This window comes from Saccopteryx leptura, chromosome 13, assembly GCF_036850995.1.
Source record: "Saccopteryx leptura isolate mSacLep1 chromosome 13, mSacLep1_pri_phased_curated, whole genome shotgun sequence".
NCBI lineage: Eukaryota > Metazoa > Chordata > Mammalia > Chiroptera > Emballonuridae > Saccopteryx > Saccopteryx leptura.
The window spans coordinates 38000339-38144517 of NC_089515.1; the positions used below are offsets into that span (position 1 = coordinate 38000339).

The 144179-nt window shown below is 42.1% G+C and overlaps 1 protein-coding gene, 1 non-coding gene and 1 pseudogene across 3 annotated transcripts; 1 reads left to right on the forward strand and 2 right to left on the reverse strand.

The window, feature by feature from the left end:
• Positions 1–805: 805 nt before the first annotated feature.
• Positions 806–118230, reverse strand: BLM (BLM RecQ like helicase). 2 transcript variants are annotated; one of them, XM_066355441.1, is made up of 22 exons: positions 118144–118230; positions 95707–95808; positions 93510–94210; positions 92045–92207; positions 86122–86246; positions 81278–81410; positions 80089–80792; positions 77386–77577; positions 65254–65372; positions 61176–61289; positions 58541–58639; positions 58175–58323; positions 41468–41574; positions 38206–38366; positions 24160–24355; positions 22426–22616; positions 17029–17176; positions 10658–10857; positions 10016–10208; positions 6889–7011; positions 4702–4903; positions 806–1239 (listed from the first exon to the last, which is right to left on the reverse strand). In XM_066355441.1, exons 2-22 carry the CDS (start codon positions 95802–95804, stop codon positions 1059–1061), a joined length of 4299 nt encoding a protein of 1432 aa, XP_066211538.1. In that variant the 5' UTR covers positions 95805–95808; positions 118144–118230; the 3' UTR covers positions 806–1058. The 2 variants fall into 2 exon arrangements, with proteins under 2 accessions (XP_066211538.1, XP_066211540.1); XM_066355443.1 differs by lacking the exons at positions 806–1239; positions 4702–4903 and having other exon boundaries at positions 6968–7011; positions 10012–10208.
• On the reverse strand, positions 62899–64349 carry LOC136384562 (elongation factor 1-alpha 1 pseudogene; annotated as a pseudogene).
• On the forward strand, positions 96288–96390 carry LOC136385123 (U6 spliceosomal RNA). The gene has a single exon (XR_010747733.1). It is a non-coding gene; the product is annotated as a U6 spliceosomal RNA (small nuclear RNA).
• Positions 118231–144179: the final 25949 nt, after the last annotated feature.

Sequence of the window (144179 nt, forward strand, 5' to 3'; positions counted from 1 at the left end):
TCCTGTCTAGCCAGTCTCCTCTGTTAAATGTGGAGCCCAAAGCCCCATGTGGCAGTCAGTAGGTACAGCACCAAGGGTGGTCCCCTTAGCATGGGAGCAGGATCCACCTCAGTACTGAGCCTTGTGACTCAGGCAGAGGTCACAAGACTCCCAGCCAACTCTGTCCTTAATACTTCTGACCCAGTCTGTGCTTCCTCAGCTCTACCCTCTTAACTGAGGTAAAGAGAAGTGGGACACCAAGGTCACTTACAGTTAAGAAACAGGGTATCTCCAAAAATAGGGTACTGGAGCCGTGAAAAAGAGGTGCCAAAATTCCACTTAAAGACCTTCTGACCAATCAGCCTATTAATGAAGGATAGTCTTAAAAAGTAAGGCCCCTCTAACACTGAAAGACTACACCAACATTTAATATATTCTCACCAACAGAATGTCTGAGCATTCTCTTGTTATTCCCAGATTTGGGGATATCATTCAGTGTTGACTATTCAATAGGCAAAAAAATGGGCATCTCATTGTTTTAATTTATATTTTTAACTAGGCAGATTGAGCATTTTCCACATATTTGTGGACCATTTCATTTTTATTTCTTCTTCTTAGAGCCTATTCATACTTTTTCCTACTGGTTTGACATTTCTTAATGATTTATAGGTACTCTTTGTATATTACAGATATGAATCCTTTATCAATTTCCTTCATTTTCTGTTTTCTAATTTTGTTTACATCTTCTACAGAAACTTTTAGTTTTACAATGTCCCATGCGTCTTTTCCTTCAACTTGTTTCATGTCATGCTTAGAATTACTCCGATTGAGATGATTCAGCTGCTGCTTCAGACATTCTCAGAAACAACAGCCACAAGGCTTGCAGTGGCAGAAATCATGCTTATTCAAAAGAAAATGTTTATTTAAAAAATAAGAACTGTCACCCCAAGCGTTTATTTGAATATTAATAGATATGGGTAAAAAATACAACTGGTGTAAGAAACTAACAGCTTTATATTCACAGATGGTCAGATGCTGACAAACAAGAAACAAGATCTCTGTACACTGAGATTTGATTGTTATGAAGAAAATGCATAGGCAGGCCTTAGGAACATTCTGTTTACAGGCTTTGGTGGGGCCATAATCCCCAATTTTCTACTGTCTCCTGATGCTGCCTGAGAACCATGCACAGCTGATCTTGACCCAAATGTGCTGGAGGGGTTCGTTTTAGGAGATCTCTTTCTGCATGTGGTGGACCCCCTAAAATGTGACAAAGAAAATTGAAATGTTAAATAAAACCCAAAGTGAACAGTCTTTCTTCTCTCAACCTGAAAGAACTGCCTAGCCCAAGATTTTCTGTGATCTTATGTGTCTCTCTGCCTATAAAGCCCCTGGGAAAGGTCAGTTTCCTTTACAATTCAAGGAGGAAAGACTGCTGCTCTTCGGACAAAGCTGTCTCCCTAAAATGTCAAGGATTGTTTCTGAATTCTATGACTTGAAGCCAATCTGTTTGCCTTTTCTCCAACCATACCTTTCACAGCTGATATCAGACTCCTCACTCCGGACAACAAAGCCCAAATCCACATTCCCAGGTCTATTCTGACTAAATAAAGAAAGCGAGAGTACTTGTTTTAAGGCTCCAAATGCCCAGATAACAGACACTCTGGAATTACTGTGCTTGAACAGTCCAGAGAAAGGTAGCTGGGAGTGTGGGGCTTGGACGGAGCAGAGTGGAGCCTCTTCCTGCCCAGCCCCAGCCAGAGGAAGGCTGCAGATGTGGTTCCCTGAGAGGCCTGCGAGCGGCTCGGGTCTGGCATGCCTGTCCCAGCCACGTCGCCAGCAGCTTGCTGGACTGCCTACACTCCCCGATCTGTGTGCTCGCACCTCCCACTCGTTGCCTTTAAAGCCAGGGAAGAAGCCCCTGCCACAGTCTATTACAAAGTCTTTCCAGCACCTCACTTCCCTCACTGGCCTGATCATGGCTATTCTTTTTTTCTCCCACCAAAATAAGACATTAAAAAAATAAAAATCACAGGGCCACATGTTTACAAGGATAAAAGCCGGCAGCTTTCTCTATAGAAGCCTTTTCTTATACAAGTATTTCCTGTTGCTTTGTAACCATGCTGAATTCCTGCCCAACACTAATTCCATAGCATTGAGGCAGGCAAGTGGCCTCCCACCTCTGAAATTCAGGAGGTGGTAACGGCATCCTGGTGGGGCTAGGGCTAGGCAAAGAGTGCTTTGCTCCAGGGCAGTTCTACTGCAGAACTGGCAAAGATGTGCAAATCCAGCAGAGAAGCAGCCTCTAATTTCCCTATGCTGATTTCCTGCTGAGAAATTAAGCCCCAAGCAAAAACCTGCTGTTTCTGTTGACTTCCAAAGCGAATCTGCCAACAGCAGCCTCCATCTCACCGGGCCATCCATTTTATCCCCACTTACGAAGCCCAGAACACTACTCATTCATTGTGATATTCTGAAGACGTAAAACGCTGAGGTCAGGGCAGAGAGTTAAGGTCCCTAGCCAAGAGCCGTGTTTATTCTATCACTGTGCAGAGATTCAACCAGGTGAGCAGGGTGGAAACTGTGGGAACTATCTTCCAGAGAGGCTTGGGTAAAAACAAGAATAAAGGCCCTGGCCGGTTGGCTCAGCGGTAGAGCGTCGGCCTAGCGTGCGGAGCACCCGGGTTCGATTCCCGGCCAGGGCACACAGGAGAAGCACACATTTGCTTCTCCACCCCTCCGCCGCACCTTCCTCTCTGTCTCTCTCTTCCCCTCCCGCAGCCGGGCTCCATTGGAGCAAAGATGGCCCGGGCGCTGGGGATGGCTCTGTGGCCTCTGCCCCAGGCGCTAGAGTGGCTCTGGTCGCAACATGGCGACGCCCAGGATGGGCAGAGCATCGCCCCCTGGTGGGCAGAGCGTAGCCCCATGGTGGGCGTGCCGGGTGGATCCCGGTCGGGTGCATGCGGGAATCTGTCTGACTGTCTCTACCTGTTTCCAGCTTCAGAAAAATGCAAAAAAAAAAAAAAAAAAAAAAAAACAACAACAAGAATAAAGTACAGATCTACAAAGAGGCTGTTACAAAGGTAAAAGGAAGTTACAAAACTTTCTGGTTTCAGCCAGCAGGGATCAGAGAAGAATCCCAGTGCAGACACATGGGCTAATTAAAAACCAGCACCAACACTGGGACTGGCTTTTGGACAAGTGTGAGCTTTCCTACTTCTTATTAGAACAGGTTCTAGGCTACAGGGCAAAGTGCTTCACTCTTATAAACAAAAGTTGTGGAAATTGAATACATGAGCCAATGGTAATGAGTACTAAAATAAGGTTTGCTTTGTTCTAACCAGTAAAAATGAGAAAATCATAAGCAATAAAATATTCCCTAATCTTTGCGAGCAGTGTAGTTGTAAAGGACTCTGCATGGATGCCGTGCAGAGATAAAAGTGCTCAGGGAAGGCGTGGGCAAGCCAGTGTGCAATCCTACCTGGGAAGCAGAGACCAGGCTGGTAAGGCCTCATAAGCCTTCCCCAGGGCTGGCCTCAGTTTCTCATCACCCCAGGGGGCTGCTCCAGATGTCTTTTAAGGACTCTTACTCTGTGAGGGCTCCTGAGAAAATGAGTATTACCCATAATACTCATTATAAAATGTCCCCACTGAAGAACATCTGCTGGTGACTTACACATTAAAAACCACAAAATTAAACTAACATTTACTAATGCCTTTAATTTCTGTACCCTGGCAGAAGGATCAGTGCATACAAGATGTTTGTTTATGGACTTAAAAGAAAATGACAATTTGGTAACATTTGCCTTCCCCTCTCTTCCTTCACTCAATTTTTTGTTTTTTTATTACCCAGAAGGAACAGAGGTACAAAAACTGCACCCAACAGATTGCAAAAATTTACTAAGGACTTGTTTCCCATTTCTGCAAGCATTTCTGTGACAATATGCAGTTATCTGGGGGCCAATGTCCAGACTGATGGGATGGTCACAAGCCTGTCAGACCTTACCTACATGGCGAGGACAGAGGATGTCCTTGCAGAAGACAGGAAAAAGGCTGTCAGAAACAGTGCAATTATGAAGAAATATGAATGCTGCCCAGATCATCACCCAGCACATCACAATACTTATCTTTCTTCCCCCCTGGTGTGCAGACAGTGCCCTGTGGCAGACAAGTCCCAGCCCAGGGGCCAGGTTCCTGTGCGAAAGGGAGAATGGAAGCCATTCATGCAGCCCCTCAAGGCCTAGCTGCCTGACCCTCTGGCTCTCCTGCTGCGGCTTCCTCTCCACTGCCCTGCATAGACTGAGAGGTTGGCTTTCCCAGGTATGAATGAATGGCAGGTAGAGGCCCACAGATTCTGCCACAAAAAAATGTAGCAAGGGTTGACAGAAATGTAAAAGCAATAAGGAAATAAAATCCCCTGTTTATTCTGCTAGTATTTATAGATTTACAGTATTTTAGATAAAAACAATTTTTTCCCCCAAGTTAAGGTCAAAATTGGAATTTCTGCAAACTAGAAAATTTGAGTGATAACTGACTTAGAAGTAGATATTTAAAAAATCTGAAGCAAATGGTCTTGTTTTGGATCAAACCTTAATCTTTACTTCATTAATTATAGAGGCAACATTTAATAATGGCTTGTTTTAACAGATGCTTGGAGAAAGCCAGAACAGCCGTACTTTCCCCCCTTACACCCTACATTGCAGAACATGTCACAGAACTTACACTTTTGTCTTGAAATCACTGAAACCAGTTTTTCTCCTTTTAGACCTTTGGCAGGCTGGTCCCCTTTTCCTCTTTCTTTCATTTTTGGTTTTATTTGCAAAGTAGTGAGAAGATATGGGTGTTTCCTCATTAAACTCCTCAGAGCCATCTCTCCCGTTGCCTCTGCTGCTGGACGGGCTCACCGGCGGGCAACTGTCCTCAGCTACAAATGACAATGCAGACTTTTACTGAAGAAACCCCGCTGGTCCCAGGGCTGTTAGTCTACACAGAGATGCACAAAATGAGGCAGGTCAGCTGACACCTACCTGCTTTCCTGGTGTCTTCTCGTCACATGGATTTGACGATTCCGCAAAAACTGAACATTTCTTTTTTTTATTTCACAAGCCCCAAAGTGTGCTCAATGGAAATTTATTTTTTAAAGGAGAATCAGAATCCATTTAAAAATCTGACACTTTAAATTTAAATAAAGACCTCAGGTTTAGTTCATACTCTGCTGCATATAACCTATGCCTATTTGGGTAGTTAATCCTGTTAACCACTTTGAAAAGTATAATGTGCTATATAAGAGTTTTATTTATCATTTTACACATGCTGAAAAATAACCCAATATAAAGACCTGCCCTTTAAGCAACAGTAACTTAGTAAATGAACATCAGAAAATTCCAGATCATATTTTACTCTTCAAAGACAAACACTTCTTTGCATAACAGTTGTGAACATTTCACAAACCATGCAGGAAATGGGTCTGCATAGAACACACGTTTGCAAATGTGGTAATTTTACACAGGTATTTGCATCCCAACACACTGAAAGATCACGAAACTTTCCTACAGGTCAGTAAGGTCCTTCTCTAGTTAACAAAGAAAGGTATTTCTTGGCTGGTCTGGTTCACCCTCAGGCAGCTCTGCTGCCTGGTAGGAAGGACAGGAAGGGCCTTGTCCCTCCAAAACTGATTGACACAGAAAGGCACTATATCTGGAGCAAAGAGTGCTGTCATCCCAGCTATAGGACTTTGGGGAAATGAAAAGGTCTCACCCATTTCCACCTGTAAAATGGGTGTGAGAACTGAGTGATACAAAATAGGCAAAGCGCTGGCACAGTGCCTGTCTTTCAACAGTGACAGTGATTGTCACCACTAGCTGTTTCCACAGAGTAACAAGTTATTATAGTAAACAAACACAAAGTTCCTACCAAGAAACTGTCAGCATAGTTAAAACAAGGCTTTTAATGGAATAACTATACAGAGGAATTCATGAAAACCCTACTTTTTAGCATTTTGTTAATGGATTAAAAATGATTGTGAACAGACAGAATTTGAAACACCTGCTCACTCATTTCTCAGCCTGCTTACCATTTCCAATAGCCTCGAGGAGAAACCCTTATGGTGATCCCGTAGAGAAACAGGAAAAAACATAGAACTTGGCCTGTCTGCTGTGTCTCATCATGTGGCAGTAGGTTAGAAGAGGAAGTAAGACTTCTGTGTTCGTCCTGTCTACATCTTTCTTTATTCTAGATTTTCTCTTAGTCGGTGCTTTTTATAGCTCTGTGATGAGGTCTGTAATTAGAGGTACTCTATGACAGGCCTAATGTAACCTTTGGGGAACATCTGCTAATGATTCACTGACTCGGGCAGAATCTTTCAATGGCTAATAACAATAAGATTATCTAGCATTAAATTCCATGTTCATATTTCCAAAATATTTAAACTCCACTCTTAAAAATTTTATCTCTACAACATGCTTTTCAGATAACATGTTCCTTCCTCATATTAGAAAACTGCAACACAAAGAGGTTATTTGTGGCCTGCCAAGGACCACAGATTGCGAGGGTGGGGCAGGCCGGGGCACTGCACCTAGCCTTCCTGATTTCTCGGGCATTCGCCTTAACAGAACCAGCAACTTTTGGGCTGAAAAGTCCTCCTATTAGCAGTTCTAGTAGCTAGCATCCCCCAGAGGGCCTATTAGCAGTTTCAGTAGCTGGCACCCCGCAGGGGGCCTAAGCACCAGTGTCTTATAAGAGGTGCCTGGCACACCACTGAGGGCAGCCCTGAACACCTGGGCATCTGTGTGATAAGGTGTAGGAAGTGTGAACATGACCCAGAAACCAGAAAATTTTAATTCAGTGAGATGTATTGCTTAACATTAGAACAGGCTTTTAGAAAACACATTATTTGGCTGTATACTGAACCTGGCAATGTCCACTCCGAGTATTTCTGTAATATTGGAATCACTTCGGCACCATATTTTTCCAGTTTGTCTTCAGTAACACCATCAATTTGAAGCAAAACCTCAGGATCAGAAGATAAAGATTCTGTGCATGAACATAAAATCAGGAATTAAAATTACCACCAACAAAAAACCCACTGAATTTATGCTCATTCACCCATTCAGCACACATTTGTTAAGTGCCAACCAACTGCAGAGCACCAGGCACTTAGGCCAACTTTCTACAAGGCAGTTGGTGCCAACAGAGGCAGCAGACAGACCCAGAAGGTAGGAACCCATCATCCAATTCTAGCAGCAAAGGTACGTTAAGTTAGGGCAGAGGGAAGGGAGAACAAAGGATGTGGGGAAACTGGAGGACACCAGTACACTGCGCCTCAGAGTTTAACCAGACTTTGCTTTGTTCTCACAATAAAGACTCCGTAGAACACCCACATTCATGTTTCCAGCTCTGACTTCTCCCCTGCACTCCAGACTTGTGTATCCAACTCAGGAAGACAGTAACTCGCCTGATAGGTAGTGGCAAAGTGGATAGAGAGAAGACCGGGAATACTGAGGTCCCTGGTTTGAAACCCTGAGGTCATCGGCTAGAGCACGGGCTCAATGGCTTGAGCATGGGCTTGCCAGCTTGAGTAGAGCATCATCAACATGATCCCAAGGTCGCTGGCTTGAGCACGGGGTCACTGGCTAGGCTTAAGCCCCCTGCTAGAGGCGCATATGAGAAGCAATCAATGAACAACTAAAGTTACCCAAGTACGAGTGATGCTTCTCATTTCTCTCCTCCCTCCCTCCCTCTCTTCCTTCCTGTCTCTTTCTCACTCTCTCTCTGGAAAAAAAAAGAAGACTGTAACTGAATTCATATATCCCCCCAACCCAAACCCGCTCTTCCTCCAGTCTTTCAGCCTGTGGGGTGAGGCAGGTAATTTGACTTTAACAAGTAGGCTGTTGAGTCCTCTGCATACAGATGGCACATCAGTCTTTTAGCTGGACAAGCTTGTCATTTTAAAGAACACTCTAGCTGCTGTGTGGAAAATGGTTTATAAAAGAAAAAGTGGAAACTGGGAGTCCAGTGGGAGCCACTGAGGAGCAAGCGAGGATGCAGTGAATCAGGATGTAGCAATGGAGACAGAAGAGATGAATTCGGATGCGTTTCATAGGCTGGTCTGGAGGAGTCATTGATGCACTGGCTATGGGGAGTGAGGGAGTCATAATTCCTACATATTTGACTTGAGCAAAGAGTGGATTTCAAGTCTGTGATTTTTATATAATTTCTATGTTTAGAGGAAAAGGATGAGACCTTTGGGATAGACTAGAAGGTTTATGGAGAAAGTTAGTGGAAGACAAAGTGGGAAAGGCAAGTAGAAATGCAGGTCCAAGTAGAAATTCAGGACTTTGTACTTTATCTGGAGAGCTGTTGGAGTTTCAGCAGAGGTTTTGAAAGATTGAAATGTGTATCATGTGCATATTTGAAGTTAAGGAGACCAGTTAGAGAATGACACTAATAGCCTAGATACAAAATACAGTATTCTGGCCTTGGCTGGTTGGCTCAGCGGTAGAGTGTCAACTTGGCATGTGGAAGTCCTGGTTCAATTCCTGGTCAGGGCACACAGAAGAGGTGACCATATGCTTCTCCCTCCCGTCCCCCTTCACTCTCTCTCTTCCCCCCACCCGCAACCATGGCTCAATTGATTTGAACATGTTGACCTCAGTCACTGAGGACAGCTCTGTGGGGTCTCTGCCTCAGGTGCTAAAAATAGCTCAGTTGTGAGCATTGGCCCCAGATATAGGTTGCTGGGTGGATCCCAATTGGGGCGTATGCGGGAGTCTGTCTCTGTATCTCCTCTAATCTCACTAAAACAAACAAACAAACAAACAAACAAAACAACAACACTGTATTCTATAAATTCTAAGATACACTTATTCACAGTTTGACTTTCCTAAAGTCAAGATGGGTCTCACAAGTGCTGATGGTTGAATGGCAGCAGTACTGTGGTGGCTGCTGCCTGTGCACACAGGAACTGATCATAGCCATCAGTGCTGCCGGTGCATCCACAGCGGGACTGCAGTGCTGCTACCTGACATGCTGAGTTTCACTGACACATATAATGTCTACAAAAGACTAGACTCTGATTAGCTCTGAAAAAGTGACTGAAAGCAGAAAACCTCAAAAACAGAGAAATGGGGAATAAATTTGGCATTAATAAAGCAAATATGTTTTTGAGGAAATGACAATTCCATAGTTTTTTTGCACACAACAACCAATGCTTTACACAAGCTGAAAAAGAAGATGCCTAAAGTCGATAAAGCAGTGTTATATGTGTGTCATTGAAGATGTGCAACCCTGGCACTCTGTACCACCCTCAGAAAAACAAAACCATCACATCAGAATGAGTAACAAGGATTCTGCTGAAAATACTTGGGAAAATGGTGGAACACACTGAAAAAGGCAGTCGAAACTAACATTTTCAATGACATAAGAGAAAACAAAGACATGGTCAACCAAGTAAAAAAATGATTTGGAAGAGTCAGGTTTTGAATGTGAACTTTTATAAGTATGTGACAACTTATTTTTCAGGGACTCTGCTATTAGAATTAGGTTGAGCTATCTGAAGCCATGGCATTAACTCAGGAAACGGTATTTATTAACTGAAGATATAGTCAAGCGTCAGCTCTGGATTCAAGAAGCATAAAACATAACCTCTTTTCATAAGGAACTTAGCTCCCCCTTGCAAAAACATTGGTACATAACATAGTTACACACCATAAAGACAAGCTAAAAATGGACACAAAGCCATCAAAGTAACATCTGGTGTTACAGACTGCAATTACCCATATTCTAACAGTCAGCATTAGAGAAAAGTACAAAATCAAAATTTTATCATGTGTCTGAATAACAAAGTAATGTATATAACTTAGAGAGTATATTTTATCTCAAGAATAAGTTTGAATGGTTTCTCTGAGCTTTCAATTGAGCGGTTAAATGAAAATAATGCAAAAGACTGAGACATATTTATGCACTTAAAAAGTTTCTAAGCAAGATGAACTTTTGCCTACTAATTGTGCCACATAAGAGAAGACTTATACCCACCTACCTGCAAGCTTCTTGAGAGTGACAGTGTTGAAGATATTAAAGTAATGAACACCAAAAACTTTTCCCAGAGATTTGCAGACTTCTGTAAGTTCTCTAAGACATTTCTTAACCACCTCTTCTCTCTGAGAAACCTTCATCACTAAGGCTTTTTGTTTTTTTATACGGCTGGAATTTTCCGTTTCCATGAAGTCTACCTTTGTGTGAGAGAAAGAGAGATCGCAGGAGTGGGTGTGTGCTCATTTGTATCCAAAAAGGGGCTTTAATTTAATACTTAATTGCATTTTGAGGGGATATTTCTGTTACACCAGGTAGACAGTAAGGCCCCTAGGAATAGGGGCTATGTCTTCTCCACCCTTATATTTCCAATGGCCAGCACAGAACTGCTTCTTGGTAAATATTTTATAAACAAGTGACAATTTAGTGATCTGATAGCCCATTAAATTCACTTTAACAGATATTACATTACTTGGATTCAATTTTAAGATCCCTTTGCAAATTAAGAGAAACAATATAGTATTGATATAGGACAGTATAAATAAATTCAATATCTATAAGCTTTGGAAAAGACAGTTTAATTTGCAGTAATGTTTTTGTCTACTCACTGTGAAATAATAGAATGAAACAAATATTTAAAATACCATACCTTTAACTGGTCGTTTAGTAACATTTGGGCTTTACTTCCAGGCATCACATAGGCAATGGGTTGGTCAACAGCATTGATAAATAAGTCCTCATCCAAGATCTTGTCCAGTATCAGCTTTTTAAAAAGTCTTTCAGCATTGTGTCGTGAATACACAGATCCCTTTCCAAATATGCCTGACTGAATTTTCGCACTCTTACTCCCTGATGAAAAGATAAAAGAAGTTAGATTAGAAAATGTAAGTATATCATAACCCTCTAATGAATGAGGCTGAAAAGGTCATTTATAGGCAGGTCTAGATAAATGGAATAAGTAATCTACTCCAAAGGAAAACCCATGGCACAGATACTCATTCCCATAAAATGAGAATATTTGAGCAGAACTCTAAAATTTCTATGGTTGTATGTACTTTTCTTCATCTTTTTTTTAGATTGATTTTTAGAGGGGGGAGGGTAGAAGCAGGAAGCATTAACTCGTAGTAGTTGCTTCCCGTATGTGCCTTGACCAGGCAAGCCTAGGGGTTTGAACCAGTGACCTCGGTGTTCCAGGTTGATGCTTTATGCAGTACGCCACCATAGGTCAGGCTCCTCATCTTTTTATAACATAAATTGACCAGAAAAATCACAAAATAAAGTTTGTCATTTAGGATGTTGCATGAAAATTAAAAAAAATTTTTTAATTGATTTTAGAGAGAAAGAGAGAGAGAGAGACATCAATTTGTTCCTACATGTACCCTGTAGGGAATTCCCGCCCTGTAGGCGGGGAATTGAACCGGCAATCTCTGTACTTTCAGCAATGCTCTGACCAACCACGCTATCCAGCCAGGGCTAGGCTGTTGCATTCATAGCTTATAAAAATAATATTAGAGCAAAGAAATGACAGGAGTTTTTATAAACTTTAATAGCTTCATTTCACTGTGCTTTGTTAGAATAACTGCATTATTGATCTAGTCACAAAAAAAATTTTGACAATTAATTTTGGTCCTGTATTGAAATCACTCCTCATTTATAATCAAAGTATCTAAGTCCATACTTTTTATCACCCTCACAAATTTCAAACCTGAAGCATACCACTCCACAGACTGCACACTTCCCACCTCCCCCATGGGCTGAAGCACCACTGGGCTGGATCTCTGGTTTCACAGTCAGCTGCTGTAACTACTAACACCTTCATTGTAAATACAATTTTTAGTATTAACAACCTAGGGAAGCCTTGTGAAACTGATTATAATCAGAATTAAGTTACTTTATAAAGCTTTAGCTCTATTTTTTTTTTTAAAGATTTTATTCATTTTTAGAAAAGAGAGAGAGGAGGAAAGAGCAGGAAGCATCAACTCTCATAGGTGCCTTTACCAGGCAAGCCTGGGGTTTTGAATCGGTGATCTTAGCATTCCAGGTTGGTGCTTTATCCACCGTGCCACCACAGGTCAGGTCAGGCAAGCGTTAGTTCTATTTTAAGAGTTCCAAATAATTACATTATTATAAATTTCAGTTGCCTTCAGGCCACAGATGTTGAATGATTTAAGTCTTACTTTTTCTTCAAGTGATTTGTATCCCTGGAATGTCACATTATAGGATCAGGACTACTGACTGCCCTAGTAATTGTGAGCTCGGTGATATGAACCAACCCTAGTGCTGAGGATAATTTAAAAAGCTAGATAAAACATAATTTTTAAAAAATATAAAAGAACTAATGAGAAACTGAAGAATGTGTCAGGAAAATGTCTGATTTAGTCATCTTTAGGAATCTAAACGAAAGGTACAATCAAAGCTGTAGTTGAAGGTGTATTTATTTAAAAGGCTATTTAATACACTATTATTTGTAATAGAAGAATATTCCTGCCCTGGCCGGATAGCTCTATTGGCTGGAGCGTTGTTCCAATGTGCAGAAGTTGCTGGTTCAATCCCCAGTCAGGACACATACAGGAACAGATTGATGTTCCTGTCTCTCTTTCTCTCCACCTTCCTCTCTCTAAAATCAATCAATCAAATAAAATAAAAAGTATGTCCTAATATAAGACTACTTAGATACATTTCATCAACATGATCAAACATAAATTATTAAAAACTACTTTAGAATAAAAATTAAATGCTTACATCTTGTTATATAAAAATGATATAAACTTACGCACAATATAAACATGTGATTGTAACCACACACGACAATATTAGCAGATTTTTTTGAAGAAATTTGTATTTTTTGGTTTTCTACATATTGCAACATAGAGTAATCATGTATCACTCCTATAAAAAATTATTTTATCTGCAACCCTTTGTTGTCCCTGAAAAAGGTCCAAACCAGGACAAAGCAAGAATGCAGAAAGGGAAGACCAATACTAAAAGCTGCTTTTATCCTCAGGAATGAGCAGATCCTCCAAGGAAACAGCTGAGAAGCTAAGCAAAACCATCTTCCTACTTCAGTCTGGGCTATCAATTAAAAAAACCCCAGACTTGTTAATTGCTTTATATAGTTAATTAATGTGATATATGGGGAAAAATTAAACATAGTACAGAAGGGTTTATAATTAAAAGCAACATACCTCTGTCCCACCGTTGCCCTCCCCAGTCTCACTGCCCTTTCCAAGTTTCCTAAGCATGTTTAAAGTCTGTATGTTGCCCTGGCCGGTTGGCTCAGCGGTAGAGCGTCGGCCTAGCGTGCGGAGGACCCGGGTTCGATTCCCGGCCAGGGCACACAGGAGAAGCGCCCATTTGCTTCTCCACCCCTCCGCCGCGCTTTCCTCTCTGTCTCTCTCTTCCCCTCCTGCAGCCAAGGCTCCATTGGAGCAAAGATGGCCCGGGCGCTGGGGATGGCTCTGTGGCCTCTGCCTCAGGCGCTAGAGTGGCTCTGGTCGCAACATGGCGACGCCCAGGATGGGCAGAGCATCGCCCCCTGGTGGACAGAGCGTCGCCCCTGGTGGGCGTGCCGGGTGGATCCCGGTTGGGCGCATGCGGGAGTCTGTCTGACTGTCTCTCCCTGTTTCCAAGCTTCAGAAAAATGAAAAAAGAGAAAAAAAAACAAAACAAAACAAAAAATAAAGTCTGTATGTTGACTCCCACTGTTACAGCTGAGCAACAGTTTATGACAAGTCTATCTTTTTTTTAAAACTTATTAATTTCAGAGAGGAAGGGAGAGATGGGGAGAGAAGAGACAGAGAAAGAGATTGATTTGCTGTCCTACTTCTTTGGTGCCTCTCTTGATAGTTAAACTTCAGGGCCAGGTTAAACTTTTTAGGTGGATTTCCTATTATTGTCTATCTAGGTCTATGCCCCCCAAACTCCTCCCGTAAATGGAGACATCCAGTTATCAAGTTTGCTTTTGAGTAAGCAGGTAGGACCAGACGTTAGGTGGACTGAGTGCCCCCCACTTGCCACTCAGGGGCTCTGCCCCTAACTCAGCTGCTTTTCTAGTCCTCGGGCTGAGTTGCTCATTGAATAAAGCATCAACCTTGCACACTAGAGGTCGCAGGTTCGATTCCCAGGTCAGGGCACACACGAAATGCAATCAGTGAGTACACAACTAAGTGGAACGAGTCAATGCTTCCCTCTCATTCCTTCTTTCCCCCTCTCTCCCTCATGAATGGAAAATTAAAAAAAAAAACCCACTAAAAATTCGTAGAAAGAAATAAAGAATACCAACAATAAAGAGATAGGGAGTAAAAACTTTCTCTACTGGTAGGTTGAGTAGTTGGGGACCTGCAAATTAAACTGTCAAAAGACAGGTTTAATCATGTATGTTAAGTGGGTTCACAACTCAAAGGGTCAGTTAAACTTTGGGGCTTGAATACCATTTTAATAAGGGAAGGGGAGGAGAGAAATGACACTTTTGGTAGTTTATTTTTGTTCCACAATCAATGGCAGGCTGTATTTGATACAGTGCTTGTGTGGACACTTTCAACTGCCCCCTCCTATCTGTGCCTCTCCTGCTTTCCCTCCTACTCCCTGTACCTTTGGACTTCAAGTCTGAGGCTGACTGAAAGTGGGCTTTGCCTGGATGATAGTCCTAGTCTGTTCTTACCCCTACATTTACTTTGCATCCTGGTTTACTGCACTCATTCTATTTGTCAACATGCTTCCATCCATTTACCCAATGTGAGGATGGTCTCTGGTTCTCTATGCTGTTAATAGATTTAATTCCTTACTTTATTTCATTATTATTATTTTATAGGGCCTCAAGCAAAAAAGGACTGATATTTATGCTCAAGCTGCCATCCTAAACTGAAAGTTAGTTAACGGTCAATTCTCTAAGCAAGTTGTAGTCCACTAACTCAGGCGAAAACTGTGTAAGTCTCATAACTTACTTATTTTTTGGCCCTGGCTGATAGAGCGCTGGCCTGGCGTGTGGAAGTCCCATGTTCGACTCCCAGTCAGGGCACACAGGAGATACACCCATCTGCTTCTCTAATCCGCCCCCTCTCTCTTCTCTCTCTCTTCCCCTCCTGCAGCCATGGCTTGATTGGAGTGGGTTGGCCCTGCTTGCAGGCACTAAAGAAGAGCTTGGTTGCTGAGCAACAGAGCATCGTCCCTCAGTGGGCTTGCTGGGTGGACACCAGCCAGGGAGCATGCAGGAATCTGTCTCTCTGCCTACCCTCCGCTCACTGAATTAAAAAAAAAATTATTTACTTATTTTTTTTGTGTAAGCTTTATTATTATTATTATTTTTTTTATTGATTGATTTTATAAAGACAGAAGGGGTGGAGAAGGAAAGAGAGGAGATGGGGGAGGGGGAAAGGAGGAGGGAGGGGAAAAGAAGGGGAGAGGGGAAGGTGAAGAGGAGAAGGGGTGAGACGGGATGGGGAGAGAGGGGAAGGGGGGAAAGATGGAAAAGGGCAGAGAGGGGAAGGGGGGGAAGGGGGAAGAAGGGGAGAGAATAAAAGGAGGAAAGGGGGGAAGAGAGAAGCATTTATTTATTGCTCCACTTAGCTGGGCATTCATTGGTCACTTCCTGTATATGCCCTGAACAGGATGGAACCTACAACCTTGGTGTTTTGGGACGATGCTCTAACTGACTGAGTTGACTGGCCAGGGTCTCTCTCTCTCCCTCTCTCTTTTTTATTTTGTATTTTTCTTAAATTGGAAACGGGGAGGCAGTAAGACAGACTCCTGCATGTGCCTGACCAGGATCCACCCGGCATGCCCACCAGGGGGCGATGCTCTGCCCACCTGAGGCATTGCTCTGTTGCAACCAGAGCCATTCTAGCGCCTGAGGTAGAGGCCATAGAGCCATCCTCAGCGCCCAAGCCAACTCTGCTCCAATGGAGCCCTGGCTGTGGGAGGGGAAGAGAGAGAGAGAGAGGAAGGAGAGGGGGAGGGGTGGAGAAGCAGATGGGCACTTCTCCTGTGTGTCCTGGCTGGGAATCGAACCCGGGACTCCTGCATGCCAGGCTGATGCTCTACCACTGAGCCAACCAGCCAGGGCCTCTCTCTCTTTATTTTTAAAATTTTCTTTTTTGTGTGTGAAAACTCCTCATCTTATGACTTATATAAGTTATATAAAAAATAATTGGCATAATTTGTAAAAACTGACTTTCTTTTCTTATTCAAAAAAGGTTTTATTTTGAAACCTTTTGGTTCTGTAAGAAAATACACAAGAGCCTGACCAGGCAGTGGTGCAATGGATAGAGCATCAGACTGGGATGCAGAAGGACCCAGATTTGAGATCCCAAGGTCACCAGCTTGAGCATGGGCTCATCTGGTTTGAACAAAAGCTCACCAGCTTAGACCCAAGGTCGCTGGCTTGAGCAAGGGGTTACTCAGTCTGCTGAAGGCCCGCAGTCAAGGCACATATGAGAAAGCAATCAATGAACAACTAAGGTGTCGCAACGAAAAACTGATGATTGATGCTTCTCATCTCTCTCCATTTCTGTCTGTCTGTCCCTATCTATCCCTCTCTCTGTCCCTGTAAAAAAAAATTACACAAGAGATTTTATTTATTTTTAGCGAGCAAGAGATAAAGAGGGATAGACAGGGATATACAGATGAGAGAGATGAGAAGAATCAACTCAATAGCTGTGGCACCTCAGTTGTTCATTGATTTTCTCGTATGTGCCAGGGAGCTACAGCTGAGCCAGTGACCCTTTGCTCAAGCCAGTGACCTTGGGCTTAAGACAGCAACAATGGGGTTAGGCCTATGATCCCACGCTCAAGCCAGCAACACCATGTTCAAGCTGGTGAGCCTGTGCTCAAGCCGGATGAGTCTGCACTCAAGCTGGTGACCTCGGGAGTTTTGAACCTGGGTTCTCAGTGTCCCAGACCAATGCTCTATCCACTGCATCACCACCTGGTCAGGCAAGAGATTTTTTTCTATGTACTTGTAATGAATTCTTTAAATATTTAATTTCAAATGATTAACGCAAACTAATAAAACAGATGACTCACCTAAGAAAATGTCAACCAGCATATTCATAGTCAATCTCCCACAAGGACCTGCAGGTTTTATATTTCTTGTTCCTTGTGATGAACTATGTTCTTGAACAAACCTTACAATATTTTTTACATCGTCAGTCACATCTCGTGTCTTATAATCCTGTGAATAAAAAGAGATTAACTTTTGTTATAGTTAAAATAATGGTACCTGGATTACTAGGGTTTAATACTAACTAGTGGTATAATAAACCATTTCCAGGCCCAAAACTAAGGAAGTTTCAAATGTTCACTCTTTTCTAAGTTCTTGTGTTAACCTTGTGTATAGAAAAATTAGCACTGCATTATACTATATCTATTTTATTCCTGTTTCATAGACATACATCTTATCTTTCAATGACCTGTTAGTACTCTATAGGTAAGAATATTCTTCAAATAAGACAAAAAACAAAAAACCCCAATAAAACACCCTTTATACCTCCTACTACAGTGGTCTGTCACTTACTGGCTGGCAACTTCTGGAGTGAAAAAGATGCAAATTTGTGATTGTATGATCTCTTTTAGGTCTTTGGTGCCACAGTCTATCCATTTAATTATCTCCTGTCAGTTCACTTTCTCATTCTTCTTTGGACAGTTGTGTCCAAACTCTGCCTATTTTCTAAAGCCCCCCATTACTATCTGATCTGCTGCTTTCATCTATCTTAGTTCTGCAAACTATCAAGACCAACCACCTGGCTTCTTTCTCCAAAGCTGTCATCTTCTATGACTCTGTCCATGCAGTTCCTCCATCTTCTAGTCCTTGTTCATCTGCCACATTTCAACAACTGAAAGACTAACAGGTTTCTTGTTCTATATGAACTATTGGTAGTGATTCTGAGGCTCTATCTAGAATCACCAAGAAAGAGTGCCCTGTCACTCTCTCCAACATCATTTCCGCCTTCCTTCTTGGTGATTTAGTTCACTCCCATGGTCACACCTTCTACTTTTGCCAAACTAATAATAGCAGCTCTTCATTCTCTGACTACCACTTCCTACCTTTCTAATTCACAACATCTAGGACTGTGACCCCAACAATCCATTGGAACTGCCTATCCACTGATCCTCATCTTCAGATGTTGGCCTAAATCAGCTTGAATTCCATAACCAATCCTTATAATACGACCTTTCATATACTTCCAAGTCCTCTGCATTTAGGCCACTTTACATTGCAAGACAGAACACATTAGATGCAGCCCTAGCAGGTTTGCTCAGTGGCTAGAGCATCAGCCCAGCGTGTGGACGTCCCAGGTTCGATTCCCAGTCAGGGCACACAGGCGAAGCGCCCATCTGCTCCTCCCCCTCTCCCCCTCTCATCTCTCATCTCTCTCTTTGCCCTTCCTGCAGTGATTGGAGTGAGTTGGCCCCAGGCGCTGAGGATGGCTGCATGGCCTCCGCCTCAGGTAATAAGAGCTCAGTTGCTGAGCACCGGAGCAATGCCCCAGATGGGCAGTGCATCGTCCCCTAGTGGGCTTGCTGGGTGGGATCCTGATCAGGGTGCAGACAGGAGTCTGTCTCTGTCTCCCCTCCTCTCATTGAATAAAAAAAAAGAAAAAAAAAAGAAAAAAAAAAGAACAGATTAGATGAAGTTCCCCCCCACCCAGGTCTGCTCCTTTGTAGCTAAACTTGGCTGGAGAAACACACACAACCACAATGACTGTTTGCACTTTCAATATATGGCCACAGACCTCAAGTGGACCCTTAACACTGTCAGCTAACTTCCATACCTCCTTTAGTCCACTACTACCCCATTCTCTTAGAACAAGAGTCAGCAAATTACTACGATCCATGAGTTGCACGCCTGTTTTTGTAAATCAAATTTTGTTGGAACACAGCCATAGGAAATGGATGTGTTTATTGTTTATGTCTGCTCTGGAGATAAAATAGCAGTTGAGTAGTATAGTAGTTGTGACAGAGGCTGTGAATCTAAGGCCCAAAACCTTAAAATATTTACTCTCTGGTCTTTTTTTTTTTTTTTTTTTTACAGAGACAGAGAGTGAGTCAGAGAGAGGGATAGACAGGGACAGACAGACAGGAATGGAGAGATGAGAAGCATCAATCATTAGTTTTTCATTGCACGTTGCAACACCTTAGTTGTTCATTGATTGCTTTCTCATATGTGCCTTAACCGCGGGCCTTCAGCAGACCGAGTAACCCCTTGCTGGAGCCAGCGACCTTGGGGTCAAGCTGGTGGGCTTTTTGCTCAAACCAGATGAGCCCGTGCTCAAGCTGGTGACCTCGGAGTCTCGAACCTGGGTCCTCTGCATCCCAGTCTGATGCTCTATCCACTGCGCCACCACCTGGTCAGGCTTACTCTCTGGTCTTTTAAGATAAATTTGCTGACCCCCGTACTAGATGACTATTTTACTGAAAAAAAATTTTTTTTTAATTGATTGATTGATTTAGAGTCAGAGTGAGAGAAACATTGATTTGTTTATTTATGCATTCACTGCTTGATTCTCATATAAACCCTGACTGGAAATCGAGCCCGCAACTCTGGTGTATCAGGACAACGCTTTAACCACTGAAAAATCCAGCCAGGGCCTACTTTCTCCTTTCTGCTCAATCTTTTCTCTTACCTGTCAGCTAACAACCTTGCTTCCTACTTGAGAAAACTGAAGCAATAGAGATTTCACAAACTTCCTCTACTACATCTACCGTCAGTATCTGCCCTATATTTTCTCATCTTTCTACCTGTTATTACACATGAACTAACCAAGCTCCTGTCTAAAGCCCATGTCTTTACTTGTATCCTAGATCCCAACCCCTCTGCCTACTCAAGGACACTGCTTCAGCAATCCTCCCCTCCTTACCCAATTTTCATCCTCTGTAGGTACATTCCTTTTTTTTTTTTTTGTATTTTTCCGAAGCTGGAAACGGGGAGAGACAGTCAGACAGACTCCCGCATGCGCCCGACCGGGATCCACCCGGCATGCCCACCAGGGGGCGATGCTCTGCCCCTCCGGGGCGTCGCTCTGCCGCGACCAGAGCCACTCTAGCGCCTGGGGCAGAGGCCAAGGAGCCATCCCCAGCGCCCGGGCCATCTTTGCTCCAATGGAGCCTCGGCTGCGGGAGGGGAAGAGAGAGACAGAGAGGAAGGAGGGGGTGGGGGTGGAGAAGCAAATGGGCGCTTCTCCTATGTGCCCTGGCCGGGAATTGAACCCGGATCCCACGCACGCCAGGCCGACGCTCTACCGCTGAGCCAATCGGCCAGGGACTGTAGGTACATTCTTATCCACACACAAGTGTTTACTGTTTTTCTTGACTCCATTTCCCCTGCCAGCTCTTTCATTTCTCTGTTCATGTTCATCCTTGAAGCAAAACTTGAAAGAGTTCTACATATTCACTGCCTCCAATTTTGCCCCACTCTACTGAACCTGGTCAAGTCAAAGTCACCATGATTTCTCTGGTACTAAATCCAATGGGGAATTCTCAGTCCTTACTGCACTGAGCTCAGCAGCAGCACTTGACTACTTAGCATGCCCTCTTCCCTAAAATACTTAAGTTTCCTTGGTTTTCCTCTTATTTTACTAGTTCTTTCTTGGTCTCCTTTCCTAGTTCTTCCTCTTATCTTTAATCTCTTAATTTCTTGGTCTTCTTCTCTTCTGCCTAAACTTATAACCCTGAAGGTTTCACCTGCTCTCATGGCTTTAAATAACACCTACAAGTTAACCACTCCTAAATTCATATATATCACCTGCCTCTTTTCAGAGTTTCTGGATTGAATGGACAAATCTAACTCTGTACACCCGGAAGTGAACACCTGATCTTCCCTGCCAGACAGCCTTTCCCAGTCACCTCAGCAGAGGGTCACTCTATTCTTCGAGTTACTCAGCTCTTCAGCTATGCCACTCCCTCTTCCCTAACTCATAGCCCGGCTCAACCACACAAGCTCCCCTGCGGTCCCTCAAATGCACAAGCATGCCCCCACCTGAATGAAGGCTGTTGTTCTTGGCTTTGGCCAGGAATGTCCACGTCCAGAGAACTGCTCAGCTAAGCTCCCTTTTTCAAGGTTTGCTCAGATGTCATCTCCGCAATAAGACTTCCCTGGGCCACCTTACCTAATACTGCAGCCTGCATCCCATCCATTAGCCCTGACTCCTTTCATCGCTGTGCTTTACATCACGGTTCTTACCCCTATTGCATGCTTATCACGTGTATTGTTTGTACTTAGCCTTCCTCTGCTAGAATGTAAGATCCTCAAGGGCAGGGATCTTTATATTTTGTTCAGTGATGTACCCAAAGTCCTAGAACAGTGCCTGTCAAAGAGCAGGCGGTCAAATATTTGTTGAATGAGTGACCTGATTAGCAATGTGTACTAAGCTGGGCGTGGTGGGTGGAGATGGCCATGAATGCATAGATTCCACCCTGAGAAAGACTAAGTCACCTCTGCTGTGGCTGGTGCTGCCTGTCTTTGTAATTGCACTGATCACATGTCTGTACATGTCCATCTGTCTCCCCTCTAGTCTATGAACCAGCCCACACTACAACCTCTGGGGAATCCCCAGCACCTTATATAGACATTTCAAATAACGTATCAAATGTGAAAATACTCTGTAAACTGTAGACATTAAAACACAGAATTACTAGAATAGGTACAATAAAGTACCCAAGGATGGAATTTAACAACCCCCCAAGGTTATTTTTAGGACAGATGATAGCAAACTCACCCAGAAGTTATTGCCATTAATCTTCATAGTTTAAAAACCAATTTATAGAGTAATCTAATTCATCTGAATTTAAGCACACATTATAATTCCTTTGAGAATGAGATCTTTAAATACAGATTAGAGTTTAATTGAAAATATTCTACCTGCTCATATTGGATTTTTGGCGATATTTACAGATTAATGATATTTCTAAAATACCCCATAATTATCAGTGCATGTGTATAACCTCAGTATTTTGGATAGGTCGTGTGTGTGTGTGTGTGTGTGTGTGTGTGTGTATTAATGTTTACTTTATTGATTTTAGAGAGAGGAAGGGAGAAAGACAAAAACATTGATCTGTTCTGACATGTGCTAGAACCAGCAAGCTCTGTGCTTCTGGACAATGCTCTAACCAACTGAACTATCTGGCCAGGGCAAGGTCCAGTATATTTTTTTATGAGCTTCTAATTCTAAAGCTATTTCATAGAATTAATATTAAAGTGTTTCTATTCCAAATTACTATGGGGAGAAAGCAATCTTTCTTTGTTTAATCCCTTAAGGCCCATGATTCTCATTTAACGTTTCATTTTTATTTTTGTAGCAACGAAATGTCTATTGTTTGAAAAGGTCGAGCTCAGCTCAAAAGGATGAGAGGACTAATTCTCAAATCCATCTTTCATCTACCTTTTCTAAATTAAGAGGAAAAAAATATTTTTCTTATTTTTACCTTTGTTTTACAGCAATTATCACAAGAAACATCTGGGTGTTTCTTACAAAAATCAGGATTAAATCCAATTTCACCAAAGTAAGCCAAAAGCTGTATTCTTCTGCATTCTGCTATGTTCTCACAGTAATGCACCATACTATACAAATTATTAAAGTGAGTCTCTCTTGTATGACGGTTTCCATCTTTTTCCACTAAAAGAAATGAAGAACATAGCAAAACATTCTTATTAGAGTAGAAATATTTAGAATAGATTCATATGTTAAATATGAAATAAAATTATTAATAGTATTATGTACCAACATGACACCATTCTATAGTATACTTAACTGAATGTTTATGTTCGTTCCTTAAGATATTTGTTTTATAGGTATAAATGGAGATTGTCAGGAGTAGCTGAATATTTTTTTGCAAATCTTCATTATTTGCAATGATGAAGATTTGCATGATATTTACTGTATTTATCAGATAACCATGAACTGAATTGAACTGAACATCCAGAGAGCATAGCACGGAACTGCAGCAATGGGCTGTGCACCCCACTGAATACCTGAGGTCACAGTGGGGAAGCCAGCGGTTCTAAAATTGTGCGCCAAGGAGCCCACGGTGCTTCAGTGAATGGACGCAGCACTGGCAGGGTATTTCAAATTTATGGGAAACACAGCAATACCTGACTCCTGTTGAATACCATGCAAACTATTAGTTTGAGGTAGTTCATGATACGCTACATTCCTTTCAGTAACATCTTTGCGAAGCTGAATTTTTGGTAGTTCTATGAAAAAATAAGTTCCTACCAAAAATCAGTAAGAAGCAGAAAATGAATGAGGGTGGTAGTGTCCAATCTGATTCCAAGGTTTGAGAACATGTATATACTTCTATTCGTAAGCAACTGTGGTTAGTTAAGAATGAAAAAAGCAACCCCCCCCCAATTTATGAGTTTTCATTTTTTTCTTGTTTTTTTTTAGAGAGAGAGAGAGAGAGACAGAGAGGAAGGGAAAAAGATGAGAATCAACTCATAGTTGTAGCATTTTAGTTGTTTCTTGATTGCCTTCTCACATGTGCCTTGACCAGGGTGCTCCAGTCAAGCCTTTGACTCCTCACGCAAGTCAGTGACCTCTGGGCTCAAGCCAGTGACCCCTTGGTTTCGAACCTGGGTCCCAGTATCCCAGGTCGATGCTCTATCCACTACACCACCACCTGGTAGGCTGAGTTTTTATGTTTTTCAAATGGCTGCTAAGTGTTTAGTACTTACATACTTATAAAATTGTTTGAACCTAACTTAATATAGGTCTATTTAAAAACACAAGTAGGCCCTGGCAGGTTGGCTCAGTTGTAGAGTGTCAACCCAGCATCAGGGTACACAGGAGAAGTGCCCATCTGCTTCTGCACCCTTTCCCCTCTCACTTCTCTCTCTCTTCTTCTCCTGCAGCCATGGCTTAATTAGAGTGAGTTGTCCCCTGGTGTTGAGGATGGCTCCATGGTCTCTGCCTCAGGCATTAAGAAGAGCTCGGGTGCTGAGCAACAGAGCAATGCCCCAGATGGGCTGAGCATAGTCCCCTAGTGGGCTTGCCTGATGAATCTCAGTCAGGGCACATAAGGAAGTCTATCTATGCCTCCCCTCCTCTCACTGAATAAACAAACAAAAAAAACACAAATGGAGTATTTAAGGAAACTGGAGCAAAAGTACCACAATAGCAGGAGTAGATTATCACTCTCACGAGACTGAAGAGGACTTACTTAGTATAAGTCTCTTCAGTCTGGTCACATCATAATAGGTATAGAATAGTAGGCAGTGAGATATTTCCCCATCTCTTCCAGCTCTGCCAGATTCTTGGTAGTAACCCTCCACGGATTTGGGAAGAGATGCATGAATCACAAATCGCACATCAGGTTTGTCAATCCCCATTCCAAAGGCAACTGTTGCACATATAACCTGATTGTAAGAGCAAAAAAAAGTCTATTAGATTCATGATGTGTTTTAAGAACCATTTTAATAACAGATGCTTCTAAAAGCTTTATCTTCTATTTTGCTTATAATGTACTTTTTACAACAACCTAATAACTCGGTCCTATTATTTAGCATAAAAATGAGATTTCCATATTGGCAATTTGAAGTTTCATTTGTATTTATTTATTTATATTAAAAAATATTTCCATTGATTTAAGAAAAGGGAAGGGAGAAAGGGAGGAGAGAGAAAAAGGGAGAGGAAGGAAGGGGAGGAAGGAAGGGAAGGATGGGAGAGAGAAAGGGAAGGGGAGAGAGAGGGAAGCATCAGAGCTGTTCCACTTAGTTGTGCACTCATTGGTTCCTTCTCATATGTATCCTGACCCAGGATAGAATCTGTCACCTCAGTGTGCCAGGACAATACTCTATCCACTGAGAAACCCACCTAGCCAGGGCCTGCAGTTTTATCAAGACCCTGGAAGGTAAAAAGAAGCTCAGTGTGGCAGGTGCTTTTTTCCTGTGTGACTTAGTAATATGTAAGGGAGCCAGAATCAATAGCAGTCACCTCTGAATGTGCTGTCATTGTTTGTTCTCTTATGTTTTTGATACAGAGGTATGAGGGGCATTGCTCACACTGCCAGGGTGTCCAGGCTAGTGATGAGAAATTGCATAGGAGTTCAGGTGTCCCAGGGCTTGAGTTCAGAGGTCACTGCTGCCAGCTTCTCCCATGATTCAGAACAATGGCAATCTCATCTGTTCAGTGTTGACTATCCGTTCTCCAAGTAATGCACCTGATCATATACCAGCTCCTTTTATTCATTAGCGAATTTCACAGTCAAAATGTGGAATTTTTATTGGAACTCCTGTGAATAAGTCTGAGTTTCTTACAGTATTATAAAAAAAAGGTGGGAGACCCTAGATCTTGGCCTATGCAAATTACTTAGTGAAAGCAAGGTGATGGTTAAATTTCAGGAGCTTAATAAATCAGTTTTTAGTTAAAAATCACTTTCAAGAATATCCATTTCAGCTGCAAATGTAAGACCTTTTTAACCCAGACAAAAACATTATACCTCCAGGCAAAATTACATTATACAAATAAAGCTGCAAGTCTTTTTTTGGCACTTAAAAAAATAAATTGCTACTGCAAAAACAGTATTTCAAAAGCAACTGAGCTATCTGGCAGCCAGACTGAGGCTAATGACATGATTTCAGTGACTGTGAGTACCAGAGAAAGGAACTGCAAGCTATGCAGCACGCAGACGGCAAATGGGTACATTCATCTACGCTGGGAAAGGCAGCAGCCTGTACTCTAGGTTAGTCATCCATCTACATTTATGGCAATTTTATCAGACAAGTCTTCTGGGAAAGAGGAAGGCTACCATAGCCTCTAGTGGCGGCGAGTAGGTGGAGAGACTTCAGAGCAAAATGTCCCAGCCCACAGGGTTCCAAGAAGCAGTAGGTGAGATGGGCACATGACTCAAGGCCACTGTTAATGCCAACTCTCTGAAAGCCCTTATTTCTTGTAATTGGGAAAACTGGCTTTGTTCCGTTGTTACTTCCTTCTTTATTTTTGTGTTGCCTTTAAAGCTTCAGGTTACAATCATTTCTTTGTGAAGAAAAACAACCAACATTTATTCTATCTCACAAACCTAACAAGTGAAGGCTGTCTAGTTAGTTATATTATTATGCCCTAACTGTAGAGATTAGTTGGTTTAAAAGCAGAAACAATTAGAGTAAACACATTTTTAAACCAATTTTTTAAAACCATATTTTTGATCAGTTTTATATATATATACATATATATATAGTATATATGCATGTACATTGTTGATTATTTATACTACATATAAAGATTTAAAGAAAATGAAAAAATTGGCTTTTTTTGTGTACATGTAACAGAGACAGAGAGAGGGACAGATAGGGACGGACAGATAGGGACAGACAGAAAGGGAGAGATGAGAAGCATCAATTCTTCATTGCGCCATCTTAGCTGTTCATTGATTGCTTTCTCATATGTGCCTTGACAAGGGGAGGGGGATGTCCAATGCACCAATGTGCCGCCACCTTGTCAGGCTCTTGTCTATATTTCTATTCAATTCTTTTTTTATAGGTTATACTTTTTTCCCCCCAGAGGTGGTGGTTTGTTTTGTTTTGAATTGATTTTAGAGAAAGAGAAGGGAGGGGGGAGAAGGAGAGGGGAAGAGGGTAGAGGGAGAAAAAAGCATCAACCTATTGTTTCACTTAATTGTTCCCTTTAGTTGTGCACTCATAGATTAGCTCTCATACATGCCCTGACCGTGGATGGAACCTGTGACCTCTCATGCACTGGGTCAACGCTTTATCTTCTGAACCACCTGTTTAGGGTAGAAGCATTGAGTTCTTCAGGATTTAAATCATTTCTGGGATTACTTTCTTTTGGGCTGTTTTTAAGCTTAGGTTCTCTTCTACTCAGAATTCATTCAGTTGCCTGACCAGGAGGTAAGGCAGTGGATAGAGTGTCAGCCTGGAACACTGAGGACCCAGGTTCGAAACCCCAAGGTCATTGGCTTGAGTGTGGGCTCACCAGCTTGAGTGTGGGGTTGCCGGCCTGAGTGTATCATAGACATGACACCACGGTCTCTAGCTTGAAGCCCAAGGTCACTGGCTTGAGTAAGGGGTTGCTGGCTTCAGTCAGGGGACACTGGCACGGCTGAAGCCCACCAGTCAATGCACATATGAGAATGCAGTCAATGAACAACTAAGGTGCTGCAACTATGAGTTGATGTTTCAAATCCCTCTGCCCTCCTGTCTGTCCCTGTCTATGCCTCTCTCTAGTTCTCTCTCTAAATTAAAAATAAAAATCATTCATTTAAAAATACCAATATCTTTATTTACCCATAATTAATTTTAATACAAACAAGGATCCAAAATGATTCCCCACATCAGGTAACCAGTATCAGTAGTAGAATAATCAATCTTCCCTTTATCATTAATTTTTTTTAAAGATTTTATTTATTCATTTTACAGAGAGAGGAGGGTGGAGGGGACAAGAAGTAGTTGCTTCACTCTGGCTGTTCACTGGTTGCTTGTCTTAGGTGCCTTGACCCAGCAAGCCCAGGGTTTCAAACCAGCAACCTCAGTATTGCAGGTCAGCCCTTTATCCACTACGCCACCATAGGCCAAGCATCTCATTAATTTTTAATGCATTCCTGACGATATATTGTTTTTACATGTTTTGCAGTCTATGTCTGGATTTCTGTTTCATCGATCTGTCTATAATGTATTACACAGCCAGTATCCATGTGTTATTTTCTTGCCAAATTCTTTTAGTTATCTTCACTTAAATATTCTTCCAGGCAAACTTTTGAAAAAGTTTATCAAGGGAAGAAAAATAATGCCATTTTGATTAGTTAAATATATAAATTCACTTGGGAAGACTGGCATATAATTATTTCAGTGAAGATAAATCAGCAATGTATTTACTGAACTTTTACACACGTGAAAATGTCTTTCTGTTGTTTTTAACATAAATGATAATGATCTGGGTATGAAATTGTCCAGTCTCAGTCTTCCCTCTGCTGATTCTAAAGATAGCCTATTTCTGTTTTTTTAATTTAGCAAGTCTCAGGCATGTCTTCTTTTTGTCCTTTGTAGAGTAACCTATTTCTTTACCTTGAGGAATACACTTTTTTAATTTTTTAAATAAAAGTGCTGACTTATATCTACATGCAAATTTTTTTTTCTTTTTTATTAAGTGAGATGCAGGGAGACAGAGAGACAGACTCCCACATACATCCCAACTGGGATTCACCCGGCAAGCTCACTAGGGGGTGACGCTCGGTCCTTCCGGGGCTGCTGCTCTGTTGCTCAGCAACTGAGCTATTTTAGCAACTGAGGCGAGGCCATGGAGCCATACTCAGCACCTGAAGCCAACTTGCTCAAACCATTTGAGCCATGGCTGTGGGAAGAGAAGAGAGAAGGGGAAGGGGGGAGAGGGGAGGAGGAAGGGAGAAAGGAGCAGGGGGCAGGGGAACAGAATGGGGGAGAAGCAGATGTCACTTCTCCTGCGTGCCCTGACTAGGAATCAAACCTGGGACATCCAAACACCAGACAACACCTTACCACTGTGCCAACTGGCCAGGGTCTTACCCAGTGCTTTCTTTACTTTTTTTTTTTTTTTTTAAGTGAGAGAGAGACAGAAAGAAAGGGAAAGACATACAGGAAAGGAGAGAGACGAGAAGCATCAACTCATAGTTGTGGCACCTTAGTTGTTCATTGATTGCTCTCTCATATGTGCCTTGACTGGGGGGCTAGAGCTGAGCCAGTGACCCCTTGCTCAAGCCTGTGACCGTGGGCTTCAAGTCAGTGATCTTTGGGCTCAAGCCAGCGACCTTTGGGCTTCAAGCCAGTGACTTTGGGGTTTTGAAACTGGGTCTTCAGAGCCCCAGGTCAATGCTCTATCCATTGTGCCACTGCCTAGTCAGGTGTGATGCTTTCTTTATTTTTATTGATTTGAGACAGAGACAGGAACACTGATCTGCTCTTGTACATGCCCTGACTGGGGATTGAACTGGCAACCTCTGTGCTTGTGGATGATGCTCTAACCAACTGAGTTATCCGGCCAGGATGATTTTTTGTCTTTTAAATTTGTTACATATTTATTCATAATACACTTTAACTACCCTGATTTCTTCTATGGGTACACTTATTCATAGACTAAATCCCTATTCCCCATCACCAACAAATACCGTATTTTTTACCCTTCAATTTTTATGTTTCATTTTTTTAAGTTATTTTCTACATACATCATTGGTTCAAATTTGTGTTGAGTTAGACCATTTGCATCTTAATATATAATTCTAGTTGTTGTTTGCTTTTCTTGTATTTTCTTGTTTGAATAAACTGCATTTTTACTTCTCCTTTCATTGCAGCCTATGATCTTCTTATGGCAAATGGCTTCTAGTTCAGGTAAGTCAAGTCTTACATCTTTCAGAGGATACAAGGCTGATACCCTGTAAGATATTCTTTAGTTTTTACCTTAGCAAATATTTTCTTTAATATAAAATTTATTTTAATTTATTATTTACATAGATTATAGTGTCCCCCCCAAATACATCCTCCCCTCAGTGTTCCCCAGTACATTTCCCCTGTCCCCCTCCTTGTAACACTCTTCCCCCTTTTCCTTGACGTTTGCTTTTCTGTTCTCATCCCATCCTACTATCCTATCAACCCCTTTCCCTCTGTATCCTTTGATCCTGCCTCTGTCTCTATGCTGTGCCTCAGTTTATACTGTTCGTCAGATTCCTAAAATGAGTGAGGTAATACAACATTTTTCTTTCTCTGCCTGGCTTATTTCACTTAACATAATAGTTTCCAGGTCCATCCATGTTGTCACAAAAAGTAACATTTCCTTCTTTTTCATGGCCCCACAGTATTCCATTGTGCATATGTACCACTGCTTTGTAATCCATTCATCCACTGATGGACACTTGCGCTGTTTCCAGATCTTGGATATTGTAAACAATGCTGCCATAAACATAGAAATGCATTTCTCCTTTTGAATCACTGATGTAGGGTTCTTGGGATATATTCCTAGAAGTGGGATGGCTGGGTCAAAATGCAGTTCCATTTTTAATTTTTTGAGGAATCTTCATACTGTTTTTCAGTGGCTGCACCAGTCTGCATTCCCACCAGCAGTGCAGGAGGGTTTCCTTTCATCCACACCCTCTCCAGCACTTATTGTGTGTTGTTTTGTTGATGAGCGCCATTCTGACTGGTGTGAGGTGATATCTCATTGTGGTTTTTTTTTTTTTTTTTACAGAGGCAGAGATAGACAGGGACAGACAGACAGGAACGGAGAGAGATGAGAAGCATCAATCATCAGTTTCTCGTTGCACGTTGCGACTTCTTAGTTGTTCATTGATTGCTTTCTCACATGTGCCTTGACCGTGGGCCTTCAGCAGACCGAGTAACCCCCTGCTGGAGCCAGCGACCTTGGTTCCAAGCTGGTGAGCTCTTTGCTCAAGCCAGATGAGCCTGCGCTCAAGCTGGCGACCTCGGGGTCTTGAACCTGGGTCCTTCCGCATCCCAGTCCGATGCTCTATCCACTGCGCCACCACCTGGTCAGGCCTCATTGTGGTTTTAATTTGCATTTCTCTAACGATTTGTGATATTAAAAATTTTTTCATCTGCCTATTGGCCATCTGTATGTCCTCTTTGGAGAAATGTCTATTCATTTCTTTTGCCTATTTTTGATTGGATTGTTTATCTTCCTGGTGTTGAGTTTTATAAGTTCTTTATAAATTTTGGTTATTAACCTCTTATCAGACGTATTGTCAAATGTGTTCTCCCATTGTGTGGTTTGTCTTTTTATTTTGTTCATATTGTCTTTAGCTGTGCAAAAACTTTTTAGTTTGATATAGTCCCATTTGTTTATCCTGTCCTTTATTTCCCTTGCTCATGGAGGTAAATCAGCAAATACATTGCTGCGAGTGAAGTCGGAGAGCTTACTGCCTGTGTTTTCCAATAGGATGCTTATGGTTTCTTGACTTACATTTAAGTCTTTTATCCATTTTGAGTTTATTTTTGTGAATGGTGAAAGTTGGTGGTCTAGTTTTATTTTTTTGCAGGTAGCTGTCCAAATTTCCCAACACCATTTGTTAAACAAACTGTATTTATTCCATTGTATGCTATTTCCACTCTTGTAAAATATCAATTGTCTATAAATGTGTGAGTTTATTTCTGGGTTCTCTGTTCTGTTCTATAGATCTATATGACTGTTCTTATGCCAGTACCAAGCTGTTTTGAGTACAATGGCCTTGTAGTATAACTTGATATCCGGAAGTGTAATACTACCCACTTTATTCTTCTCTTCCAAGATTGCTGAGACTATTCATGTTCTTTTTTGGTTCTATATGAATTTTTGAAATATTTGTTCTATATCTTTGAAGTATGTCATTGGTATTTTAATAGAAATTGCATTGAATTTATAAATTCCTTTAGGTAATATAGATTTTTTTTTTTGTATTTTTCTGAAGCTGGAAATGGGGAGAGACAGTCAGACAGACTCCCGCATGCGCCCGATCGGGATCCACCCGGCACGCTCACCAGGGGCGACGCTCTGCCCACCAGGGGGCGATTCTCTGCCCCTCCAGGGCGTCGCTCTGCGGCGACCAGAGCCACTCTAGCACCTGGGGCAGAGGCCAAGGAGCCATCCGCAGCGCCCGGGCCATCTTTGCTCCAATGGAGCCTTGGCTGCGGGAGGGGAAGAGAGAGACAGGGAGGAAGGAGGGGGTGGGGGTGGAAAAGCAAATGGGCGCTTCTCCTATGTGCCCTGGCTGGGAATCGAACCCGGGTCCCCCGCACGCCAGGCCGACGCTCTACCGCTGAGCCAACCGGCCAGGGTAAAAGGGTTTTTTTGTGTGTTTTTTTGTGGGAGAGACAGAGTCAGAGAGAGAGACAGATAGGAACAGATAGACAGGAAGGGAGATGAGAAACATCAATTATTCGTTGAGGTTCCTTAGTTGTTCACTGACTGATTTCTCATATGTGTCTTTACGGGGGCTACAGCAGAGTGAGTGACCTCTTGCTTGAGCCAGCGACCTTGGGCTCACACTGGTGAGCCTTGCTCAAAACAGATCAGCTTGCGCTCATGCTGGCGAACTCCAGATCTTGAACCTGGGTCCTCCAAATCACAGTCCGATGTTCTATTCACTGCGCCACCGCCTGGTCAGGTGCCTCTGATTTCTGAGTATTAATTTTATATCCTGCCACCTTGCTGAATTCATTTATCAGGTCCGGTAGTTTTTTACTGAGACTTTAGGGTTTTCTATATACAGTATCATATCATCAGTAAATAATGATAGTTTTACTTCATCTTCTCCAAGTTGGATGCCTTTTATTTCTTCTTCTTGTCTGACTGCTGTGGCTAGGACTTCTGGAACTATATTGAATAAGAGTGGTGAAAGGGGGCACCCCTGCCTTGTTCCTGATCTTAAGGGGATTTCTTTTAACTTTTGCCCATTGAGTATGATGTTGGCCATGGGTCTGTTATAGATGGCCTTCATAATGTATGTTCCCTGTATTCCCACTTTGTTGAGAGTTTTGATCATAAATGGGTGCTGGATTTTATCGAATGCTTTTACTGCATCTGTTGATATTATCATATGGTTTTTGTCCTTTCTTTTGTTTATGTGATGAATCACATTGATTGATTTATGAATATTGTACTAGCCTTCCCTCCCCAGCATAAATCCCACTTGATCGTGATGTACGATTTTTTTCATGTATTGCTGGATCCGGTTTGCTAATATTTTGTTGAGAAATTTAGCATCTAAATTCATCAGGGATATTGGCCTATAGTTTTCTTTCTTTGTGTTTTCTTTGCCTGGTTTTAGAATCAGAATTATGTTCGCCTCATAAAAGGAACTTGGAAGTTTTCCCTCCTCTTGAATTTTTTGAAATAGCTTGAGAAGGACAGGAGTTAGTTCTTCTTTGAATGTTTGGTATAACTCGCCTGTGAAGCCATCTGGCCCAGGGCTTTTGTTTGTTGGGAGTTTTTTGAGAAGTTTCGATCTCATTTGTTGTAATTGGTCTTTTAGGGTTTTCTGATTCTTCCAGATTGATTTTTGAAAGATTATATTTTTCAAAAATTTGTCCGTTTCACCTCGGTTGTCTAATTTTTTGGCATACAGATCTTCATAGTATTTTCTTACAATCCTTTGTATTTCTGTTGTGTCCGTTGTTACTTCTCCACCCTCATTTCTTTTTTTTTTCTTTGTGACAGAGACAGAGACAGGGACAGACAGGGACAGACAGATGAAAAGGTGGAGAGATGAGAAGCATCAGTTCTTGTTGTGGCACCTTAGCTGTTCACTGATTGCTCTCTCATATGTGCCTTGACCGGGGGGCTACAGCAGACTGAGTAACCCCTTCCTCAAGCCAGTGACCTTGGGCTCAAGCTGGTGAGCCTTGCTGAAACCAGATGAGCCTGCACTCAAGCTGGCGATCTTGAGGTTTTGAACCTGAGTCCTCCACATCCCAGTACGCCACTCCATCCACTGCTCCACCGCCTGGTCAGGCTCCACCCTCATTTCTAATTTTATTTATTAGAGTCCTTTCTCTTTTTTCTTGGTGAGCCTTGCTAAGGGTTCATCGATCTTGTTTACTTTTTCAAAGAACCTCAGCTCTTGGTTTCATTGATTCTCTGTATTTTTTTTTAGTCTCTATGTCATTTATTTCTGCTCTGATCTTTATTCATTCCGTCATTCTACTTCCACTAGGCTTTACTTGCTATTCTTTTCCTAGTTCTTTTAGTTGCAGGATTAAGTTGTTTATTTGAGCTTTTATTAGCTTCTTAAGGTATGCCTGTAATGCTATGAACTTCTCTCTCAGGACTGCTTTTGCTGTGTCCCACAGATTTTGAGTTATTGTATGCTCATTTTCATTTGTTTCAAGAAAATTTTTGATTTCTCCCTTGATCTCATTGTTGACCCATTCGTTATTTAGTAACATGCTGTTTAGTTTCCAGGTATTTGAGTGTTTTTCAGTTTTTCTATTGTAGTTGATTTCTAGTTTCATGCCATTGTGGTCAGAGAAGATGCTTGATATGATTTTAATCTTCTTATATTTGTTGAGACTCGTTTTATGCCCTAATATGTGGTCTATACTTGAGAATGTACCATGCGCACTTGAAAAGAATGTATATTCTGCTGCTTTAGGGTGAAAGGTTCTGAAGAAATCTATTAAATCCAGTTAATCTAGTATGTCCCTTAATTCTGCTGTTTCTTTGTTAATTTTCATTCTTGAGGATCTATCCAATGATGTTAGTGGGGTATTGAAATCCCCTACTATTATAGCATTGCTGTTGACCTCTCCCTTTATGTCCATCAAACTCTGCTTTATCTATGTAGGTACTCCTATATTAGGTGCATAGACATTTATAATGGTTATCTCTTTCTGTTGGATTGCTCCCTTTATCATTATATAGTGATCTTCTTTATCCCTTACTATAATCTTTGGGTTTTTTGTTTTTTTTTTCAGAGACAGAGAGAGAGTCAGAGAGAGGGATAGACAGGAACAGAAAGACAGGAACAGAGAAAAGAAGCATCAATCATTAGTTCTTTGTTGCACACTATGACACCTTAGTTGTTCATTGATTGCTTTCTCATATGTGCCTTGAACACGGGCCTTCAGCAGACCGAGTAACCCCTTGCTCGAGCCAGTGACCTTGGGTCCAAGCTGGTGAGCTTTTAAGCTCAAGCCAGATGAGCCCGCACTCAAGCTGGCGACCTCAGGGTCTCAAACCTGGGTCCTCAGCATCCCAGTCCAACGCTTTATCCACTGTGCCACTGCTTGGTGAGGCTATAGTCTTTGTTTTTTGAAAGTCTATTTTGTCAGATATAAGTATTGCTAACCAGCTTTTTTTCCCTTTCCATTTGCATGAAAAAATTTTTTTTCCATCCTTTTACTTTCAGTCTGTGTATCTTTTGTTTTGAGCTGGGTCTCCTGTAGACAGCATATGTATGGGTCTTACCCATTCAGCTATCCTATGTCTTTTGATTGGAGCATTTAATCCATTTACATTTAAGGTTATTATTGATAGTTGTTTATTGCCACTTTTTTCTTTAAATCTACACTCCTCTCTTTATATATATATAATTTCTCCCCCCCCCCGCCCCTGCTTTGTTCTGTCTACAGCAGATCCGTTAACATTTCCTGAAACATTGGTTTGGTTGTGATAAATTCCTTGAATTTTTTTTTTGTCTGGGAAGCTTTTAATTTCTCCAATTTTAAACGATAGTCTTGGTTGTAGGCTCTTGTTCTGCCTTACTCTGAATATTTCCTACCATTCCCTCTGGCTTCAAGTGTTTCTGTTGAAAAGTCAGATGTCATCTTTATGGTGGTTCCTTTGTACGTGATTGACTGTTTTTCTCTTACAGTTTTTAATATTCTTTCTTTATCTCTTATCTTTGGTATTTTGATTATGATATATCTTGTTGTGAGTCTCTTCGGATTCTTTTTTGATGGGGTTTTCACTGCTTCTTGAACCTGTATAACTCTTTCCTGCATCAATTTAGGGAAATTTTCAGCTATAATTTCTTTCAACAGTTTTTCTATTCCTTGTTATTTCTCTTCTCCTTCAGAAACTTCTATTATGCAGATATTGTTTTTCTTCATGTTGTCACAGAGCTTTCTTAGAGTTTCCTCAGACTTCTTGATCCTCTTTTCTCTTTTCTGTTCTGCTTCCGTGCTTTCGCTTATCTTGTCCTCTAAGTAGCTGATTCGATCCTCTGCTTTTTCCAGCCTGCTTTTATTTCCTTCTAGTGTAGTCTTAATTTCTGATATTGTCTTTGTCATTTCTGTCTGGTTCTTCTTTATTTCTGTGTCCTTTTTGATGCTTACAATTTCTTTATTGAGTTGTTCATTAAGTCCATCCATTGTAGCTTTGAGATCCTTATGCATCCTAACAATCATTATTTTATACTCTGCATTTGGTAATTTGATTACTTCCATTTAATCAAGGACTTTTTCTGAGGATTTGTCTTGTTGAAGCATATGAGTTATGTTTCTCTGCCTTCCCATTGTTCTGTGTATGGCTTGTAGGCTAGTTCCCTTTGTTGTCTTCTTACCTAGTAGAGCTGCTTTGATGTGTTGATTTGTTTGTTTACCCCTCAGTTTTCTTAACTCAAGGGTAAGCTTGTTTACTGATCTCAGCAGGGGGCTTATTTGAAACTGTATCCAGGAATGCAGTGGGTGTTAACTTCTGAGAATCTGAAGGCTGTTCTGCCAGCTGCTCTCTGGGGGCAGGGCGCTTTCTGAGCTTCAGTCTGGGGAGGTGTATCTCAGATTTCCCTGGAGACCTGAGTTAGGGCCTCTCCACCCCACTTCCTGCTTCCAGCTGTGTCCTTCGCACTGATTGGAGCTAGAGAGCTTTCTGGAGGTGGGTCACCCGGAACCACTTTAGGCTTGTGCTGTGTGGAGGGATCAACCCCTCTTCCAGCTATGGCCACCTCTGCACTGGATGAGTCAGCTTCTCAGGTCATCCTAGGCATTCCTCTGCCTGTCACCGTCTGTCTCGCTCTCCTCACTTTCCAGGCTCAGTGTGGCTTCTTTGCACCTTGGGTTTTGAAACCTGTTCTTTTAGTCCAAAGTTGGTGTTTCATGTTGATTGTTCCTAAATTAATTTGTAATCCAGTTTGGTGGTGTGAGCTGGGAGTCTGTGCATCTGCCTACTCCACTGCCATCTTCTCTCTCCTAGAAAATACTTTTGAGAAACATTTCTACTCTGTATCTTCAAGGTAATGGTTTGTTTTCTTAAACTGAAAAATTCATAGGCTACAAAAATTATTAGTCATTTTCCTAAAATTCATCCTTATATGGATATAGTAAAAAGACAGACAAATATTGATAAGGAGGCAGAGACACTGGAACTTCATATATTGCTGATGGGAATAAAAAGTGCTATACCTGCTTTGGAAAACAGTTTGGCAGTTCCTCAAAATGTTAAACAGAGTAATCATATGATTAAGCAGTTCCACTCCTAGGTGCATACTCAAGAGAACTGAACACATATATTTACACAAAAACTTATACAGAAATGTTCACAGAAGCATTACTGAATAGTTTACTAACTGATGAATGGATAGCAAACTATGATAAATTCATACAATGGAATATTATCTGACCAGAAAAAGAAAAGAAATACTGATACAAACTACAATGTGGATAAATCTTAAAAACATTATGCTCAGTAAAAGAAATCAGTTACAAAAGAACATACAGTATATGATTCCATTTATAGGACATTTCCAAAATAGGAAAATCCAAAGATTGATTAGTAATAGCTAAGAGCTTAGTGGTTGTCAGAAAATGGGGGGGGGGGGGGGGGGGGGGAGAGGTTAGGAGAGTGAGAAGTAACTGCTAGTAGGTATTAAGTTTCTTACTAAGATAATGAAATGGCCTAACTAGGTGGTGGCACAGTGGATAGAACAACAACTTGGGACGCTGAGGAACCAGGTTCAAAACCCCAAGGTCACTGACTTGAGTGCAGGCTTACCAGCTTGAACATGGGGTCACTAGCTTGAGTCCCCCTGTCAAGGCAGGTATGAGAAGCAATAAAAAACAACAAGTAAAGGCCCTGGCCATTTGGCTCAGCCTGGTGTGTGGAAATCCACAGGAGAAACACCCATCAGCTTCTCCACCCTTTCCCCTCTCCTTTCCCCTCCCACAGCCAAGGCTCCCCTGGAGCAAACTTGGCCCAGGCACTGAGGATGGCTCCATGGCTTCCACCTCTGGCGCTAGAATGGCTCTGGTTGCAATGGAGCATCGCCCCAGATGGGCAGAGCATCACCTCCTAGTGGGCATGCTGGTTGGATCCCGGTCAGGCGCATGCGGGAGTCTCTCTGCCTCCTACTTCTCACTTCAGAAAAATACAAAAAAGTAGAATAAAATAAAAGAAACAAGTATTATAAAATGCCAGAACTATGAGTTGATGCTTCTCATCCGTCTCTCCCTTCCCTGTCTCTATCTTGCACTTAAAAAAAAAAGAAAAAAGAAAAAAAGATGAAATGTCCTACAGTTAGTGGTGATGGTTGTATAACCTTGTGACTACACTAAAAAATCACTGACTTGTAAATTTTGAAAGGGTTAATTTTATGGTCTGTAAATTACATTTTAATTAAAAACTTTGATTTAAGAAAAAAAAAGCAACCTTAGAAGTCTTAAAAAATATCTGTTTTTCAGTTTCAGTCTTATTTTGATGTTTACTATTTATGGCAAAAATAATTTTCATTCTACATGTGCAAGTTTGTTTATATACTACACAAAAATTATTTGTTTATCTTAAATAGCGGCGGTACCTGACAGCCGTCCTGATTGATCCACTTGTGCTGCACTTCGTCTCTGGCAGAATCACTGAGGCCAGCATGATAAGCAAGAGCAGCGAGACCATCCTTTTGTAAGGTGTTAGCCATTGTGTCACATTCTCGCCTGGAGAGGCAGTAAATTATCCCTGAATCATCTGCCAAGAAATGAAGACTTGTAACATAAATAATAATACAATCTACATTATGTTATTTGAAACACACGAGACATAAATAGACCTCCATAGTTTTCTTACAGTAGAGGAAGATCACATAGGTAGAATGATTCAAGCAAGGAACTCATGTGCACTGAAAATGTCAAGATTTGACCCTTAACCCTGATCTTCCAAATGACTCTTGAGGTGAACCTGGGCTATGAAAGGCATCCTAACACAAACTTTGTAGAAAGCATATGGCAACATGTTTCAAGAGCTCTAGAAATGCTTCCACCTTTTCACTTAGTTTCCTTCTAGAAAACTAATCTAGAAAAGAAAGTGGTAAAAAGACTTTTTCAAAAAGTTTCATTTGAATTTTAAAAATTAGAAAAATTTTAATGGCCACCACAAGGAAACTAATTAAGACAGGAAATTATGAAATAAAATATAGCATAATTATCAAGTATTTTCTAAGTCTTTTAAGAAAGGGGAAAATGCTCAATATCTAAAACAGGTTAAGGGCAGATACACAGTATATACAGTATGTTTTGGGGTTTTTTTTGTGACAAAGAGAGAGAGACACACACACAGAGGAACAGATAGGGACAGACAGACAGACAGCAAGAGACGAGAAGCATCAATTCTTCATTGTGGCTCCTCAGTCTCCTTAGTTGTTCATTCACTGCTTTCCCATATATGCCCTGATCCGGGAGCTACAGCAGAGCGAGTGATCCCTTGCTCAAGCCAGTAACCTTGGACTAGCTAGCGACCTTGGACTTTGGGCTCAAGCCAGCCACCCCGCACCCAAGCTGATGAGCCCGTGCTCAAGCTAGATGAGTCTGCACTTAAGCAAACGACCTCGGGGTCATGTCTATGATCCCACACTCAAGCCAGCGACCCTGCACTCAAGCTGGTGAACCTATGTCCAAGCCAGATGAGCCCGTGCTCAAGCCAGTAACCTCAAGGTTTCGAACCTGCGTCCTCCGTGTCCCATTTTGATGCTCTATCCATTGCGTCACCGCCTGGCTACATAGTATGTTAGTGGAGAGAAAAATACATACAAAAACTACTGGAAGGAAATAAACCAAAATGATAAGTGACTTGTCTTGAGGTGAGGTTTGTCTCTTGTTTCTTTCTTTTTTGTTGTTGCTTTCTAAATGTTATTTAATGAGCATATATTTTATTTATTGCTGATTTTATGTATATTATTTTATTTATTTATTTTTGTTTTTAAAAGGATTTTAGCCTGACTTGTGGTGGCGCAGTGGATAAAGCATCGACCTGGAACACTGAAGTCAATGGTTTGAAACCTTGGGCTTGCCTGGTCAAGACACACATGGGAGTTGATGCTTCCTGCTGCTCCCTCCTTTCTCCTTTCCTCTCTCTCTCTCTAAAATGAATAAATAAAATAAAACAAATAAAAAAGATTTTATTTATTGATTTTAGAGAGAGGAGAGAAAGAAAGTGAAGAGCGGGAAGCATCAACTCATATTTGTTTCCCGTATGTGCCTTCTTGCCCAGGATTTAGAACCTGCAACCTATGTTCCAGGCTGATGCTTTATCCACTGTGCCACCACAGTTAAAGTGATCTATGTTATTTTTTTTTATTATTTTTTTTTTTTTTCATTTTTCTGAAGCTGGAAACAGGGAGAGACAGTCAGACAGACTCCCGCATGCGCCCGACCGGGATCCACCCGGCACGCCCACCATGGGCGACGCTCTGCCCACCAGGGGGCGATGCTATGCCCATCCTGGGCGTCGCCATGTTGCGACCAGAGCCACTCTAGCGCCTGGGGCAGAGGCCACAGAGCCATCCCCAGCGCCCGGGCCATCTTTGCTCCGATGGAGCCTTGGCTGCGAGAGGGGACGAGAGAGACAGAGAGGAAAGCGCGGCGGAGGGGTGGAGAAGCAAATGGGCGCTTCTCCTGTGTGCCCTGGCCGGGAATCGAACCCGGGTCCTCCACACGCTAGGCCGACGCTCTACCGCTGAGCCAACCGGCCAGGGCCGATCTATGTTATTTTTAAAATTAGAAGATATTAAGACAAAGTCATCTTTCTGTGGCAGAGCCAAAGATAGAGATATACACACTACTAAGCTATTTATATTAGCTGGCTGGGAGAGGAGGGCCTGGAGAGGGAAGTTACTGACTTCTTCATAGACCATCTCAGCACTATTTGATTTGTTCATATCAATATATATACTAAGTTTTAAAAAATGAAATAAAGATGTTTAGCTAAAATGCTCTCCATGGAAAAGTGGATTACATGGGAAAACTACCATGAATTTCAGAATCTCATTTTAGCTAATGTAGCTTAAAGGCAAACACACTAGGGAGAAAGCACTAAAATGAAGATTTGCATAATTCACACATTGATAGAAAGAAACCCAAAGGAAAGACACTGAAACCACAAATTATAATATAGGGATGTAGGAGGAAGAATTTAGGTTTTCTAAAAGATTTTATTATTTCATTTTAGAGAGGGGAGAGAGAGAGAGAGAAAGAAAGGAGAAGGAAGAGAGAGAGAAGAGAGAAGGGAGAGAAAAGTGGGGAGGAGCAGGAAGCATCAACTCCCATATGTACCTTGATGGGGCAAGCCCAAGGTTTCGAACCAGCAACCTGTGTTCTAGGTAGATGCTTTATCCACTGTGCCACCATGGGTCAGGCTAATCTTTCTTTGTTGTCATCAAACCAAATGAGATTTTACACCATCCAGAACTGAGAGAGTTCTGCTCTTGTAACCCTTAAGTAGTGAGTTTTTTTCATGCTCACTAACCCCCAGGAGTGAGTTTTTTTTTTAAAAAATGAAATTAGTTTCAGTTATAGTTTTATTAACTTAAAATCATGTTTGTTTGATAACCAATTTATAGAAACAAGAACATACATTTGCCTTTTTTTAATGTTGCCTTACACATTTTTAAAATGTGTACTCTGTATGGTCAGGAGGCATGAGGACATACATGAACATTCGTACTCAAAGGGATAAGTAGCAAGTCAGTGCTATCATAATGAAAAATATTTACTATGCAATTTTATATATTCTCTTGTGGTACTAAAAAGACATTTATTACTTCTAGACATAATTCATCACATGGCTGTACTCACGTGGGTGATGCTTTCTGATCCATTCTAAGCAATCAAATGCCACCTTTTTAGGCTTTTTTGGTAACACGTAGTATTTCAGATTATGTCTGTTAAAGCTCATGGTAAACCTAAAAGAAGTTCCAAACATAAAATTTTCTTGTAAGAAAATATAGTTCTAGCCACCTTCAAAAATTAAATGCAAACCAAATTATCAAGCTCTGCTCAACTGAATATCACCACTAGCAGCTTACATTAATAAAACACTGAATGGAGGTTTGGTCAATTTTGGTTAAGGGTTACCAAAAGCATGGTGACAAGGAGGGAGTGTCTATGGGACTAGATGACAAAGCGTTAAAAGGATTACATAAGAAAACATGTACGTAAGCCAGGAGCCCAGTCTCCTCCAAGATAAGGGTGATTAAGAGCAGAGATGGCTAAAATATTGTTTAAAAGATTAAGAAAATCTTAAGGGAAAATATATACTTTTTCAGGTCACGAATGTTCCCAAATTTTGATTGTGTATGTGAGGACCTAACTGCAGGGCAGCAGGAACATGGATTGGTGTACTTCGGCTCTGTGCCCCAGAGAGAATGTGGGTGACGCTGAGACAGAGATGTTCTCTCTTTCTGGTCTTTTGCCCTTGGAATCTCACTTCCTTTCCCCAACTTCTTTAGGGAGCTCTTCTTCTCCATTATCTCTTCTCTTATACTTCAGTCTCTTCTGTGAATTCTTGCCTTTTGTCTCTGAATATGTTCTAAGACCACCAATACAAAAACAATAAAAGCTTCTGATCCTATATATTCCACTGAAGCCGGCATCCTCCGTCTTTCCCTCCAGGGGCAAGTTTCTCAGAAGACACTTGTGCTCTCACTTGAGACTCTCCACCTCCACTGTCACAGGTTCCAACATCTCCACAGAAAGAACAAGTTAAATTTAGAGCACAAAGGCCTCTCAGTGCCTGGGCTGATGGAAGAAAACAGAGACCATAAACTGCAATAACCTGCGGTGAGGAGGCTGCTATTACAGCAGGAGGAAACATGGGGAATAAAAACCACTGGTTTTCTGTCTTTGTATCTAAATCCAAGCTGGGCCGGCCCAGGTTTTGTAGCCATTGGTAGGATAAATGTGTTTAATTTTAGGACTAAAGAATCCTTGAGTATGGAAGGCAGCCATGTTCTTGAAGGGAGTGCTGTACAGCAGTGGTCCCCAACCTTTTTTGGGCCACGGACTGGTTTAATGTCAGAAAATATTTTTCTTTTTTTTTCTCTTTTTGTATTTTTCTGAAGCTGGAAACGGGGAGAGACAGTCAGACAGACTCCCGCATGCGCCCGACCGGGATCCACCTGGCACGCCCACCAGGGACGATGCTCTGCCCACCAGGGGGCAACGCTCTGCCCCTCCAGGGCGTCGCTCTGCCGCGACCAGAGCCACTCCAGCACCTGGGGCAGAGGCCAAGGAGCCATCCCCAGCGCCCGGGCCATCTTTGCTCCAACGGAGCCTTGGCTGCGGGAGGGGAAGAGAGAGACAGAGAGGAAGGGGGGGTGGAGAAGCAAATGGGTGCTTCTCCTATGTGCCCTGGCCGGGAATCGAACCCGGGTCCCCCACACGCCAGGCCGACGCTCTACCGCTGAGCCAACCGGCCAGGGCAATGTCAGAAAATATTTTAACGGACTGGCCTTTAGGGTGGGACGGATAAATGCACAAAATAAAATTATGTGACCGGCGTAAAAACTGTGGTATTTTTAAATATAATTGTTGAACTTACGATATTTACTGGCCTAAGTTAAAGGAGGAATGAGCATATACTCATTTTTCAGGCTGTATTTAAATTTGTTATTCTGACATTTCATGTCTGACATCAATATGTATTATGATAGGTTCAGGCTCGCTACCAATCATGAACCTACAACAATAAACATGAATCCAATGTGTACTCATATGCACCTTTATTAGAAGCGTCCTCTTAACATCGCACCAACAACATAACATGAGTAACATCCTCTCTGCCTCCAAACACTTTCCAGTCGCTATGGTAACATTAAACATGCCTTAAAAATAAGATACAACACAAAAACAAATATAAAGTGCATGAAAAATACAACTCACCATTGTTATAAATATTGTGAGTTAAGGGTTATTTATTATAATGTTTATATAGAATGATAGTAGTCTATCTCTCAACAACCATAACACTAAATCAGTGGGAGCCCTGAGCTTGTTTCTCTGCAACGAGACCGTCCCATCTAGGGGTAATGGGAGACAATGACACCTGAAGTGTGTTGCTTATGTCCAGTCTATTCCGTAATTTTGTTTTGGTTGCTGTCACTGCAGAAAATCTCGCTTCACACAAATAGGATGTTGGAAATGGCAACAGGGTTTTTAGTGCTTTTGTGGCGATCTCGGGGTATTCTGCCATGACTTTAATCCAGAACACCGGCAGAGCTGTAGTCTTGAACATAATTTTTAAGGCTGCTGTCACTTGCAATTTCCAGTAGTTGATCCTCTTCTTGCATAGACATATTGGATTCACCTGGTTTGTTGACAAATGGATCACAGATCCATTCCTTGGCAATTCGTGGGTCTTTTGTGGTTAGGAAGTAGCGTTCAAACTCTTTTTAAAGCAAATACAGGTGATCATGCACCAGCTGGGACAATGAAGGCTTGGGCTCAGTCTCTTCCAAAATTCCCGCAGATGTTTGAAACATGTCAAATATACCCCTGTTCATGCGTCATCCCCACAAATCCAGTTTGGCTTTAAATGCAGCTACTTTATCTGCCAACTTGAAGACAGTTGTCATTTTCCCCTGAAGTGACCAACTGAGTTCATCGAGGAGGTTAAATATGTCGCACAAGTAAGCGAGTCTTGCGACCCATCCTTGTCACTGAAATGTGCTGCTACTGGTGACTTTTTTTCTGAGAGAAATCTCTGCAGCGGCTCTCGTAATTCAAACACTTGGCCAGGGACCTCCCTCGGGATAACCATCTTATTTCTATATGTAAGAGAAGGTGTCTGTGCTCTGTGTTCATTTCCTCACAAAGCTGCTCAAACAGGCGCGAGTGAAGGGCGTGTGTTTTGATGTGGTTAATAACTTTAACGACATCATTCAATACGCTATTAAGTTCCGGTGGTATATTTCGGCTAGCCAGCATTTCCCTGTGAATGACACAATGCATAGACTCGCATTCAGGTGCAATCTCCTTAATCCGAGTAGTTAAACCAGATATCCTTCCAGTCATGGCAGCAGCTCCATCTGTGCATATGTCGACACAAAAAGACTATCTCAGATTTCCTGATACATAGTCATCCAGCGATTTAAATAGTTCTGCGGCTGTGGTTTTGATTGGTAATGTTAGTGCACATAACATATCCTCATGCACATACTCTTGATGAAGATAACGCACGTAAACAAGTAGTATTGCCTTGTCAATATCTGTAGATTCGTCAACCTGGAGAGCGTACTACGGAGATTTATTAATCCTTTCCAACAACTGTGATTCAATGTCCTCTGCTATTTCCTCAATGCGCTGTGTGACGGTGGTAGCCAAAAGAGGCATCTGTGCTATCTTTTTAACCTCAGCCTCCCCTAGTTCACGACAAATGTCTTTGGTGGCTGGAAGAATCAATTCTTCACCAATGGTGAATGGCTTCTTAGCCTTAGCAATACGATTAGCCACCAAGTATGATGCTCTCAGTGCCCTCGCATTTATTGATGTAGTGGCCACCAGTAATTGTTTCTGTCCTTCTTGTTTATGCTTTTTTCTTTTGAAATACTCAGAAGGCTTGTCTTTTAAAGTAGGGTGCTTAGTCTCCAAGTGGCGCAGTTTTGAAGGCTTCATTGCCTCATTACTTAGCCGGTCGCCACATATTATGCAGAGCGGCCTTAGTGCGCAAGAAACCAGTTGCGATAAATCCATACTTCAAGTAGGACTCCTGGTATTGTCTGTTAAATGAAGCCTTCTTTTTCTTCGAGGTCGTAGGTTCTTCTGTGTCCTCACTGGCCCTTTTCCACTTTGCAAAAAAAACTTTCGATGGAATTTTGTTTTTCACTCATTTTGCTAGTTTACGGGTTTAATTTTAGCGGCAACATATCACATGACCAAGACAAGCGTCAAGAGTGAGTCTTAGACGGATGTAACAGAGGGCATCTGGTCATTTAAAAAAAATAAAACATCGTTCAGACTTAAATATAAATAAAACGGAAATAATATAAGTTATTCATTCTTTCTCTGCGGACCGGTACCGGTCCACGGCCTGGGGGTTGGGGACAACTGCTGTACAGGGAGGAAGGCCATGCAGGAGGCAGTGGTAACCTTCCACCAGTGTTTGGTCTTTGCACTGGTCTTTTTCAGATCTCATCCTTGCTGACCTCTCCACTGGGCTTTATTGTTGGCTAGCCTTACTAAAACCTATTCTCACAATTTCATATTCCTCTTACCTCTCCCGATTTCTTCATCTCCTTCTCTTCCTCTTTTGCTTACTCTGTAAGTGAAAATCACCCCCAAAATGCTAGGCCTCTATTCTTCTTCCCCTACATTATCTTCTTCAGGGACCATTCTTTAAATAGCACCCAAATACCATCCACGTGAGTCCCAACTTTTGCCTCCAGCTTAGACCTCTTTTCAGAGTTCTAAACCACAGTCCAACTTCTTTTTACAGTGGTGGTCTAAAATTTGGGTTTACATACCCCTGTGAAATCACAAAGAATTTCGAAAAGCACATGAACAAAGACAATTTTAAAGGAATCAATTTCCATAGCCTCCATTTCCACATGTCCTTTTTGCTAAAAGATTGATCTGAGAATGCTCCTGCAGTCAAGGCATCCTGCCAGTTACCCCTGCCCCGTTTTTTCCCTTTTACAATCTTCCTCTCACTTTCTAAAAACTTTTGACCCATTCCGAACTTTACTAGTGTGCAGTGTTTCCAGATGTAAAAACCTCTAGGACACCAAAAGAAAAAATTCTATGGTATGGGTGTAGGTGATACTTTCCTTAGTCAATAAAACCCAGAAACCCTTCATGGGACTTCATGTTTTTAAGTGTTTTAGGTATTTCTGTTAAAGATAGGGTGTAATATCTGGAATAAAGTATTTCAGCCTTTATTAGGATGTTCTGGTTGCACATATACTGAGGAAGGTGGTGCAGGTGAAGATGATTTATTTATTCATTTTAGAGAGGAGAGAGAAGGGAGAGAAGGGGGGAGAAACAGTAAGCATCAACTCCCACATGTGCCTTGACAGGGCAAGCCCAGGGTTTCAAACCAGTGACCTTAGCATTCCTGGTTGACGCTTTATCCACTGCACCACCACAGGTCAGGCGTGAAGATGATTTTCACCCTATGATGTTGCTTCCTTAATCCCCGACTACTGTCGCAGAAAGCATTACTCTGAGTCCTATGAGATTACAGTTCAACAATCCCTTTAAAATCATCCCTCTTATATCATTTATACAAAACACTCAGAGCTTTCTTTTAGTGTTTAAAATGGCAGAAGATTGTGTAGCAGATTGTGGCAAAAAAAGGCAGCAGATAAAAGACAGATATAGCCTGACCTGTGGTGGTGCAGTGGATAAAGCATCGACCTGGAAATGCTGAGGTCACTGGTTTGAAACCCTGGGCTTGCCTGGTCAAGGCACATATGGGAGATGATGCTTCCAGCTCCTCCCCCCCTTCTCTCTCTCTGTCTCTCCTCTCTCTGTCTCTCCCTCTCCTCTCTAAAATGAATAAATAAATTAAAAAAAAAAAGACAGATATATCCATGGACTATTTTGATCATTCTCGGTTCATTACTTACAATCACTGCCACAGCAAAGGGAATTGCAGTTCTGATAAAATTATAACATAAAAGGAATTGCTCAGGAATACAAACGATGTAGATAATCTCAAAACTTATTTGAGTTGATTTGGGCGTAAGCTAGGATTGGCGTATGAATCTCCCTACCAACAGGAAAGCTGAAATGACTACACAAGAATGGCCTTATTGTTTTTTCCTACATTTTACAACACACATTAATTTCAGAACAATGTTTCATGAAAAACAACAACAAAAAACTGAGTAAAAAAGACAGTAGCGGCCCTGGCCGGTTGGCTCAGCAGTAGAGCGTCGGCCCGGCGTGCAGGAGTCCCAGGTTCGATTCCCGGCCAGGGCACACAGGAGAGGCGCCCATTTGCTTCTCCACCCCTCAGCCCTCTCCTTCCTCTCTGTCTCTCTCTTCCCCTCCTGCAGCGAGGCTCCATTGGAGCAAAGATGGCCCAGGCGCTGGGGATGGCTCTGTGTCCTCTGCCTTAGGCGCTAGAATGGACCTGGACACAACAGAGCGACGCCCCAGAGGGGCAAAGCATCGCCCCCTGGTGGGCATGCCGGGTGGATCCCGGTTGGGTGCATGCGGGAGTCTGTCTGACTGCCTCCCCGTTTCCAGCTTCGGAAAAATGAAAAAAAAAAAAAGTAGCGCCTGACCTGTGGTGGCGCAGTGGATAAAGCATCAACCTGGAAACACTGAGGTTGCCGGTTCAAAACCCTGGGCTTGCCTGGTCAAGGCACATATGGGAGTTGATGCTTCCTGCTCATACCCCCTTCTCTCTCTCTCTCTCCCCCCTCTCTATAATGAATAAATAAAATCTTTAAAAAGAAAAAAAAGTTAAAAAAAAAAAAGACAGTAGCAATGCTAGTGGGAACGTAAAATGGTGTGGCCACTTTGGAAAAGAGTCTGGCAGTTCTTCAAAAGGTCAAAAATAGAGTTACCACACAACCCAACAATTGTATTCCTGGATTTATTTCCAAGAGCAATAAAAACACAGGTCCACACAAAAACCTGTATGTGAATGTTCATAGCAGCATTACTCATAATAGCCAAAAAAAAGTAAACAACCTCCAGTGTTTACCAATGAATAAAATATGGTATACCCATACAATGGAATATTATTCAGCAATAAATTTTGAAAACATTATACTAAATAAAAGAAGCCAGTCACACCAGACAACATATTGGACAAGTCTATTTATGTGAGATATCTAGAACAGACAAATCTAAAGACAGATGGTTAGTGGTTGCCTAGGGCCGGAAGGGGGTATGAGGGGAAAGGAGGATTGACTACTTACTGATGGATACGTATATTTTTGCAAGGTGAGGAAAACATTCTAAAATTGATTATGGTGATGGGTGTACATCTCTTACTACACTAAAAACCACTGAATGGTATTTAAAAACATTTGGAATAAAATCTGAAAACTTTTTGATTTGTGACAAAAAATCAAATTATTTTTACTAAAAATAATAAAATGACATATTAAGACATAAAGCTGTAGATCTCAAATTCAATTAAAACCAAAGTAAGTATCTCAACAGCAAATGGACTGCTAAACTCCAGCAGATGGGCCACTAACGAAAAGGAACATCCCCAGTTTAAAACGAAAAAGGTAAGAGTCTCAGTTTATTACATAGAACAAAGCTTTCTTGGCCTGTTGGAAAGTGGTATTTTTGGAACCTACCATATATTCTAGGGACAGTTCCTACCAACTGATGAAAGATAACTAAAATGTGGAGTGCCCATACAATAGAAGAGTATTTAGTCATAAAAGGAAGTGTCAACACATGCTATAATGTGGAAGACCCTTGAAAACATCATGTCAAGTGATAGGGATTGACTGCTTATGAGCACTAGGTTTCTTTTTGAGGGTTAAAATGTTCTAAACTTAGCTTTGGGGGATGGTTGCACAACTGTGAAAATACAACCCCTCCCCAAAAATTCTAACCTTTAAATGGGTGAATTTTATGGTGTATCAATTATATCATAATAAAGATTGTTTTTTAAAATTCCACTGCATTTCACTAAGGGAGTACTAATGTTGCCATTAAAATTAAAAATACTATATATTATCATATCAGGCCCAGGGTGTCAAACTCATGTCATTAAGTGAGGTCTTAGGAAATGGCAATTTGTGCTCAGCACTTGTTGCTTTTGGAACTGAAGTACTTGTCATGAGGATATGTTCTAGTTTATGTGAACTGAAAAACAGAACTTTTTTTATATGTAAGAAAATAAGTCTAATTTGGCTGATTGGTTTGGCAATGAAAAGTGGATTTGCCAATTTTGCAGTCATGTCCCATTATTTGAAAGAGCTAATCAGTAACCACAAAGTTTTGACAAAACTAATTTAAAAGCGTATCACACAATAAGAAAATATGTCACAAATATAGTAGGAAAGGCCTTTCAAATATATTGGATACAAGGTTCATTTATGTGAAACAGTAAAAATAATATTTAATAGTGATTGGATAAGTCTTGGTATGGCATTTTTTAGGGTATATTTCCCAGAAAAGGTAAAGTGAGTAGCTAGCTAATGATCTGACTTATTTTGCCAGTCAGATGATTTATAATTCTTTGCTTTCAACAAAATTTGGAGGACCTAATTGAGTTGTCAGCTGAAATATCATTAAAAATAATTTTTCAGGACAGATCATTATGTAATTTTGGCATATACGTCAGAAAGATTCAAATAATTGAGTGTTACTACTATAATAAAGTGCTTTCCATTCCCATCTATGTTTATGTGAGCAACGTTTCTCAATGCTTACATCTATAAAAGAAATTTGAGCAGGCTGAATTCATCCACAGATATATGAACTAATTGAAATAAAAGTCCTTTCTCCATTAAATTACACATTCCCAATCAAAATTTATGCTTAAGAATTATTTTAAAAATATATTTGGATTGAGTTTGCAGCTGCAGCCGCACAGCCATTGCTCTGAGTCCAGCGCTGCCTGTTGCTCCTGAGCTGCAGCCGGAGAAGGGGGTAAGTAAAGAGGTGTCTACACCATGGCTCCTACAAAGCCGACTGCTCACAACTGAGGAAGCAACTAGCTACCACAGCCACTTGCAAGAACGTGCCCTCTACTGGAGGGGTGAAGAAACCGTACTATTATAGGCCTGGTACTGTGGCAGTCTGTGAAATTAGATTTTATCAGAAGTTCACTGATCTTCTGATTCATAAACTTCCCTTCTAGCATCTGGTTCAAGATATTGCTCAAGACTTCAAAACAAATATGCGTTTCCAGACTACAGCTATTGGTGCTCTGCAGAAGTCAAGTGAGGCCTATCTGGTTGTCCTTTCTAAGGACACCAACTTGTCTATGCCAACCAAGCGTGTAACAATTACACCAAGACATCCAGCTAGTACTCTGCATATGGGTAGGATATACTTAAGAATCCACTATGATGGAAAAATTTTCACTTTTCAAAAAAAGTTTCTCTTTTACCTGGTATTGGTAGTTCTGAATTTCCCCCATAGTGTCAAAGAAACCTAAGTATACGACTGCAATTGGAAAACGGGGTAGAAATCAGGTATTGGCAGCTTTTCCATTTTCATTTACGTGTGAGTTTTTAAAATATAAATGTAGGACATAAAGCATTAATGCAAGTCAAAATGTTTCTCTCTTGTTCCTCTGCCAGGGTTGTTATTCGGCCATACAGATCAGAGCAAGACACTTCCCAGGTTAAAACGCCTACAGAGTAAATCCAAACACTTTACCATCATGGTATACAAGACCCTCTATAATCTGGCCTCAAGCCACCTTTTTAGGATTATCCCTTTTCTTTGTTTCTCTACTTATTCTGTGGATTATTCACCATTCCTTGGTATTTTAATGCCAGAAACTTCAACCCCAAATTTTCAGTCTTCATCTGTTAAAATGCCATCCACTTACCACTTCATATCTACCAGGATGGGTATAATAAAAAAGACATATAGTAACAGGTGTTGATGTGGATGTGGGAAAATTGCAACCCTCAAACACTACTGAAGGTAATGTGAAATGGTGCAGATGCTTTGGAAAACAATCTGGCAGTCCTTTAAAAGAACAGAGTTACCACATGACCCAACAATCTACCCCAAGGGATATGTCCAAGAGAAATGAAAACATGTCTGCATGACAACTTATACAGAAATTTTCATAGCATTATTCATATTAAGCAAAAAATAGAAACAGCTCAAATATCCATCACATAATAAATAGATAAAATGTAGAATGTCCATACAGTGGAATATTATTTATCAATAAAAATAAAGGAAGTACTGATACATGCTATAACCTGGATGAACCTTGAAAACATTAATGCTAAGTGAGAAAGGCCAGTCACAGAAGGCCACATATTATATAATTCTATTCAAATGAAATATCCAGGATAGGCAAAAATCTATAGAAAGTGGATTAGTGGTTGTCTAGAGCTGGAGAGAAAGAGAATAGTGAGAATTAACTGCTAATGGGTATGGAGCTTCTTTTAAGGGAGACAAAAATGTTCTAAATTTAGATAATGGTGGAACTACACAACCCTGCAAATAAACTAAAAAAAAAAAAAGTCACAGAATTATATACTTTAAATATATAAATTTTGGGGTATATAAATTATATCTCAATACAGATGTTTAAAAAATTTAAAAGACTATTCATCCTACAAAACCCACTTCCTTTATAAAAGCCTGTCTAATCTCACCTCATTAACAGTTGTTACTTTGGATTATAGTTAATCTCGCCTTTCTGAGTTCCTGCAGTCATAATTTACATCTTTAATCACTACTTACTTCATTCTGCAATTTAGATAGAATTTAAAAGGTTCTGAAACCAGATTGTTCAGGTTTAAATCCTTATTCCAGCACTTGCTAGGTGTATGACTTTGATCAAATTATTTCTCTGTGCCTCAGTTTCCTTATCAATAAAGTGAGCAAAATAGGAGTACCTACCTCATAAGACTTTTGTGTGGACGAGTAAATACACATATAATGCCAAGAACAGTTCCCTACACATAGTATAGGCTAGATATGTGTTATCTGTTATTACTGTTATATTTCATTACTATTGTTGTATTAACTGTCTATATGTCTGTATCTTCTTCTCAATTCATATTTTAAGGTCCTAAGAATAAGGAATAAAGTCTATTTTATTATCCATCCTTAACTTCCTAAAGAAGAATATCACAGACCAACATTAGGAGAGGTGCATGGGGTCCACGGCTCCAACCCTACACCTGCCTTCTCCAGGGTCGTGACACATGAGTGGCTAAGCAAATTTAATCCAAACAGGGGACTTATTCACAGAAAAGAAGATCAGAAAAAAATGTACTAGAATGTGATCATTAAAATCTTTTACTTTCACTAAGAGATTTATACTTTTCCAAATAAGGAAGACCCAAATACATTAAGAGTCAACAGACTTGCCCAAACTTTTACATTTTACCCACATTTACCAAACTTCCTCCATATGTTTCATTTATTCATTTTTACTGAGTGCCAATTATGCACAGGGCACCACATGCTAGACTCAGGAAATGTATAATCTATTGCTTTTGCAAGCAGATCTTCTCACACTACTAGGAAAAGATATTAAAGGTATCTGCCTCTAAATATATATATGCAATGTTTATTCAAACAAAAATGACAAATTCTATACTTAAAGTTATTTAAAAGGTGAATTAAACTGATATAATTTAACTATGGGTATTTGGCAAATTAATATTATTGATCTAAAAGAATAGTAAATTGCTTCTGGCATAAATTGATGAAAAGAAGCTAAAATAATTGCTTATTAAAATAAAAAAGCTTGGCCCTGGCCGGTTGACTCAGCGGTAGAGCGTCGGCCTAGCGTGCAGAGGACCCGGGTTCGATTCCCGGCCAGGGCACACAGGAAAAGTGCCCATTTGCTTCTCCACCCCTCCGCCACACTTTCCTCTCTGTCTCTCTCTTCCCCTCCCGCAGCCAAGGCTCCACTGGAGCAAAGATGGCCCGGGCGCTGGGGATGGCTCTGTGGCTTCTGCCTCAGGCGCTAGAGTGGCTCTGGTCGCAACATGGCGACGCCCAGGATGGGCAGAGCGTCGCCCCTGGTGGGCGTGCCGGGTGGATCCCGGTCGGGCGCATGCGGGAGTCTGTCTGACTGTCTCTCCCTGTTTCCAGCTTCAGAAAAATGAAAAAAAAAAATGAAATAAATAAATAAATAAATAAAAAAGCTTGCCTGACCAGGCAGTGGCACAGTGGATAGAGCGTCGGATTGGGATGTGGAGGACCTAGGTTCAAGACCCCGAGGTCGCCAGCTTGAGCACGGGCTCATGTGGCTTGAGCAAAAAAAAAAAGCTCACCAGCTTGGACCCAAGGTTGCTGGCTCGAGCAAGGGGTTACTCAGTCTGCTGAAGGCCCGCGGTCAAGGCACATATGAGATAGCAATCAATGAACTAAGGTGTCGCAACAAAAAACTAATGATTGATGCTTCTCATCTCTCTCCGTTCCTGTCTGTTTGTCCCTATCTATCCCTCTCTCTGACTCTCTCTCTGTCCCTGTAAAAAATTAATTAATTAATTTAAAAAAAAATAAAGAAAGCTTTCAAAGACCAATGTAGTACTAGCAGAAGCAAATTTCTAGCATACAGGTTATTCACTAAAACGTAAAGTATGACATATTAAATATAACTGCCATTTTTATCAATTATGGCAGCAAAATATATCTCTCCAATTTTATACATTTTAATTTTATAAGATTAAATCATAATATTCCATTCTAAATTTTGGGATTACACATACAAAATTTTGAGTACTCGAAAATATTTGCACTAAAGAACGTCAGTTTAATCTGCAAAGGTCTTTGTAGCTACCTTAATCTTGTGACCCCCTCATATCCTCCATATAACACTTCTAGTTCTTCTCATACCCGCTGAGATGCTATTGTTCTTACTGATTATAATACTTATAGAGCCAGCTTATTCTCTTTATTTCCAAATGAACAAAAGGTGTGTTTTTTGTTGTTGTTTTCTGTTTATTTCAGGTTTTTGTGAAGGAAGGGTAGGGGGCTCTCAGAGGGAAGAGACCTGAGCACAAAAGAGGTCCGCAGAGGAACCAGAGAAAAGTCCCGAGAGAGGGGCGCCCCGGAGGGGTCAGGCAAGAGGGAAAGAGAGTTGGGAGTCCGCGGAGAAGGAAAGATTAGGAGCGGAGGTTTTAGGTGGTTTCTCTGGCCAGAAAAAGGCCTGCGCAGTGGAACAGGCAGCACAGAGATTAAGGACGGGTACGTGAATAATTAGAAGCCGTGAATGTAAGATCTCCAATCAGTTCCCAACTTTTTTGGCGATAGTTAAATTGATGAGGGTGTTAACACCGAAAGTCCCTTTTCAGGAGGCTAATTCAGTGGGTTCTGTGGCCTAGCCACAGTGGAGAAGAAGAACAGTTTCTTCTTCTTTAAGGAGGGAGATTCCTGTGCCCCCACAGCTACCCTCAGGCCTCGGAGTGGTCAGATTTGAGTATCAATGTCCTAAAACGCAAGCTCTGACCATGGACGGATAAGGTAAAGTGGACATGCTTTGGACGATTCCACAAGCACACTCGGAATGGAAAAGAATTCTCTGATGTAGCTATGTTTCGGACAGGGAGTCTTGGAGGAAAGAACTGAGGGGAAGGCTAGAGGCAGGGGACTTACCACACCATGCGCCGAAGTGGGTCAGAGGTCCTAGTTCTTTCTCGGAGGGTATAGGAAGAAGGAAGAGGAGTGGTCCTTGCGGACTTCAAACTCCTTCCGGGTTTTTGGTACCAAAATGTAAGGTATTTTTCCCCACCAAGAAGGAAGGAAGGGGCCAGAGCTACGAAGTGTGAAATAGTAAAAGGTTTTATTGCAGGGGTCCCCATACTACGGCCCGCAGGCCACATGCGGCCAATGAGGCCATTTATCCGGCCCCCGCTGCACTTCTGGAAGGGTACCTCTTTCATTGGTGGTCAGTGAGAGGAGCATAGTTCCCATTGAAATATTGGTCAGTCTGTTGATTTAAATTTACTTGTTCTTTATTTTAAATATTGTGTTTGTTCCTGTTTTGTTTTTTTATTTTAAAATAAGTTATGTGCAGTGTGCATAGGAATTTGTTCATAGTTTTTTTTATAGTCCGGCCCTCCAACGGTCTGAGGGACAGTGAACTGGCCCCCTGTGTAAAAAGTTTGGGGACCCCTGCTTTATTGAATACAGAGCACGCATCCCACCTGGCGAGGTTCCCTGGCCCCGAGGAAAGATGGAGGCCAGGGAAGTTGCTCAAAAGGTGTGTTTTTTAAAAAAAATCACCCTATTGAATAAGACCTTACATATGCTATTTACATAAGACTTCAGATTAAAAGACACACACAGACTGAAGTAAATGGATGGAAAAAGGAACTACATGAAAATGAAAACAAAAAACAAAAAAGGAGCTGGAATAGCAATACTTAGACCAGACAAAACAGATTTCAAAACATATGATAAAGAAGGACCCAGCAATTCCACTTATGGATACATATCTTAAGAAAATGAAACACTAATTCAAAAAGATATATGTGCCCCTGTGTTCACTGCATCATTTATAACAGACAAGATATGGAAGCAACCTGGGTGTTCATCAGTAGATGAGTGGATAAAGAAGTGGACAGCCTGAACAAGCGGTTGCACAGTGGATAGAACGTCAGACTGGGATGCGGAGGACCCAGGTTCGAGACCCCGAGGTCACCAGCTTGAGCACAGATTCATCTGGTTTGAGGAAAGCTCACCAGCTTGGACCCAAGGTCACTGGCTCGAGCAAGGGATTACTTGGTCTGCTGAGGGCCCACGGTCAAGACACATATGAGAAAGCAATCAATGAACAACTAAGTGTTGCAACAAAAAACTAATGATTGATACTTCTCATCTCTCTCCGTTCCTGTCTGTCTGTCCCTATCTATCCCTCTCTCTGTAAAAAAAAAAGAAAAAAGAAAAAAAAAGAAGCGGACAGACGGGCACACATACATTATTTACTCAGCCATGAAAATAAAGTCTTGCCATTTGCTACATGGATTGACCTAAGTCAGGGAAAGACAAATATTGTATCACTTCATTATGTGTGGAATCTAAAAAAAATAAACAAATGAACAAACAAAACACTCATAGATACAAAATACTGATATCTCTGTCAGAAGGTTGGGCGGTGGGGGTATGGGCAAAAGGTAGGGATTAGTAGGTACAACTTATAAGTCACGGGGATCTAAAGGAGAGCAATAGGGAATAGTCAGTAATATCACAAAAACTGTACGGTGACAGATGAATAGTGGAATTTTTGTGTTGATCACTTGTAGTGTTTTTCAACTACTGGTCCATGGACCATTCTGCTAGAAATTTTGTGCTGGTCCACGAAAGAGTTAAGCACCCTGATGTTGTATGAAGATTATAAACCCGATGATCTTAGTTGAATGTGCTTATGTTCAGGGTGATTTCTTCCTTAGTGATTCCCAAAATAATTCTATTTTCACTCATTCCCAAGTGTAAAAAGGTTTAAAACCACTGTTGTAAACTATATAAATGTGAAATCTATATTGTACACCTGAAATATAATATTGTGTCAACTATACTATTTTTTTTTTAAGTGAGAGAAGGGGAGATAGTGAGGATCCACTGCATACGTCTGACCAGGATCCACCCAGCAATCTCCCATCTGGGGCTGATGCTCAAATCAACCAAGCTATCCTCAGCACCTGGGGCTGATGCTCAGATCAACTTAGCTATCCTCAGTGCTCGGGCCTAATGCTCAAACCAATCGAGACACTGGTTTGAGAGGGGAAGAGGGAAAGGAAGAGAAGCACTGGTGGCTTCTCACATGTGCCCTGATCAGGGATCAAACCTGGGACATCTGTAGGACAGGCCAACATTCTATCCACTGAGCAAACAGGCCAGGGCCAATGTCAACTATACTTTAATTTAAAAAAGCTTTACATTCCAGGCCCTGGCTGGTCTAAAATAACCCAATACTGCCTATATATGTGGGGTATTTTTCTATTGTAGTTTTGGTTTTTTGTTGTTGTTGTTGGTTTTTTTTTGTATTTTTCTGAAGTTGGAAACGGGGAGGCAGTCAGACAGACTCCCACATGCGGCCGACCGGGATCCACCCGGCATACCCACCAGGGGGCGATGCTCTGCCCATCTGGGGTGTTGCTCTGTTGCAATCAGAGCCATTCTAGCGCCTGAGGCAGAGGCCATGGAGCCATCCTCAGCGCCTGGGCCAACTTTTTGCTTCAATGGAGCCTTGGCTGAGGGAGGGGAAGAGAGAGACAGAGAGGAAGAAGAGGGGGAGGGGTGGCAAAGCAGATAGGCGCTTCTCTTGTGTTCCCTGGCTGGGAATCGAACCCGGGACTCCTGCACTCCAGGCTGACGCTCTACCACTGAGCCACCTGGCCAGGGCCTCTATTGTAGTTTTTATTGTTGAATAATTATGGATTTGGTGCCAACAAGAAGCCCTTTGCTGTTGAGATGGAAACAAAGTTAAAAAACTGTTCTAGTTTTCAACATTTTGGATGTCACTGGTACTTCAGGAGAAAGGACAAAGCAGGGTCACTGGTTCACTTCATGATGTATACTGTAGGGTGTATGGGAGCCAAAATGAGATAAATAAAAGCTAATTTATTACTGGGATGATTCCAGGGCTAACAGGGACAGCATGTACTGTGTCCCTACTTATAAAATAGGTACTGGGACAAAGTCCTCATTTCAGTAAGTGAAGAAAAGCCCTAGAGCCCTGGTTCTCAAATTTTGCTGAAAAATAGAAACACTTGGGGATTTTAAAAAACATACTGGCTCCCAGAACCAAAATTCTGACTTAACTAGCATCAGGCACAGCCTGGTTATTGGGATTTTTAAGCTCTCTGCAGATTATGATGTATAGCAATCTGAGAACCACTGCCCCAGGGTTTTAAAGTCATGACTTCAGCAACTTACACTTGAGGTTTGAGAATCTTCAGCTGAGTGAGGATGTCCTTCTGAACCCTGGGATTAGCTGTGGCAGTCAGAGCCATCACTGGAACAGAGGGGAACTTCTGGCGAAGCATATTCATTCTTTTATAATCTTGACGAAAATCATGTCCCCACTAATTAGAAAAAAAACCACACACACCGCTTTTCAGACTATTTAAATTTTCCTTATATACAAACACTGCTCACTATATTCAGAACCACCTTGTTCTTCAGAGGAATAGCAGAATAATTCACCCAATGTTTTTTTTCTCTCTTCATTTCTGAAAATATATAATACTGTTGGGTAGGATATATTTATTGATATTTCAAGGCATAAAAAACACTACTTACCTGACTGACACAATGTGCTTCATCAATAACAAACCGTGCCAAGAGCTTCCTTTCATACAGATTCTCCAAAGTAGAAATCAGTCTGTTACTTGCACAGACCTAGATCAGAAATGAATTAATTAGACATCTAAGCACCACACCGCCTCAAGAATTTTGTCTTCAAGTTCCACTACAACTTAAGCTGCATTAAAACCTTCAGAGAAAATTGGTTCCTATCCCAATCTGTGAAGACTATTAGCAGAAGTAAGAAAAGAGCAAAGACATTTTAGAATGTTTAGCAATCAGTTGTTGTAAATTTTTTTTTCTGGACCTCAATATACCTGAGGGCAACATTTACACTGGGAATAGTGTTATGGATAATTTACTTGCATGCCTGTTACCAGGCGGGAGGAATACACACTCATACAGATATACAAATGTATGTACATACATATATCATATACATGTATTTGTATGTATGTATGTATTTTGTAGCTTTGCCCATGACAGGGCCTAGAAGCAATGACATCCTACTATCAACGATCACATCTGGCACAGACATGGCAAAAGGACATGGAGGCCAGTGTGATGGAGGTCTCCATCCAGGAAAATTAGAACATTGAATTACATAACAAAAATATGCCCTGGATGAATGGCTCAGCGGTAGAATGGGGTCAAGCCAGCGTGTGGATGTCCCGGGATCGATTTCTGGTCAGAGTACACAGGAGAAGCGACCATCTGCTTCTCCACCCCTCTCCCTCTTCTATATCTCTTTCTTCACCTCCCACAGCCATGGCTCAATTGGTTTGAGTGCACCAGCCCAGGGTACTGAGGATGGCTTCATGGAGCTCCACCTCAGGTGCAAAAAATAGCTCAGTTGCAAGCATGGCCCCAGATGGGCAGAGAACTGGCCCCAGACAGTGGTTGCCAGGTAGATCCTGGTAGGGCACATGCAGGAGTCTATCTCCCCTCCTCTCACACGGGAAAAAAAAATACATAACAAAAATCTACGCCTGACTAGGCGGTGGCGCAGTGGATAGAGCGTCGGACTGGGATGCGGAGGACCCAGTTTCGAAACCCCAAGGTTACCAGCTTGAGCGTGGGCTCATCTGGTTTGAGTGAGGCTCATCAGCTTGCACCCAAGGTCACTGGCTCGAGCAATGGGTTACTCGGTCTGCTGTAGCCCCACAGTCAAGGCACATATGAGAAAGCAATCAATGAACAACTAAGGTGTCGCCACGAAAAACTGATGATTGATGCTTCTCATCTCTCTCCATTCCCGTCTGTCTGTCCCTGTCTATCCCTCTCTCTGACTCTCTGTCTCTGTAAAAAAAAACAAACTACCATAGTCCACTATATAAATTAAAAATCCAACATTTCGGCCCTGGCCAGCTGGCTCAGTGGTAGAGCACTGGCCCAGCGTGTGGATGTCCCGGGTTCGATTCCTGGCCAGGGCACACAGGAGAAGTGTCCATCTGTTTCTCTTCCTCTCTCCCTCTCCTTTCTCTCTAACCCTCTTTCCCTTCCCACAGCTAAAGCTCCACTGGAACAAAGCTGACCCAGGTGCTCAGGATGGATCCATGGCTTCCATCTCAGGCACTAGAATGGCTCTGGTGCAATGGAGTAATGCCCCAGATGGGCAGAGCACCTCCCCCTAGTGGCGTGCTGGGTGGATCCTGGTTGGGAGCATGCGAGAGTCTCTCTGCTTCTTACTTCAGAGGAAAAAAAAAAGTATGTATTCTAGTGAGCTTTTAGGACATAACAAAAAGAATATATTGGTTTCCACCCCCAGTTCCTGGCACAGAGCTCCTAAAACCCTTGTAATTTCCTGAGTGCTGAGAGCACTAGGAGTATCTTTTACTCTATTGAGTAGACTCTGGAGAGGCTCCTGGGTGGGGTCTGCTCACCAGAAAGACCAAGCCACGATTAGAACCTTGGAAATTTCAGTCCCACCCCCCATCCTCCAGACAGGGAATAGGGGCTAAAAACAGAGTTAATAACTGTTGTGCTTACATAAGAAAGCCTCAATACCCTAAAAGTATGGGGTTCAGAGTTTCCAGTTTGGCAAACACATCTACACCAGGAGGGTGATGCTCTTTACCTCCACGGGGACAGACACCACTGTGTTCAGGACCCTCCCAGACCTCACCCTATGCACCTCTTCCTCTAGTCTAGCTATTCATGAGTAGCCCTTTATCATGTCCTTTAATATACTGGTAAACTTAAGTGCTGCCCTGAGTTCCATGGGCTGCTATAGCAAACTAATCAAACCTAAGAAGGGACTCAGGAACTTTTCTTTGTAGCCTAATCAGACAGAAGTATGGGTAACCCAGGGACCTACTACTTGTGACCAGCACCTGAAGTGGGTGGGAACAATCTTGTGGGAAGAGCCTGCAAGCTGTGAGATCCGGCACTATCTCTGGGTAGGTAGTGTCAGAATTGGGTTAAATTGCCGGACACCCAGCTGGTGTAATAAGAATTGCTTGGTGGAAGGATAAACTCTCTACATATTTGGTGGCCAGAATGAAGTATTTATTCTATTAGTAAAGAAGAGAGATACAGGAGGGAAAGATTGGGTTTTTTCCTTACTCAGGAGGGAAAACTGAATTGTTCTAACATAGCTTTAGTATCATATTTTAAATGATAAAATACAAACCTTCTCTGGAGTGACATACAGAAGTTTTATAATTGGATCTTTTTTTGATAATTGGAGGTAAATACTTGTAGCTTCTGAGTCAGTCTTATCACCTGTCAGATATGTTGCTGGAATCTAAGTACAAAAATAGTGAAGTTTAAATTTTATACATTAAGGTGACTTAAGCTTACATGTATCCTTAGTTCTTAAGAATATTTTTACAAGTTGTATATCAAACCTGTCAAAGATAATCTCAATGTAACAAAAATAACAAATAATCAGTACATATTTTTAAAAAACCATATTAACTATAATTCAAAATGCTCTTCTCATTGTTTTTTCTTTTTTTTGTTGTTCTTTACTTCCTTTGCTGTTCAAATACATAAGTAAGATAAACATGAACTCAAAATCCAAGAGATCCAGTCCTAATATACAGCTGCAGTCTCTTTTAGGTAAATGAAACTTCAGGGTTTTAATGCACAACAATGATGAAAGGCTGTAACATCATGGATGTTTGAACAATAGCTGCCATCACTGTATTAAGACATTCTTTGGAAGAAAAATGAAACCAATGGTCTTACTGAAAGGTAATGGCTCATAACCTGGAAACAGTTTGTTTTTTTTCCCCCAACTTCCAGCATCATTTATTTTTCCTGGACTCTGGATACAATTAACTATAACAAGACAGCACTCCATACTGTTTGTCTCATTTTAGTTTCTTTTAACTACACCTCAGTATTCTGTAAATGTGAATTCACATTCCAGTGTAACTGGAAAACTAAAATTTGACAGAACAAATCAAGTCAATATTCATTGATCTAACTATAGAATTTTAAATGTAACACATGAACTTTAACAGAATTTGGCCTTCATAAAGTAGCTTACATGTAAACAAGTTACTTTGCTTATCTGTCCTATTTACTATTATACTTAACAGACACCCAGTTTTTTAGTATATAAAGACGATTCTCCTTCAGACAGTGGAAAAAAAAGTCACCACCCAGAAAAACAGAATTATCCAATTCTGAAGTATCAGCACAGAAATAGTAACTAAAGTAACACCAGAAATAAGCAACTCTTAAGACTTTTGTAAATAGTATAAGAGAAAGTTACAGTTTTGACCAAAAGAACACACAGGTTTCTCATTAAACTTTGCTTTAATGGGTCTCAAAATTCTGAGACAGGTTTTTGGTCAAGTTGTTTCCATTAAAAAGTATTGATTTTTAAAAACTAGTAACTTAAAAACTGCCACATACACAAAAAACCAAATGGTCCACAAAACATTCTCCTTTCCTTCTGAAGGTTTCATGATGCATTGTAATCGTTAATCAGTCTTTTACTATTAAACTTAAATGGCCAATTGAGACAAATAGTTCTGAGACCGTTCTTCCACCACTGATTAAGACTGGGGTGGCAGCCTGACCAGGTGGTGGTGCAGTGGATAGAGCGTCGGACTGGGATGTGGAAGAGACTCAGGCTCGAGATCCTGAGGTCGCCAGCTTGAGCGCGGGCTCATCTGGTTTGAGCAAAAGCTCACCAGCTTGGACCCAAGGTCGCTGGCTTGAGCAAGGGGTTACTCTGTCTGCTGTGGCCCCCTGGTCAAGGCACATATGAGAAAGCAATCAATGAAAACTAAGATGTCGCAATGAAAAACTGATGATTGATGCTTCTCATCTCTCTCCGTTCCTGTCTGTCCCTCTTTATCTCTCTCTCTCTGACTCTGTAAAAAAAAAAAAAAAAGACTGGGGTGGCAGGTATTGGGGGTAATATTCATTTAGCCTTCTGAGCTTTCTGGGCAGACTTGGTGACTTTGCCAGCTCCAGCTGCCTTCTTATCTACCGCTTTGATGACACCCACAGCAACTGTCTCATGTCACGAACAGCAAAACGGCCCAGAAGAGGATAGTCAGAGAAGCTCTTGACACACATGGGCTTGCCAGGAACCACGTCACAATGGCAGCATCACCCGATTTCAAAAACTTTGGGCCAACTTCCACCTTTTTGCCAGAACGGCGGTCAATCTTCTCCTTCAACTCAGCAAATTTGCAAGCAAAATGAGCTGTGTGACAATCCAGCACAGGCGCATAGCCAGCACTGATTTGGTCTTGATGGTTCAGTATAATCACCTGAGCTGTGTGAAGCCAGCTACTTCCATTGGTGGATCATTTTTGCTGTCACCAGCCACATTGCCACGTTAAACATCTTTGACAGACACACTCTTGACATTGAAGCCTACACTGTCCCCAAGAAGAGCTTTACTCAAAGCTTCATGGTGCATTTCAACAGACTTGACTTCAGTTGTAACATTGACTGGAGCAAAGGTGACCACCATGCTGAGTTTGAGAACTCCGGTCTCCACTCGGCCCACAGGTACTGTACTAATTTTGTAGACATCCTGGAGGGGCAGATGCAGGGGCTTGTCATTTGAACGAGTTGGTGGCAGAATGCAATCCAGAGCTTCAAGCAGTGTGGTTCTGTTGGCACTGCCATCTTTACCGGTAACTTTCCATCCCTTGAACCAGGGCATATTAGCACTTGGCTCCAGCATGTTGTTGCCATTCCAACCAGAAATAGGCACAAATGCTACTGTGTCAGGGTTGTAGCCAATTTTCTTAATGTAGGTGCTGACTTCTTTAACAATTTCCTCGCATCTCTTCTGGGTATAGGGAGACTCAGTTGGATCCATTTTGTTAACACCAACAATCAGTTGTTTCACACCCAGTGTGTAAGCCAGAATGGCGTGCTCGCGGGTCTGCCCATTTCTGGAGAAACCTGCTTCAAATTCACCAACACCAGCAGCAACAATCAGGACAGCACAGTCCACCTGAGATGTACCTAAAATCATGTTTTGATAAAGTCTGTGTCCTGGGGCATCAATGACAGTCACATAATACTCGCTGGTCTCACATTTCCACAGGGAGACATCACTGGTGATACCACATTCACGTTCAGCCTTCAGTTTATCCAAGTCCCAGGCATACTTGAAGGAGCCCTTCCCCATCTCGGCAGCCTCCTTCTCGAATTTTTCGATGGTTCTTTTGTTGATCCCACCACATTTGTAGATCAGATGGCCAGTAGTTTTGACTTGCCGGAATCTACATGACCAATGACTACGATGTTAATATGGGTCTTTTCCTTTCCCATTTTGGCCTTGTGTTAGTGGTGGTTTTCAAGATACCTGTGTTCTGGCGGCAAACCCGTTGCAAAAAAAAAAGGTGGAAATAGTTTTGTTTGATCACAATACACAGGAGTTAGTAGAATGCATTCATATTCTTAATTTCAGCCAGGAGGAAAAAGGAGACCTGTGTGGGCACCTGCAGGTGTATGAACTTTAAGATATTCAGGAAGTGATATAAGAACTATGCTGATCTGGCAGTAATAAGAAAAGAAATCCTTTCATATTAGTAAAAAAAAAATTTACATCAGCAAAACACAAGTTACAAGTTCTTTCTAAAGTATATTCTTCTAGAATAAAACTAGATTGTACAGAGATCAGAATTTTCAAAGACTTATGCTTAAATAAATGTACAACTTAATGTAATTGCTGAATTTTATTCTAATAATTCACAAACTATTAAATAAAAAAGGTAGCCAAGAGTACTAAAATATAATTATAGCCCTGGCCGGTTGGCTCAGTGGTAGAGTGTCGGCCTGGCGTGCAGAAGTCCCGGGTTCGACTCCCAGCCAGGGCACACAGGAGAAGCGCCCATCTGCTCCACCCCTCCTCCCCCCTCCTTCCTCTCTGTCTCTCTCTTCCCCTCCCACAGCCGAGGCTCCATTGGAGCAAAGATGGCCCAGGCACTGGGGATGGCTCCTTGGCCTCTGCCTCAGGCGCTAGAGTGGCTCTGGTCTCGGCAGAGCGACGCCCCGGAGGGGCAGAGCATCGCCCCCTGGTGGGCAGAGCTTCGCCCCTGGTGGGCATGCCGGGTGGATCCCGGTCGGGCGCATGCGGGAGTCTGTCTGACTGTCTCTCCCCGTTTCCAGCTTCAGAAAAATAAATAAATAAATAAAAAGAAAATATAATTATAATTATTTATAAATATAGTTATGTTTTTCTTAGTATCTTTATTATAATCAGTAGTGTTTTGTTTTTCACTTACATCCAATGAAGTCAGCTTTTGGACTTGATCCACTATAAGTGATCTCAAGGGAGAAATGACAATAGTGACCCCAGGAGAAACACAAGCAGGGAGCTGGTAACACAAACTTTTACCACCTCCTAAAAGAGAAATGACAAAAAAATACATCAGAGAAATGACAAAAAAATATGACAGTTTCTATCTTGAGGCAAAAGTTACAAAGTAAACCACATATGATACTTAAGGTAATTATAGGACAATTAACACCAAGTTATATTCCCCATGGTGCAAACAATTTGTCATATTCAAATGAGCCAAAATACTTGGGTAATTTAAATGTGTAAAGATGATCTTTTAGGACATTTCATGTAGGTACATACGACTGCAAAAGCAACAATCTTAAAATGGCAGGGCAGGAAACTTAAAATGTCATAGAATTCCTTCAAAAGTCTATTTGGGACTGACCAGGAGGTAACAGTGGATAAAGCACTAGGCTGGGATGCTGAGGACCCAGGTTCGGGGGCCCAGAAACCCCAAAGGTGCCAGCTTGAGCATGGGATCATAGACATGACCCCATCATTTCTAGCTTGAGCCCAAAGGTCACTGGCTTCAGCAAGGGGTCACTGGCTTGACCCTGGGTCAAGGCATATATGAGAAAGCAATCAATGAACTAGTACAAGTTGAAGCTTCTCATGTTTCTCCCTTCCTGTTTATCTCCATCTGTCCCTTTCTCTCTCACTGAAAAAGTCTACCCGGGAAATCCAAATGCAGTACAAGGGGTACTCTAGGATTAAAAAAAAAATTCTATATAATACTTAACATCAACCTATTCCTGTATGTGCCCTGACTGGGGATTGAATCCCCCTACTCCAAATCTTTGCATATCGTAAGAACATTCTAACCAACCGAGCATTCTGGCCAAGACTATAATATTTAATTTTTAAAGAGTTAAAATGTTATAAAAAATAGAACATTAAAACCCATATTTAACATGGTTTACAGTTTCTTTGATGATCCAGAGGGCACTTCAAGAATCTCAGTTTTGATGAGATTCTAAGATGTCAGTGGAGTAGGTAGACGCACAGACTCCCAGCTCATACTGCCAAACTGGATTAAAAATTAATTTAGGTACATAGAAAAAGACATAGGTACTAAACTCATGGACCTGGGTTTTAAAGAGCATTTTATGAATTTGACTCCAAAGGCAAGAGAAGTGAAGGCAAAAATTAATGAATGGGACTACATCAGACTAAGAAGTTTTTGCAAAGCAAGAGAAACTGAAAACAAAATAAACAAAAGCCAACTAAATGGGAAATGGTATTTTCAAACAACAGCTCAGATAAGGGCCTAATATCCAAAATATACAAAGAACTCATAAAACTCAACAACAAACAAACAATCCAATAAAAAAAATGGGAAGAGGACATGAACAGACACTTCTCTCAGGAAGAAATACAAATGGCCAACAGATATATGAAAAGATGCTCATCTTCATTAGTTATTAGAGAAATGCAAATCAAAACTGCAATGAGATACCATCTCACACCTGTTAGATTAGCTATTATTAACAAGACAAGTAATAGCAAATGTTGGAGAGGCTGTGGAGAAAAAGAAACCCTCATTCACTGTTGGTGGGAATGTAAAGTAGTACAACCATTATGGAAGAAAGTATGGTGGTGTCTCAAAAAACTGAAAATAGAACTACCTTATGACCCAGCAATCCCTCTACTGGGTATATACCCCCAAAACTCAGAAACATTGATACGTAAAGACACATGCAGCCCCATGTTCATTGCAGCATTGTTCACAGTGGCCAAGACATGGAAACAACCAAAAAGCCGGTCAATAGATGACTGGATAAAGAAGATGTGGCACATATACACTATGGAATACTACTCAGCCATAAGAAATGATGACATCGGATCATTTACAGCAAAATGGTGGGATCTTGATAACATTATACGAAGTGAAATAAGTAAATCAGAAAAAACCAGGAACTGCATTATTCCATACGTAGGTGGGACATAAAAGTGAAACTAAGAGACATCGATAAGAGTGTGGTGGTTACGGGGGGAGGGGGGAAAAGGAGAAGGAAAGGGGGGGGCACAAAGAAAACTAGATAGAAGGTGACAGAGGACAATCTGACTTTGGGTGATGGGTATGCAACATAATTGAACAAGATAACCTGGACTTGTTATCTTTGAATATATGTATCCTGATTTATTGATGTCGCCCCATTAAAAAAATAAAATTATTAAAAAAAAAATAATTTAGGAACAATGAAAAACCCAACTTTGGACTAAAAGAACAGGTCTCAAAAACCAAGGAGCAGCCTGACCAGGCGGTGGCACAGTGGATAGAGCATCAGACTGGAACGTGGAAGACCCAGGTTCAAAACCCCGATGTTGCCAGTTTGAGTGTGGGCTCATCTGGATTGAGCAGGGGGTCACTCAGTCTGCTGTAGCCCCCTGGTCAAGGCACATATGAGAAAGCAATCACTAAGAAACCGCAACAAAGAATTGATGCTTCTCATCTCTCTCCCTTCCACTCTGTTACTCTCTCTGTCTCTGTCACTAAATAAATAAAAATAAATTATATAAAAAAACAACAAGGAGCAGGCCCTGGACGGTTGGCTCAGCGGTAGAGCGTCGGCCTGGCATGCGGGGGGACCCGGGTTCGATTCCTGGCCAGGGCACACGGGAGAAGCGCCCATTTGCTTCTCCACCCCCCCACCCTCCTTCCTCTCTCTCTCTCTCTTCCCCTCCTGCAGCCGAGGCTCCACTGGAGCAAAGATGGCCCGAGCGCTGGGAATGGCTCCTTGGCCTCTGCCCCAGGCGCTAGAGTGGCTCTGGTTGCGGCACAGCGACGCCCCGGAGGGGCAGAGCATCACCCCCTGGTGGGCAGAGCGTTGCCCCTGGTGGGTGTGCCGGGTGGATCCTGGTCGGGCGCATGCGGGAGTCTGTCTGACTGTCTCTCCCCGTTTCCAGCTTCAGAAAAATACAAAAAAACAAACAAACAAACAAAAAAACCAAGGAGCAAAGAAGAATCCACACTGATCCTGGTAAGGAGTGCAGGGGCGCAGTGGGGGTTCCCCTGCTTCCAGGAGTGTGAGGAGGCTGAGGATGAGAACCCAGAAGGGCTCTCATTACAAGGAGAGAGACTTGAGAGACGGGGGCCCTCAGTCTCAGAACTGGAGACCCAGCCTAGAAATCCAGGGACTGGCGGAGACAGACAGAAAGCATTGAGAGGGGAGAGGAACAAAGTTCTGTGTATGGGAAGCGGTGGGGGTGCCTTAAAGGAACAGAGCAGAAAATATCGCTCACAACCACTTGCCTTGGGCCCTGCGGGCAAGGAGAGTTGAGAAGACTGACTTGTTTTCCAAAAACAAAGTGGAAAGAGTGAGACAGATGGTGACAGGCAGAGGAATGCCTGGGATGACCTGAGAAGCTGACTAATCCAGTGCAGAGGCAGCCATAGCTGTGGGACAGGTTGATCCCTCCACACAGCACAAGCCTAAAGTGGTTCTGGGTGACCCACCTCCAGAAAGCTCTCCAGCTCCAATCAGTGTGAAGGACAGAGTTGAAAGCAAGAAGTGGGGTGGAGGGGCTGTAACTCAGGTCTCCAGAGAGGTCTGAGATACACCTCCCCCTAATGAAGCTGAGAAAGCGCCTGCTCCCAGAGAGCAGCTGGCAGAACAGCATTCAGATTCTCCGAGGTCACACCCACTGCATTCCTGGATAGTTTCAAATAAACCCCCTGCTGAGATCAGTAAACAAGACTTCCACTAAGATAAGTAAACTGAAAACAAACAAATCAAGACTTCAAAGTAGCTCTACTAGGTAAGGAGACCACAACTAGAACAAACCTGCAAACCTCACACAGAAACAATGGGAAGGCAGAGAAACATAAGTCACATGCTTCAATGAGACAAATCCTCAGAAAAAGTCCTGGATAAAATGGAAGTAATCAAATTATTGGATGTAGAGTATAAAATGATTGTTAGGATGCTTAAGGATCTCAAAGCTACAATGGATGGACTTAATGAACACCTCAATAAAGAAACTGTAAGCATCAAAAGGGACACAGAAATCATAAAGAAGAACCAGACAGAAATGACAAACACAGTATCAGAAATAAAGATTACACAAGAGGGAATTAAAAGCAGGCTGGATGAAGCAGAGGATCGAATCAGCGACTTAGAGGACAAGATAAGCGAAAGCACGGAAGCAGAACAGCAAAAAGAAAAGAGGATCAAAAAGTCTGAGGAAACTCTTAAGAGAGCTCTGTGACAACATGAAGAGAAACAATATCCACATAATAGGGGTTTCTGAAGGAGAAGAGAAAGAACAAGGGATAGAGGACATGTTTGAAGAAATTATAGCCGAAAATTCCCCTAAATTGATGCTGAAAGAGTCACACAGGTTCAAGAAACAAAGAGAACCCCATTAAAAAAGAACCCGAAGATACTCACACCAAGACATATCATAATCAAAATACCAAAGATAAGAGATAAAGAAAGAATACTAAAAGCTGTAAGAGAAAAAAAAGTCAATCACCTACAAAGGAACCTCCATAAGGATGACATCTGACTTTTCAACAGAAACACTTGAGGCCAGAAGGGAATGGCAAGAAATATTCAGGGTAATACAGAACAAGAACCTACAACCAAGACTTCTTTATCCAACAAGACTATCGTTTAAAATTGAAGGAAAAATAAAAAGCTTCCCAGACAAAAAAAAAAAAAAAACCTCAAGGAATTCATCACAACCAAACCAATGCTGCAAGAAATGTTAAGGGGCCTGCTCTAAAGAGAACAAAGCGGGTGGAAAAAAACTAGTAAAAGAGGAATGTAGATTTAAAGAAAAAAATGGCAATAAACAACTACATATCAATAATAACCTTAAATGTAAATGGATTAAATGCTCTAATCAAAAGACACAGGGTAGCTGAATGGATAAGAAAACAGGATCTGTACATATGCTGTCTACAAGAGACCCACCTCAGAACAAAAAATACACATAGACTGAAAGTAAAAGGATGGGGGAAAAATTTCATGCAAATGGAAATAAAAAAAGCTGGGGTAGCAATACTTATATCTGACAAAATAGACTTTAAAACAAAGACTATAGTAAGGGATAAAGAAGGTCACTACATAATGATAAAGGGAGCAATCCAATAGGAAGAGATAACCATTGTAAATATCTATGCACCTAATATAGGAGCACCTACATATATAAAGCAGACTTTGATGGACATAAAGGGAGAGATCAACAGCAATACTATAATAGTAGGGGATTTCAATACCCCAATAACATCATTGGATAGGTCCTCAAGAAAGAAAATTAACAAAGAAACAGCAGAATTAAGGGACACACAAGATCAGAGGTTCTCAAACTTTTTACACAGGGGGCCAGTTCACTGTCCCTCAGACGGTTAGAGGGCCGCCACATACAGTGCTCCTCTCACTGACCACTAATGAAAGAGGTGCCCCTTCCGAAGTGTGGTGGGGGCTGGATAAATGGCCTTAGGGAGCCGCATGCAGCCCATGAGCTGTAGTTTGGGGACACCTGCACTAGATCATCTTCAAAACCTTTCACCCTAAAGGAGCAGAATATACATTCTTTTCAAGTGCACATGGTACATTCTCCAGGATAGACCACATATTAGGGCATAAAACGAGTATCAACAAATTTAAGAAGATTGAAATCATATCAAGTATCTTCTCTGACCACAATGGCATGAAACAACAAATCAACTACAATAGAAAAACTGAAAAACACTCAAACACCTGGAAACTAAGCAGCATGTTATTAAATAACAAATGGATCAACAATATCAAGGGAGAAATAAAAAATTTCCTTGAAACAAATGAAAATGAGCATGTAACAACTCAAAATCTGTGGGACTCAGCAAAAGCAGACCTGAGAGGGAAGTTCATAGCATTACAGGCATACCTTAAGAAGCTAAAAAAAAGCTCAAATAAACAACTTAATCCTGCAACTGAAAGAACTAGAAAAAGAATAGCAAGTAAAGCCCAGAGGAAGTAGAAGGAAGGAAATAATAAAGACCAGAGTGGAAATAAATGACATAGAGACTAAAAAAACAATACAGAGGATCAATAAAACCAAGAGCTGAGGTTCTTTGAAAAAGTAAACAAGATCGATGAACCCTTAGCCACGCTCACCAAGAAAATAAGAAAAAGGACTCCAATAAATAAAATTAGAAATGAGGGTGTAGAAGTAACAACGGACATAGCAAAAATACAAAAGATTGTAAGAAAATACTATGAAGATCTGTATGCCAAAAAATCAGACAACCTAGGTGAAATGGACAAATTCCATGAAACATATAATCTTTCAAAAATCAATCTGGAAGAATCAGAAAAGCTAAATAGACCGATTACAACAAATGAGATCAAAACAGTTCAAAAAAACTCCCAGCAAACAAAAGCCCTGGGCCAGATGGCTTCACAAGCAAGTTGTACCAAACATTCAAAGAAGAACTAACTCCTATCCTTCTCAAGCTATTTCAAAAAATTCAAGAGGAGGGAAAACTTCCAAGCTCCTTTTATGAGGCGAACATAATTCTGATTCCAAAACCAGGCAAAGACAACACAAAGAAAGAAAACTATAGGCCAATATCCCTGATGAATTTAGATGCTAAAATTCTCAACAAAATATTAGCAAACCAGATCCATACATCATGATCAAGTGGGATTTATGCTGGGGAGGGAAGGCTAGTACAATATTCACAAATCAATCAATGTGATTCATCACATAAACAAAAGGACAAAAACCATATGATAATATCAACAGATGCACAAAAAGCATTCAATAAAATCCAGCACCCATTTATGATCAAAACTCTCAACAAAGTGGGAATACAGGGAACATACCTCAACATGATAAAGGCCATCTATAACAGACCCATGGCCAACATCATTCTCAATGGGCAAAAATTAAAAGCAATCCCCTTAAGATCAGGAATAAGGCAGGGGTGCCCCCTTTCACCACTCTTATTCAATATAGTTCAGGAAGTCCTAGCCACAGCAATCAGATAAGAAGATGAAATAAAAGGCATCCAACTTGGAAAAGATGAAGTAAAACTATCATTATTTGCTGATGTTATGATATTGTATATAGAAAACCCTAAAGTCACAGTCAAAAAACTACTGGACCCGATAAATAAATTCAGCTAGGTGGCAGGATATAAAATTAATACTCAGAAATCAGAGGCATTTTTATACACCAACAATGATCTGTCTGAAAGAGAAATTAAGAAAACAGTCCCCTTCACTATTGCAACAAAGAAATAAAAAGTATCTAGGAGTAAATTTAACCAAGGTGTTTCAAGACATGTACTCGGAAAATTATAAAACATTGATAAAAGAAATCAAGGAAGACACAAATGGAAGCATATACCGTGTTCATGGTTAGAAGAATAAACATCATTAAAATGTACATTTTAAACAAACAAATTTATAAATTCAATGCAATTCCCATTAAAATACCAATGACATACTTCAAAGATATAAAACAAATATTCTAAAAAATTCATATGGAACCAAAAACGAACACAAATAGCCTCAGCAATCTTGAAAAAGAATAATAAAGAGGGTGGTATCACACTTCTGGATGTCAAGGTATACTACAAGGCCATTGTACTCAAAACAGCTTGGTACTGGCATAAGAACAGGCATACAGATCAATGGAACAGAACAGAGAACCCAGAAATAAACCCTCACCTTTATGAACAATTGATATTTGACAAGGGTAATAGCATACAATCCAGTAAAGACAGTCTGTTTAACAAATGGTGTTGGGAAAATTGGACAGCTACCTGCAAAAAAATAAAACTAAACCACCAACTTTCACCATTCACAAAAACAAACTCAAAATGGATAAGAGACTTAAATATAAGTCAAGAAACCATAAGCATCCTATTGGAAAACATAGGCAATAAGCTCTCCGACATCACTCGCAGCAATATATTTGCTGATTTATCTACATGGGCAAGGGAAATAAAGGACAGGATAAACAAATGGAACTATATCAAACTAAAAAGCTTTTGCACAGCTAAAAACAATATGAACAAAATAAAAAGGCAACCCACACAATGGGAGAACATATTCGACAACACATCTGATAAGGGGTTAATAACCAAAATTTATAAAGAACTTGTAAAACTCAACACCAGGAAGATAAACAATCTAATCAAAAAATAGGCAAAAGAAATGAATAAACACTTCTCCAAAGAGGACATACAGATGGCCAGTAGGCAGATGAAAAAATGCTCAACATCACAAATCATTAAGAGAAATGCCAATTAAAACCACAATGAGATATCACCTCACACCAGTCAGAATGGCGCTCATCAACAAAACAACACAGAATAAGTGCTGGCAAGGCTGCGCAGAAAAGGGTACCGTCCTGCACTGCTAGTGGGAACGCAGACTGGTGCAGCCACTGTGGAAAACAGTATGGAGATTCCTCAAAAAATCAAAAATGGAACTGCCTTTTGACCCAGCTATCCCACTTTTAGGAATATATCCTAAGAACACCACATCAATGATTCAAAAGGAGAAATGCACCCCCATGTTTATGGTAGCATTGTTTACAATAGCCAAGATCTAGAAACAGCCCAAGTGTCTGGACGAGTAGATTAAAAAGCTTTGGTACAGCCTGACCAGGTGGTGGCGCAGTGGATAGTGCGTCGGACTGGGATGCAGAAGACCCAGGTTCGAGACCCCGAGGTCGCCAGCTTGAGCGTGGGTTCATCTGGTTTGAGCAAAAATTCACCAGGTTGGACCCAAGGTCACTGGCTCAAGCAAGGGGTTGCTCGGTCTGCTGAAGGCCCACGGTCAAGACATGTATGAGAAAGCAATCAATGAACAACTAAGGTGTTGCAATGTGCAACGAAAAACTAATGATTGATGCTTCTTATTTCTCTGTTCCTGTCTGTCTGTCCCTGTCTATCCCTCATTCTGACTCTGTGTCTCTGTAAATAAATAAATAAATAAATAAATAAATAAATTTAGGGGGAAAAAAGCCTTGGTACATATATACAATGGAATACTACGCGGCCATGAAAGAGGAGGAAATATTACTTTTTGCGACATGGATGGACCTAGAAACTATTATGTTAAGTGAAATAAGCCAGGCAGAGAAAGAAAAATAGCATATGACCTCACTCATTTGAGGAATCCAACAAATAATATGAACTGAAGAACAAAATAGAGACAGAGGCAGGATCAAAGGATCAAGAGGGAAAGTGGACAGAGGGAAAGGTGATGATAAGATAGGATGAGAACAGCCTGACCTGTGGTGGCACAGTGGATAAAGCGTCGACCTGGAAATGCTGAGGTCGCCAGTTCGAAACCCTGGGCTTGCCTGGTCAAGGCACATATGGGAGTTGATGCTTCCAGCTCCTCCCCCCTTCTCTCTCTCCTCTCTCTCCTTCTCTGTCTCTCTCTCTCCTCTCTAAAAAATGAATAAATAAATAAAATAAAATAAAAATAAATTAAAAAAAAAAAAAAAGGGGACGTACCTCAAGATGAAGCCCACAGGCCCGGTCATCTCAGAGATGGACCTTATTCAAGATAGGATGAGAACAGAAAAGCAAATCCTGGAGGCAAGTGGGGAGGACGTTACGAGGAGGGGGATGTACTGGGAAATACAGGGGAGGAGAAGATGTATTTGGGGGAACACTAAATCTATGTAAACACAATAAATTAAAAAAATAAAAGATGTTTGTTAAACCGCTAGCATAAGTATCAGTTTTTACTACCCATACTCTTATCAATAAGGTAATACTCTTCCTTTGACATATAAGAAGGGTAGAATTACATTTGTGTGTACTAACAGATGATAAAAATAAAGAAATTTCATGACCAAAGCCCAAGTGGAATCTCTCTCCATGTAACTCTAATACAAATGGCAAGACAATCAGTACATATTTAATGGTAATTAAAATGATTAATCGCTCATTTCAACTTCATCAGTCCACTAATGGTAAAAACTTGTGCTAGGCAGTTTCAGTTTTTGATTTTTTTAAAAAACACATTCTATCTGTATGTGTAGTAAGTAAATTTCACTTTAGTATATATGTATAAATGTCAAGGATAAGAGCAAGAAGCTGAGTTCTACTTTCTGCCCTATCACTTAATAGGTTATGTGACTTAGATATGCCATTTAACCTTACCATGACTCAATTTTATTACCTCCAAAATATACTACATCAGTGGCTTACAAGTTTTTTGTGTAAAAGAAACTTTATTTGGAATTTTTGTAAGTATATAAATCAAAAGGTGTGAAAGGACACTTAAAAATGCCCCCTCAGAAACCTAAAGCAGTGTTTTTCAACTGCCAGAACGTGGACCAGCACTGGTACACAAAAGGCTGGCAGACGACACCAGTTCAGGAACCAGTGGTTGAAAAATACTGCCTTGTGGCCCTGGCCGGTTGGTTCAGTGGTAGAGCGTCGGCCTAGCGTGCAGGAGTCCCGGGTTCGATTCCCGGCCTGGACACACAGTAGAAGCGCCCATCTGCTTCTCCACCCCTCCCCCTCTCCTTCCTCTCTGTCTCTCTCTTCCCCTCCCGCAGCCAAGGCTCCAATGGAGCAAAGTTGGCCTAGGCGCTGGGGATGGCTCCATGGCTTCTGTCTCAAGCACTAGAATGACACTGGTTGAAACGGAGCAATACCCCAGATGGGCAGAGCATCGCCCCCTGATGGGCATGCCGGGTGGATCCCAGTTGGCCGCATGAAGGAGTCTGTCTGACTGCATCTCTGTTTCCAGCTTCGGAAAAATAAAAAAATAAAAAAAAAGTACTGCCTTGAAAGACCTTGGACTAGCCAGGGCCCTTTCCCACTTTAGTTCTGGAGTACTAAGTTAGAATCACCACAGAGTGAACAAGTTAATGAAATATGAGGTGATTAAGCCAACATCATTTAAAATTAGTTTGAAAAAATTCAGATGCTCAGACACTATTTAACAATAATGGCAATAACTATAATTGCTTTGTTTTTGTTTTTTTTTGCTTGCTTTTTATTTTTTAAGTGAAAAATGGAGAGACAGAGTCAGATTCCCAAATGCGTCCGAACTGGGATCCACCCAGCAAGCCCCCTATGGGGTGATGCTCTGCCAATCTGGGACCGCTGCTCTGTTACTCAGCAATTGAGATATTTTAGTGCCTGAGGTAAAGCCATGGTGCTATCCTCAGCACCTGGGGCCAACTTGCTCAAACCACTTCAGCCATGACTGCAGGAGAAGAAAGAGAGAAAGAGAGAGAGAGAAAGAGAGAAAGGAAGGTGGAGAAGCAGATGGTCGCTTCTCTTGTGTGCCCTGACTAGGAATCGAATCTGGGGTTTCCACAAGCCAGGCCAGGCTGACGCTCTACGCTGAACCAACCGGCTAGGGCTGTTGCTTAAGGTCACAACAAGGCGAGTAAAAGGCAGAGGGAAAGAGACATGTGTTAAGTACTCAAGCTCCAAACTCCTCATGCTTCTTATCCTAACTGCTTATTTAATATTCTGACTTGGATGACTACAAATCACTCAACAGCTGTTATAAACATTTATAGCACAGTGAAAAGTCCTGGACCTCTACAAAATAGGCCAAGAAAGAATAACACTAAATGCTTTTAATTCTCATGACACTCCGTAAGGCAGGTACTTTATTATTATCACCCCACTGCATACATGGGGTTCAGGAGGTGAAGTGCCTTGCTCATGGTCACACCGCTGATAAACTGTAGGGCGGCCATCCATCACTCCGAAGCTGATGATTTTAACCACCGTGCAACACTAGATTGTACCAAATAAAATGCCAGAAACGGTCATGTTTCCATTCCAGTCCTACATTTTTGTTCATGTTCCAGACTAATTTAGATTAGAAAAAAAATTCCTGAAGAGAAATTCTAGATCAGTTCCATACAATGAATGATCTTTGAGTTGAAAATCTTAAAAGGGCTATAAACGTTATCATGTCAACAACCAGAACAGAGGGTCTGAGGTAATACAACACAATGGCACGGGGGCTTCAGAGGCCCAGAAATGATAGAAACACTGTGTTGGTGTTCTTTTTATTTCTATTAAAGGGCTTTCGTTTCACATCTGCCAATGGATCCCTGCCAATTCATATCTAAAAATACATACCAGTAGGCATTAAGATAAAACAGTCTTCGCCAAGCAGTGCAGCATTGATCGCCTCTAGCTGATTAGTTCTAAAATTATGCAGGCCAAATTTTTTATGAAAAATCTTCATCATTTCTTTTGTATGAGGAAAGTTAAGACTTTGGAAATGCTTGTGTTTTGAATTTCTGGATGTTAAATTTTGTGCCGGCTGGTCTAAAAAAAATAATCAGTGTTAAGAAAAATCAGTGCATTAATATCACAAGTCAGTTTCAGCACTTCCCCTTTGTCCTGCATAATCACCGGCTTACCTTTTTCCCTGCAGCAAATGCCTTCTTTAACCATTTACTGAATTTCTTCCCATACAAGTATCAAAGCCACCAGACTTCTTCCTACAGGCCAAAATCAAGTCTTTCCTTGATTTTTCTACAGCACTATAGCACTACTCAGTATTTACTCCCTCTTCTTTCTTGACTGACCTTCAAGACAACTGTGGATTTAAATCCCTTTCTTGGTTCCACTTCTTCCACCTGTCCCTTAAATTTGGGATTATTTTAGACCCTCGGAGCTGGGCTCTTTGGACATTCTTTTTTTGAAGTTTTCCTATCTTAAGCATCACCTATGCACAGAAGGCCTAGATCTCTTTAAGACCTGACTGATCTGCTTCTAAGTTCCAGTCTTAGATGCATCTCTAATTGTCTACAAGGCATTTTTATTTCTACCTGAATGACTTATCAACAGTGTAAGCTCAACAAGTCTTTTTTTATTTCAGTGAGTGCGGGGGGGGGGGGGGGGGGGGGCATCCATTTATTGTTCCGCTTAGTTGTGCTTTCATTGGCTGCTTCTGATATGTGCCCTGACCAAGGATCGATCCACAACCTTGTCGTTTAGGGACAATGCTCTAACTGACTGAGCTAACCAGCCAGGGCCATAAGCTCAGCAAGTCCTGAGAAATAGTCCTCTTTAGCTTTTCTCCAAATACGCTTGTCTCTTGACTCCCCTATTTCTGATAATGGTGTCATAGTTTCCCAGTCACTGGGTCAGAGACCTGAGTCATCACCTTAGCTTCCTGATTCTCTTTCCACAATGTCATTCCCATCTGCCCTCTGCTCTCCATCCTTGCAGCCACAACTCTGGTTCAGCACAGAGAACAAGAGGAACTCATGCCAGCTTTGGCAGTTACTCTAACCCAACCCCAACACTCAACTATCTCAAAGATAATTGCAAACCTCAAGTATGACACATTCTAACATGATACAAAAATAAATCCATTAATGGTTGTTTTTAAAGGTCAACAGTGTAACTATAAGAACAACCTCTGTGGTATTAAGTAATCAATAGTAAAAATAGAGGGCTGTACTTTATAAAATTTTGCACATCTAAATTTGTTTCCCCTAAAAAGAAAAAAGCACTTTGTGATGATTTTATATGGTTGATACAAAGTTTCAAATTTGATCTTGGAATTTTCTCTGCAGCCTTTACAGTGGCTAATTTCACTCCTCCAAACCCCCCCCCCCAAACTGAGCTCCAAGAGGGCAGAACTATTTATACATTATTATTCACCTATTACCAGAACCTAGAGCAGAACATGCACACAGTGGGCACTCAATAAATATTTATTGGATGAATTAAAAGGATTCTAGGCCAAAAGAATTTGATTGATTTAAGGAATTTGACTCCATATCTTTCTTAGACTGCCCTATATTTTAATACTTTATAACATAACACATTTCTCTAATTGACAAATTAATCAGTTCTCAAAATCTACACATATTTTTAACATATAAATTCAGCTTTGCTTTTGCCCATCCCCCAAATCATTGAAAACTTGGTCCTTGACAGCCCTGGCCAGGTAGCTCAGTTAATGAGAGCATCATCCTGATATGCCAAGTTTGAGGGTTTGATCCCCAGTCATGGCACATACAGAAATCAACTAAAGAATGCATAAGTAAGTAGAACAACAAATCGATGTTTCTGTCTCTCTCTCTCAAATCAATAAAATTAAAAAGAAAAACAAAACTTGGCCCTCATGAGATTGTTTTAGGGACTAAAAAAATGTTAATTTAAAGGCAAAGCATTTGCCCTGGCCGGTTGGCTCAGCGGTAGAGCGTCGGCCTAGCGTGCGGAGGACCCGGGTTCGATTCCCGGCCAGGGCACACAGGAGAAGCGCCCATTTGCTTCTCCACCCCTCCGCCGCGCTTTCCTCTCTGTCTCTCTCTTCCCCTCCCGCAGCCAAGGCTCCATTGGAGCAAAGATGGCCCGGGCGCTGGGGATGGCTCTGTGGCCTCTGCCTCAGGCGCTAGAGTGGCTCTGGTCGCAACATGGCGATGCCCAGGATGGGCAGAGCATCGCCCCCTGGTGGGCAGAGCGTCGCCCCATGGTGGGCATGCCGGGTGGATTCCGGTCGGGTGCATGCGGGAGTCTGTCAGACTGTCTCTCCCTGTTTCTAGCTTCAGAAAAATGAAAAAAATAAAAATAAAAATAAATAAATAAATAAAGGCAAAGCATTTGTAATGACTTTAGAGTTTTACTACAATAGGTTATAATTACACATTTTATAAAACTACAGCTGCTAGAGACAAAAGAGCAACTTGCTTTTGAAACTGTGATTTGTAATTCATATTACAGAAATTTGCATAGAAACAATGTAGTTTTCAGGCAATGATGACTTACTAAGGTTTTTCTTACACAATTTCAATATAAGCGTTTAATTTACTTTAAACTTACCAGTGTAATTCTGAATTGACTCTGAGAAGTTTTTATTTTGAGCACTGGATGCTGCCACTGGAAGACAGTTTGTCTTGGCTGGAGAAATTCTTTCTGATACTGATTTAACTGGCCAACCTGCTTTAATAGGTTGATAGGCAGCTGTAGAAGATTTGCTGGCTTCTAAGTTATGTATTATATTTTCCCACTCATCGTCATCATCTAAGTCATTTATGTCAAAATTATCAATCTCACAGGAAGCCTGGATTTCTCTTTCGAAGTCATCTATTGAAGCAGTATGTTTATTCTGATCTTTCACAGCAGTGCTTGTAAGAACATTTCCTGGGAAATGAGAGCTTTCATTTCTGTTTTCTATCCTTGGTGTTTCAGCCCAGTTGCTATTTACAAAGGACTTCTGTAAATGGGAATTGAATAATGGTCTTTCAAAGAGATTCTTCTTGGTGGCTGAGAATCCTGTCTTTTCTGGGGTAATAGTCACTAAAGAGTCCCCAGAAAAAATGGAATATGAAGGAATGGGTGGAAAATTTAACTCCTTATCAGAATTCTCTGTGGGACAAGAATCACCCTTTGCAAATGCACAAGGCAAGGAAAGAGATGCCATATCCTCCATGGGGTTACTGAGTGCGCCAGGCCTGCACCTCCACAATGAGCCAAGAACACTAGCATCACTTGGTTTAAAATCTGCTTCAGCTAGGAGTTTCCTTCTGGAGAGAAAACACACAACACCATATTAAGTATGAGCACTCTACCATGGTAGGTGACACAAACATATCTTCCTCCCGCCCTCCCTCCGCCCCTTCCTTCTTTCTTTTCCTTCCTCCCTCCCTATCTTCCCTTTTTCCTCCCTCCCTTCTTATCTTCCTTCCTTCCTTACTCCCTCCCTCCCTTCCTTCCTTATTCCCTCCCTCCCTCCTCCATTCCTTCCCTCCTTCCTTGTATTATCTTTCTTTCTTTGTATTATCTTACAAGTATATCCTTAGTTCTCATCCCAAGTTATAGCAAAACACATCCTCTTTTTAATAATTTCAAAATTTTGCACACAAATACAAAAGAAACAGGCAAAGTAAAGAAATTTAAAAAATAGTGACAATTTATCCTATTCCACATGTCTAAAAGTTTGTCCTATATGTTTCTGACAGAGTGGTGGAAATGCAGTCAGATAATTCCAGAGAAAGAAAAATCAAGATACCTTCTGTCCCTCTGCTGAAGCAGGTCATTCCCACAATCCAAAGCTTTCAGGTCAATTTCAGGAATAGTATCAACTAAGTTACAGATGTGGTCCATCACTCGAATAAGCTGCTGCTGTAAACTTATCTGTCTGGCTATAAAGTAATTATGATGTTAATATTTTTCCTTGAAAACAGGTAAGACAAGATTTTCAAAGTTGCCCTTGCCAGGTAGCTCAATTGGTTAGAGTATTGTCCTGATACACCAAGGTTGCAAGTTTGATCCTTGGTCAGGGCACATATAAGAAACAACCAATGAAGGTATAAATAAGTGGAAAAATGAATGGATGTTTCTCTCTCTCTCTCATTCTCTCCCTCTCAATCAATAAATAGCATTAAAAAAAAGATTTTCAAAGTCATGCATGTAAAATCTGAAGTAGTTTACAAACAAGGTTATAAACAACCTTATAGTACTGCATTATCTGCTTGTGAAATAATTTGAAATCAAACTATCCCTATTCTATATCATAAGAGCTTTTAACTATCTTATTTAATTTCATGTTAATTTTTAATATTTCTCTTAAAAAAGGTCATTGGAAAATGGGAAGTTTTATAATTTATAATGGTACCTTGAGATACGAACAGACCAACATACAAATTTTTAAGATACGAGCTGCGACACCTCATATTTTTGTTCGAGATGCGAGCGAAATTCCGATACGAGTTGTGATTCGAGAAGCTGCCGCTAGTTGGCGCATTGGCACACAGGTCCAGCATTGGCAGTTTGATATAAGAGTTGACTGACTTACGAGCTCTTGCTTACAGAATGAATTAAATTCGTATCTCAAGGTATCACTGTATACAATTTTTTATTAACTTCAGGTATAAATTTCACCATGCCCACACAAAGTATATATAAAGGGCTGCACAGGTAAGGACATCTCCCCCTACCCCTACCCCCATCCTCACGATTGTTCTGGTCTGCCTGGCATCCAGACTTCCTTCCTTTTTTTCTTTTAATTTTTTTCTTTTTCTTAAGTGAGAAGTGGGGAGGCAGAGTAACAGACTCCCGCATGCACCCCGACCGGGATCACCGAGCAAGCCCCCTACCAGGCGATGCTCTGCCCATATATTGGGGCCTATTGCTCTATCCCTCAGCAACTGAGCTATTTTAGCATCTGAGGCAAGGCCATGGAGCCATCCTCAGAGCCTGGGGCCAACTTGTTCCAACCAAGCCATGGCTGCGGGAGGGGAAGAGAGACACAGAGAGAGAGAAGGGAGAGAGGGAGGGGTGGATAAGCAGATGGTTGCTTCTCCTGTGTGCCCTGACCAAAAATTGAACCCAGGACATCCATATGCTGGGCCAACACTCTACTACTGTGCCAATCAGCCAGGCCCACGTTTCCTTTCAATGGTAACAGCATAGCACCCAGACATTCTTTTTGGAGACCACCTTTACCCCACTCCCTCAGTGGGCACCTGATATAAGGTAGCTCAGTGAGAATCGGGTCGAGTGTTCTGGCTGGCTGGAAAAGACCTCTCTTTTCAACAAGCTGGACAGGCTGCTGGTGGCCCTCTTGTGCTACCACTTAGGAAAATACAGTTTGGAAATAAGACCAATACAAGGGAAAGCAGAAAACAGAGTTAGAAAGAAATGGAGGATTGAGATGGAAAGATAGAACAGGGGAGAGAGAAGGCAGATATGTGAGAAGTTCCTGATAACAGTGTTTGGATATCTGAATCTAGCCAGACCACTCCACAGTTTTGTTTAACCCAAGTAACTAAGAAATGTAATGTCAAAGGAGGCAAGGCTTTAGATGAAGGTAACAAATGGGTTAGGGAAGCAAGTAATATGCCTACTCCACCCCTAGGACCAAAGGTATACAGGAGACACAAGCAGTACAGGGGGCTGCAGAGGAAAACAGTACTCTCAGGAGACAATCAGAGAAATAAAGAGAAGAGAATGTTCAGAGAAGAAAATGAGGTCACTGGGAAATTGCTGACCAAGCACAGTCAGTTGAAGGATCTAAAGGGCAGAAAGGAGTGGAAGAAAGAACAGATAAGGGTGTGTGGAACAATGTGGGAACAAACATCAGTGTGAGAATGAGTTGGGAAATGTGGATTCTTACTAGTGACTGATGTAATAGGAACATAAGGTACGACATGGTAAAAGTGGAGTTGCCGAATTCCTACTTCACTTCTGTTTTCTCTGCAAGGAGAATGGTCATGAGATGGGAGAGAGAATAAATAGTCTGAAGGAAATGAAAGCCAAGACAGGCTCAGAGAGAGATACAGGTATTGGAAAGGAGCTCAAGTCTCCTTGTCTAGAAAGATTACACTTTAGAATACAAAGGAAACCTGCAAACAGGATTTTGATATTTGAGGCACCTAGTGAATAACAGAGTGAATGGAAGAGTGAAGACAGGCAAACATTGTTCTAATTTTCAAAAAAGTGTTAAGTGAATGCCAAAAGCTACAGGCTGGTGATCTTGATGTTAATTCAAGGCAAATTCTAGAACATATTATCAAATGGCTGCTTTGTGAGCTCAAAGAAGGAGAGGAAACAATTACAGAGTTAGCAAGAGTTCATGAAAATAAACCAGCCACTTTAATGTACTATGTCTTTGAAAGGATTCCTAGACTGGCAGATAACAATAGCTACCATTTACTGAAGGCCTACAGTGCACTAGGCACTTCACCTTGAATCTTGACAACTACTCAGCAAGTTATTACTATATTATTCTCCCCATTTTATAGAAGAAACTGAGGACCAGAAAAGCTTAACTAATTTGCCATAGCCAGGAGTAGGAGACAGGCTTGTATTCCAGGTCTGTATCACTGTAGAGCCAATGTACCACCCATTCTCTCTTGCTGTCTCAGACCTTGAACTCTGAAGTCATATGACCAAGACTTTTGCATCCCCGTGGACAAGGGAGAGAAAAACATGGTCTGAAAGTAGATTTTTAACTAGTTGAATAAGTGGTGATGAATGGACTGATGTCAGCTGAGACGGTGACCTCTAACAACGTTCTATAGAACCCTGTCCTTGACCCTGTCCTAGCCAACCATTTTGAAACTTAAATGATGCAGAAACATTACAGTGCAGAGCCCATCAGTATAAACTCAAGAGCCTCAAGACTTCTGGGGTCAAAGCCTAGCTCTGCTCTGTCTAATTCTATGGGCACGCGTCATTAGCTACATTACTTAATTCTATTGCATCTGTTTCCTTATTTGTAAAATGGGAATAACAGAAACTCCTTAAAGGCCATTGCAAGAATTATATTAGTTAATGTTGTAATGCTCTTAATAAACAGAAATTTGGAGCAAACAGAAATAACACACAGAGACTACTATGCATGTATAAATGTACAGCATACATCAAACAAGAATAAAATGTGTACAGAAATTCAGAGAACAAAAAGAGCTCTTGGAAATTAATTTGATAAAAATTAAAAATTTCATAGAACAGTTAAAGATAAAATTGATGAAATTTCCCAGAAAGCAGAGAAGAAGCAAGAGATGTAAAACAGAAAGATAATTAACATCCAAAAAATATGATTTCCAGGAAGAATGAAAGAGAAAAGACAAGAAAGGAAATACCAAAAAAACTTCCGGAATAAAAGGACACAAATTTCCACACCAAAAGTTTCTGGGAAGTAGAAATTAGAAGTGAGAAAGGAGATTATTATTTTTCAGTCTTACAGTGCTATTGGATTATTTATATACTCAATACTTAATAGAAAAATTTTTAAACAAATTAAGGAACAAATCAAGCCTGACAGGTGGTGCTGCAGTGGATAGAGCATCCACCTGGGATGCTGAGGTCCTGGTTCGAAATCTGAGATCGCCACCTTGAGTGCGGGATCCTCAACATGATCCCAAGGCCACTTGCTTGTCCCCCCCAAATCAAGGCACATATGAGAAGCAATCAATGAATAACTAAAGTGATGCTACTATGAACTGATGCTTCTCATATTTCTCCTCACTCTCTCTCCTTTCCTGTCACTCTCTAAAAAAAAAAAAAGAAAAGAAAAGAAAAAAAAATCCAACAAAAAGAAGATTAAATTTTAAGATCCAAACCCAGAGTCCATACAAAGAGAACAAGGAGGATGTCTAGAAACCAATATCTATAAAGAAGAGTTAAAAGACCTAATAATATTACTTCACAAGGATTAATTTATAGGAAAGCAAATTTTGGTTCAAAATAAATAATTTTCTAACAAGCAGTATTTTCAAAATATAGATTAAATTACCTTGTGAGAACATGAGTTCACAGGGCCCTGGCCGGTTGGCTCAGTGGTAGAGCGTCGGCCTGGCGTGCAGAGGTCCCGGGTTCGATTCCCGGCCAGGGCACACAGGAGAAGCGCCCATCTGCTTCTCCACCCCTCCCCCTCTCCTTCCTCTCTGTCTCTCTCTTCCCCTCCCGCAGCCGAGGCTCCATTGGAGCAAAGATGGCCCAGGCGCTGGGGATGGCTCCTTGGCCTCTGCCCCAGGCGCTGGAGTGGCTCTGGTCGCAACAGAGCGACGCCCGGAGGGGCAAAGCATCGCCCCCTGGTGGGCAGAGCTTCGCCCCTGGTGGGCGTGCCAGGTGGATCCCAGTCGGGCGCATGCGGGAGTCTGTCTGTCTGTCTCTCCACGTTTCCAGCTTCAGAAAAATACACACACACACACACAAAAAAAAGAACATGAGTTCACAGTTGTTCAAATAAATGCTAACTAACCAATGAACAGCGATGACTCTATATTAGGGCAAAAGGAACTATAAATTTGCCATCTTTTACTATACAGTCATGAGTAAATATATAATTTTACTTGGTTTTCAGAAGTAAGTAGTTAAAATATGATATGTCTAAAATACTTTTTGTACCATTACAGTCTGTGCTAGTTTCTTGGTTAGATTGCTGGGTAGGCATTTTCTCAGGTTTTGACAAATCCTTTCGTGTACTGAGATCATCCTTCTTTCTGTCACAGATGTCAAGGTCCTTTAACATACTACAAATTAAAAAATATACAATCAATCAAAGTATAGAATAGCTCAAATGCATAAGTTTTCCTCTAATCTTTCTCCACAACTGGTCAGACAATATAACAGAAAGAAAAACATGTTTTTATATCTTCTCTATTCTAAAACCTCTTTTTCTGGCCCTCAAAGTCTTCTGGCCCAAGAAACCTTTTTAATTTTATCTCCAATTATGTCCTTTCAATAATCCCAGGCTCTCTGCCTGACCAGATGGTGGCGCAATGGATAGAGCGTCAGACTGGGATGCTGAGGACCCCGGTTCGAGACCCCGAGGTCACCAGCTTGAGCGCAGGCTCATCCTGGTTTGAGTAAAAGCTCACCAGCTTGGACCCAAGGTCGCTGGCTCAAGCAAGGGGTTACTCGGTATGCTGAAGGCCCATGGTCAAGGCACATATGAGAAAGCAATCAATGAACAACTAAGGTGTTGCAACATGCAACGAAAAACTAATGATTGATGCTTCTCACCTCTCCATTCCTGTCTGTCTGTCCTTGTCTATCCCTCACTCTGACTCTCTGTCTCTGTAAAAAAGTAACAATAATAAAATAAAATTAAAAATTAAAAAAAATAATCCCAGGCTCCAATCACAGTGCATCACTTATATTCTTCACATAAGCCCTGAAATTCTGCCTCTGCTCTTCTCTCAGATTGAAAATCCATTCCAATCTCTTCTTACCCAAATTATACCTGTTCTTAATCTAGGCCTAACCCAAACGTGGCTTCTCTAATTTCTCCAGCAGGTTATTAACATCTCTGTCTTCTGAGTTTCCAAAACATTTTATCCACACTTCTCTTACACCAACATGTATATGTGTGCATCTGTACATATAACTAACTTACACTGACTAACTTATACCAACTTATACTGATCATACAAAAATATATTAATACTAGATATAAAAAATATTTAATTTTTTAAAGATTTTAATTATTCATTTTAGGGGGGGAGAGGGGAAAGGGGGAAAGAGCAGGAAGCATCAACTCCCATATGTGCCTTGACTAGGCAAGTGCAGGGTTTCGAACTGGTGATCTCACTGTTCCAGGTTGACGCTGTATCCATTGCGCTACCACAGGTCAGGCCAAAAATATTTTAAAAGTGCCCTGGCGGGTTGGCTCAGCGGTAGAGCGTCGGCCTGGCATGCGGGGGTACCCGGGTTCGATTCCCGGCCAGGGCACATAGGAGAAGCGCCCATTTGCTTCTCCACCCCCGCCCCCCTTCCTCTCTGTCTCTCTCTTCCCCTCCCGCAGCCAAGGCTCCATTGGAGCAAAGATGGCCCGGGCGCTGGGGATGGCTCCTTGGCCTCTGCCCCAGGCGCTAGAGTGGCTCTGGTCGCGGCAGAGCGACGCCCCAGAGGGGCAGAGCATCGCCCCTTGGTGGGCAGAGCATCGCCCCTGGTGGGCGTGCCGGGTGAATCCCGGTCGGGCGCATGCGGGAGTCTGTCTGACTGTCTCTCCCCGTTTCCAGCTTCAAGAAAGATTAAAAAAAAAAAAAAAAAAAAAAAAAAAAAAAATATTTTAAAAGTAACAAGCTTAACTGGTGGTGGCTCAGTGAATACAGCATCAACCTGGGATGCTGAGGTCCTGGTTTAAAACTCCAAGGTCACTGGCTTGTCTAGAGCCCTCCTCCCATCAAGGCACGTATGAGAAGCAATCAATGAACAACTAAAGTGAAACTACAAGTTGATGCTTATCATCTCTCTCTCTCTCCAAAAAGAACAAGTAAAAAATTAGTACTAATTCATAAAGAGAGGGTACTGTGGTAACCCAAAGATAACAGTTTCTAAAACTTGATAGGCTTTGCAAATGAATTAAACAGGAGGAAACATTAAAAGATGAATATGAGAAGTGATAGGTTATGAAGAAGAGATAAAAAGACATTCTATTCATTTGACATTCAAGAATCAACTGTACTTTTCTAAAACAGGATTTTGGAATGTAACCTTATAATTAAATCAAACAGTGATGAATAAAACAATATTTTATAAAATGATAATATAATATAATTAAAGAAAGGGCCTTACATTTTTAGCAGTTTTTCAATTTGTCTCATTAGGCTCATTAGTGTTTAGGATTATTATAAGGGCATAACTAGCAATAAAGATGAAAGGTGAATTGGGGCCTGAAGATGGAGGATTTTGGGCTCCGGCTGGTTGGCTTAATGGTAGAGTGTTGGCCCAGTGTATGGATGTCCTGGGTTTGATTTCCAGTCAGGCACACAGGAGAAGTGACCATTTGCTTCTCCACCTCCCACAGCCATGGCTCTATTGGTTCAGGCACATCGGCTACAGGCATGAAGGATGGCTCCATGGAGCCTCTGCCTCAAATGCTAAAAGAAATAGCTCAGTTTTAAGCATGACTCCAGATGGGCAGAGCATCAGCCTCATATGGGGGTTGCCATATGGATCCTGGTCAGGGCACACGTGGGAGTCTGACTCTCTATTTCCCTTTTCTCACTTGGAAAAGGGAAAAAAAAGAAGGATTTTGAGAGCCAGCTAAAGAGATTTAGAAATATAAGGAGCTACAAAAACATGTTTTTTTCTTCTGTTATATATTACCTGACCATTATACTTCTGAAATTAATTCAGAAGTCATAACATTTTAAAACAAAACAAAGCAGCCTAACCTGTGGTGGCACAGTAGATAAATCATTGACCTGAAATGCTAAAGTCACTGGTTCTAATCCCAGAGCTTTCCGGGTAAAGGCACACATGAGAAGCAACTACTCTATGAGTTGATGCTTCTTGCTCTTCCTACTCCCTTTCTCTCTCTAAAATCAATAAATAAAATCTTTGAAAAACAAAACAAAGCATTTTAAAACAAAATAAAATAAAATTTAAGTGTACTCTGTACTTAAAGCATCATTTGTGAAAATTCTATTTATTTTATAATATATATACAAATAATATATGAGGCTGCAAGGGAGAATATATAAAGAATCTACCTTAGAAAAAAAAAAACATTTTCCGCCCTGGCCAGTTGGATCAGAGGTAGAGCATTGGCCCAGCGTGTAGAAGTCCTGAATTCAATTCCCAGCCAGGGCACACAGGAGAAGCACCCATCTGCTTCTCCACCCTTCTCCTTCTCCTTTCTCTCTATCTATCTCTTGCCCTCCCACTACCAAGACTCCATTGGGGCAAAGTTGGCCCAGGCGCTGAGGATGGCTCTATGGCCTCTGCCTCAGGCACTAGAATGGCTTCGGTCGCAATGCAGCAACAGCCCATCTAGGCTGAGGGCCAAGCATCACCCCCTAGTGGGCATGCCTGGTGGATCCCAGTCAGGCGTGTGCAGGAGTCTGTCTCTCTGCCTACCCCCTTATCACTTCAGAAAAATTTTAAAAATAAAAAAAAGAACAATAAAAAATATTTTCCAAGTGCTGAAGACCTAGTGAGGTAAAGTTAATTACGGTATGACAACTCAATATATTATATAGTCATAAAATGGAATAAAAATAAAGACTACAGCCTGAACAGGAGGTGGCGCAGTGGATAGAGCGTTGGACTGGGATGTGGAAGGACCCAGGTTCGAGACCCCGGGGTTGCCAGCTTGAGTGCGGGCTCATCTGGCTTGAGCAAAGAGCTCACTAGCATGGACCCAAGGTCACTGACTCGAGCGGGGAGTTACTCAGTCTGCTGAATGCCTGCGGTCATGGCACATATGAGAAAGCAATCAATGAACAACTAAGCTGTCACAACGAAAAACTGATGTTTGATGCTTCTCATCTCTCTCCGTTCCTGTCTGTCTGTCCCTATCTATCCCTCTATCTGGCTCTCTCTCTGTCCCTGTAAAAAAAAAAAAATTAAATAAATAAAAAATAAAGACTACATAGCATAGGGAAAATGTTTTAGGCCTGGCTAGATGGCTCAGTGGTACAGCATCCACCCAGCATGGGAAAGTCCTGGATTTGATTCCTGGTCAGGGCACACAGGAGAAGCCCCCATCTGCTTCTCCATCCCTCCCCTTCTTTCTTCTCTCTCTCTCTCTCTCTCTCTCTTTCCCTCCTGCAACCATGGCTCAACTGGAGCAAGTTGGCCCTAGGCACTGAGGATGACTCCATGGCCTCAGCCTCAGGTGCTCAGAGCTTGGTTACTAAGCAACAGAGCAAGGCCCCAGATGGGCAGAGCCTCACCCCCTAGTGGTCTTGCTGGGGTGGATCCTGAGGGTGTATGTGGGAGTCTGTCTCTGCCTCCCCTTCTCTCACTGAATTAAAAAAAATTGTTTTAAAAATAATACTAAGAGAACCTGACCAGGCGGTGGCGCAGTGGATAAAGCGTCGGACTGGGATGCCGAGGACCCAGGTTCGAGACCCCGAGGTCACCAGCTTGAGTGCGGGTTCATCTGGTTTGAGAAAAAAACTCACCAGCTTGGACCCAAGGTCGCTGGCTTGAGCAAGGGGTTACTCAGTCTACTGAAGGCCCGCGGTCAAGGCACATATGAGAAAGCAGTCAATGAAAAACTAAGGTGTCACAATGCGCAACGAAAAACTAATGATTGATGCTTCTCATCTTTCTCCGTTCCTGTCTGTCTATCCCTGTCTATCCCTCTCTCTGTCTCTGTAAAAAATAAAAAAAATAATACTAAGAGAAAAGAATAATACAAATTACGGTTATATGCTCATTACAGCAATGCAAAAATCAAACACGTAGCAGAGAATCAAAATCAAACATGGATAAAGAAAATGCTTGGTTTGTTAGAACATTGAGACTATAAGAATCCTGTTAAAGTGGTTACAGTGTTATTTGTGCAATACACACTAAAAAAAATTAAACTATAAAAAAGTCAGGAAATAGCACTACACTGAATCTTAGTTCATTTGCCATTAATTCCATATCCTGGGCCATCCCCTGCTCCTCCTTGGGCCTCAGCTGCTTCACCTGCTAAATGATGATGCTGATTGAGAATCCAGATTCTACAAGAACTTCTGCTCAGTTTTTTACTTTGTGCAATTCTGTCTGAATTTCTATCGGAAAGGAGAGGGAAGGCCAGCCACTACACTTTTTAGTTTTGTCATCAAACGGTAATCATGCTTCAACCTTTCCTGCCCCTTCAAACATCCCAACACACCTGTTAAAACATAAACCAAGAGAAACTAGATTATTATGCACACAAGCACCTCCTTCCTGCCTTCCTTCCCTAATTAAGGTAAAACACTACAGGGATCTATTTCTCATCAAAATATTGGTTAATAGCATAGTATGTATTCCACCACACAACTGGACTGTGATTTAGACTGGGGTGAGGATGGAACAATGACTATTAATGAGTATTTAAAGCTATTTATGAGCTGTGCAGACTATGTACTTTTCCCCATAACACTACCCATTAACCACAATCATGTTCCTAATTTACTAAAATTCAGTGAATGTCAAATACAACAGCCAATTTATCTTGTAGAATTAAAAAGTGAAGGTATCCATATCACTCACTAAGTCACTTTCCAAATATGGAGTTAGCTTTGTGTCATTTCAGGTCCAGGAGTTTGGAAATGTATTTTTAGGAATATATTCCTCATGTTAAAATCAACTACGTAAAATTGTTTGGAGGTCTCCTGTAATTACAATTTTGGTAGTATTCCAAAGCTGGAACTTTATAGCTTTAGAATACTACCAATTAAATAAAATGTATCAATAGGGTTTTTTTTAAGCTTTCATTTAAATATAAAATAAGCTGTGCATAGCATGAAATTATACAGAAATGGCATCACCTGACTAAATTATTTCAGATATCCCAGAAAGAAACAATAATACTCATTAATTAATTAATTAGCTATTTTACCTAAAGCATTTTAAAGAAGAAGAAGAGGCAGAAGTCGTTCCTTCTTCTGGAGAAGGTGGAACAAAATCTATATCGTAATCATCTTCAGCAAACTCAACGCATGGAGATTTCTCAAATGAATGTAATTCAGTTTCTTCCAAGCTTTTTTCCTTTTCACTATTATCTAAAGTAAATAGTTAATGACATAGGTTATTTAAATAATTAATAAGATAGAAAAAACAGGGTATGAGCCTGGAAAAGTGAGTGCTTCAGGCAAGTCATAGACAGTAACACCACTCTGTGAGTCCTCTCCTTTCCCTTAACGTTGGCTTGTTTCTCCATAAATGATTATTGAGTCAACCAGAGTTAAGTCCAGTGAATACTGGATTGAGACCAAAGATCTGCTTAAAGATTTTCATGATTGTCTCCAGTTAAATTATGAAACCCATACTTCACAGTAGAACTTTTGTTTTTCTATTTTTCACTCATATTTAAATAAGGGTAAAGTGCAATGAATAAATCTGATCATTGTACACTGTTAATTGTGTGAAAGCCATTTCTACTTTACCGCAAGGACTTCCTAGTGATTTAAGCCTACCAGGCTCAATGTCTCTCTCAACTACAAAGAAAAACACAACACCGTTATTGCTCTTAGTTTACCTTTTACCAAATTTTCTCTTCCTAACCAACAGATTTGATTAGACTATAGTTCTGTTTATTATCAATCACTTTTCAGTCCCCTCTCACCCTACAGTAACCTTAATGGGATTCGAGTGTTTAGAAATGGGATTCGCTTGTTAGTCTCAAGCCCTGGCCAGGTAGTTCAGTTGGTTAGAGCATCATCCTGGTAAGCCCAGGTTGCAGGTTTGATCCCCAGTCAGGGCACATACAAGAAGCAATCAATGAATGCATAAATAAGTGGAATAACAAATGGATGTTTCTTTCTCCCTTCCTCTCTCTCTCTCTAAAATCAACAAAAAATAAATAAAATACTTATCCTCATATTTATAATTATTTCATAAGGTAGGCACTTCCACATATGGCTAATCTTAGCTATTAAGTTCTTGACATCTATAAGACGTAAACAAAAAGTTTGAACGTAATTTATAATACTTTACCAGCATGATTAGATCATATTATACAGCAATATTAGATGGCAGCAAGCTGTACCAGAATTATACTAGAAAGGTTTAGTTCACTTCCCAATTCTACCACTTTCCAGCCAGTAGGCCATTTTAACCACTTTGGACCTTATTTTCTTCACATGCCAAAATCACAGCTATCCTTGGTGTTAATATAAAAACTGTATTAGAAAAGGAAAATCTTTCATTTCATCAGATGTCCAGCCTCGAGCATGTGGCCAACAGATTGTTCAACAAGCACCTCCAAAGAGTCTAAGGACAAAAGCTCTATCATATTTCCAATGCCTAGCTTTGAATGAACAAATACAATCAGTATACTAAAATACAAATAAAATAATTTTTACCTCTTTTCTCTCCCAAATGAGTTTTTAAAGAGAGACTATCCTGAGCATCTTCATTTGTAAGCTCTTCAGAACAGGGGTCATCAATACAAATCACATCGCTACTTAACCATTCGGAGTCAGTCTTCTGTTCCTTAGTTAAACATACTTGCTGACATTCAGAGGAGGAAGAAGTCAAATCAGCCTTTCCTGTACTTGCTTTATGAAGCGGTGCTTTAAAAAAGTTTCTCTTAGACTTTTTTGATTTCTGGGCAGTGCTTACTCTTACAAAGGGATTTTTGAGTGGCGTAACAAATGCTTTTGAATTTCCAGAAGTATCAAAGTCATCCATATCATCCCAGTCATTATCATTGATGGTAATAACAGAATCTGATGAAGAACTAAATTCTAATTTCTTGAAAATAGCATCACGGGATCCCTTTGCAATCGGTGTGCTCTGGGTAGCATGGAAAACTTCCTGCGGAATCTGCACCAAATCCGACGATGGTTTTGAACCAACTCTCTTGGTTTGCTGTCCTGTGGCAGCATTTTTAAAGTCATTGATCTGTGTTCGCTGATTTTTAGTGTGGGGTAAAGTTTCACTGAAGGAAAAGTCCTCAGTAACATTAACATCTCTATCACTTAACACAGGTGTTTTTGCTACTGACACACTTGTGATAGATACATTGTTGGCTGAAGATACTTTCTTTTTAAAAGTGAAACCGCTGGAAATATTGAAAATCTGAATTAGATAAATTTTAACAAACCTGCCAACTACACAAAACTCTAAATTTGTTACTAATTTATATAACTTAACTTCATTGTATCACAAATGAGCAAATACTCTATCCCCCCCCCCCCCCACCAATTTTAAAATTTACAAGTAACTTAGGTTGTACTGTGTAGGCTCTGATCCTTTCTATTCAAGGGCTAATTGTTCAATTTTGAGAGTATCCAGGCCATTCTCACTTTATTTCTCAGGCTGGTAGTACTTAATTAATAGCATCTCCAGAGAAAGGTGATGGCATAAGTCAGGGGTAGTCAACCTTTTTATACCTACCGCCCACTTTTGTATCTGTTAGTAGTGAAATTTTCTAACCGCCCACCGGTTCCACAATAATGGTGATTTATAAAGTAGGGAAGTAACTTTACTTATATAAAATTTATAAAGCAGAGTTACAGCAAGTTAAAGCATATAATAATTACTTACCAAGTACTTTATGTCGGATTTTTGCTAAGTTTGGCAGAATAAATCTTTATAAAACTTACTATAGTTAAATCTATCTTTTTATTTATATTTATAAAACAACTTACAATAGTTAAATCTATCTTTTTACTTATACTTTGGTTGCTCCGCTACCGCCCACCATGAAAGCTGGAACGCCCACTAGTGGGCATAGGGACCAGGTTGACTACCACTGGCATAAGTGAAAAAGAGAAGACTCAAATGTGTCTACTTGTTACTACTCTGATAAAAAAAAATTATGGGGCCCTGACCAGATAGCTCAGTTGGTTAGAGCATCGTCCCAAAGTACAGAAGTTGCTGGTTCGATCCCTGGCCAGGGCACATACAGCAACATATTTGTTCCTGTCACTCTTCCTATCTCTGCCCCCACTCTCTAAAATAAATTTTAAAAAAACTTTTAAATAGAAAAATAAAAGTTTACAAAGAAGAATGTTAAAAACTGCTCATATACTGAGATCTGGAGAAGTAAGAGTCCTGGAAATCTCTGGACTTAGTGACATAAAAGGCAATGGTGACTTTAAAGTCAAGTACCCAGAAGTGTGTCTAAAACCTGGTATAAGTGTATAATAAGGAATAAAAATTATTATTAGCTATCATTTAAAGTTTTGAATATAGCTTGGAGAAAAGAACAGAACCAGAAAGTTATAGTCTCCTTATAAATTGTTTTTGGAAATAATGTAAAGTTATATTAAAAATATCTATTTGCTCAAATTTACAAAAAGATTCATTATTCATTCATTCAACAAATATTTACTGAGCCAAGTGTTATGTGCCAGGAACTGTGCAAAAGCACAGAACAATTTATTACCTAGTGCTGTTAACACATGCTCTACCATTAATTTACAAAGTGGGAAAATCACTGATCTCACAGCTCCATTTCCTCATCTATACAATGAAAGGGTTAGAAGAGCAGATATTTCATTTGTATGATACTGTATCTTAGTGCTTATATGACAAAACCACCAAAAAACTTACGAAGATTTTGGTTTTGAAAGACTTAATTTATTATTAAGTGTTCTGGCCGAATGACGCTCCAGCTGCTCCTGCAGATTATTTTGAGGAACAGCAGCCATGGTCCTAAAAAGAGAGGAAAAAAATATTAGTAGAGTTAGGTACTTTGCATTAATCACAGTATTTGGGGGGAGCAGAGGGGAGGGAACATTGTTCCATCTATGCCCAAAATAACAAGGCTTCATTTTTGGGATCAATAAATTCTTTTGACATTTACAACTGGTGACATTTGAAATATATAATCTTTAGCTAACTGAAGGCTCACTCAAATAGCAAAGTGACCTGATTTTCCCCAATTGCTAAAATAAGCACAAAAAAGACATTAGGGAAGGGATTATTAGGAAAAGGCTTGCGGAAAAATTGTGCCTGGGCTTGAAGAATAAATAGAAACAGGACAGGGAGTGAGTTAGGAGAAAATAATCAAAGAATACTAAAAACCCAAAGAACAAATGAATAACTGAATTATCTGCTCAAGGGGAGAACCAGGAAAAGAAGAGCCCACCAATGAGAGCAATGGTTCGGCAGCAATAAAGATACCATGCTTCGTGCTTGCTTTGGCAGCACATATACTAAAATTGGAATGATACAGAGAAGATTAGCATGGCCCCTGCGCGTAAAGACACCATGCTTCATAATTATCTCGTTTCAACCTGAAAAAATACTATCAAGCATATTTTCCTCTTAAAACAAACTAATATTGCTGAGCTATTGCCTGACATAAAGTACAGCTTAAACCACCTCATAGTTACTGGAGTATAGAAAGACAAGACAGCTAAAATCTATGGGGCAGCAAAATATTTTCATTTTAAGTGATAGTTATAACCCCTTTCCCATTCTATCTTTAATAAATGTCTATTTTTATAACATGTATCTTAGAAGGGTTAACAACATTAGATGATATTTGTGGAAACAATTAGTTTTACATAAATTGTACTCCACTCATTAATTATTAAAAACCATCTATGTTTGCCCTGGCCAGATAGTTCAGTTGGTTAGAGCATTGTCCTGGAGTACCGAGAATGCCAGTTAGATTCTTGGTCAGGGTACATAAAGGAACAGATCGATGTTCCTGTCTGTTTCTCTCCCTTCCTCTCTTGCTAAAATCAATAAATAAATTTTTTTTAAAAAATCCATCTATGTCTGTAACTATTTTTACTTTAGATAATAGTGAAAAGGAAAACTTGGAAGAAACTGAATTATATTCAATTGAGAAATCTCCATGTGTTGAGCTTGAGGAAGGTGATTATGACACAAATTTTGTTCCACTTTTTCCAGAAAAAGAAACAACTTCTGCCTTTAAAAGATTTTATTTATTAATTTTAGAGAGAAGAAAGAGAGAAAGACAGGGGAAGGAGCGGGAAACATTAACTCGTAGTAGTTGTTTTTCGTATGTGCCTTGACTGGGCAAGCCCAGGGTTTCAAACCAGTGACTCCAATTCAGCAATCCAGGTTGATGCTTAATCCACTGCACCACCACAGGTCAGGCTTCTGCCTTTTGTCTTTGAAATAGTTAATTAATTGATAAACACTGATTAATGCACTTATTAATGTGAATTACATCATAATAAAGTTCTCACCAAAACAAACATAAAAATGTTGACAGAAGGGTATAATGAACTTTTATAAACCAACCACTCAGAGCTAACAATTATCAACTCCTCCACTATAGTTTCATCCATACATATATCCCAAGGTCCTAACTTCACCATTTTTTAAGAAATTTTTTTCTTTTTTTCTTAAAGATTTTATTTATTGATTTTATAGAGGGAGAAGAAAGAAAAGGGAGGTGAACGAGAAGTATAAACTCAGAGTTACTTCACTTTAGTTATTCATTGATTGCTTCTTGTTTGCCTCAACCAGGCAAGCCAAGGGTTTTGAACTGATGACCTCAGCATTCCAGGTCAACACTCTATCCACTGTGCAACCACAAGCCAGGATTTACTTCACCATTCTAGAATGTGACCTCCCACAATGGTGATTATTTCAATTCTGTCATGCCTTTTTCATTCATTATTAGTTGAAATATAGGGTGGGCCAAAAGTTTTACAGTTGTAAATAGTTGTGAATACATGGAAGTTTACTCCTGTACTATTATTTATTATTGTATTATTTTCCACATGAACAACTGTAAACCTACTTTTGTACCACCCTGTATTTTTATCAATAGAAATCTACTATCTTGTTACCCAGTAGTACAGCTCACATAGGAGACAGGATATATTCTAACTTCTTTTCCTTTATGAATTAGTTTTCAAAATAATAAGCTCATTCTCTAACAACCTCCAACACTAATCAATTTTTTAGTATCATTATAAACTCAAAATTAAACATATTTTTGTATGTTTCAATCCAATACCTTTATCACTCTTACTGATTCTCAAATTGTTTCATGTTAGAAAGAAAGGTTGATTCTTCATTCCTTTCAATGTTACCCACTTAGTAGTCTTTGAGAGTTTCCTCACTATCTGGATGAAAAAATATCCCAGGCTTACATTTTGCATTTTTTTTTTGCTCCAGACTGAAAATCAGCTATTTCCCCAAGAAGCCCTGATTTAAGAAGATTTTTTTATTGATTGATTGATTTTAGAGACAGAGGAAAAGAGAGAGAGAGAGAGAGAAACATAGAATTAGTCCACTTTTTTCCATTCATTAGTTGATTCTTGCACGTGTCCTGACGGGATCCAACTGGAAACCTTGGCATAGTGGGATGATATTCTAAGCAACTGAGCTACGTAGCCAGGGCCTGATTTTTTTTTTTTTTTTTTTAAATGAAGAATTTGCCTGACCAGTGGTGGTGCATTGTTTAAAGTGTTAACCTGCGCTCATCCAGCTTGAGTGCAGGGTCTCTGGGTTGAGTGTGGGATCATTGACATTATCTTATAGTCACTGGCTTGAACCCAAAGGTGGCTGGCTTAAATTTTTTTTTGTTGTTATTAAGAGACAGAGACACAGACAGACAGACAGGAATGGAGAGAAATGAGAAGCATCAGCTTGTAGCTGTGGTTTTTTTAGTTGTTTATTGATTGCTTCTTGTATGTGCCTTGACAAGGGGGCCCCAGCCCAGCCAGTGACCACCTTGCTCAAGCCAGTGACCTTGGGCTCAAGCCAGCGACCTTGGGCTTCAGGTGGGATTATGTTGATGATCCCATTCTCAAACCAGCGACTCAGCGCTCTGGCTGGTAAGCCTGCACTCAAGCCAGTGATCTCGGGGTTTCAAACCTGGGATTTCAGCATGCCAAATCAATGCTCTATCCACTGTGCTACTACTGGTCAGGTGGAGAGTATTTTAATACCACAATCCCAGCATGTCCAAAACGCACCACCCCATTTAGAAGGTTTTAGAGATGGTTACTGAAACAGAAGGCCAAATTCTGTGAACCCCACTCAGCTACTGTTCGAAAGGGAGGTGCTACCTTCTTTGGTGCAGAAGTTGTAAGCCTGAGGAAAGAACCAATTATAACTTTATGAACTTCAACCTCACCTCAACTAGGACAATGGAAGAAAGCAACTGCCTCTTCCCTAGCCAATTAAACACAAAGCAAACACAATTTTTCAACAAAGACTTACAGAAATTTCATAAATGATACTGAGCTGTCAAAATATGTAATTCCGCCTGACCAGGCGGTGGCGCAGTTGATTGAGAGTCGGACTGGGATGTGGAGGACCCAGGTTTGAGATCCCAAGGTCACCAGCTTGAGCGCAGGCTCATCTGGTTTGAGCAAAGCTCACCAGCTTGGACCCAAGGTCACTGGCTCGAGCAAGGGGTTACTCGGTCTGCTGAAGGCCTGCGGTTAAGGCACATATGAGAAAGCAATTAATGAACAATTAAGGTGTGGCAAGGAAAAACTGATGATTGATGCTTCTCATCTCTCTCCATTTCTGTCTGTCTGTCCCTGTCTATCCCTCTCTCTCTGTAAAAAAAAAAAAGTAATCCCATTTAACCAGGTGGTGGTGCAGTGGCTACCACGTCAACCCCCAAGGTCTCCAGCTTGAGCACAGGGTCGCTGGCTTAAATATGGGATCATTGGTATAACCCCATGGTTTCTGGCTTGAGCAATGGGTCACTGGCTCAGCTGGAGCCCCCTGCCCAGGCATGTATAAGAAAGCAATCAATGAACAACTAAGTGCTGCAACTACAAATTGATGCTTCTCATCTCTCTCCCTTCCTGTCTGTCTCTCTCATTGTCCCTATCTCTCTCTTGCTTTAAAAAAAAAAAAGGTGTAATCCCATCATTTCCCTAAGAAAGGGAAATTTATGATTGGTGGTGGTGGAGTGCATACAGTGCAAAACTGGGATGCTAAGGTTCCAGGCTCAAAACCCCCAAGGTCACTGGCTTGAGCCCAAAGCTCACTTGCCTGAAGCCCAAGGTCGCTGGCTTGAGCAAGGGGTCATTGGCTCAGCTGGAGACCCCATCCTTAACAAGGCATATGAGAAGCAATCAATGAACTGATAGATACGTGAATTCCAAACTGCCCTTTTGCTGTTCTGCTTGGCTGACTGACCCCACCCTTAATTACCAGAAAATCACCCATGGGACAAGGGAACTCCAGGAAGCTGGTCAATCACCTCAATGAAGAGTATTCCAAAAAGCCCAACATAGCACATCCTTGCTCTCGATGTTATCCCCAACCCTATAAAGTTTTACCTCAGTCTGTAACCGGTGCTCTTCTCCCCAGGAGAAGTGCCCGGCAGGGTTCTTTTCTTCCTTTCAATAAAGCCTGTTACTCTGGTCTTTCGGACTCCCATGGATTCCAACATGAACAATTAAAGTGCCTCAACTAGGCCTGAACTGTGGTGGTGCAATGGATAAAGCGTCAACCTGGAAATGCTGAGGTCGCCGGTTCAAAACCCTGAGCTTGCCTGGTCAAGGCACATATGGGAGTTGATGCTTCCTGCTCCTCCCCCTGTTCTCTATCTCTCCCTCTCTCTAATAAAAATGAATAAATAAAAAATCTAAAAAAGTAAATAAATTAAAAAAAAATTAAAGTGCCTTGTTGGGCAGATAAAATGTATTATGCTCACTTTGTTAAAGATGACGCTGCCCACGTAGAGGCCGTTGCCCAGGTGATATTAATGTGTGTCTCTGTGGGCTGTGGGCAAGCAGGATCCTTGTAGCCTGGGGCTTTGTTTTAGGATTAAGCCTTTCCCACCCATTTTGACGTGGGGTGGTACAATCCCATCATGCCCCAGATAAGTGACTTTGTATTAGAAACTTCCCTATTTTGTATATTGGATTAAAGGTTATAAATCTACACTATAAAATGGGGGCAGGCCTGACCTCTGGTGGCGCAGTGGATAAAGCGTCGACCTGGGAACAATGAGGTTGCCGGTTCAAAACCCTGCACTTGTCTGGTCAAGGCATATATGGGAGTTGATGCTTCCTGCTCCCCCCGCCTTTCTCTCTCTCTCTCTTCCTCTCCCTCCCTCCTCTCTAAAATGAATAAATAAAAATAAATTCTTAAAAAAAAAAATGGGGGCAGAACAGGAGCTTGCTCTCTTGGTTCCTGAGATTAGCATTAGAGAGCAGAGAAAGGCCACATGGAAGAGGCCAGGAGAAGCAGCCAAGATGGTGGAGTGTTGAGTGAGAAGCCAGAAGGAAGGAGATGGGGAACAGAGGTGAATAAGTCTGGTGAGCTAGAAACCTTTGATTCTAGGAAACTCGGATAAGTCAGTAGCTTTGTGAGCACTGAATGTGAGTGGGTTTTGGAGCCCAGTGTGTGTTTTTACTTGCCCGCCGGGTGCAAGCTAGGATTAAAAATGATGGCCCATCAGTTTTTGGCTACGTTGTTTCTTTACCGACTGTCCGAATCCAATGCGAACCTGCATGGGCCAGGCTGCTGTGATGGTGGCCCTGGATACTGGCTTTACATGCCTCAACTATAAATTGATGCTTCTCATCTCTCTCCCTTTCTGTGTCTCTCGCTCTCTCAATTAAAAAAGGGGGGGGGTGCTATTTATTTTTTATTTTATTTTTTTTGTGTGATAGAGACAGAGAAAGGAACAGATAGGGACAGACAGACAGGAAGGGAGAGAGATGAGAAGCATCAATGCTTCACTGTAGTGTGGTAAGGTACCAGAGAATTTAAAAAAATAATATTAGTATTTTAGAAGGCTGCCTGACCAGGCGGTGGCGCAGTGGATAGAGCGTCGGACTGGGATGCAGAGGACCCAGGTTTGAGACCCCGAGGTCACCAGCTTGAGCACGGGTTCATCTGGTTTGAGCAAAATCCCACCAGCTTGAACCCAAGGTCACTGGCTCCAGCAAGGGGTTACTCGGTCTGCTGAAGGCCCGTGGTCAAGGCACATATGAGAAAGCAATCAATGAACAACTAAGGTGTTGCAACGTGCAATGAAAAGCTAATGATTGATGCTTCTCATCTCTCTCCGCTCCTGTCTGTCTGTCCCTGTCTATCCCTCTCTCTGACTCACTCTCTGTCTCTGTAAAAAAAATTTTTAAAAAAATTTTTTTTTAGAAGGAAGAGTCAGGTTTTTTGTCCCCTCCTTTCTGTGGAGAAAGGGAAGAGGAATATGGGATTTTCCTGGCTTACAAGAACACACTGAGATAAGAAAACCCCTTTGACAGACCAGGTGGTGGTGCAGTGGATAGAGCGTTGGATTGGGATGCGGAGGACCCAGGTTCAAGACGCCAAGGTCACCAGCTTGAGCATAGGCTCATCTGGTTTGAGCAAAGCTCACCAGCTTGGACCCAAAGTTGCTCACTCAAGCAGGGGGTTACTTGGTCTGCTGTAGCCCCACGGTCAAGGCACATACGAGAAGACAATCAATGAACAACTAAGGTGTCGCAACAAAAAACAAATGATTGATGCTTCTTGTCTCTCTCCGTTCCTGTCATCTGTCCCTATCTATCCCTCTCTATGACTTTCTCTCTGTTAAAAAAAAAAAACAAAACAAAAAAAACCTTTTACTAAGAAGCTTAAAAGGCGTTTTATATAATTTAGGCCAAGCATTCAGAGAGATTTTGTAAATATAATTTTTATGCTTGTGTATAATTTACACCAGCTCAAGATGGCCATCTCATTCATGCTTAGGAAGGGCTATTATATTGTAAATAGAAAGGTTTTTGTATTAGGTTTTGAATGAAAAGAGGAAGGAGACTTGGACCCCCTCCCTCACACCTGTGAGGGAGAAGGTAAACAGCTAGTCAGGTGCGGGGGGGGGGGGGATGATGATTTAAGAAACCCTTTCCTCTCTCCTTTCTTTCTCCTTAATGGGCGATTTACAAATGCTTATCCTCTGACATCATGTAAGCCATCCTCCCATCCTGAAAACGTATGATTGATGTATGTACATCTAGACCAGGGGTCCCCAAACTACGGCCCGCGGGCCCCATGTGGTCCCCTGAGGCCATTTATCCAGCCCCCCTGCCGCACTTCCGGAAGGGGCACCTCTTTCATTGGTGGTCAGTGAGAGGAGCATAGTTCACATTGAAATATTGGTCAGTTTGTTGATTGAAATTTACTTGTTCTTTTATTTTAAATATTGTATTTGTTCCCGTTTTGTTTTTTTTCTTTAAAATAAGATATGTGCAGTGTGCATAGGGATTTGTTCATAGTTTTGTTTTTTTTATAGTCCGGCCCTCCAACAGTCTGAGGGACAGTGAACTGGCCCCCTGTGTAAAAAGTTTGGGGACCCCTGATCTAGACAAAAGGATGGCAGATGGACACTAAAAGATTTAGGGATGTCTTTTGATATGTAAAATTACATCCTTCCTATGTTACCTTATAAGTTTTAATATGTAGGGATGTTTTTTATAAATCCTATAGACAAATGTTATAAGTTTGCTAATGACTGTGTCATGCCCCCCTCCTGTTCCCGCCAACCTGTATGTGATCAAGTGTATATGACCAGCCTCAAAGCTATATTTAACACTGCACAATTTGGGACAGCTATACCCTGTGTTTGTCATATGCAGCTGGCTTATTAATAAATCTATTAATAAAACCCTTCAAAAATTCATTTGGACCTGACCAGGTGGTGGCGCAGTAGATAGAGCATCGGACTGGGACGCAGAGGACCCAGGTTCAAGACCCAGAGGTCACCAGCTTGAGCCCAAGGTCGCTGGTTCGAACAAGGGGTCACTGGGTCCACTGTAGCCCTCCCACCCCCGTCAAGGCACGTATGAGAAATCAATCAATGAACAACTAAGGAACCGCAACGAATAATTGATGTTTCTCATCTCTCTCCCTTCCTGTCTGTCTGTCCATATCTGTCCCTCTCTCTGACTCTCTCTGCCACAAAAATAAATAAATCCATTTGGACTTGGTGTCTCTATGTAAACCTGGTGGAATGGTACTTTACAGCTGTGGCACCTTAGTTGTTCATTGATTGCTTTCTCATATGTGCCTTGTGGGGGGGGGGGCGGGGGGGAGGTACAGTAGGGCAAGTGACCCCTTGCTCAAGCTAGCGACCATGAGGTCATGTCTGTGATCCCATGCTCAAGCTTGCAACCTCGGGGTTTCCAAGCTGGGTCCTCTGCGTCCCAGCCCAACACTCTATCTATTGCGCCACTGCACGATCAGGCGAAATTTATTAATTAATGGGTATAATGTGGTGTCCAGGTCCATTTTTCCAAGGATATTTCATACTACTGTGTTTAGTACACATTTTAATTAATTTTCCTTTTCAAAACAATGGGAATAAAATTACTGTGGAATGATTAAAAGCCCAAACTATATTTAATTTGCATGACCTAAACAGCACAGCAAGAAAATGCAAGAAAAATAACAGAATAAAGTATAATTTTAATTGTCAGCATCACTTTACGACAAAAAAAAAAAGACCAGTAAAAATGAGAAATGGACTGCTCTGTCCGGTTGGCTCAGTGGTAGAGCGTCGGCCTGGCGTGCAGGAGTCTAGGGTTTGATTCCCGGCCAGGGCAAACAGGAGAAGCGCCCATCTGCTTCTCCACCCCTCCCGCAGCCAAGGCTCCATTGGAGCCAAGTTGGCCTGGGCGCTGAGGATGGCTCTGTGGTCTCTGCCTCAGGCGCTAGGATGGCTCTGGATGCAACAGAGCGACGCCCCAGATGGGCAGAGCATCGCCCCCTGGTGGGCATGCCAGGTGGATCCCGGTCGGGCACATGCGGGAGTCTGTCTGACTGCCTCCCTGTTTCCAGCTTTGGAAAAAAGCAAAAAAAAAGGAGAAATGGACTAAGCACCCAGGTTCTTCCGTCAATTCTGCCACAAATTTACTGTTTGATTTTGAGAAATTTATTGACTCTCTCTAGTGTCCTCATTTCTAAAATAAGGTTGATTTAGAGAATTTTTGATTCTTTCTAAAATTAGCCTTCCACAATTCCGGACAAATAGGTATTTGGCGGGGATAAAATAAGAAGTATAGAAATACAATCTTTATTTTAAAATGTTGATGAGCAATAAAAAAACTATCATATCATAAAGAAAAATACAATAGCTTGACCAGGCAGTGGCGCAGTGGATAGAGCATCAGACTGGGACTGGGGTGGGGAGAGGGACCCAGGTTTGAAACCCCAAAGTCTCAGGCTTGAGCATGGGGTTGCTTGCTTGAGTGTGGGATCACAGATATGACCCCATGGTCGCTGGCTTCAGCAGGGGGTCACTGGCTCTGCTGTAGCTCCCCTGGTCAAGGCACATATGAGAAAGCAATAAATGAACAACTAAGGTGCCACAATGAAGAATTGATACTTCTCATCTCTCTCCCTTCCTGTCTGTCTGTCCCTATCTGTCCTGTCCCTCTCTCTGATTCTGTCAAAAAAGAAAAGAAGAAAAATACAATATGCCTTGGCCGGGTAAATCCGTTAGTTAGAGCATCATCCTGCTACACTAAGATAGCAGGCTTGATCTCATGTCAGGATCCATACAAGAATCAACCAATGTAGGCCCTGGCTGGTTTGCTCAGTGGTAGAGCATCAGTCTGGCGTGCGGGAGTCCCGGGTTCGATTCTCGGCCAGGGCACACAGGAGAAGCGCCCATCTGCTTCTCCACCCTTCCCCCTCTCCTTCCTCTCTGTCCCTTTCTTCCCCTCCCGCAGCCAAGGCTCCACTGGAGCAGAGTTTGCCCGGGCGCTGAGGATGGTTCTGTGGCCCCTGCCTCAGGTGCTAGAATGGCTCTGATTGCGGCAGAGCGATGCCCCAGATGGGCAGAGCATTGCCCCCTGGTGGGCATGCCGGGTGGATCCCGGTCGGGCGTATGCAGGAGTCTGTCTGACTGCCTCCCCGTTTCCAACTTCAGAAAAATACAAAAAAAAAAAAAAAAAAAAAAAAAGAATCAACCAATGTATGCATAAATAAGTAGAATAAATCAATCTTTCTCTCTCTCCCTCCTCTTTCTCTCTATAGTCAATAAATAAATTTCTTAAAAAAGTAAAAACAGCCTGACCAGTTGGTGGCGCAGTGGATAGAGCGTCGGACTGGGATGCGGAAGGACCCAGGTTCGAGACCCCGAGGTCGCCAGCTTGAGCGCGGGCTCATCTGGCTTGAGCAAAGAGCTCACCAGCTTGGACCCAAGGTCGCTGGCTCCAGCAGGGGGTTGCTCAGTCTGCTGAAGGCCCACAGTCAAGGCACATGTGAGAAAGCAATCAATGAACAACTAAGAAGTCGCAACGCGCAACGAGAAACTGATGATTGATGCTTCTCATCTCTCTCCGTTCCTGTCTGTCTGTCCCTATCTCTGCCTCTGTAAAAAAAAAAAAAAAAAAAGTGAAAACACATGATTCAATATAAAAAAGTAGAGATATTTTACAGTTTCAAACTGGAGGCACAAGTTAATATACCAAGTTAATAAAAAAAGTATAAGCAAAATTTAGGAAGTGTAAAATATGGTCTCAATAAAACAACTGGGTGGAGCCTGACCAGGCAGTGGTGCAATGGATAGAGCGTCAGACTGGGATGCAAAGGACCCAGGTTCGAACCCCGAGGTCACCAGGTTTGCTCATCTGGTTTGAGCAAGGGGTCACTGGCTCTGCTGTAACCCCCCCCCCCATCAAGCCACATATGAGAAAGCAATCAATGAACAACTAAGATGCCGCAATGAAGAATTGATGCTTCACATCTCTCTCTCTTCCTGTCTATCCATATCTGTCCCTCTTTCTGTCTCTATCACAAAACAAACAAACTGAGTGGAGAAATAAATCTTAACATTATAAAATGCTAGTTTTTTAAATGTTTATTTTATTAATTTTAGAGGGGAAAAGGGATAATGCAGAAGAGAGACAGGAACATCTGTTCTTGTATGTGCTCTGACCAGGGATCAAACCGGCAACCTCTGTGCTTCCGAACAACAGTCTAACCAACCGAGCTATTCAGCCAGGGAATTAAAATACTATGCATTGAACTATTTGTTGGTTGGCACTGTTTCTTAGCTATTTGTGTCAGAGACTCTGATAACAATCTATGAAAGTGATAGACCCACCACTCCCTCTGTATTCCACCCTGACCACAATGCTAAAACCCTTAATGGGAGGAGGGTCACTAATGATTGATCTCCATATTACTTAATCCAATAACCTTTCAATCAATCCTCTCCTGAGTGCTCAGTGTATGATGAAGTTGACTACATGCTCCTTCTTACAACACAAGCCTTCTTTTAGACCCTCTTGACACAATTTATTCCTACTCATCCTGGAAAGGTCAATTTAACCATTACTTCCTTAAGGAAAACGCTGTATTTAGTAGTCACATAAAAGTGCTTAAGTCTGACCTGTGGTGGCGCAGTGGATAAAAGCATCGACCTGGAGTGCTGAGGTTGCCGGTTCGAAGCCCTGGGCTTGCTCAGTCAAGGCACATATGAGAAGCAACTACTACGAGTTGATGCTTCTCTCTCCTTCCCACTGCCCTCCCTCTCCCCACTCCTCTCTCTAAAATCAATAAATAAAATAAAAAAGATTTCTTAAAAAAAAAAAAAAAAAGTGCTTAAGAGCAGCCTGACCAGGCAGTGGCACAGTGGATAGAGCCTCGGACTGGGATGCAGAGGACCCAAGTTCGAGACCCCAAGGTCGCCAGCTTAAGCGCAGGCTCATCTGGCTTGAGCAAAAAGCCCACCAGCTTGAACCCAAGGTCGCTGGCTCCAGCAAGGGGTTACTCGGTCTGCTGAAGGCCTGCGGTCAAGGCACATATGAGAAAGCAACCAATGAACAACTAAGGTGTTGCAATGTGCAACGAAAAACTAATGATTGATGCTTCTCATCTCTCTCCGTTCCTGTCTGTCTGTCCCTGTCTATCTCTCTCTCTGACTCACTCTCCGTCTCTGTAAAAAAATAAACAAACAAACAAAAAAAGTGGTTAAGAGCAAAGTACATGAGTTTGCATCCTGGCACTGGCACTTACGAGCTAAGTGCCTTTGGACATATCATTTAACCTTTTTATACCTCAGATTCCTCATTTATACAATGCCTACCCGCCTCATATGGTTGGTATGTAAATTTGTGAAGCGCTTAGAATGGTATCTGGTAGATTGTAAGCAATATATAAATGTTTGATAAAGAAAAATACCCCAAGAATAAACTCATAATAATAAATACCTCTCAATTATAGTTAACATAGTTGCAATTCTACATTCACTTTTTGTTTTTTTACAGAGATAGAGAGAGTCAGAGAGAGGGATAGATAGGGATAGAAAGACAGGAATGGAGAGAGATGAGAAGCATCAATCATCAGTTTTTCATGCGACGCCTTAGTTGTTCATTGATTGCTTTCTCATATGTGCCTTGACCGTGGGCCTTAGCAGACCAAGTAACCACTTGCTCAAGCCAGTGACTTTGGGTCCAAACTGGTGAGCTCTGCTCAAACCAGATGAAACCGCGCTCAAGCTGGCAACCTACGGCTCTCAAACCTGGGTTCTTCGCATCCCAGTCCAATGCTCTATCCACTGCATCACTGCCTAATCAGGCTACATTCACTTTTTTTTTTTTTTTTCTGAAGCTGGAAACGGGGAGAGACAGTCAGACAGACTCCCGCATGCGCCCGACCGGGATCCACCCGGCACGCCCACCAGGGGCGACGCTCTGCCCACCAGGGGGCGACGCTCTGCCCCTCTGGGGCATCGCTCTGCCGCGACCAGAGCCACTCTAGCGCCTGGGGCAGAGGCCAAGGAGCCATCCCCAGCGCCCGGGTCATCTTTGCTCCAATGGAGCCTTGGCTGCGGGAGGGGAAGAGAGAGACAGAGAGGAAGGAGGGGGTGGGGGTGGAGAAGCAAATGGGCGCTTCTCCTATGTGCCCTGGCCGGGAATCGAACCCGGGACTTCTGCACGCCAGGCCGACGCTCTACCGCTGAGCCAACCGGCCAGGGCTACATTCACTTTTGTATAACTACTTGGTTGGTATTTCTTCTGCTAGATTGTAAACACTGCAAAATATAGGCCATTATTGATTTTATAACTGATAGCATCTCTGAGCACTTAATCAATATTTATTAAATGAAAGACTACAAACAATGTTAAAGAATATAGAAAGGATGTCTCATAGTGATCAACCATGGCTTGTGCCAGAATTGTAAAGCTGGTTTAACATTAAGTGAAGCCACTAATATGATATATCATCTTGACAGTTTAAGTAATAAAAATCAATATGATCTGTTCAATAAATTTTCAAAACACATTTCTAGTGGGGTTAAAAAACGCAAGCAATAAAGTACACTAATCTTAAGTATATGGGCTCAATATAGTTTTACTGATGTCTACAACTATGTAACCCACATTCAAATCAAGGTGTATATATAGAATGTTTCTAGCAACTCAAGTATGCTTTCTTGTGCCCCTTCCCAGTTAATACACCCCAGATAAACCACTATCTGACTTTAGCACCACAGATTAGTTTTGCCCATTCTTGAACTTCTTGATCTGCACATATGGAATCATACAGTATGTATTTTTTGAAAAAGCATCTGATAACACTCAAACCATTTCATATTTTTCAATGTGTGAGAGAGAGAGGGTGTGTGTGTGGGGGGGGGACAGATAGGGACAGAGACAGGGGAAGCATCAACTCATAGCTGTGGCACCTTAGTTGTACACTGATTGCTTTCTCATATGTGCCTTGAGGGGGGCTCCAGCCAAGCCAGTGACCCCTTGCTCAAGCCAGCGACCTTTGGGCTCAAGCCAAAAACCATGGGGTCATGTCTATGATCCCATACTCAAGCCAGCAAGCATGCACTCAAGCCAGTGACCTTGGGGTTTTGAACCTGGGTCCTCAGTGCCTCAGGCCAACATTCTATCTACTGCACTACTGCCTGGTCAGGCTCAAACCACTTCTAACAGATACATTATAACACAGAATTAGAAGTACTTAAAATCAAGACCCAATATAATATCTTATATCATATAATGGGGTGAATTCATTAGAAAATACAGGTAAAAACAAGACTGCTCTCTTATTTTCACTCCCATATTGAACATTCTTACTGGTATAAAAATATTCAAAAAGGAAAATACTAGAAAAAATGAAACATGCATATCACAACATGTAGACAATTTGATTACATACCAAAACAATCCAGTCATACCAATACATAATTAAAACTTCAGTAAAGTGGTTAAAATATATAAATTCACAAAAGTCCAATGCATTCTCATGTGGTAGTTATAACTAGAAAATAAACTTTTTAAAAGGCACTGAATTGGCCTGACCAGGCGGTGGCGCAGTGGATAGAGCGTCGGACTGAGATGTGGAAGACCCAGGTTCGAGACCCCGAGGTCACCAGCTTGAGCGCGGGCTCATCTGGTTTGAACAAAGCTCACCAGCTTGGACCCAAGGTCACTGGCTTGAGCAAGGGGTTCACTCAGTCTGCTGTAGCCTCTGGTCAAGGCACATATGAGAAAGCAATCAATGAACAACTAAGGTGTCGCAACGAAAAACTGATGATTGATGCTTCTCATCTCTCTCCATTCCTGTCTGTCCCTATCTCTATCCCTCTCTCTGACTCTCTCTCCGTCTCTGTAAAAAAAAAAAATTGTTAAAAGGCACTGAATTGGCCATGGCCGGTTGCTCAGTGGTAGAGCATCAGCCCAGCCTGTGGAAGTCCTGGGTTTGATTCCTAGCCAGAGCACACAGGAGAAGTGACTATCTACTTCTCTACCCCTCACTCTCTCGCTTCTCTATCTCTCTCTCTTCTCCTCCCCTCCTGCAACCAGGGCTCCATTGGAGTGAGTTGGCCCAGGAACTGAGGATGGTTCCATGGCCTCCGCCTCAGGTGCTAAAATGGCTCTAGTTACAAAGGAGCAAGGGCCCCAGATGGGCAGAGTATTACTCCCTACTGGGCTTGCCAGGTAGATCCCAGTGGGGGCACATAAGGAAGTCTGTCTCTGCCTCCCCTACTCTCACTTAAAAAAAAAAAAAAAGAAGAGGAAAAGGCATTCAATTAACACTAGCAATAAAAAATATTAAACAACTGCCTGACCTGTGGTGGCGCAGTGGATAAAGTGTCAACCTGGAAATGCTGAGGTTGCCAGTTCGAAACCCTGGGCTTGCCTGGTCAAGGCACATATGGGAGTTGATGCTTCCTGCTCCTCCCCCCTTCTCTCTCTCTGTCTCTCCTCTCTCTCTCCCTTCCTCTCTCTCTCTCTCTTTCTCTCTCTCTCTGCCTCTCCCTCTCCTCTCTAAAATGAATGGAAAAAAAAATTAAAAAAAAAAAAATTAAACAACTATCAATTAACCTAACAAAGACATACATCTTCATATGATGAAAATGACTAAATATTACTAGGAGAAATGAAAAAAGACTTGAATGGAGATATATTTCATATTCTTAAATAAAAAGTTTAAATATCATAAAGACAACAGTTCTTTATTAATTTATAACTTAACAAAATTCCCCTGTCCGGTTGGCTCAGCGGTAGAGCGTCAGCCTGGCGTGCAGGGGACCCGGGTTCGATTACCGGCCAGGGCACATAGGAGAAGCGCCCATTTGCTTCTCCACCCCTCCCCCACTCCTTCCTCTCTGTCTCTCTCTTCCCCTCCCGCAGCCAAGGCTCCATTGGAGCAAAGATGGCCCTGGCGCTGGGGATGGCTCCTTGGCCTCTGCCCCAGGCGCTAGAGTGGCTCTGGTCGCGGCAGAGCGACGCCCCGGAGGGGCAGAGCATCGCCCTGGTGGGCGTGCCGGGTGGATCCCGGTCGGGCGCATGCGGGAGTCTGTCTGACTGTCTCTCCCCGTTTCCAGCTTCAGAAAAATATAAATAAATAAATAAATAAATAAATAAATAAATAAATAAATAACTTAACAAAATTCCAATTGGCCTGACCAGGTGGTGGCGCAATGAATAGAGCATTGGCCTGGACACCGAGGACCCAGCTTGAGCATGGGCCAATTCAGCTTGAGCGCAAGCTCACCAGCTTGAGCACATGTTGCTGGCTTGAGTGTGGGATCATAGACATGACCCCATGGTCGTTGGTCACACAAGAGCCCAAAGTCGCTGGTTTGAGTAAGAGGTCACTGGTCAAGGCACTATGGGAAGCAATCAATTCACAACTAAAATGCCACAACTACACGTTGATGCTTTTCATCTCTCTCCCTTCCTGTCTGTCTCTCAAAAAAAAAAAAAAAAACTTATAAAATTTATTTGACAAAAGCACAAGAATACTAAATAACACTGTAGTGGGAACTAGCATTAGAAATATTATAATTGCCAGGCCATGGCCAGTTGGCTCAGTGGCAGAGTATCAGTCCAGCATCTGGATGTCCTCCTGGGTTTGAATGTTTGATTCCTGCACAGGGCACACAGGAGAAGTGACATCTGCTTCTTCACATCTGTTCCCCCACACAAACACACACACACCCTCTCTCTCTCACACATTGAAAAATATGAAATTGTTTGAGTGTTATCAGATGCTTTTTCAAAAAATACATTGAAAATACTTACTGTATGATTCCATATGTGCAGATCAAGAAGTTCAAGAACGGGCAAAACTAATCTGTGGTGCTAAAGTCAGATAGTGGTTTATCTGGGGTGTATTAACTGGGAAGGGGCACAAGAAAGCATCTGCTTCTCCCCCACTCTAGCGCTATGGCTTGATTGGCTCCAGCCCCTGGTGGTGAGGATGGCTCCATGGCCTCTAACTCAGGTGCTAAAAATAGCTAGGTTGCTAAGCAACAGAGCATTGCCCCACAGGGGGCTTGCCAAAATCCCAGTCTGGGACATGTGGGAGTCTGTCTCTCTGCCTCCCCTGCTCTCACTTAACTTAAAAAAAAAAGGAAGTTTAAAAAGTTTTACTGAAACACAACCATGCCCATTTGTTCACATACTGCCCACAGCGGCTTGAGCACCATAGTTGAATAGTTATGAAACATGAGAATGTTTGGTCCGCAAAGCCTAAAATATTTGCTATCTGGCCATTTACAAAAAAGATTTTTTGACAGTTGCTCTAGATTATTGCTGCATAAAATAGGTAATTATTAAGTACATTAAATCACTGACAAAAAACTTAAAAAATTATCAGGCCAAAATCTAAATCAAAGTGGGAGCCCAGAAAGGTAAGGAGAGCATTAAAGTTGCTTCTCTCCTGATGACAGCTGTCTAATCCTGAGAAATGGAACATCAGTTTTGATAGCCCTGGAGGAAAAAAGGTTCTGAATCAAAGTTGGGGACCATCCAACATTGGAAGTATTCATTCCCCTATAAAACTAGCACACCAAAAGGCTACTTCATTTGGGGAAAGGTAAACCAAAATTCCAAAATTAAACCCCACTTCTATCTCCAGGTGTCTGTCTGTAAGTAGTTACTTGTTACTGAGGGATTGAGTGGGACAGACCCTGAAACCACAAGCCCAAGAATCTTTTCAACCCAATTTTTATACCTGCATCATCATAATCAAACCTCAAGTCATGAATTTAGGTTAAAATGATCCTAGCTCCAAGGCACCTGGCAGAAGCAAATGCAAAAACATCTCTAGAGGAGTACATTTTTATCTTAGGCCTTACATAATGCCTACAAACAATTTTTCAAGACAGTGTGTATCAAACAGACAAAAATAGCCAAGCACACGAGGAAATAAGAATGAGAACTAGTTTAACAGAAGCAAACAATATCAGGCATAAAAGTATATAGCAATTAAACTTACTACACTTAGAAATATAAAAGACAGCTTGAAACAAGCAGAACTTTCCAATCAGGGTGGAGGTTGTAAAGATGGGTAGTCTATGCACTATTTGTACAACAGACTTGTGCAATGATTTGTATCAGGCAATGGAGACCCACAGGGGCTTTCGGCATTTAGCTCCCAAGAGTATATTGCAAATACTTTGGATCTCTTGTTCTAGCCTTTCTTCTCTTAAAAGAAATATATTTTAAAAAATAAAGAGCCCTGGCCGGTTGGCTCCGTGGTAGAGCACTGGCCCAGCATGTGGATCTTTCAGGTTTGATTCTGGTCAGGGCACACAGGAGAAGCACCCATCTGCTTCTCCGCTTCTCCCCCTCCAGCAGCCATGGCTCAAATGGCCCCAGGCACTGATGGTGGCTCCGTGGAGCCTCTGCCTCAGGTCTAAAATAGATTGGTTGCAAGCATGGCCCCAAATGGGCAGAGCATCAGCCCCAGACAGTGGTTGCCGGGTGGATCCCGGTTGGGACACATGGGGAGTCTGTCTCTCTATCTCCCTTCCTCTCACTTGGAAAAAAAAAAAAAGAAAAAAAGAAAGAAAGAAAGAAAAGGGCTTGGCCGGATAACTCAGTTGGTTAGAGCATTGCTCCAAAGCACAGAGGTTGCCTATTCAATCCATGGTCAAGGAACATACAGGGATAAACCAACATTCCTGTCTCTCTCTCTTTCTTTCTCTATAATCAAGAAAAAAAAAATACATATGTACTAAAATAAGTGTATAATATTAACAATACATTTAATATATATATATTTGTTTTATATTTTTAATTTTCAATATTTCAAATATACAGAAAACTACAGCCTGACTTATGGTGGTGCAATGGATAAAACATCAACCTGAAATGCTGAGGTCGTGGGTTTGAAACCTTGGACTTGCCTGGTCAAGGCACATATGGGGGTTGATGCTTCCTGCTCCTCCCTACCCTATCTAAAGAACTAAAATCTTTAAAAGAAAGTACAGCCTGACCTGTGGTGGCGCAGTGGATAAAGCGTCGACCTGGAAATGCTGAGGTCGCCAGTTCGAAACCCTGGGCTTGCCTGGTCAAGGCACATATGGGAGTTGATGCTTCCAGCTCCTCCCCCCTTCTCTCTCTCTGTCTCTCCTATCTCTCTCTCTCTCTGTCTGTCTCTCCCTCTCCTCTCTAAAATGAATTTAAAAAAAAAAAAAAAAGCCCTGGCCGGTTGGCTCAGAGCGTCGGCCTAGCGTGCGGAGGACCCGGGTTCGATTCCCGGCCAGGGCACATAGGAGAAGCGCCCATTTGCTTCTCCACCCCTCCGCCGCGCTTTCCTCTCTGTCTCTCTCTTCCCCTCCCGCAGCCAAGGCTCCATTGGAGCAAAGATGGCCCGGGCGCTGGGCATGGCTCTGTGGCCTCTGCCTCAGGCGCTAGAGTGGCTCTGGTAGCAATATGGCGACGCCCAGGATGGGCAGAGCATCGCCCCCTGGGGGGCAGAGCACAGCCCCTGGTGGGCGTGCCGGGTGGATCCCGGTCGGGCGCATGTGGGAGTCTGTCTGACTGTCTCGCCCTGTTTCCAGCTTCAGAAAAAAGAAAAAAAAAAAAAAGAAAAAGAAAGTACAGAGGCCTGACCTGTGGTGGCGCAGTGGATAAAGCATTGACCTGGAAATGCTGAGGTCGCCGGTTCAAAACCCTGGGCTTGCCTGGTCAAGGCACATATGGGAGTTGATGCTTCCAGCTTCTCCCCACCCTTCTCTCTCTCTGTCTTTCCCTCTCCTCTCCTCTCTAAAATGAATAAAAAATTTAAAAAAAAAAGTACAGAAAATAGAATAACCATGTACCCACCAACCAAATTTAAGAATTTAACTTCTACCCTATTTCTCTCTTTTAAAGTATAAAACATTTCAAATATATTTTTATATATTTTAAAGATTTTATTTATTGATTTTAGAGAGAGGAAAGGTGGGGAAGGAGAAGGAAGCATCAACTGGTAGTAGCTGCTTCTCATATGTACCTTGATCAGGCAAGTCCAGGGTTGGGGTTTCAAACTGGAAACTTCAACATTCCAGGTTGACATATTATCCGCTGCGCCACCACAGGTCAGCACAAATATATTTAAAATCCCACTCACTCCCCTTATCCTGTTCCCTTCCTGTCCTTCTCATAAATCATTATTCCAAAGTGGATGTGGGTAATTTCCCTGCACATTGTTATTTAATAACACATCTAACACTATGTTCTTTGCCCAGTTGATTCAGTGGTAGAGCATCCACCCAGTGTGTGGAAGTCCCAGGTTCGATCCCCAGTCAGGGCACACAGAAGGGCCCATCTGCTTCTCTCTCTCTCTCCCTCTCCTGCAGCTAAGGCTCAATTGGAGCAAGCTGAACCACGGCACTGAGGATGGCTCCATAGCCTCCATCTCAGGTGCTAAGAGCTCAGTTGCTGAGCAACGGACAAATGCCCCAGAAGGGCAGAGCATCGCCCCCTAGTGGGTTTGCCAGGTGTATTCTGGTCTGGGGGCATGCAGAAGTCTGTCTCTGCCTCCCCTCCTCTAACAGAAAATTTTTTTTTTAAATTATATTTACTGACTTTAGAAAGAGAGGGAGGCAGGGATAGAAAGAGGGAGGAATGGGGGAAGAAGAGGCATTTGCTATTCCACTTATTTATACATTCATTGGGGTTTTTTGGTTTTTGAGATAGAAAAATAAGAATCAACTCATAGTTGCAGCACTTTAGTTGTCCATTGATTGCTTCTCATTGTAGCCTTCACCAAAGGAGCAAGGAGTTCAAGCCAGCAATCACAGGATCATGTACAGGAGCCACGCTCAAGCCAGTGACACTGAGCCTAAGCCAGATGGGCCTGCGCTCAAGCTGGTGACCTCAGGGTTTCGAACCTGGGTCTTCAGCGTTCCAGGTAAATGCTCTAGCCACTGTGCCACCACTGGTCAGGCCATTGGTTTATTCTTGATGTGCCCTGACTAGAAATCCAACCTACAGGACAAAGGCCACGTGGAGGAGGCCAGGAGAAGCAGCCAAGATGGTGGAATGCTGAGGGAGAAGCCAGTTTGTGCAGAGAGAATGAGATGGGGAACAGAGAGGAATAAGTCTGGTGAGCTAGAAACCTTTGATTCTAGGAAACTCGGTTAAGTCTGTAGCTATGTGAGCACTGAATGAGTGGGTTTTGGAGCCCAGTGTGTGTTTTTACTTGCCTGCCAGGTGCAAGCTAGGATTAAAGATAATGGCCCACCAAAAAAAAAAAAAAGAAATCCAACCTACAACCCCACAACCTTGGCTACTGTCACAACGCTCTAACCAACTAAGCACCCAGCCAGGGCCCGTCTTTGCTCAGTTTAACTCTGGGTTTCCTCATCAGTGCAATGAAGGCATCAGCCACCTCTCCAGAAATTCTCCTCCCAGCGGGCAGTGTGGCCCAGCTAACAAAATATTTCCCCCACACGATGGAAGGAAACCGAGGCACTTAGTTAAGCGACGGTAGAGTCACAGAGGGGGATTCGAACCCGGGCGACTGGACCACACCCTCTGTTGGGGTCTGGATAAGCTATCGTTATTAAAATAAGAGTGCCAAGCACGTGGCACACAGTGACACTCAAAACACCTGGCTTGCCTGAAGAGGCGGTGGCGCAGTGGATAGCGCATCAGACTGGGATGCGGAGGACCCAGGTTCGAGACCCGGAGGTCGCCAGCTTGAATGCGGGCTGACCTGGTTTGAGCAAAGCTCACCAGCTTGGACCCAAGGTCGCTGGCTCGAGCAAGGGGTTACTCGGTCTGCTGAAGGCCCGCGGTCAAGGTACATATGAGAAAGCAATCAATGAACAACTAAGGTGTCGCAACGAAAAACTAATGATTGATGCTTCTCATCTCTCTCCGTTCCTGTCTGTCTGTCCCTGTCTATCCCTCTTTCTGACTCTGTCTCTGTTAAAATAAATAAATAAATAAATAGATAAAACCAAACAAACAAACAAAAACAAACACCTGGCTCAAGACTGGGAGGCCAAAGAGCACAGCAGCATTTTGGTTTCGCCGCAGAAGGGAAATGGGGACACGGGAGCGGCCTAGGCTGGGCCCAGCCGGCGACTACCCCGAGGCAGACACCACCGTACACGACAGGCACCGGTGTACTCGAACGAGAATACAATGGGCGACAACCCGGCTCGGCTCAGCCCGGGGCCTGTTTCCTTCAGGGAACCGTCTCTGCGGTCGCCCGGGCTGCCCGCGAAACGACAGGACTAGGCGGGCCGAGTGGGGCCGAGAAATGGGGTAGTCGGCCAGGCTTTCCTCTCCAGTGGAGCCGGAATGCCGAGCTGGGCCGGGGCGGGCCGGCTTTAAGCCCGCGCGCCTCACTCACCTCTTCCTTAGGCTCCAGGCAGAACCAGGGTCCAAACTCCCCGCGCAGCGGTCTCCGCCTGTGCGCCGCGCGCCAGCTCACTTCGCGCCAGAAGTTAGCAGATTCCGATTGGCTGCGTCCTAAGAACACTGACCAATACTGTGGCGCTTTGTCACCTGTTCCCGCTCCCATGGGCTTCCGGGGCGGGGCCACAACTCGGCGCTGAGCAACAACGTGTTTCCAAAGCCCAATCATAACTCAAAATGCCAGGTCAGGTGACTACGGTTAAATCCCGGGGCTTCCAGGGCTTTCGGGGCTTCCGGGGCTAGTTGGACCTCTTTTTGTTTTATTTCCCATTGTTGTAGGCTTTACGTACAGGCAGTGGGATCGCGGACTGCGGTGGAATTGAAAACACCGGAGTTTGAGGGGGCGCCGAGACTTGCCAGTTCTCGTAGTTAGTCTGCGCCCGCGGGCCTCTGCCCCCCGCACTCCTGCACTCTGTAAATTGTCATTAATGGGGAAAGGGGTCGCAAACTCACATGCCTCCAGGGACGTGTGCAGTACCTGAAGGAGAAGCCGAGCTGTATATTGTGGCCCTGTGATGCCAGATCTTTGCTTTTTAAAATTCCTTAATTTATTTCTCTTTTAAGAACAATTGACCATCTTTCTCTATTATGTGTGAAGTCTGCCAAATTTTACATTTTACAAAAAACTAATGCTGCCAAACAAAACACGTTGTTTAAATTACTCTATAGAGAAAAGCAAAAGCTGCGTAAATTGAGCAGATTTTTAATAGCAAAATGGTCCATTTGGACGCAGGATAGAGGCAACGTTCAAGCTATGAATTTCTCAAACGAATAAAGCCGCTAACACTTAGACTTCAAAGGGTACCACCTAGAGCATTAAGTAGGACCCTCTCAAAACTCAGGGATGACACTTGGCTGAAATTGCCTGCTCCATATACTGCCAAAACCCTCCTTTTGTCAACCCGCCTTTTGTCTTTTTGTTTACTACGCCTCAACTTTGGACCCTTCCTTAGTGGCAGACGTTTTGCTAGTCTGGAGGACGTCCTAACGAAGCACACAGTGTGTTAGACATCTGTGAAAGAGACAGACACTTGTACACTAATAATGACAACATAAGCCATAAAAGGGTAGGTATTATGGGAGCACCCAGGAGGGACACATAGGCAGATCTACAGCGTTAGTTAGGTCAGGCTTTTAGACAGAATCTTCACACTGAGAGATGAGTCAGTAATTTTAATATTGGATGTTTGGTATGGGGGCCCTAATGGGTGGGACCAAAGGATTAATGTAGTAATGCACCGTGGGGTTCCTGTTATGGGCTGAATGTTTGTGTCCTCCCAAAATGTATATGTTAAAGTCCCAACTCCCAATGTGACTGTATTGGAGATAAGACCTTTATGAAGATAGCTAAGGTTAAATGAGGTTGTAAGGGTAGGCCCCTCATTATATAGGACTAGTGGCATTATAAAGAGAGGAAGAGAGGGAGAGAGACCTCTTTCTCTATGCTGCCAGAGGGAAGGCCATATTAGGACTCATCGAAGAAGGGTGACTAGAAAGTCAATCAGCCAACACCTTGATCTTGGACTTCCAGCCTCACGAGCTAAGAGAAATAAATAATCATCTGTTGTTTAAGTCACCCAGTCTGTGGTATTTTGTTTTGACAGTCCAAGCTAATTAATATAGCACTCTGATTTTTCCAGGTTTAAGAACAGGCAAAATGGGACTGTCAAGTGGATATAACCACCCTTCTATTAGGTTTTAGACAATAAATTTTAATACTTGAAAACCCTATTTTAACTTTTTGCCTTGGACCATATTAACTTTTAACTGGGGAATGGGGTCCATGGAGTCCCATTATATCAAGCCAATAAGTGCCAAAGATTTAGTTTTATTTATTATTCATTGTGTTAAGAGTGTGTTTGTCCAATATTGGATAGTTTTATGCTATGGGTATTATAAGTATGGGAAATTTAGGCAACGCTATAGTTACAGTGAGGCATTCCTATATTTTTCTCTATTTTGTAGTTACTTTCTTAAGAGTATAGGGACACAATGTTTTCATTTAGTGGGATCCCCAGGTATAACTATAATTGCTGAACCCTAGTAATAATTAATTCCATAAAGTTCTGTCAATTGGTGCATTTTATTTTATTTATTTATTTATTTTATTATTTTATTTATTTTATCTTATTTTATTATTTTGCAAAAGAGAGGGACAGACAGGCAGGAAGGGCAAGAGATGAGAAACATCAGTTCTTTGTTGCGGCACCTTAGTTGTTTGTTGATTTTTTTTTTTTAGTATTTTTCCGAAGTGAGAAGGGGGGAGCCCCCCCCCAGACAGACTCCCGCATGCGTCCAACTGGGATCCAGAGGGGAACAGAGAGATAGAAAGAAAAGAGAGGGGGAAGGGTGGAGAAGCAGATGAGCGCTTCTCCTATGTGCCCTGGCCAGGAATCAAACCCAGGACTTCCACATGCTGGACCAATGCTCTACCACTAAGCCAACCAACCAAGGCCTATTGATTACTTTCTCATATGTGCCTTGATGGAGGGTAGGGGGATCCAGCTGAGCCTGTGACTCAAACTAGTGACAATGGGATCATCATGTCTATGATCCCATGTTCAAGCAGGTGACCTCAGGGTTTCGAGCCTGGGTCCTCTGAGTCCCAGGCTGATGCTCTATCCATTGCACCACCATCTGGTCAGGCAATTGGTGCATTTTAGCAAATGTTAAAGTTAATTTAGAACCTACTATATTTCCCCATGTATAAGATGCTCTCATGTATAAGAAGCACCTTAATTTTGAGGCCTAAATTTTGGGAAAAAATGTATTGCATTAAGTTATTGAACTCAAGTTTTATTCATCATAAAATTTATACAACTCCTCATCACTGTCAAAACTCCCATCCATTAGCTTGTCCTCATCCGTGTCTGATGACAAATCACTGTCTTCATATATTGCCTCGTCCTTGGTTCCATCTATGGCATTTGAAATGCCACATTTCTTAAATGACTTGACAACAATCTCAATCTTGATATTATCCCAGGATCTTTTCAGCCAGGTACAAATTTCTCCTATAGTTGGTTTCTTCACTTTTCCTACTGGTATTAGATTGTCCCTAGAAGACTTCATCCATTGGTTCCATTCGTCTCTCATGGAAGCTTTGAAGGGTTTCTTAATGCTGACATCAAGTGGTTGGAGCTGGGATGTCAAGCCTCCAGGTATGACAGCAAGTTTTGTTTTTTGCTCTGCTACTGCAAAGACTGTTATGTGTGACTTCTTTGTGTTTTTTATTATGTGCTGAACTGATCAAGCACCATTAGGGCAGGTTTATGTAAGAGCCCACCTAGCCTACCTGGTCTCCTTCTCCATACTTTCTCAAACCAGATCTTCATCCCATCCTGATCCATCCAATCCTTGTCATGACCGTGGACAATCACTCCTTGAGGAATGTCTTCTTTTGGCATTGTTTTGCATTTGAAAATCAGCATAGGAGGCAGCTTGGTTTAGTTGGCACAACAAGCTAGAGCAACTGTACAATGGCTCTTTTCACGCGTCCCCTTGTCTTCACAGTTACAGTTTTTACCCCCTTCTTATCAACAGTTTTGTTACTTGGGACATCAAATTGAAGGAGGACTTTGTCCATATTTGCAATCTGTCCCAACTCAAACTGATGTGTCTTCCGACACTGAATGACAAACGATGAAATTCAAGGATCTTCTGCTCATACCTTTCAGGCATCTTTTGGGCAAGTCTGGTGCATGTACGCATGCGTAGTCCATTCCGTTTCATGAACCTGAAGCACCAATTATGTCCTGCTTTGAAATGAGTAACTTCTTTTTCATCAGCAATTCTTCTTGCCTCATGCTGAACCATCTTTGTGGACACAGGAATTCCAATTGCCCTTTGCTCTTCTATCCATATCTTCAATTCCCTCTCTACATCAGGCCGTTTTGCTGACTTGCCTCTCATGGCCTTCATCCCGTAGTCAGTCTCGGATTAATTTCTCAGTTGGAGGAGGACCAAACTTACGTTCAGCAGCACGATTTCCATTCACTTTTGCAAACTGTATCACTTTTAACTTGAATTCAGCACTGTACAAAAATCTTTTCTGAGCCATTTCTAGGCAGAACGTGGCGAAACATAACCTACCATAATATAGTGGTAACAAGTACGAAACAATGAACGCAAAGACAACAAGCGCAAAAAAAGCAGGAAATGCAAGTAAAATATCTACAACCACTGTATAAGATCCACCCAGTTTTTAGACCCCAAATTTTTTGAAAAAATGGTTCGTCTTATACGTGGAGAAATATGGTAAATTGCAGATGCACAAAAGCCAATCAGCACCCTTTTCATCTTTTTGTTATGTGCCTTCTTTTAGTATGTATATTTCTGTATTTTTCTGAAGCTGGAAACGGGGAGAGACAGTCAGACAGACTCCCGCATGCACCCGACCGGGATCCACCCGGGACGCCCACCAGGGGCGATGCTCTGCCCACCAGGGGCGATGCTCTGCCCACCAGGGGGCGATGCTCTGCCCCTCCGGGGCGTTGCTCTGCCGCGACCAGAGCCACTCTAGCGCCTGGGGCAGAGGCCAAGGAGCCATCCCCAGCACCCGGGCCATCTTTGCTCCAATGGAGCCTTGGCTGCAGGAGGGGAAGAGAGAGACAGAGAGGAAGGAGGGGGGTGGGGATGGAGAAGCAAATGGGCGCTTCTCCTTATGTGCCCTGGCCGGGAATCGAACCCGGGTCCCCCGCACGCCAGGCCGACGACGCTCTACCGCTGAGCCAACCGGCCAGGGCCTGTATATTTCTGTGTATAAGTTTTGGATTTCCTATTGGGCCAAATTAAGGACTTTTAATTTAGTTTAGATATCATATATACATATATAATGTATGTGTTATCTATATATGTTAAAATATTTATACATAATTTATTTAGTTACCTTTTCTTTTTCTCCCCCTGTATTAGGGTTTTGTTTTTATTTTATTTTATTTTTTTTGTTTAAGACTTTATTTCATTTTTTAGAGAGGAGATAGAGATAGGCAGGGGGGGAGAGAAAAAGAGAGAAGGGTGGAGGAGCAGGAAGCATCAACTCTGATATGTGCCTTGACCGGGCAAGCCCAGGGCTTTGAACTGGCAACCTCAGCATTCCAGGTCGACGCTTTATCCCATTGCACCACCACAGGTCAGGCGGGTTTTGTTTTTTATTTTTTCCTTGCCCACTTTTTTTCCTCCTGTTTTAGGCTTTTAGCCATGGAAACTGGTTTTTAGTTTCTGTCTCAAGCTGATAAAAGGAAAGAGGGAGGGGGAAGGCCCAGTGCTTCTAGGCAGCCACACCCTGTCCTCAACCTAATCTGTCCCCCTTACCCACCCTCTCTCTTTTCATCTTTAAAAAACTAATTTAGATCAGCTGAGCAGCTGTATCTGTAGCTGGGTAATTTTTTTTTTCTTTTTTTCTTTCTTTCTGTCTCATATCTGTCCCTGACCATTGATTGCCCTTTTTTTCTCACGCCCAGCCCCTGTTGAATCTAAGCTGCAGGTTCATCATCTGTCACATGACGATCATAAGACCTGTGCTGCCTCAGCTGGCTTTTTTTATTGTAGATAGATAGTTTTAATATGATGAGGAGGGGACTTGAGACAAAGTCTTCAGCCCCTCCTAAGGGTCTACAATATCATTTTCTTAGTCTTTGAATTATTATTTCACAGATCAGCATAAACTAGAACCATAAGTGAGCACCCAGCCATCCTCAGCGAATGGAGAAACCGATGTGAACTTGAGATGGATTTGGAGAGCAAGTGAGGTAGCAGGAAATATCTCGCAGAAATGAAATTGCTGCAAGATTAGACAGCCCAGTGAGCCACAGGAAACACGCTGTTGCTCCCTCCCCAGAACAGTGCAGTGGCCTAAACCCTTTTTAAATAACTTGGCTCAGAGCTGTGGGGACTTGATGGGCTGCTGTGGGCAACCTGTCAGCGCAATTGGTCCTGTCTCCATTGCTGCGACGCCTGGCCATGTCCTAGGCTTCACTCTGGTGCCCGCTGTTCTCACAGTCAGCTCTCACAGGGCTGTAGCTGTGTTAAGATGCTAGATGTGACCTCACCCTCCTCACGTAGGTAAACTCTGGGGGACTGTTCCTGTCCTCTGGAAACCTCTCGAGGTCATCTTGGTTGTTTCTGAAAAATAAAAATCATTTCATTTTAAACATGAAAAAAAAAAACCCACTTAAAAGTGTTTACCCAATAGACTCCTAGTTTGAACAATCCCAGCAAGATTTGAGGCATAGGGTTCTCCCTAGAAGTCTGGTACCTGGAACTGAGTTGATTTAGGACAGGGAAAATATTGGTGTGGTGTGTGGAGGTGATAAAGGTGGTAACTGTGGCTATGAACTTGGGCCTGGTTTGTAATAACTCCTTTCCAGGATCACAGGAAAGAATAAACAACTTTGGTTATCAGTTTGGCCCTGTGGTTAACAGATGCCAAGTCAACAAATACAGACTCAAAGGAAAAACTTAGGGCAACCCCTCTCCACACTGGGGCATTTTCCAAGAACCCAGTGCTAGAAGCCATAAGTGGCCTCAGCCACACATGCAGATTCCAGGCATAAAAGAGCCAAAACAAAACAGCACTTTTTGCAGTAGACATCTGTTTTCACTTGTGGAGGATTCTCTGCTCACAGCATCTTTCTACTCCTTTGGATGCCTCCCCAACTACTAGCCCTTGTGCCTCATGCCAATGTGAGACGGAATCTCAAGCCTAGGGCTTTAGAGGTGGTCATGTGACTTGGACCTAGCTGATCAACATATCCTAACCAACTTGGCCTTGATGATTGGTTCAGGGATGGGCCTTTGACTCCAGCTAGTCCAATGAGAGTTTTCCCCAAAGCTTCTGCTAGTATTTATTGGGAACATACCCTTTCTGGTGGTGTTGCCAAACTGTTAAAATACTGTCCAGGAGCTGGGACTGGGAGGAGAGCACCACCTGGAAGAGCAGTGGGAGCCAGCCTGAGAATGAAGCCACCACGGAGGAGAGTGAAGATAGGAGAGGGAAAGAAACAGCTCTTATTTATTTATTTATTTAATTTAGTTTATTGATTGATTTGAGAGAGACAGAGACAGCATTTATGTTTATTTTATTTTATTTATTTATTAAGAAAATTTTTTAAAAAATTTTTTTTTTTTAATGATTAACACAGTTAAAGCTTTTTTTTTTAATAATTTTTATTTATTTATTTATTCAGTTTTAGAGAGGACAGAGAGAGGGAGAGAGAGAGAGAGAGAGAGAAGGGGGGAAGGAGCTGGAAGCATCAACTCCCATATGTGCCTTGACCAGGCAAGCCCAGGGTTTCGAACCGGCGACCTCAGCATTTCCAGGTTGACGTTTTATCCACTGCGCCACCACAGGTCAGGCCTAAAATTTTTTTTAAAGAGAGACATGGAGGCACAGACAGACAGGAAGGGAAAGAGATGAGAAGTATCAACTTGTAGTTGCAGCAGTTTAGTTGTTGATTGCTTTCTTATATGTGCCTTGATCAGAGGAGGGGGGCTGTAGCTGAGCCAGTGACGCAGGGGGGCTGCTCAAACCAGCGACCTTGGGCTCAACCCAGTGACCTTGGGGTTATGTTTTATGATCCCACACTCAAGCAGGTGAGCCTGCACTCAAGCCGGCGACCTCAGAGTTTCGAACCTGGGTCTTCAGCATCCCAGGATGATGCTCTATCGGCTGTGCCACCACCTGGTCAGGCAGCATTTATTTTGTTGTTCCACTTCGTTGTGCATTCATTGGTTGCTTCCGGTACGTGCTCTGACCAGGGATGGAACCACAACCTTGATGTTTCCAGATGATGCTTCAGCCAACTGAGCTAACCAGACAGGGCTATTTTTTTCCTTTCTTTTTTAACTGGGTTCTGCTGTGACTGCCCAAGGCCCAGGGTCCTGTGGTGTTATCAGCCATGCTATGGACTTTTCAGTTACATGAGCTGATAAATTCCCTTTCATACTTAAAGCAAAATGCAAGGTGCAAAATAGTAGACATAATATACTACTGTTTGTGTAGAAAATAGTGTTTATATGTATTTGTACATGTATTTACACTTTTCTGATAAGTAAAAAAACTTGTAACCAATACGTGTTGGAGAGTGAGAAGCAGATAGACGGAGAAGGACACACAGATTTCCCTGCATATCCTTAATATCTTTTATCTTTTTTTTTTTTTTTTTTTTTGGTATTTTTTCGAAGTTAGAAGCTAGGAGGCAGTCAGACTCCTGCATGTGCCTGACTGTGATCCACCCAGCATGCCCAGCAGGGGGCGATGCTCTGCCCATCTGGGGCATTGCTCTGTTGCAGCCAGAGCCATTCTAGAGCCTGAGGTGGAGGCCATGGAGCCATCCTCAGTGCCCGGGCCAACTTTGCTCCAATGGAGCCTTGGCTCTGGGAGAGGAAGAGAGAGATAAAGAGGAAGGAGAGGGGGAAGGGTGGAGAAGCAGATAGTCGCTTCTCCTACGTGCCCTGAATGCGAACTGAACCTGGGACTTCCACACACCAAGCCAACACTCTACCACTGAGCTAACCGGCCATGACCAATATCTTTTATCTTTTGATGTTAGCACATTTGAGAATGTTACCTATCCATAGTAGTAAAATAGAATTTTAAAATACAAAAACCTAGAGATTGCAATGATCCATTAAATAATCTAAAATTCCTATACATCAGTATTTCCGATGGCTTTAGGCGACCCCTGTGTTTTGGTCATTCGACCCCCGCTGGGGTCGCGACCCACAGGTTGAGAACTGCTGCTATACATGCAAGAAAATAGTAAAAATGTGACCCATAGTAAAAACAACAAAGAGTTAATATAAACTGACTTTAAAATGGTCCAGATGTTAGATCTAGCAAAGACTTCAAGGAAATTATTATAAATATGTTTAAAAATCCAAAAGAAAATATGTTCAAAGAATTAAAAGAAAATATTGCCCTGGCCAATTGGCTCAGTAGTAGAGTGTTGGTGCAGCATGTGGATGTCCTGGGTTTGATTCCTGGTCAGGGCACATAGGAGAAGCCATCATCTGCTTCTCTACCCTTCCCCCTCGCCCTTCCCTCTCTCTCCCTCTCTCTCTTCCTCTCCTACCGCCATGGCTCAATTGGTTTGAGCGGATTGGCCCCAGGTGCTGAGGAAGGCTCTTGTGGAACCTCTCGTCAAACACTAAAAATAGCTCGGTTGCATGACCCCAGGTGGGCAGAGCAATGGCCCCAGACTTCAGTCGGGGTGCACGTGGGAGCCTGTCTCTCTATTTCCCCTCCTCTCACTTGGAAAAGAAAAAAAAATTGTCATTATGAGTGCAATAATGAGAAACCAAACCTGAAGGTATGCAGTGGGAAAGGGGATAAGGGGTCTACCTGCTCTCAAACTGCTCTCACCCAATCGTAATTATTAGACCCTTTTCCACTCCCAATTCCAGAGATACCAGGTTCTGTCAGTAGCTATGTTTTTTGAGGATTCTGTGGTATAAACTGGGTTGTTTTTCACATTTGCCCAGGAATTGTCCCTTCTTGGATCTACTAAGACAGTCACCGTTCTTTTTCTGCTGTCTAGGTTCCAAAATTTTTATTGCTGTTGTCTCTATTCTCTTCATCCTTGTAGATTTACCTCAGTTTTTTAAAAAAATTACTCTAATGGTTTTAGTAGGGATTTCAGAGGGAATGAATCTAGATGTCCATGTTCCAGTTTCAGCCTGGAACTCCTGTACTAATTCTTAAAAGCAATTTAAATAACATAACATTTCTGTCTGACCAGGTGGTGGCGCAGTGGATAGAGCATCGGACTGGGATGTGGAGGACCCAGGTTTGAGACCCCGAGGTCGCCAGCTTGAGTGCGAGCTCATCTGGTTTGAGCAAGGCTCACCAGCTTGAGCCCAAGGTCCCTGGCTTGAGCAAGGGATCACTCGGTCTGCTGTAGCCCCCCAGTCAAGGCACATATGAGAAATCAATCAATGAATAACTAATGAACCACAACGAAGAATTGATGTTTCTCATCTCTCTCCCTTCTTGTCTGTCTGTCCCTATCTGTCCCTCTCTCTGACTCTCTCTGTCTCTCCCACAAGGAAAATAACATAACATAACATAACATAACATAACATAACATAACATAACATAACATAACATAACATAACATAACAAACATTTCCTGGAATGTTCTCATATCCAATATGTTAACTTTCTGTTGGCCTTCCCCTCACTAAAAGGCCTCAAATGATATTTCTCAATCTCCCTTTCTTCTTGTATCCTTAAAGGCCACAACGCCTCTAAAAAAATTAGTTATGCCTGTCCAAACCCCATTACTTGGTATGACAAATGAATAAAGGAGATATACGCACTTTCTTCTAGAGAAGTAGTCTTCCTCAAGTGGTGTGGGCTTGTCAGTTTCACAAATGCATACCCTTTTGGACATGTCTGGCTTCTGCTGACAGTAAATATTAAATTAGGCTTCAAATATAAAACCTCTATACTACATCCAACACAAGCTAACAACATCAAATGATTGCTTAGGTCTTAAAATGTAAAAGACTTTTTCTTTCCTTAAACAAGTCCTTCCAGTCCCAGCATTAGGTAGCCATGATTTTATAAAGTACTTTCCCCTTTTTGTCCATTAAAAAAATTACTTCTGTTGTTCAAAGACTAACAGAGACAACTCTCTGTTCCCTGTTATAATTCTCCTTGCAATGGGTAGCACCAGATGTGCCTTCAGCCTGTGTTCTGTGACTAGAACATCTATCTTATTGGAAATGTCTATTTTTGTCTTGCCTGCTCTCTAGATAGGGTATGGGGAGCCTTCTCCACTTTAGGTATAAACTAAACTACAGTGTGTCCGTAAAGTCATGGTGCACTTTTGACCAGTCACAGGAAAGCAACAAAAGACGATAGAAATGTGAAATCTGCACCAAATAAAAGGAAAACCCTCCCAGTTTCTGTAGGATGATGTGGCAGCATATGCACATGCGCAGATGATGATGTAACACCGTGTATACAGCGGAGCAGCCCACGGCCATGCCAGTGGAGATGTGGACGGTACAGAGGAAAGTTCAGTGTGTTCTGTGGCTCGCTAAATTTGAATCTGTGACCAAAGTGCAACGTGAATATCGGCACGTTTATAACGAAGTGCCACCACATAGGAATAACATTACTCGGTGGGATAAGCAGTTGAAGGAAACCGGCAGTTTGGTGGAGAAACCCCGTTCTGGTAGGCCATCAGTCAGTGACGAGTCTGTAGAGGTTATACGGGATAGCTACCTAAGGAGCCCTAAAAAATCTGTGTGTGAGCCCACATCGAACTGCACTGAATACATATGAAACTGGGAGAGTTTTTCTTTTATTTGGTGCAGATTTCACATTTCTATCGTCTTTTGTTGCTTTCCTGTGACCAGTCAAAAGTGCACCATGACTTTATGGACACACTGTATAATGCCCACATACTAAAAACCTCATAATTGTCTTATAGTTTTTGCACACACTTCCGTTTGCCTTCACACAACCTTTCTCCCTTCCTTTTTGTTAACAGAATCTTGCTTTTGGGTAGATATCTAGGCATATCCTTCTAACCCTAGAACTGACATAATCCACAGCTCAGGGGCAATTGTTTTTTTCTTTTTTTTTTTTTTTTTACAGAGACAGAGAGAGAGTCAGAGAGAGGGATAGACAGGAACAGAAAGATGAGAAGCATCAATCATTAGTTTTTCGTTGCGCGTTGTGACTTCTTTGTTGTTCATTGATTGCTTTCTCATATGTGCCTTGACCGCGGGCCTTCAGCAGACTGAGTAACCCCTTGCTGGAGCCAGCGACCTTGGGTCCAAACTGGTGAGCTTTTGCTCAAGCCAGATGAGCCCGTGCTCAAGCTGGCGACCTTGGAGTCTCGAACCTGGGTCCTTCCACATCCCAGTCCAACGCTCTATCCACTGCGCCACCACCTGGTCAGGCAATATTCCCCTTTGATATCTGACATCTGCACAGGTAATGAACTATAACCACTCTCATCAAAACATGTACCCTTCTGCCTGACCAGGCAGTGGCGTAGTGGATAGAGTGTCGGACTGTGATGCGGAGGACCCAGGTTCGAGACCCTGAGGTCGCCAGCTTGAGCTAGGGCTCATCTGGATTGAGCAAAACTCACCAGTCTGGACCCAAGGTCGCTGGCTCGAGCAAGGGGTTACTCGGTCAAGGCACATATGAGAAAGCAATCAATGAACAACTAAGGTGCTGCAATGAAGCACTGATGCTTCTCATCTTTCTCCATTCCTGCAGGTCTGTCTGTCCCTATCTATCCCTCTCTGACTCTCTCTCTCTGTAAAAAAAAAAAAAAAGAATAAGAAAAAAAAATGTACCCTTCTAATCCGCCAATATTTTCATTGATTCCAGCTGACTTTTGAGTTTTTCATATTTATAGCCAACTGGGAAAATAATGAAGAGAAATAAATTTCCAAATGTCTTTAGATGAATGACTTTCACTTTACAATCATCTTTTTAAATTTTTAAAAAAATTGATGTTATACCTACTACAAGGACTAGCATTATCCTTACTGTTACAATTTCACTTGTTTAAAAACTGATAAACAAAGAAAACTAAACTGCAAAAAAATTTTTTTTTTTATTTTAGCCAGTGGAAGGGGGAGAGAGAGAGAGAGAGAAACATCAATTGGTTCTTGTACGCCCTGACCAGGGATCAAACCAGCCACCTCTACAGTTCAGGCTAATGCTCTGACAAATGAAGCTATCTGGCCAGGGCACAACCATCTTCTAAAGAAGCCTTATGAGATGCTCCAGCTGAAAATGCTTTGGCTACTGCAACCATTTCCTCCCTTCTCAGGTCATGCTGTATTCTCCTCTCCTATCAGTTGTCAGGCTACTCTGACAATTTTCTTCAATGGTTTCTTCTTCAAAACCAGGCCCCAAATTTATAGGAGAAACCTGTAGAAGCAGATGGTCTTCACCCAGATCACCTTAGGTATTCCCCAGATGACCACTTGATGGCGCCAAAGAATCTTCACCTTCACTTTGATCACATGATCCGTGGAAGGGCTCAAGTGAATAAAGGGGGTATATCTGATAGAGGAAGTCTGATAAAAACTGTTAGTGTATTCCAACATGTTCCATTGTGGATCATAGTACTGTCACGCCTGCCATTTTTTGAGCTGCCAACGAAAGAATGTCCAACCTAAGAAAAAGTCTTATAAGAGTTGGAGCCAAACTAACAATTGGCAGGAAGCAAAATCTCAAAAGATCGATTCTGATATGCTACGTTGCGGATTCGACTGCCGATCAGGGCACATATAAGAATCAACCAATGATTGCTTAAATAAGTGGAACAACAAACAAATGCCTTTCTCTCTCTTCCCCCTTCCTCTCTCTAAAAATCAATCAAGAAATAGAAAATTTTAAAAATCTCAACACATTGCCTGACCTGTGGTGGCACAGTGGATAAAGTGTCAACCTGGAAATGCTGAGGTTGCCGGTTCGAAACCCTGGGCTTGCCTGGTCAGGGCACGTATGGGAGTTGATGCTTTCTGCTCCTCCCCCTTCTCACTCTCTCTCTCCCCTCTCTATAATGAATAAATAAAATCTTTATTAAAAAAAAAAATCTCAACACATTGAGAAAATGCTCTAAAGGATGACAGTTTTGCAATTTATACATTAGAATCAAAGAAGGAGATGTTACATGAAGTTAGGAGGGTGGTAGATTAGGGAGGCAGAGAAAGCAAAGAGGGGAAAGCTCTGAGATTGGATAAAAAGTAAAATGAGAGGCATCTTACCTTGGTGGGATAGTTAATATTTACAGCAGAGAGAGATGGTCTGTATGGCAACAAGATAACAGTGTGGTCAGTGTGGTCTCCTGCCGTTGTGCCTCCAAGGAGTCTGGAAATGAAGATTACGCTGACATTCAAAAGTATGTTATTTTAGATGCACAAAGACAATAGACAATTTCAAAGTTAAAGACTGACCTTTGTCAAGGAAGCTACAGGCCTAGGACGTGACTACCATCACTACCTGCTTTTAGTTAGGAATTTTTATGTTCAGACTACCCTGTGTTATTACTTTGGTCTCTGGGTTTGTAAGGCTTAACATGTGGGCCTCCCCTGAACTTGTCAGGTTTAGCTTGTGGCCCTTTTTTTTTTTTTTTTAATTTTTATTTATTTTTTACAGAGACAGAGAGTGAGTCAGAGAGAGGGATAGACAGGGACAGACAGGAACGGAGAGAGATGAGAAGCACCAATCACCAGTTTTTCATTGCGCGTTGCAACACCTTAGTTGCTCACTGACTGCCTTCCCATACGTGCCTTGACCGCAGGCCTTCAGCAGACCGAGTAACCCCCTGCTGGAGCCATCGACCTTGGGTTCAAGCTGGTGGGCTTTTGCTCAAACCAGATGAGCCCGCGCTCAAGCTGGCGACCTCGGGGTCTCGAACCTGAGTCCTATGCATCCCAGTCCAACGCTCTATCCACTGCGCCACCGCCTGGTCAGGCAAGTGGCCCTTTTTTTTTTGTCTACAAAGCGTATAATAGAAGGGCCAGATCTACAAGATTATTCTGTTTAATTTCATCCAGATGAAGAAATACTGATCACAGAAATAGAAATGCATGTTCACAGAATATATAGAAGTATCACCAAATGCAAATTAATATACTGTTGTCATCAAAGAGCTGTGAAAAGATTTAACACTCAGATTTGAAATACCCCATCCTTTAATACAATATAACTCAAAGGAAGTCAGTGAAGCCTCTCAGAAACAGCAAGAATTTCACTATTGACTTTCACTGGAGATTCAGCCATGGGGGTAAAATGACAAAACAAGATTTTGAAAATAAAATTGGCAGAAACGTGAATCAAACAGCCTCAGTTCTTGCAATTATAAGATACATAGCTATCACCTTGGCCAGGTGGCACAGTGGAAAAAGTATCATCCAGTGCACCAACATCATGGGTTCAATTCCTGATCAGGCACGTATGAGAAGCAGTCAATGAATACACAATTAAATGGAACAGTGAGTTGATGCTTCTCTCTCTCTCTTTCCCTTACCCCCCTGTCTTCCTTCCTCTTTCTCTCTCTCTCTCTTAAAAAAAATGGAATTTAAAAAAAAAACAAAACAGACAGAGAGAGAGTCAAAGAGAGGGATAGACAGACAGGAACAGAGAGAGACGAGAAGCATCAATCATCAGTTCTTCGTTGCGACACCTTAGTTGTTCATTGATTGCTTTCTCATATGTGCCTTGACCGCAGACCTTCAGCAGACCGAGTAACTCCTTGCTCGAGCCAGACACCTTGGGTCCAAGCTGGTGAGCTTTTTTTTTTCTCAAGCCAGATGAGCCCTCGCTCAAGCCGGCGACCTCAGGGTCTCAAACCTGGGTCCTCCGCATCCCAGTCCGACACTTTATCCACTGTGCCACCGCCTAGTCAGGCGGAAACATTTTTTTAAAGAAAGATACATAGCTATCAAGGAGACAAGATTTTCTCATCTTGAAAAATTAATGGTCTATGAAACTTCCCACTATACTCCCAGAGAACCCACTTAAAAAACTTTATATATTAAATGACATTCTATTTAAGTAGTGCAAAGCATTTTTTTTTTCAAGTACATCAAGACGTTTCATGCTTAAGTGTCCTACCATAGCAAATGCTGTTGGTGATTCGTGTATATCTTCTTGGGTCCCTTCAACTCTGATTCCAGTTCTGATATGTTTCCCTCCCACCCACCCACACACACACACCAAGCAATTCTCTCACACCAGCTGTCCTACAATTCAACTCAATTCTGCCACTCTCTACCTGGCAACAGCATCAGGTCTCACACATTAAGGGCTCAGTCCTACAAGATTGCCTTCCTACCTTCAGACACCAATTATAAGTCCAGGTTGTGTCATCTGTGTTTCTGATCTATTGACTATGATCCACTCCTTGAGTTCAACTGATTTGCTAGAGTGTCTCACAGAACTCAGAGAAACATTTTCCTTATTAGATCACCGGTTTACTATAAAAGGATATAACTCAGGGAGAACCAGACGGAAGAGATGTATGGGGAAAGGATTTGGCGCTTCCATGCTCTCTCGAGTCCGCCACTCTCCCTAAATCTCCATGTGTTCACCAACTCAGAGGACACTCTCAGAACCCTGTCTTTTCTGAATTTTATAGAGCCCTCATAATGAAGGCATCATTGATTAAATCATTGGCCATTGGTAATTGAACTCAATCTCCAGCCCCCTCCCCTCCCTGGAGGTGGGGAGTTGGGGGAATCGAAGTTCAATTAGCCTATTTGATGACTAAGAAGCTTCCCAAGTTACCACATTAACATAACTTTAATAGACACCTTTATTATTCTCATCACTTAAGAAATTTCAAGGATTTCAGGAGCTCTATGTCAGATACAGGGACAAATACCAAATATGTATTTCTTATTAAAAATCACAATCTCACCATTTCTGCTCAGTCACCCTGCAGCTTCTGTGCCCTTTGTTTTCAATGGCTTTTACCTGTGACTTTGTTCAGAAAATTGCTCTTGGGCTACTAGGGCTGCTTTGCACCCCAGCACACAAAGGAGCAAATAGCCCGGGAGTTCATGTGCCCTTCCTCCTCCTCTGACTGGTGCAGGAGGCAGAAATAACCCAGCTCTTTTGTTTGTGGACTCCTAGGTGTAACTTAGGAGTCATAAGTTTGGGAAATCATAAAAGATTGGGATATAGACAAGAGCATTAAATTTAGCTTCACCAGGAGCCTGCCCCAACTTCATTAATCAGCTAATCAAAGCTTATTAAATTTCCGTTTCCTTGTTGGCATAAAGAAAGGCTATTCATGCTTGAATGGTGATGGCTCAGTGTATAGAGCTTTGAACTGGGATGCTGAGGTCCCAGGTTTGAAACCCCCAGGTCGCCAGCTTGAGTGTGGGATCATTGATATGATCCCATATCCTCAGAACTCCCCCCTGGATCAGGTGGAGGTTGGGGCTTGGCCAACATTGTGTGGACACATTGTCTTCCCTCTGTCCAGAACACTAGGCCTAACAATTAGGAAATAGACTTTTTTTTTTCAAAGATGCATAGTACATTCCCCAAGATAGACCATAAAATAAATCAATAAATATTAAAGGATTGACATCTTACAGACTATGTTCTCTGAAAACAATAAAATTATATTAGAAACAATAACAAATCTAGACAAGACCCAAGTGTTTGGAAATCAAACAAACACTATTAATTAACTCATGAGTCAAAGTAGAAATTGCAAGGAAAAAGTTTAAATATCTTGAACTGAAAGATAACACAAAATGTCAAAATATGCGGGATGCAGGTAAACCTATATTTATAGGGCAATTTCTAACTTTAAATGCTGATATTACAGAAGAAAAGTTTGGATTCAATGATCTAACTTTCCACTCTAAGTAACTAGAAAAAGAAGAACAAATTAAGTCCAAAGTAACAGGAAAGAAGTGTTGGAAGGAAATGATAAAAACAAGAGCAGAAATTGGTGAAATAGAAAACCAGCAAAAATTGAGAGAACCAAAATTGGTTCTTTAAAAAGATTTTTATTTTTATTTTTTTAAGATTTTTTTATTTATTCATTATAGAGAGGGGAGAGAGAGTGAGAGAGAGAGAGAGAGAGAGAGAAGGGGGGAGGAGCAGGAAGCATCAACTCCCATATGTGCCTTGACCAGGCAAGCCCAGGGTTTTGAACTGGCAACCTCAGCATTTCCAGGTTGATGCTTTATCCACTGCGCCACCACAGGTCAGGCAAAAAAAGATTTTTATTATTATTTTTATTTATTTTTATTTTTTTACAGAGACAGAGAGAGAGATAGACAGGGACAGACAGACAGGAATGGAGAGATGAGAAGCATCAATCATTAGTTTTTCGTTGCGCATTGTGACACCTTAGTTGTTCATTGATTGCTTTCTCATATGTGCCTTGACAGTGGGCCTTCAGCAGACCAAGTAACCCTTTGCTCAAGCCAGCGACCTTGGGTGCAAGCTGGTGAGCTTTTTGCTCAAACCAGATGAGCCCATGCTCAAGCTGGCAACTTCGGGGTCTTGAACCTGGGTCCTCTGCATCCCAGTCCAATGCTCTATCCACTGCGACACCGCCTGGTCAGGCTAAAAAGATTTTTAAAAAGTGATACATCCCAGCAAGACTTAGCAAGAAAAACAGAGGAAATAAAAGTGAGGCCAGGGTGAAGGCTATATGATGGTTCCTTATACTGTTCCTATAGGTTTTCTGTCTGTTTGAAATTTTACCAAAATAAAAAAAAATTTGTTTAGAATTTATTTATTGATTTTAGGGAAAGGATAGAGAGAGAGAAGGGGGTGGGAGTAAGAGTGGGAAGCAGCACCTGGTAGGCATATGCTTTGCCTGGGCAAGCCCAGGGCTTTGAACCAGCAACTCCAGCATTCCCGGTGGACACTCTATCCACTCATTGCATCACTACAGGTCATACTCAAAATAAAAATTTAAATAAAGTGGGTGAATTTGCAAACAGGTAATACTGAACACTTCAAATATTTATCAAGAGAAATTATCCTTTTCTGCTGAAATGACGAGAGGAGTGGGAGAAGTGTGGAAAGGAATAAAAGTTATGCGTGAAGAAATGAGAGGGCTGAGTCCTCAGTTGCACCACCTTTCTAACCTATGTGGCCACGTAGCTGCATGGTGTCTTGGTCATATGAGTTTTCTGAGCGGCATCAGGCTTCCAGGCCAGTTTGCCTTCTTTCCTTGATGTTTCTTATACTCAACACTTAAAACTCCTCTTGCAGCTCTAACCTAAACACCATGTGAAACCCAAGTTTTTTCTACAATGTTATGGGGAAAGAGGATTAAGTTTCACAGGAGGAGAAGGCAAGCATTTAAATTTAGATGTGGTGGATGAAAGCAAGTCTCATATTGCATCTGAATCAGAAACTAGGCAGAGTCACTTCTTTATTCTACAAGCCAACAGCTGCTCAGAGACAAGCAGATTGAACCACTTCCTCCTCCATGCTCAGAAAGTCTCAGAGTGTGCACGCACACACACACATTTACAGAAACATATATGGTTAGAAGAACAAAGAAAAATAACTCATTGATGATGTCATTTGCAACTTCAGTGCATAGTTATGTTTCATATTACACGATTATGTTTTTCTTCAAAAGTCGCATTCATGAGTCCAGGCAATTCTTTTGAAAGGAGGTTAAGGATTACATCACAGATTAGCACTAATCAAACAATTAAGACATTAATTTTTTTAATGAAAGATGTTATTTCTTTTTTAGAGTTTTATTATAAAAGATTTCAAACATACACTGAATAGTGTAATTAATAATCTCCTCTTATGTCCATCATCTAGACTGAATAATCCCATTACATTGCGTTGGAAGAAATCATAAAAGATTGGGATATAGACAAGAGCATTAAATTTAGCTTCACCAGGAGCCTGCCCCAACTTCATTAATCAGCTAATCAAAGCTTATTAAATTTCCGTTTCCTTGTTGGCATAAAGAAAGGCTATTCATGCTTGAATGGTGATGGCTCAGTGTATAGAGCTTTGAACTGGGATGCTGAGGTCCCAGGTTTGAAACCCCCAGGTCGCCAGCTTGAGAGTGGGATCATTGATATGATCCCATGATCACTGGCTTGAGCCCAAGGATGCTGTCTTGAGCCCAAGATTGCTGGCTTGAGCAAGGGGTCACTGACTCAGCTGGAGCCCCTCCCAAGGCACATGAGAAGCAATCAATGAACAACCACAGTGACACAACTATCATATGAGTTGATGCTTCTCATCTCTCCCTCTCTCTCTCTGTCTCTCTGAAAAACAAACAAACAAAACAAAACAAAAGAAAGAAAAAGGCTATTCACCACTGACCATCTGTATCAAGTTTCTATAGGTCAGCTCAAACGCTCATGCTCTTCTCAAGATTCTTTGTTTTAGCTGATCCATTTTTCAGGCAGGTTGGAAAAAAAAGACTTTATATAATATTCTACATTTGTTTTTCAACAAAAGTGAGACATTTCTAACTACAATCTGCCATGTTGGATGGTGACAAGATCTCCACTAGAGATAATTATTGGGCAAATAGACAAATAAACCTGGATCTCAGGAGAGAATTCTGAGACTGAAGATCTTTTACAAGTAATAGTCCATGAAATTGGGAGAAAATGTAAAAAAAAACAGAGTGCAGAGGAGAAAGGCCTGGGTAGAACTCTGTGGAGCACTCGCATTCAGGTTATAGGAGGGACATGCAAGAGGTACGTGGTGAAGCACACAGCCAGAGGAGAAAGGGGGAGAGAGGGGCGAACCATGGCGAGGGAACCGAGGGTACTGAAGTTCCTCAGCGAGGCAGGAGAAGGGCAGGGCACAGAGGAAAAAAATCTAATTTCTCTCCAGTGTATCTTACCCTTCCTTACCCGTCCACTTGTGGAGTCCCTGGGTTCTTGGGGGGATATCAGCCTTCACTCCTTTTCCCCAATCTCTTATCCCCTTCTTCCCACCCATTCCTCCTGGACTAGCTAATTCCACTTGTCAGTCTGAGCCTAAAAATCTCTCTTCTGACCTTCCAGTGAGATCAGATCCCACCAATATATATGCTGTACTTTTCCTTTATTAAAATGTCTCATTTGTCAGTGTATTTTCACAACTCTTTGACTAATGCCTACCTCCCCAAGTAGATGGTTAACTCCATGACCATGTCTGTGTGTATACCAAGTGCCAGCCTTGGTGTCTGGCCCAAGTTGTGCTCAATAAAGATTGAATGAGGCCCTGGCCGGTTGGCTCAGCAGTAGAGCATCGGCCTACCGTGTGTAAGTCCTGGGTTAGATTCCCGGCCAGGGCACACAGGAGAAGCGCCCATCAGCTTCTCCACCCTTCCCCCTCTCATTTCTCTCTGTCTTTCTCTTAACTCCCACAGCCAAGGCTCCGTTGGAGCAAAGTTGGCCCCGGTGCTGAGGATGGCTCCATGTCCTCCACCTCAGGCACTAGAATGGCTCTGGTTGCAACGAAGCAGCGCCCCCTGGTGGGCATGCCGGCTGAATCCCAGTGAGGCGCATGCAGGAGTCTGTCTCTCTGCCTCCCTGCTTCTCATTTCAAAAAAAAAAAAAAAAAAAAAAAAAGATTGAATGAATGAATGAACACAAGTAGGTGTTAGTGTTAACTAATCCTGGGTAACGCCAACTGTCACCTCCCCCTACTGGTGTTCTCATGGCCTAGGTCCAGCTCTCCACCTTCAGTGAGCTCTGCAGAGATCACTGACTGACTTAAAGATGTTTCTGGGGACTGATGAGCGTGGAAGCCAGACTGGAATGAGTGGGAGGTGAAGAAAGGGAGACAGTGGATATAGACAGCTATTTCACAAATTTGGTTTTGAAGGAAAGGAGAAAATTAGGATAGTAGCTGCAAGAAGCTTTAGGGTCAAAGCAGTTTTTTGTTTTTTAGTTTTTTTCTTTTAATGTTGGGAGAGACTTAAATAACAGTGGGGGGATTCAGTTAGGAGGGAGAGGTTGAATAAGTAGGAGAAGGAATGCTGAGAGAAGTGGAAGTCATCACTGTTGGGCACCCGGATGTTAATATAAGCTCTTTCTGCTTCAGAGTTGACTAAGGCCCCTCACAGGGAGCAGCTGCTCTCCCAGTCCAATGTGGGATGCTAGACCCACTAAGCAGTACCAGGAAGGGAGATGTCCAAGAACTAGTTTTGAGTCACTATATTGACAACTCTCTGCAGCTGATAAAAAGGTTGGATAGATTGAGAAAGGAGATTTTGAGATAGATTCTGTAGGAGAGGCCCATGGGGGAAGTAGCTTCCTACTTTTCTCAAATTACCTGAGGAGGGCCACCTGTAGAACTTGAAGAGTGTTCTCTGGAGCCAGGGAGACACAGGGGTCTCTGACTCACACCTGGACATCTGTAGGGTAGGCTGTGGTTGTAGCTGTCTGTCAGTCACTGGCCTTTTCCTTGAGGTAGGTGAAGGCGGGTCAGATGTGTGTACTTCCTATGGATCAGACGTGGGCCGGCCTCAAGTGTAGGACAGAGTGGCCATGGTTGGTTCAGATCAGTAGTTCTCACCTGGCAATATCTGGAGACGTTTTTAAAATTTTTTTATTGATTGATTTTAAAAAGAGAGGAAGGGGGAAAGAGGAAAAAAGAGAGAGATCTATTTTTTTTCTTGTATGTACCCTGATTGGGGATTAGACCCATAACCTTGACATATCTGGACAACATTCTAACCAACTAAGCTACCTGGCTAGGGCTGGAGACATTTTGCTTGTCATGACTGGGGGTACCACTAGTGAGAGTTACCTAGTGGGCAGGAATGCCACTGAATATCCGATGATGCACAGGACAGGGCAGCGCAGAGGGGAGAAGGTGGAGGTTTTGAGTTGGGAACTAATGAGTCTCATCTGATGGTCTAAGAAAAGCATCTTCTGGGAGTGAGGGGGATAAGGCCATGGAGATTTTTTAAAAATTAACAATTGAAATAATCATTTTAGGAGTGAGTGAGCTAGGTGACACATTATAGGGTTGCCAGACAATGAGTAAGAGAATGGAGGGGCCCAGAGGTGGAAACAGGACAGATTCTTGGAGACCACCCAGGGGGCGGGCCATAGTGGAGCTGGAGGCCCAGGTCCCTCAGCAGAGCCCTGTTGAAACCTGAGTGAAACTGAGGGTCTCTGTCAACAGTCCCATCTTCTCTTGTTGCTGTAGGCATTAGCTGTGTACCAGTCCAACTTTGGTGTCTTATACTGGCCACACCGATGAGTTAGTTCCTTGATCAGCGATGACATAGTAACTACAGGGAACCCTTGGTCCATTTGTTCTCATTTTGCCTTTACTGAGGGGAGACCTTCCAACTTGCACCTCATAATGTCATCGAGTGTAGCTGTAGCTCCTCACGAGTCTGTGGAACTGTGGTTCTCAGTGCCTCTTCCAGAAATGACTTGGTCCTGTGGTGGCAAGTGACAGATGCTGACCCTGACCACAGAGGATGTTCATTGGAAGGATATGAGCTGCCTCACAAAAGAAAGGGGAAAGTTGAAGAACTTAGCCTGAACAGGACAGGAACCAGGGAGGCCTGGGGGATCCAGAAGAAGGAACCGATTATGTCTTGTCCACGATGTGTCAGTACCACCTTCTCTTCTCTGCTTTTGCTTCCTCTATTCAAGGGTCAGAGGCCCACCCAGAAGAGAGGGCCCAGGTGGGCCCAGTGCTCCCCTGCACCATGGAGGACAGGCAGTTTCTGACTCCCAAAGGTAATCAGAATTGGGGAAATAGAGGCAGGACTGAGAAAAGGCACATGAATCTCCTTGGCTGTACTGGGCAAGGAAGAGTTCTGGTACCCTTTCCTGGAAGACCCTCCACAGTTCCCTAGAGCCCCTTCCTCCAAGATGGAAATTCCTAAACTGTGTCTCAGATACCCTTGTGACTCGGATGGAAACAGAGGATTGCATAGCAGGTTCTGGGAATCACTGGATCCCCATCTCGAGTCCTCACTCTAAAAGTCTCTGTCCCTTCTATCCAGTATCTGCCTGGCTCAGAGCAGGTCTCATACACTGTCTCTCTGGGGACCTGCAGTTTGACCATGTCATGCACACTGCCACAAAGCAGGGCCCTAAATCTTGTTTTAATCTTATACCTTTTTTTTTTTTTTTTCTAAAAGTGTAAGACACTATTTTAGTCACTGCTTTGCAGAGAGAAAAATCTTGTTTGTCCTTATGATTCATTTTGGTGGTTTGTGGACGGCAGTGTACTGATTCATGACAACTCACCCAGCATCTGGTATGAATTAAATGGGACTTTCTCTTGGTGACAGTAAAATCTTAAACAAGGCTAACATTAAAAAGAGGCCTGGTGGGAATACCAGCGTTTGAGCAATCTTTAGAGTTTGAGTCAGTTCAATCAGATGTTATACCGTCTCAGCACAGTTAGCAAAACCTGACATGGGCTTCGGCGTGGTGCGGCCATGACATAATGTCTGCTCCTCCTTCCATGCCGATGACTCCTTGTGGGTGAAGCTGCTTCCCACAATATGCTTTTTTTTACCCTGTACCCGTTGGCCCAATTAGACACCTGGGGAAACAGAGGCAGAAAGCTGTCCTGGATATTGCACTAGGGGCCATCTGGTTTGTTCCAGGAAAATCTCCACAGAATCCCAGAGGCAACCTGGCTGGTTAGCTCAGTAGTAAAGTGTCAGCCCAGTGTATGCATGTCTCAATTTGATTTCCAGTCATGGCAACTATCTGCTTCTTCACCACTCCCCCTATTTTTTCTCTCTATCTCTCTCTTCCCCTCCTGCAGCCATGGTTCATTGGAGCAAGTTGGCCCTGGGCGCTGAGGATGGCTCCATGGCCTCACCTCAGGTGCTAAAAACTGCTCGGTTGCTAAGCAACAGAGCAACAACCCCAGATGGGCAGACCATTGCCCAGTAGGGGGCTTGCTGGGTGGATCCTGGTCGGGGCACATACAGGAGTTTGTCTGCCTCCCAATTTCTTTCTTTTTTTTTTATGAAGCTGGAAACAGGGAGAGACAGTCAGACAGACTCCCGCATGCGCCCGACCGTGATCCACCAGGCATGCCCACCAGGGGGTGACGCTCTGCCCACCAAGGGGCGATGCTCTGTCGCGACCAGAGCCACTCTAGCGCCTGGGGCAGAGGCCAAGGAGCCATCCCCAGCGCCCGGGCCATCTTTGCTCCAATGGAGCCTTGGCTGTGGGAGGGGAAGAGAGAGACAGAGAGGAAGGAGAGGGGAGGGGTGGAGAAGCAGATGGGCACTTCTCCTGTGTGCCCTGGTTGGGAATCGAACCCGGGACTTCTGCACGCCAGGCCGATGCTCTACCACTGAACCAACCGGCCAGGGCCCCAATTTCTTGCTTAAGAAAAAATAAAGAATCCCAGAGGCCACCCAGTTGTTCTTCATGGGGGGATGATTTAGCCACCCCAAGGGGCATTTAGCAATGTCTGGAGACATTTTTGGTTGTCACAGCTGGAAGAGTGCTACTGGCATCTGGTATGTAGAGGCCAAGGATGTGGCTAAACCCTACCATGCTCAGAACAGGCCCCACGTGAAGAATCTTCTATCCCCAAATGGTGCTGAGGTTGAGAAACTCTGCTTTAATATATAAACCAATCCCCAATGTATAAACCAATACCAAATCACAAGTGACTTAATGGTTTCAGGTCATTAACTGACTTAATAAAAGGATGACAGACATCATAAAACAAATCCTCTGAAAATCATGTAATTTCTGTTTTAAAAGTGTATATGTCTCGCCTGTATCCTTAGATACCATTCTCCACCAACAGGAACCAAGGCTCCTGAGAAATGGCTGATTCAGGGCTGGGAAAGACGAGTAAGGAAGGTACCAGAGTCTGTAGTGTTGAATTAAAGGAGCTAACTTGATGGGACTCTGGCCAAATATGGGATAATTTTGAGCATCAAAAAGAAAAATGCAAATATATTAAAATTTATATCTGCAACTCAAAAGAGAAGCTTGTGGTTGAAAGATAAAAAGCTATTTCAGAATCGTGTGGCTTATAGAGGTTTCCCTTATAAAGCTGCTTCTACTGCCTCTTACACCTAGGTGTTCTCATTTCCCTTTGGTGTTATCAACAGTGGAGGAAAAGAAGTTTGCATCATTTTTGCTGCGCTCCTGGAAAAAGAGCCAGAATGAGAGTACACAGTGATCACACATGCATCATCATACAACCATGGCTGTCCACATACTCTGGGATGGCTGCAGCTCTCATATAGAAGAGAGACAGAAAGCGAGAGTAACATGTGAACAGGCAATTGCAGAATAGATAGATATGTCTGTGGAATGGTATCTCAGTTGGAATCTTCTCTTGTAACTGAAAACCCAACACAAAAGAGTGCTGAAATAAATTTCTAGGCCCAAGATGGAGCTGCTCTTGTCCAAGGTGCCACGTCAGCATCCAAAGTTTTATGTTCCTATAAATGCTTCCCTTGACCAGAAACATATTATATCTAGTCAGCCAATCCCCAAACACCAAGCCATCTCTGGGCTCTATTT

Excerpts from the sequence above, each read along its gene's own strand:
- BLM (XM_066355441.1), bottom strand. The coding sequence starts at position 95,804 with ATGGCTGCTGTTCCTCAAAATAATCTGCAGGAGCAGCTGGAGCGTCAT. Across the intron at positions 65,373-77,385 it reads TTTTATCTTAATGCCTACTG|GAGGTGGTAAAAGTTTGTGT; the intron begins GTATGTATTTTT and ends TTTCTCTTTTAG. Across the intron at positions 1,240-4,701 it reads AGTGATTTCAAGACAAAAGT|GGGGTCCACCACATGCAGAA; the intron begins GTAAGTTCTGTG and ends GTCACATTTTAG.